At 41.6% G+C, this 144,179-nt stretch overlaps 3 protein-coding genes across 3 annotated transcripts; 2 read left to right on the top strand and 1 right to left on the bottom strand.

Moving 5' to 3' along the window:
* Positions 1 to 12,552: 12,552 nt before the first annotated feature.
* Positions 12,553 to 34,823, top strand: slc35f6 (solute carrier family 35 member F6). Its single transcript, XM_055635819.1, has 6 exons — positions 12,553 to 12,819; positions 23,805 to 23,877; positions 25,086 to 25,257; positions 26,216 to 26,431; positions 28,172 to 28,282; positions 31,453 to 34,823. The coding sequence occupies exons 1-6, from the start codon at positions 12,743 to 12,745 to the stop codon at positions 31,920 to 31,922; spliced, it is 1,119 nt and encodes a 372-aa protein (XP_055491794.1). The 5' UTR covers positions 12,553 to 12,742; the 3' UTR covers positions 31,923 to 34,823.
* A 3,515-nt stretch (positions 34,824 to 38,338) lies between these two features.
* Positions 38,339 to 63,097, bottom strand: clu (clusterin). The gene is given in 9 exon segments (XM_055635818.1): positions 38,339 to 38,560; positions 40,347 to 40,367; positions 40,369 to 40,568; positions 42,454 to 42,582; positions 43,409 to 43,796; positions 47,771 to 47,935; positions 51,349 to 51,497; positions 54,687 to 54,814; positions 62,940 to 63,097. Coding segments are annotated over 8 exon segments (1,350 nt in total). The 5' UTR covers positions 54,763 to 54,814; positions 62,940 to 63,097.
* Positions 63,098 to 63,144: 47 nt separating this feature from the next.
* On the top strand, positions 63,145 to 114,798 carry scara3 (scavenger receptor class A, member 3). Its single transcript, XM_055635817.1, has 7 exons — positions 63,145 to 63,889; positions 64,060 to 64,159; positions 91,618 to 91,674; positions 97,367 to 97,516; positions 99,372 to 99,470; positions 104,942 to 105,988; positions 111,663 to 114,798. Exons 2-7 carry the CDS (start codon positions 64,153 to 64,155, stop codon positions 112,058 to 112,060), a joined length of 1,758 nt encoding a protein of 585 aa, XP_055491792.1. The 5' UTR covers positions 63,145 to 63,889; positions 64,060 to 64,152; the 3' UTR covers positions 112,061 to 114,798.
* The last annotated feature ends 29,381 nt before the right edge of the window (positions 114,799 to 144,179 follow it).

The raw sequence follows: 144,179 nt of genomic DNA, 5'->3' as shown, positions 1-144,179 counted from the left end.
TTTTTAACTAGTGTCTCAGGTCATATTCTGGAATTTGGTCAATTTGTATTTGGAACTCCACCACCAATAGCTAACTACATAAAAACAAAGCTGAAAATTCTTCTAAACTTCTGTGACTGAATACAATGGGTCAAATCTTCCATCTCAACAAAAGTAGTAAAGTCTTTCAAAAAGTGCCCTAAAATAAGATTGGAGTCAAGATTGAAGCTGAGGGATTAAAAATGGCAGTAACACGATGGATTCAACATTGCCTAAATAGAAACATAGAAACATAGAAAATAGGTGCAGGAGTAGGAGTAGGCCATTCGGCCCTTCGAGCCTGCACCGCCATTCAATATGATCATGGCTGATCATCCTGTACCCTGCCTTCTCTCCATACCCCCTGATCCCTTTAGCCACAAGGGCCACATCTAACTCCCTCTTAAACATAGCCAATTAACTGGCCTCAACTACCTTCTGTGGCAGAGAATTCCAGAGGTTCACCACTCTCTGTGTGAAAAATGTTTTTTTCATCTTGGTCCTAAAAGATTTCCCCCTTATCCTTAAACTGTGATCCCTTGTTCTGGACTTCCCCAACATCGGGAACAATCTTCCTGCATCTAGCCTGTCCAACCCCTCAAGAATTTTGTAAATTTCTATAAGATCCCCCCCTCAATCTTCTAAATTCTAGCGAGTACAAACCGAGTCTATCCAGTCTTTCTACATACGAAAGTCCTGACATCCCAGGAATCAGTCTGGTGAACCTTCTCTGTACTCCCTGTATGGCTAGAATGTCCTTCCTCAGATTAGGAGACCAAAACTGTACGCAATACTCCAGGTGTGGTCTCACCAAGACCCTGTACAACTGCAGTAGAACCTCCCTGCTCCTAAACTCAAATCCTTTTGCTATGAATGCTAAATGTGAGCAAACAATCTAATAGTGGACTGTTTCTTGAGCTGGAGCATAGTGTGGTGTGCTTCAGAATCAGATGCAAATCCCCCACTTTCCTAACTATGTTTATGAGAAATCACAATTTCTAAATTGGTTGTTGGCATAAAACATAGAAGCATAGTAAACTGTCAGGTGAATAATAATACACTTTAGGATTATGCAGAGAAACTGGTGGAATGGGCGTACACCTGGCAGAACAAATTTAAAGCATGAACACGCAAACTGTTACATTTCAGTGGAATGAGATGAGATGGTTCTAAAACATTGCTTCGCCACCTTGAGCCTCTGCTATAATCTTATTGAATGGCAGAGCAAGCTTGGAGCAAGATTGACTGACTGGTGTTTTGCACATTTGAATATGCAATGGTAGATTGGATAAAGGAAGAGTTTTTAATATATGTGCAGTATATTAAGCAGTCTTGAGCTTTCAATATTGAATCTTTCAGCGTGTGGCTTAATGCAAAATGTTCACAGATCTGTCCTGTTGTGTAGGGGTAGCAGAACAAAGGACAACTTTGTCAGCGCCGTAGGTGGCCACTATTTGTATACCTTGCGTATGCAAGCAGAAAATTTCACTGTGCACATGTGACAATAAAATATTCCATTCATGCCTTTATGCAAGGAATATTCAATTTCAAGGCATTATTTTATTTGGCAGAAGGTCAAATAACCAAGGATTAAAGTGAAAGGCTGAGCAAACAGGGGTGACAGGAGGGAATAAATTTCATGCAGTGAGCAGCAGCGATTCAGAAATCAACGGCCAAGGAAAAAGCATGCAACAAAAGCTTTTCACTGTACCTCATTACACGTGACAATAAACTAAACTGAACTGAACAGGCTCAGATATGGTTAAGTAAATTTAGGAAAACGAAAGGTAGAAATAAAATTGCAAGTCTACAGTTAAAGAGCTTGGAGATTGACAACCTCAATTAATCTTGCAAAAAGCTGGCATGGGCTCGATGGGCCAATAACATCCTTCTTTACTGCAATGATTATATGATTAATTGATTTCCTGTAACCTGTGCACTAGGGGCAGGACCAGTTTCACCACCAGAGGGAGTGCCAGGATTAAGAAACCCAATACAAGTAGCAACTCTTTTTTTATTCCCTGTATTGTGTTGACTGAATGTCTCTCCTATGCAGGGCAGACCAGAAGCAGTTGTGAAGGTTTGGTTTAGTTTAGTTTAGAGATACAGCATGGAAACAGGCCCTTTGGCCCAACGGGTTTCTGCCGACTAACGATCACTTGTACACTCATTTTATGTTATCCCAGTTTCACATCATACATGCTACGGACAATTTGCAGAAGCCAATTAACCTACAAACTTGCACATCTTTGGAATGTGTAATGAAACTAGAGCATCCGGAAAAAATCCACATGATTATAGGGAGAACGTACAAACTCCACAAAGCCAGCACCCATAATTAGGATCAAACCCAGATTTCTGGCGCTGTAAGGTAGTGCTGCATGAGGGACGCCCTTTAAATGACAGGAATTGACTAGGGATCGCTTTTGTGGTGATAAATCATATCTGATTTACTTGGTTGAGTTTGTGAAGTAACAAAATATACTCATGAGGGCACAGAATTTGCTGTAGTCTACCTTGACTTCAGTAAGGCCTTGTCAAAGTCCAACGTGGAAGACCTATTGAATCCAAGGCAAGTTAGAAATGGGCTCAGTAACTGCAGAGGGTGATGGTGGAAGGTTGCTTTTGTGCTTGGAAGCCTGTGACCAGTGATGTATCATTTTTGGAATCTGTGCTGAATGTCATACACATTAAAGATTTGGTTTAGGTTTACCTTTATTGCTATCACATACTGAAGTACAGTGAAAAGCTTTGTTTTGCATGCTATCCAATCAGATCAGATAATACTATAGGGTGATTTCACCAAATGTCAAATGAGCGTAGATCCCCCCTCACGTGACCGAAAATTTTAACTGGAGGACATATCTCAGTTTGGTACATGTTAGTGAATGGGGAAACACGCACTTTCCCACCCGTTAAAAACATCGAAAACGGCCGATTTTTGAGCTGAAATTTTCTGTGCTAGTCGGGGTGACCGTGAAGCACAGCGACCTAAATTTTCAGGCAAAAAAAAAGATAGAAAGTAAGGTAATTACAAGAGGGAACTGAAGGTAGAAAACAGCGGAAGTGAACAGCAAACATTTGCCGTGGTGATTTACAGGTCCAAAATATCGGGAATTATCGCGTTTGCTCGCTGAATTTCATCAAAAGTAAGTTAATAATTCCTTACTTTTGATGAAATTCAGCGAGCAAACGCGATAATTCCCGATATTTTGGATCTTTAAATCACCACGGCAAATGTTTGCTGTTCACTTCCGCTGTTTTCTACCTTCAGTTCCCTCTTGTAATTACCTTACTTTCTATCTTTTTTTTTGCCTGAAAATTTAGGTCGCTGTGCTTCACGGTCACCCCGACTAGCACAGAAAATTTCAGCTCCAAAATCGGCCGTTTTCGATGTTTTTAACGGGTGGGAAAGTGCGTGTTTCCCCATTCACTAACATGTACCAAACTGAGATATGTCCTCCAGTTAAAATTTTCGGTCACGTGAGGGGGGATCTACGCTCATTTGACCTTTGGTGAAATCACCCTATACATAAATGCAATCAAGTCAAATTCAAGCAAGAGCGGAACTCTCTATCAAAACGTGGAGGGGACAGGGGACAGCACCAGAGATCCGGCCGGGATTGATCCTGCCTGCAGATGAGGCGCAGGTCTGTGCCACGTCTCCCTCCTCCAATCATCGCACCCTCGATCATCAGTCCCACCCCCACTGCCTCGCGGAAAGCGGAGATATTAAAATTGGGATCACAAAAACTTGGGGGGGATGTCCCCCACCTCTCAAAACATGGGGGGGACGTGTCCCCTCTGCCCCCCCCCACGGGTTTTCCGCCCCTGAACTCAAGTGCAATAGGTAGTGAAAGTGGAAGATATAGAGCGCAGAATATAGTTCTCAGCATTGTGTGGGGGCGCCACCTTGGGGCACGGCTGCTAGCTAGCAGCTGTCCGTCTTTTTCACTCTTCTTTAATTTTTAGTGAGTTTCAGTGTTTGTTTTTAGGAGGTCTAGACTTTTTTATGTGGGGGGAGGGGGGAGGGGAAGGGGGAAACTACTTTCTAGGTCCCTACCTGGTCGGAGAGGCAGCTTTTCTCCGGGCTGCACCGTCGACCCGTCCTCGCGGCCTACCAGCGGGCCTGGAGCGGCGTTTTCCCGAGGGGACCGCCCAGCACCTCGGCTTCGGCGGCAGCACAGTGCTGGAGCGCTATCATGGAGCGGAGCGGAGCGGGCGGGCGATGCCTTGCCTGGGTCGCCGCGCTGGAGCTCCGGTGAGCTGAAGACCGCCGATAAAAACATCGCGGAGCTGCGGGTCTGCGGAGCGGGCAGCTGCGGGCGGCGGCGCTGACTTCAACATCTGGAGCCTGGGATCTCTCGATGAGATCGCCAGTGGTGGAGCTCCAACCGTCGCGGCCTTGTCGGCTTCGGAAGCCGCGGTCTCCGGTAAGGAAGCGGCCGTTCCAGGTGTCCCTAGCCGCTGAGAGGACTCTCCCGACGCCGGAGCACCATCTCCCGGCGAGAACGGCCTGGAACATCGGGCCTCCGTAGAGGCAACTGTGGAGGCCTCAATTGGCCCGACTATGGGTGAACTGGGGATGGGGACTGGACATTGTGCCTTCCCCCATAATGGTAACCATTGTGGGGGGATGTTTCTATGTTAAAGATCCTTATTGTTCCGTTTCCAAGATGGCTGCCGGAAGGGAGAGTGAACGCTGGTGCGATTAGCTGCTGCTGCTCTCTCTTTGAATTGTGTCTTTGAATTGTGTCTTTGAATTGTGTCTTTGAATTGTGTATTGTTGATGTCTTCACTATTTATTTATTTTTATTTTTTTTGTCGTTATTTTTTGTTTTGTTTCATTCCGCTTACATGTTTTGTATTCTGTTTACTAAATTTTGTAAGGTGTCCTTGAGAGTCTTGAAAGCCGCCCATAAATAAAATGTATTATTATTTATTATTATTGTACTGTACCTGCTCCATAGACAAAGTCCAATGTCTGTAATGGGGCAGAGGTGAATTGGACAGCATTGGATATAAATTAGAAAATATGATTGGTAAGATTTCAGAGGACATGAAGAGGACATGGTGGTATTGTTGATAGTGAGGAGAATAGTCTATAGTCTACAGAAAGATATTCATCAGCTGGTAAATTGGACAGAACAGATGGAATGGAATGCTGCTAAATGCGGGGCAACGCATCTAGGGAGGACCAATAAGGCTATGACATACCATGATTGTAGGGCCCTAGGGAATGAAAAATGGCATCACAGACACTGAGACAGATTAAATGGTGAAGAAGGCATTTTGGATTTTAATTAACTGGGGCGCGGGATATGGGAGCACATAGACCATGGTTTATACAGTAAAACTATGGCTAGACCTCAGCTGGAACACTCTGTGCAGTTCATGTCACTACAACATTGCCTGGGATGAAACATTTCACTTAAGGTGAGAGACTGGATAGGCTGCATTTGCCATCCTTGAAAATGAAAAGTTGGAGGAAAAGTTGGAGGGTATTGGGGAAACCCTTACTGAGGTATATAAAATGATTAGAGGCATAGATAGGGCGGAGAGTAAAATAATTGTCCCCATTACAGAAACATCTAAAACTAAACGGCTTTGGTTTTCAGTTAGGAGTAGGAGAGTTGGCCTCGGGCGGCGCGGTGGCACAACGTTACCTTATAGCGTCTGCAGCACCAGAGAACCGGGGTTGATCCCAACTACAGACAACTAATGTCTGTTCAACACATATACGTTTCTCAAAAATATACGTTTTTGGAACTATTACAAGCATGAGGTGCAATAGTAATTTAAAAAATAAATAAATAAATAAATAAATGGTATCAGGATCTGGCAACAAAACAGTAAAACAACAAAAACAGACTTGGTTGGTAGTCCCCTTTCTGCGGAGTTTAATGTTATAATAGAGCGATTGTTTCTACTTTCTTTTTCCTTCTTTTCTAGGGTCTACTTTCTTTCTTTACTTCCTTCTCTAACTTCTTTTCTAAGGGGCTTCCTTTTCCCAACACTCTCCTGCACCTTCACGACTCTTGCGCACTTTCCTTACTTCCTTTACTTCTATCTTTTTCTTAAAGCTCAAAAAATGAAGCGGTATAAAAAATGTATTAAGACATATGTGTTGTGTAGTATTGTAACTTACCGTACTTCTAATAAAAATAAATTTAAAAAAACCAAAAAAAAAACCACATTATACGTTCTCCCGTGACCTGCATCGGTTTTATCAAAGATCTTCAGTTTCCTCCAACATTCCAAGGACGTACAGATTTGTAGGTTAATCAGCTTGGTATAAGTGTAAATTGTCCCTATTGTGTGTAGGATAGAGTTGATGTGCGGGGATTGTTGGTGGGTGCGGACTCGGTGGGCTGAAGGGCCTGTTTCCACACTGTATCTCTAAACTAAACCTAAAAAGGATAAGAGAAAAATAAGTCCGTGAATGGATGGTTGCAATCTGGCACACAATGCCCAAGAGGCTGGTGGAGGCAGGTACTCTCACAACAGTTAATAGGTATCTGAATAGCCAAGGCATTGAAGACTATAGACCAATTGCAGGTAAATGATTATATTTAGGTACTTGTTAGTCGACGGACATTACATGGCAAGAGCCGGTTTGCATGCTGTATAACTTTATGAATCCACTAGACTAAGTGGGACCCGTTGGGTCCCATGTTCACACGAGAGGGCTGGTCTCCCAACGCAATATTCTACCTCTCCACCAATTCCATATTGCTGGCCTGTGTGGGGGGGGGGGGGGGGGGGGGGGGGGGGGGGGGGGGGGGGGGGGGGGGGGGGGGGGCTTTCTGGAGCGCTAGTATGGGTGTGTGTGCCGAAGGGACTGGATTCCAGAGGGCTAGTATGGACATTGTGGGCAGAATGGATTCTTGGGCTGGCAGCTCAGTCACTCAGGCCTGGTGGGCTGCCAGCTCAGTCACTCAGGCCTGGTGGGCTGCCAGCTCAGTCACTCAGGCCTGGTGGGCTGGCAGCTCAGTCACTCAGGCCTGGTGGGCTGGCAGCTCAGTCACTCAGGCCTGGTGGGCTGGCAGCTCAGAAACTTCCAGAAATATTGCCCAAAACAGGTGAGGGACTCTGTGAGAGAGAAGGGTGAGAGGGTGGAGAATCAATTTTAGAAATTTTTCATCGTTTTCTGCAGATCACAGCAATGAAGGAGGAAAGTCTATCCTTGCCTGGATCTCACAGGGAGCAAATGAAGGGAGAGAGAAAAATACTGGGGTGAGGTCTAAATCTTGCAGGGGGCATACTTACTGATGGGCCCGATGGGACTCCTGGGCTAGTATAGGCCTGATGGGCCAAAGGGGCTCTTTAAAAAAAAAAAAATCTGATTGAAATCTCAGTGAAAGGCACTTTTTCTGGACTTTTCTTGGCCTGGCACAGGCCTTTTGGGCCAAAATGCTCTTCCTGGGTTAATACGGGCGTTTTGGACCAAAGGGACTGGTTTCTTGGCTAATAGGGGCCTTGTGGGCCAAAATTAATGGTTTCAGGCAGGCCAAACAACTCATTTTATTTCCAATTGCACAGGGCAGGCCGAATAGATTGCATTTTAATTTCACTTCCATTGCCAATACAGTTTCAAGCACAGGGCAGGCCAAACAACTCATTTCATTTTCATTAAGGGCTAACAAATCATTCATTCAAGTACATTGCAAATTCACAGTGTTCGGTAGTTTCCCAGCTCAGACAGAGTCGTGACCTCTCCATCGCATTCTTGCAGAAAGACTGAGCCACGCCCACACTTCCGGGTTTTATAGTCCCTCCCCCTTCCACCAGAAGGGGCGTGGCCTTCATGCAGTGATTGACATGAGAGAGAATCTCAAGATTTTTTAAACACTAATAAGACTTTTATTTTTCATCGATGTGAAATATCCTCAGGGTCTGCGCAGCAGAGGAGGACTCTGAGTAAGATTGCCAAAAAATCACAGCCATATGTGGTAGCGTTTTTTCTGAAGTCAAGGCACGGTGCAAACAGGAAGTGGTCAAGATGAGACTTTTAATTATATAGATAATAACTTAAAGAAAGATGATTGTGCTTGTCCATCTAAACTGCAGGTTGGCTCTGCCTGGGTTCCTCTAGGCCATGTGTCAGATCTAATCATATTTAGGTGTTTCCTCAAAAACCTTTCCTCCAGATGGTGAGAAGAAGGGATATTTGCTAACTGTTCAATTCCACTCTCAGCTTCCAAGATAATGAAAATGGCCATGTCTGCAGGTGGCAAGATCACACTACAAATGTGACAGTCAATGATCACCATCCAGAGTGGGTTTTACTACCTCCCCTGACATCTATAACTTTGCAAATTACCACAAGATCAACATCCCAGAAATTGCCATTGACCAGAGCCTTAACTGACACAGCAACTGTGGCTACAATGGCAGCTCAAAGTTTATTTCAGACAAGTTATCCATCGCATGATTTTTCTAAGTGTCTCCACCACAATCAAGATATAAATAGGATTCCACTTAATTGTATGGGTTAAATTTCCCACTACTTCAGAGACTTGGCATCATCCAGGACAAAACAATTCACAGTGAAAAATGCACAACAGAGGATGTACTTCCTGCAGGCAGCTGAGGAAGCACAATCTGCCACAGGCAATGATGGTCCAATTCTATACAGCCATCGTAGAGTCTGTACTCACCTTCTCCACCATGGTCTGGTTTGGCTCAGCCACCAAGCATGACACCTGCAGAGGCTGCAGTGAATCGGCTGATCAGCTAAGAAGGTTATTGGCTGCAACCTTCACTCCATTGATGAACTGTACACTGCAAGGGCCAGGAAGTGAGCGGGCAAGATCATCTCTGATCTCTCTTACCCTGGCCACAAATTCTTTTAATCACTTCCCTCTGGAAGGCGACTCCGGACTGTCAAAGCTGCCACAGCCAGACATAAAAACACCTTTTTTCCCACGAGTAGTAGCTCTACTCAATAACCGGCATGGATGTAGGCCCAACACATCCATCACAACCAAGATGCTCCATGCATGGTCCCATTTGCCTATGTTTGGCCTATATCCTTCTAAACTTTTCCTGTCCAGGCACCTGAAAAAATCTTTTAAATGTTATTATTGGACTTGCCTCAATTACTTCCTCTGGCATCTCATTCCATATATTCACCACCGTGTGAAAATGTTGCCCCTCAGGTTTTTATTCAATCTTTTCCCTTTCATCTTAAACTTATGCCCTCTGGTTCTTGATTGCCCTACATGGGAATAAGCTTCTATGCATTTACAATATTTATTCTCTTCTTAATTTTATATACGTTTATAAGATCGCTGCTCAGCCTCCTGCACTATCAAAGTTCTATTCTCTTCCTATATCTTGGGCCCTCGAGTACTATCAGCATCCTCATAAATCTTTGCACTCTTTCCAGCGTAATGTCATCTTTCCTCCAGCAGTGTGACCCAAACCAAACACAATGCTCCAAATGCGGACTGACCAACGTCTTGTACAACTGTAATGTAATATCCTAACTTCTATACTCCATTCCTTGACTGGTTAAGGCCAGCAAGACAAATGACTTCTTCATTTCCCTCTCCACCTGCAATGCCCATTTCTGGGAACTTTGTACATGTTGCACTTCAGCAATTCGCCAAGAATATCTAAACTTATTAATTCTAATATAATGAAGACAAGGGCAGAAGGTTAATAGGAATAGTACAGTCTGTAATTTCCTATTATTATACAGGCCAACCTAAATTGGGAGCATATCACCATTTCAGCATCATTATTGCATCTGGAAGTCCCCAGCCGAAAGCACTGGATGAGTATTTTTACCACATGGATGTTAGCAGCTCATAACTTATAAGATCATAAATGATAGGGGCAGAATTAGGCCATTCGGCCCATCATGTCTACTCTGCCATTCTATCATGGCTGGTCTATCTCTCCAACCTAACCCCATTCTCCTGCCATCTCCCCATAACCTCTGACACCTGTACTAATCAAGAATCTATCTATCTCTGCCTTAAATATATTCACTGACCTGGCCTCCACAGCCTTCGGTGGCAAAGAATTCCACAGGTTCACCACCCTCTGACCAAAGAAAATTCCTCCTTGTCTCCTTCCTAAAATAACTTCCTTTAATTCTGAGGCTAAGACGTCTAGTCCTAGACTCTCCCACTAGTGGAAACATCTTCTAAAATTCCAGTAAGTACTGGCCCAGTGCCGTCAAACGTTCATCATATGTTAACCTACTTATTCCTGGGATAATCCTTGTAAATCTCCTCTGGACCCTCTCCAGAGCCAGCACATCCTTCCTGAGATATGGTGCCCAAAATTGTTCACAATATTCCAAATGCGTCCTGACCAGCACCTTATAGAGACTCAGCATTACATCCCTGTTTTTGTATGGAAGCCCTCTCAAAATAAATGCTAGCATTGCATTTGCTTTCTTTACTACCGATTCGATTTGCAGATTAATGTTTTGGGAATCCTGCACCTGCACTCCCAAGTCCCTTTGCACCTCTGATTTCTGAATTCTCTCCCCATTTAGCAAAGAATCCACACCTTTATTTCTACTACCAAATTGCATGACTCCACACTTTGCACCACCATATTCCTTCTGCCACTTCCCTGCCCACTCTCCCAACCTATCCAAGTCCTTCTGCAGAGTAGGTATGTTACAAAACCTACCTGAATCGTCATTGGGAATCTGCCCTCAGCCATGTCCGCGATTTTGGCGCTGTTTGGAGGGGGCGGGTTTAAAACGCGATTTTTACTAGGCTGTACTAATCGCAGATGTTCAGCCTAGTAAATCATTAACGAAAAATCGCTGCAAGACCCGGTCGCAAAAGGTATTATTAGTTTTATAGGCCTCGATAATATAGTTCAAATAGTTTTAAAATTACTGTCTCATTCCGCAACCTCTCGCAGCCCCAGGGTTTTATAAAGCAAACAATTAAAGGTATGTACCTTATTTTTACATTAAATGGGGCATATATATAACCCTCAATATCAAGTTATCTATAGCGAGTAGTTCATTTTGGGCTTTTTATATCCCGCAGTATTTTTCTCGGCATTTGAGGGCACTAATCCAGCACGATGTCAACGTTCTAAACCAGCGCGTTCCACATTAACCCACTAGAAAGCCGATTTAAATGGGCATTTATTTACAGCAATTGAACACTAAATTCCTTCCATTTGGCCTATAAATTAATGTAAATTAGATATAAAAATCATGTTATATTGTGAATTATTTGTGAATAATCTTTGGACACTTAGGCTATTTAAAAATGTTAATCTTTCCTTAAGAAATGGGCTTTTGACAATCCAAGATCACAGCTTTTTCGTAATGTCCATTGAAAATCAATAGGGAACAAGATGCTAATTTCCGAGTATGAAAATGGCCATAACTTTTTTAATACTAGAGATATGAAAGTGAATTTGGTGTCAAATTAAACTTATTGTTATGCTTTATCTGATGGGATAAATTGCAGACTTGATTTTTAAAATCTCAAAATTTTGTAACATTGCTATGCAGAGTCCCTGCTTTCTCGACACTACCTGCCCCACCACCGTCATCTGCTTTTCGTACCAGTTCAAGTAGATGGCTCGCCGCATGTTTTTCTTCTTGCCAAACACTGAATTAATTTGTAATAAGTAAGTTGTACTGGAGGTTTCAGCAGGTGAAACATTGTTCAATATTTTATCCAAATTATTCTGTTTCATGCTCAAGCACGAACAATAACGTGCTTTAACATGTTAAATTAACTACAGCGCCCTCCATAATGTTTGGGACAAAAACCCATCAGTTATTTATTTGCCTCTGTACTGCACAATTTGAGATTTGTTATAGAAAAAAAAATCACATGTGGTTAAAGTGCACATTGTCAGATTTTAATAAAGGCCATTTTTATACATTTAGGTTTCACCATGTAGAAATTACAGCAGTGTTTATACATAAACCCGCCCCCGCCAATTTCAGGGCACCATAATGTTTGGGACACATGGCATCACAGGTGTTTGTAATTGCTCAGTTGTTTTTAATTGCCTCCTTAACGCAGGTATAAGAGCTCTCAGCACCTAGTCTTTTCATCACCCTTGGAAACTTTTATTGCTGTTTATCAACATGCAGACCCAAGTTGTGCCAATGAAAGTCAAAAAAAGGCATTACGAGGCATTATAAAACTGTTAGAGACATCAGCAAAACCTTAGGCTTACCAAAATCAACCGTTTGTAACGTAATTAAGAAGTAAGAGAGCACTGGTGAGCTTACTAATCACAAAGGGACTGGCAGGCCAAGGAAGACTTCCACAGCTGATGACTGAAGAATTCTCTCTATAAAAAAGAAAAAAACCCCAAACACCTGGCCAACAGATCAGAAACACACTTCAGGAGTCAGGTGTGGTTTTGTCAATGACCACTGGACGCAGAAGACTTCATGAACAGAAATACAGGGAAGTGAAAGTTAAGAGATTTTTTTTAAATGATTATTGCAAACTATGCTCTTTTAAACATTACAACATTTACTCCCCCAGAGAGGAAAAAATAACTCAGAAATGAAGGCTAGTTGAGTTGAGTTGAGATTGGCTTTTATTCAGCCTGCTGGTCGTTGCACGGAGTTTGTTGCAGTTGCTCTGTCAGCGTGACTGGGTCTCAGCTGACTAATCATGTGATTTCTGGTTCCTGTAATGACGGGGAAGAGTTAGTTTCCTTTATAAAGCCGCCGAATTCCCGGCCGGATCGGCATTATTTCAGCGCTTCGATGGCGTGGTCCAAGTATCAGTTGTGCCTGGCAGCGACGATGCTCGTCACTGGCTCCATTAACACACTGTCTGCCAAGTAAGTGTCTGCTGTAGTGTACACACACACACACATAGAGAGAGACGGGCACCTCGTTCAGCTGCAGCTTGCTTCATTGATGGAAGCTCTCCCTCCCTCCCTCCCTCCCTCCCTCTCTCACTCAATGGATAATCTGCTAGCATTTTGCATTTGGAGATTTTGTTTGCAAATCCTCTTCTAATCCAGTTTATTTGAAATCCACCAGCGTCGTCCTTCCTAATATCATCTATTCGAGATTCCATCCGGCGAAGGAAATTAATTTCGGCCTCCTGTGGGGCAAGGGTATGGGCTAAATTGTGTTATTTGCATTAAACATAGTTTAATGCCTTAAACAGGGTTTAATGCCGTGATCCCATTGTGGGATTTCAACCCTTATTTTGTGCCTTATTCGCATTAAAAGCAAGGCAAGAAAACTGTAGTTATACCGCAGGGCTCTGCACCATGGTAGTCAACGGGACTCAGCTGTTAAAGGGCAGGTACTTTACACTTGTGAGGACCTCAATCTCGTCATTTTTTTTTTAAATTGTATATTTTAAATGCAACTGCTAACATTTTAATTACTGGCGTGGTTAGATTCCAAATTTGGATGGGAAGTGGGGGTAAGGGAAGAAGTGAATCGTAACAATGAGGTACAGAATAGAGTATGTGGAGCGGTACACTTCAATGAAATCCAAAGCATTACATTTCTCATGCATCACTATGTTTAAAAAAAAAGTCAATGCTGCAATACTTGATGTATAAAATGGCATCCGTGGAGATGTGGTTGTCATTGGGTCATGCACTATAGAAACTGGCCATTTGGCCCAACTTGTCCATGCTGACCACCATGCCCCATCTGCACTAGTCCCACCTGCCTGTACTTGGCCCATAACCCTCTGCAGCTATTTTATCTATGTACCTGTCCAAATGTCTCTTAAGCATTATGATATACCTGTCTCAACTTGGTCTCCCCAGAACGGCCTTCCACCCTCTCTAGACCTCTTTCTTTTTAACTGCTGACATCAACTGTCTCAACCTTTCCACCCCCCCCCCCCCCCGAACGTATAGCCCTCCACTCACTCAGCAGCAACCCTGACATCATAATCAAAGCCGCCGACAAGGGAGGTGCTGGCGTGCTGACCTCTGCTGGGCTGAGGCCAGACGACAACTCTCAGACACCTCCTGCTTTTACCTTCTCCACAAATTCAACTGCCTTGGCAGATTCATTGTTTCTGCGTGCTCCTGTCCCACGGAGATTATTTCCACATACCTTGTCACCATCATATCCCCACTGGTCCAATCTCTCCCGACCTATGTCCAAGATGCTTCACGTCCTTCGTCTCTTTAATCACTTCCGCTTTCCGAATCCCCACTCTCTCGTTTTTATTATGAACGTTCAGTCACACTACAGGGGATATGGGGAGAAGGCAGGAACGGGGTGCTGATTGGGGATGATCAGCCATGATCACATTGAATGGCGGTGCTGGCTACTCCTGCGTCTATTGTCTGTTGTCTATACCATCCACCACCAGGAAGCACTTAAAGCCCTCTGTTTCTTCCTCGATCCATCCCTGTTCCTGTGGCGGCGTGACTTGCGTTGCAGCGGCCCCTACAGCCTGTCTGTCTTTTTTTTTGTCTAGTTAATGTAGTTGTTCGTGTTTTTTAATACTGTTTTTAACTGTGTATATGCGGGTGGTGTGGTGGGGGGGGGGAACTTTTAAAAATCTTTTCCCCCTGCACGGGAGACCCGACCTTTTCCCTGTCGGGTCTCCGTCGTCGTTGGGGCCTAGCACTGTGGAGCGGCCTCCAACCAGAACGACCTGGGGAGCTCCAGTCGCGGAGCTGCGGACTACTCACCATCGTGCGGCTTCGGAGTTTGGGGAGCGGTGGTGGCTCGCTGCTGCGGCCCGACCCCCGAGCTCGGAGGCTCCAGTTGCAGTTGCAGACCGGTGGACTGGGACATCGGGAGCTCGCGGGTCTGGGTGGAGACCGCTTTTCGGATTCTCCCGCAACGCGACTTCTCCCACCTGTGTCGCGTGGTTGGAACGACCCGGAGCGGGGCCGTACATCGCCCGGCGCGGCTTTAAATGGCCGTGGGACTTACCATTGCCCGCCTGGGGCTTCGACAATGGGAGAGAAATGGTGCAGGGGAGAGAAAAGACTTTGCCTTCCATCACAGTGAGGAGGAGATTCACTGTGATGGATGTTTCTGTAAATTGAATTGTTTGTATGTCTTGTAGGAATTGTCTGTTTGGATGGCTGTGGAAACAGTTTTGTTTGAGCCTCACTGAGGTTCAAATGACGCAATAAATATTGTATATTGTATTGGACCACCCAATTTCCCTCTACTAACACCCACATGGGCCCCAGCTATGCCTGCCACTTTGTAGGGTACGTTGAACAATCCCTGTTCCAGGCGTACACTGGCCCTATCCCCAAACTCTATCTCTGTTACATTGATGACTGCATCGATGCTACCTCCTGCACCCATACAGAAATCATGGACTTCCATCAACTTCACCAACAATTTCAATCCTGTGCTCAAATTTACTTGGACCATCTTCGATACCTCTATCCCCTTTCTTGATCTCACAGTCTCCATCACAGGAAATAGACTATTGACTGACATCTATTACAAACCCATTGATTCCCTCAACTATCTTGACTAGATTTCTTCCCACACCGCTTCCTGCAAAGACTCTATCCCCCTACTCTGAATTCCTCCGTCTACGCCGTATATCTGCGCCAAAGATGAGGTGTTCCATACTAGAACATCCGAGATGTCCTCATTCTTTAGGGAACGGGGATTCCCCTCTCCCATCATAGATGAGGCCCTCACTCGTGTCTCCTCGGTACCACCCTTGCTCCCCCTATCCCTAGTTGCAACAGAGACAGAGTCCCCCTAGTCCTTACCTTCCACCCCATCAGCTGTCGCATACAAAACAGAATCCTCCGCCACCTCCAACGGGATCACACTACTAGCCACATTTTCCCATTTCCACGCCTTTCCGCCTTCCGCAGAGACCGTTCACTCTGCAACTCTCTGGTTAACTCATCCTTCCCACCTAAACCTCGACTCTGTCCAGGGACCCCAATAGTCCTTTCAGGTTAGGAAGAGGTTCAGTTGCACCTTCTTAAACCTCATCTACTGTATCGTTTGTTCAGGATGTGGACTCTTGTACATCGGCGAGACCAAATGCAGACTGGACGATCGTTTCGCGGAACACCTTCGCTCTTGCCCGCCTGAACCAACCTGATCTCCCGGTTGCTGGACACTTTAATTCTTCTTCCCGTTCTCACGCAGACCTTGTGGAGATCTCCAGCATTTTGTGTCTACCCACATAGACCTTTCTGTCCTCGGTCTCCTCCATTGTCAGAGTGAGGTTAAATGCAAATTGGAGGAACAGCATCTCATATTTTGCTTGCGCAGCTTACAGCCCAGTGTGAATATTGATTTCTCTCACTTCAGCTAGCCCCAACATTCGTTCTCTCTCTATCCTTCCTCCACCCAAGTCACACTAGCTTCTCATTTTCGCCTTACAAACAGTTTACAATGGCCTGTTTCCTTTATCATCATTACTTTTTTGCATATCTTTCATTCATTGTTCTTTATCTCTCCACATCACTGTCTATATATTTTCTTTCCCTTATCCTTAACCAGTCTGAAGAAGGGTCTAGACCTGAACTGTCACCCATTCCTTCTCCCCAGAGATGCTGCCTGTCCCGCTGAATTACTCCAGCTTTGTGTGTCTTATCTTCGGTTTAAACCAGCATCTGCAGTTTCTTCTTACACGTACCTATTCTGGCAATTTGTTTCATGTGTCCGCCACCCTTTGGGTTTAAAAAAAAGTGACCCCTCGGGTTCCTATTAAATCTCCCCCCTTAATCCTGTCCTCTTGTTCTTGATTTCCCCTACTCTGGGTAAAAGACTCTGTGCATTTATCTGATCTATTCGTCTCATAGTTTTGTACACTTCTATGATCACCCCTTTTCCTCCTGCTCGCCAAGGAATAAAGTGCTAGCCAGCTCAACACCCTCCCTCTAGTCAGGCCCTCGAGCCCTGGCAACATCCTCTTAAATCTTCTCTGCACCCTTTACAGCTTGACAACATCTTTCCTATAACAGGGTGACCAAAACTGAACACAATTGTCTAAATACGGCCTTTAAATGTGACCTCATCAATGTCTTGTACAACTGTAACACGACCTCTTAACTTCCATAACCCAATATTCTGATTTTTAGTCTGACTTTTAAATTGATGTTGATCAAAGCAAGTAGTGTATTGCATGAGGGTTGGAGTGCAAGGTTGTGTTGACTGCAGTAGGCTTCATCTACAATACCAGGGCTGCTTTGGTCTCTAAGGAAATAACATGGAAGCGGGATGGGGTCATTTGTCCCTCTTACTGCTGTTTCATTCAATTAGATCATGGTTGAATTTGCCTGTGTCCCTCTTTAGTGTATGCAGTAAATACACATTCCATGATTTCCTTTCTCTAAATCTATTCTGTCTTGAATATACATGGTGAGCCTTCATGGCCCTCTTTATTAGAGAATAACAGATTTCCCCCACTACTGAGTGAAGACATTTTTCTCCTGTCAATTCAGAATGATGAACTCTGAAATGCATTTTGTAAATCCTGGACAAACATTTTATCAGGCAGTATCTGTGGAAGGCAAAATGGTTAATGTTTAGATCTGGGAACCTTTGTCAGAACCATGAGAGAAAAAACAAGCTTGCTTTCAGTAGGAGATGGTCAGGAGTATTGTAGAATAGAGAGAATATCTCTAACAGGGTGTTTGAGGGGGGGGGAGGGGTCTAGAATCCCTTGACCAGGGGAAAACATTACTCCTATAAGATTTTTGTATCTTAAAATGAAATCTCCTCAATTCTTATGTAAGAGTATCAGCTCAGCCTGCCTAATGAGATAAATACCATTATTAATTGTTTATTGTGTTTGTTACAGTCTCCTTGGAGATGGATAGTGGAGATTTGCCAGGATGCTGCCTGTGTTGGTATATTGAGTGATGTGTGACGTTGCCATAAATGCATTGAAATTGCTGACCTTTTGTTGTGCACTGCACTTTTTCTCTGGGATTTTAACCTTGTTCTGACATGACCAGGGACCATTAAGTGCTCAAAGGATTCCAATCCCACTGAGGTCTGAAATGAGGTAACACTGAATAGGCTGGTTTGGTGAAAGCTGAAATGGAGGCATGATTGAGAGTTTGTAGGATGTTGTACATTGTAACTGGTGTGTGCAGAAGGGGCTAGTTTGTGCTATTAGTAGTGGTTTTTACATTTGTGTTAACACTAATAATATTTTCCAATGATCTTGTTTAATACTTAATGCATTCTAATCCATGTTTATTCCTGTTGTATGGTCAGGCTAACAGATCTTGTTTTCCTAACCCTCAAGTACTGGAGTTTCATTTGCCGCCTGCCAATCTGGAAATAATTCTAGAATTTGTGGATTGCTGGAAAATGATAACCAGTGCATTCCCTATCTCCATGGCTGCTTTCAAAAAGCTGGGCTGCAGGATCTGGGACTTGTCTTCCCCATCCATTTGGTATCTGCAAATGTGTGTTAGCAGCTATAAATCCCATGGAAATATAGTGTTGATTCAGAGATGAAGGAATGACCTGTACTGAAGTGAGTGAATTTGCTTGGTACTGGGAGATTGATTAAAGGTTGTAGATCTTCAGGTTAAGTTAATTGAGGAGAAACATTTGATGTTGCAAGCCTTTGGAATAAGTCCCTGTCAGTCTTTAAGTCCTTGGAGGGCTGTGAATAATCAGTTGCAGAATATATGTTTAGCTATCTGACCCCATGAGGCTGAACCATGATCCTATTCGGCTGAAGAGCAGACTTATCTACTTCTGCTGCCACATTGAAAGATGTAGACTTGCTTAAAGGTTAAGCACCTTCTCATGATACATTTTTCCCTTTATGTTTATTACACTACAACAATTTGAAGTAATTGCTATTTATTCCTTTTAACATTGACTAGAAGTGCTAAAGACAACTAACGAGTTTCTATTGTCTTTTTTTGTTCTAGTTTGTGGGATGGGAATTGCTTCAAATGTTTAGCACTGAAAATGATGCACCTGCATTCAATATTATTGATCTAGCCTTTATCAACTCGCTTGACTGCTAATTCTGGTGAATTTGGTGTTCCTATGAACTTCCGAGACACTGATCAACACTTGAATATCTTTCATTGTGTATCATGTGATTTCAGCTGCTATATACTAATGATTATGATGTAATGGCCACTCGAGGAAGAAAGACAAGGAACTACTGACCAATATCCCTGATTGTGGTTTGGCAGAAAAATGCTGAAATATGAAATGAAGCATTTAATAGCAAGCTGCTTGCAAAATTGAGCAGATTAGGCATAACATGTTTTGACCTATTGCTGTTCTTTTGAGGATGGATTTAGTAGGGTAGTTGTGGGAGATGCAGTGAATATGATGGAAGCACAGAAACCGGCCCTGCAGCCTACAATGTCTGTGCCTGGCACAATACCAAGTTGAACTAATGTCCTCTGCCTCTGTGGAATCCATATCCCTCCTTTCCCTGCACAACCAAGTGCCTATCTAAAAGCCTTTTGAGCACTACTATCGTATCAGCTTCTGCTACCATCCATAGCAGTGTTCCAGGCACCCACAATTCTCTATTTAAAAGAACATTCTCCACTCATGGAGTCTTGTCATATAGTCATAAAAGAGGCCCAACTTGCCCACACTGGCCAACATGTCCCAGCTGCACTAGTCCCACCAGCCCGAGTTTGGTCCATATCTCTCCAAACCTGTCCTATCCATGTACCTATCTAATTGTTTCTTAAACATAGGGATAGTCCCAGCCTCAACTACCTCCTCTGGCAGCTTGTTCCATACACCCACCACCCTTTGTATGAAAAAGTTACCCCTCAGATTCTTATTAAATCTCATGTAAACTATTCGCTCTTACCTTAAAACGATGTCCTCGGGTCAGGGGGGAAATTTTTTTCTCTCTGCCCTCTCTGTAACTGGACTTTAGTGCAAAATTAGAGCACATGGTATTGGGAGTAGAATATTGACATGGATAGAGAATTGGTTGGCAGACAGGAAGCAAAGAGTAGGAATTAAAGGGTCCTTTTCAAAATGGCAGGCAGTGACTAGTGGGGTGCCGCAAGGCTCGGTGCTAGGATCCCAGTTACTTATGATTTAGACAAGGGAATTAAATGTGACAAAATAGAGAGAGAGTACAGAGGAGATTTACTAGAATGTTGCCTGGGTTTCAGCAACTAAGTTACAGAGAAAGGTCTTTATTCTTTGGAGAGCAGAAGGTTAAGGGGGGACTTGATAGAGGTCTTTAAAATGATGAGAGGGATAGACAGAGTTGACGTGGATAAGATTTTCCCATTGAGAGTAGGGAAGATTCAAACAAGAGGACATGACTTCAGAATTAAGGGTCAGAAGTTTAGGGGTAACATGAGGGGGAACATTTTTACTCAGAGAGTGGTGGCTGTATGGAATGAGCTTCCAGTGGAAGTGGTAGAGGCAGGTTCGATTTTATCATTTAAATATAAATTGGATAGGTATATGGATGGGAAAGGAATGGAGGGTTATGGTCTGAGTGCAGGTAGATGGGACTAGGGGAAAATAAGTGTTCGGCACGGACTTGTAGGGCCGAGATGGCCTGTTTCCGTGCTGTAATTGTTGTATGGTTATATGGTGACATCTCCAAGTTTGCGGATGACACAAAGCTGGTTGACAGTGTGAGCTGCGAGGACGAGGCAATGAGGCTGCAGGGTGACTTGGATAGGTTGGGTGAGTGGGCAGATGCATGGCAATGCAGCATAACATGGATAAATGTGAGGTTATCCACTTTGGTGGCAAGAACAGGAAAGCAGATTATTATCTGAATAGTGTCAGATTAGGAAAAGGGGAGGTGCAACAAAGCTGGGTGTGCTTGTACATCAGCCACTGAATGTAAGCATGCAGGTACTGCAGGCAGTGAAGAAAGCAAATGGCATGTTGGCCGCCATTGCGAGAGGATTTGAGTGGAGGAGCAAGGATGTCCTACTGCAGTTGTACAGGGCCCTGGTGAGACCGCATCTATTATGTATTGTGTGCAATTTTGGTCTCCTTATTTGAGAAAGGACATTGCTATTGAGGGAGTGCAGCGTAGGTTCATCAGGTTAATTCCCGGGATGGCGGGACTGACATACGATGAAATAAAGGGTCGACTGGGCTTGTATTCACTGGAATTTAGAAGAATGAGAGAGGATCTTATAGAAACATATTAAACTCTTAAGGATTGGACAGGCTAGATGCAAGAAAAATGTTCCCGATGTTGGGATAGTCCAGAGCCAGGGGTCGCAGTTTAAGAATAAGGGGAATCCATTTAGGACTGAGATGAGGAAAAACTTTTTCACCCAGAGAGTTGTGAATCTGGAATTATCTGCCACAGAAGGCAATGGTGGCCATTCACTAATTGATTTTAAGAGGCAGTTAGATATAGCTCTTGGCGGCTAAAGGAATCAAGGCATATGTAGAAAATGCAGGAACGGGGTACTAATTTTAGATGATCAGCCATGATCATATTGAATGGTGGTGCTGTCTCGAAGGGCTGACTGGCCTAAGAATACGGGGTAAGCCGTTTAGAATGGAGATGAGGAAATACTTTTTTACACAGTTATGAGTGTGGAATTTTCTGCCTCCGAGGGTGGCGGAGGCTGGTGCTCTGAATGCTTTCAAGAGAGTGGGATATGGGGAGAAGGCAGGAATGGGGTACTGATTGTGGATGATCAGCCATGATCACATTGAATGGTGGTGCTAGCTCGAAGGGCCAAATGGCCTACTCCTGCACCTATTGTCTACTCCTGCGCCTATTTTTTTCTCCTATCTATGCATTTCATAACTTTATATACTTCTATTGGGTCTCCCATTAACCTCTATGCCCCAAAGAAAACATGTTTGCCCAACCTGTCCTTGTAGCTAATAGATTCTAATCCAGGCAAAATTCTGGTAAATATCCTCTGTACCATCTCCAAACCTTGACATGCTTCTTGTAATGGGATGACCAGTACTGCATGCAATATTCCAAAAGCAGTCTAACCAAAGACCATTGAAATCCCTGGTTAACCACTGAAAACCAGTATACCATATGCGGTCTTTACTGCTATCTACTTGTTGCTTTCAAGAAGCTATGAACTTGAACTTGATCCATCTGTACATTGTGTAGGAAAGAGCTGCAGATGCTGGTTTAAATCAAAGATAGACCCAAAATGTTGGAGTAACTCAGCGTGACAGGCAGCATCTCTGGAGAGAATGACCCCTGAGTTACTCCAGCATTTAGTGTCTATCTGTACATTAGTTGTGTTAAGGGTCTTGGCATTATCTGTAGACTTTCTCCTTGCATTTGACGTCCCAAGTGTGATACCTCGCTTGGTCACATTGAACTCCTACTGCCACTTCTCCACTTATCTGTAACTGATTTACTTTCCATGACAATCTTGTCTCACTCTTCATAGCTTGCCAAATTTGTTCTAAATCCCTCATTTGGGATGTAGTACTCTTATTATAACACAACCTATTATAACACAAAGCCTGTTTAGTTCTTCCTGCTAGAGGTATTATACCTAGCCTTCAGTCCTCCATTTGGAAGCAGGATATCCTGAAGGCACTCCTGTCTTGGCTTGTGCTCAGCCAAATAGCCCTTGCCAACTATTGGTCAAGTACTAGACGAAAGCAGTACCATAAATATGTCCAACATTTTAATCCGCAAGGATTAGTTCTTCAAATAATGCTTGCGATACTGAATTATTTATGACCATGAAGGTCTGGCTTTTGTCTAATGCCAAGGTGGTAGCAGATAAGATGGAGGCAACAGTTGGCATCCACGTATTTTGGCTGGGGAAATGCTTTTTCCCTGCTTGGTTGTACAATGGGTATCAAATGAGCATATCAAATGAGCATGAGCATGGGATTGCTCCCCATAACTCTCCCGCGTCCAGTCCTTATTGAGTACTGCCATTATCATTAGTAATCTTGCTGTTGATGTTTCCTGGCCCTGGTCTACAATGGGTAGAACTTGGATGAGGGGCGATGGTGGAAATTGCCTAATAATACTCACAATACTCATCAAAGGGTTTTACCTGCTTATCAGCCTAAGCTGTTACATTTGAAATAGAAACTAGTTGGGTAGTGAATACAAAAAAACACAATTGTTATAGACGCCAGGAGCAACAGATGCTGGTTTACAATAAAAAGAGGATATGTCCTGGGGTAACTTGGTGGGTCAAGCAGCATCTCTGGGGAACATGGATAGGCAATGTTTTGGGTTGGGAGCCTTCTTCAGACCTTCAGTCTGAATAGTGTGATTTTTGCTGTCGTGACTAAGGTGTAATTTGTCTGGGATCTGGACTAACAATCTCATCCAGAATTCAAATCTTTGTACAATAGCTGCAAATTGTTTATAACATTCACTTAATTCAAAAGTTTAATTGGTTACTGGTGATAGTTACCATGAAACAACTGGTTGATTTATTTATCTTTAAAGTTTTGGTTGCTAAAAGTCCTTAAAGGAGTAAATGTGTTGCCCTTGCCGAGTTTGGTTTGGTGAATTTAGACCTTCTGCAATGTGGTTAATACTTTACTATCTCCATGGTCTACTGAACTGCTTTTTGGGACCAGCAGTCGTATGCTGGTGATGAACACGTCCTGGAAAGACTGCTGACTCCAACTGAATCAGCAACTCTTATTTTAAATGCACATTTTGTCTAGACTCCTAGTAACATCCATGGCTATAAGGTGTTAACATTTATTGATGAAGGAAAATGTTGGTAGAAGCTAACATCAAATGACAAATTTGGGTTCGGAGGGAGAGATATATCAGCCATGATTGAGTGGTGGAGTAGACTTGATGGGCCAAATGGCCTAACTCTGCTCCTATCATTTATGACAAAGCTCTCTATGTGTTGCAAAGCATTATTTTTACCATTGTTTTTAAACTTGTCAGGTGGGCAGATGACTTCAGTGCTGCGGGTTGCCATGGATCAGCGGTTCACAAGTTCAATCATCCTTTCCTTCAGGCGAGTATGTGCTAGCTAGCAGCTGCAGCCATAACATGTGACAATTTAACTTGAGGGTACTCTAATCAACCACTCTATCCATACATGAGAGCAATGATTAATGAGGCAAGAAAACATTAGTCATTGTGTAACATAGAACCACCATGTCAATGCCGATTTCATGCCTATCTACATTAATTTTACTTAACTGCATTAATTCCATATCACTCTGCCCACTCATTCATGCACCTGTTAAAATTCAAATGCCTTTTAAATGTTACTTTCCTGCCTCCTCCACCTATGGTATACTCCACATGCCAACTACTCAATACAGACAGGGAGGGGATTGAGAGAAATAGCAAATTTGTCACTGATCCCTTTCAAACCCCCTCTCATGCCTTTAAATGGATACCATCTAGTTTTGGATACCATAGGAAATAGACCCTGCCTATTATATCTACTACTTTCAATTTTGTATGCTGCTATCATCTTACCTCTGCCTCCAACCCATCTAAATTTTTATTTTAACTCGCAGCCTCCAAACCAGGTGGTGACCTTCTCAATCCTTTCTGCATCCTCTAGTTAATGACATGTTTCCTGTGTGGCAACGAGAACTGCACAAAATGCTGCTAGGTGCAGCCTAGGTAATGTTTTGTACAACTTTGTACAGCCTGTTTTCTCAGTGCCTCTGCTGATGAAGAGCACACCATATCCCTTCCTCACGACCTGTCTACCTGTGTTGCCATTTTCAAGGACCTTGTACATGATCTCCATTCCACATTCTCAGGGCTCTGCCATTTGCTATACAGGTCCTGTCTGGTTTCCTTTACATGTCCTGCTTTAAATTCCCAAAGTGCATCCCATCTCACTGTCCGATTTTAAATGATATCTGCTACTCCTGTGTCCACTTTTCCAGTTGATCTATATCCTCTTATGGACATCACTGTCCACAACACCACCTAGGTTGGTGTTATCTACAAACCTGCTAACCATGCCACTACATTCTCCTCCAAAATACGTTTTCAATTGGCTAGCTACCATGTGGGACCTTGTAGACAATGTCTCCTACCCTGCTCAACAATCCATTTGGTCACCTCTTCAGAAAAGAAATCTGTTGCATATGTAAAGCAAACTGGATCCATGCTTGCATTTAAAATCTTCAGTTGAAAGCCAATGCTGTCTGACCTTAAACAAGACCATCTGCAATTTAACACTTTTGTTGTTTGTAGGCAGTGGGAATGTTCCTTGGGGAAGTCTGCTGCCTGGCTGCTTTCCACATAGTTTTGTGCTATGATCGACAAAAACCAGAACCACAAATGGCTTCTGCCAGGAACTTCAACTCTTTCATTTTCCTTCCCCCTGCTCTGTGTGACATGCTGGCCACAAGCATTATGTACATTGGTAAGTCTACTGAGTGTTTGAAGAATGTCTATATAACCTTGTGATTACAATGGATCTCCTATTTGGAATGGCCTTTGGGATATAGAGTCAATCAGTGGCATTGTATATTTGTCTCTTTGCTGACTAGTAATGGAAAAAAACACTGGGTAATTTGTAGAAGACAAACGGCAGGGCTGCATTAAGAATGAGCTGATTAATTGGGGGCGGCATGGGTGCTTGTCTGTACGGAGTTTGTGCGTTCTCCCCGTGACTTGGGTGGGTTTACTTAGATCTTCGGTTTCCGTCCACACTCCAAAGATGTACAGGTTTATTGGCTTGGCATAAATGTAAATTGTCCCCAGTGTGGGTAGAATGGTGTTAATGTGCGGGGATTGCTGGTCGGTATGGACTCGGTGGGCCGAAGGGCCTGTTTCCGTGCTGTATCTGTATCTGTAAAAGATTCTACACTCCTGTATTGGGATTTGTATCAGTGTTTGGTGGTTCAGGCACCAAAGTTACTAGTCTGGTAACTTGGTCATGATGCTGACACTACCATCCGTCAATTGTGTGTATTCAATGATATTCCCAATTCCCAATAGGGGTGGCACAGCTGTAGAGTTGCTACCTTACTGCATCAGAGACTTGGGTTTGATCCTGACTACGGGTGCTTTATGTATAGAGTTTATACATTCACCCCCATGACTGCGTAGGTTTTCTCCCGGTGCTCCCATTTCCTCCCACACTCCAAAGACATGCAGGTTTGTAGTTAATTGGCTTCGGTAAAAACTAAATTGTCCTTGGTGTGTAGGGTGGTGCTAGTGTATAGGATGATCGCTGGTCAGCGCAGACTCAGTGGGTCAAGGTGCATGCTTCCACGTTGAATCTCTAAAGTCTAAACTTATCTCCCTATCTGTTGTGAATCTGATTTTTCTAGTTTTAAATTTTCTAACACCTGTTATGTTGGTACATCTCTCTCCAGCTTTGAGCTTGACCAGTGCCTCCAGCTTCCAGATGCTTCGAGGAGCTGTGATTATCTTCACTGGACTGCTCTCTGTTGCCTTCTTGGGCCGCAAGTTAACAGCCAGCCAGTGGGTAGGAATTTTCTTCACCATCTGTGGACTTGTCGTTGTTGGTTTGGCGGACTTTGTCAGTGGAAAGAGTGACCAAGGACAGCACCTATCTCGGGTGATAACAGGTAATGATGTGTTTAGTATTTCCTCCACTCTAGATTTAGATCCATATTGAATGGGGTGGCGTAGTGATATAGAGTTGCTGCCCAAGTTTGATCCGGACTGGTGCTGTCTATATGGAGCGTGTACGTTCTCTGGGTGCTTGGGTTTGGAATACTTTATTGGCACATGTGACTAGGCACAGTGAAATCCTTTGCTTGCAAACTCAATGTATACAAATAGCAGCCACCTACAGCACTGACAAAGTTACAAAGTATTCCGGCTCCTCCTTTTGTTCTTCCCCCCCCCCCCCCCCCCCCCCCCCACGCACATCGGTTCCCGCCACAGCTGGGTCCCCATTGTTCTTTGTTCCTCCCCACCCCCCCCCCTCCTTATTGTCCATTGTTCCCCCACCTCCATCATTGCGCGGTCCCCCCATGCCGGGTCCTCCTTTGTTCTTCCCCTCCCCTCTCGCGGTGCCACCCCCCCCCCCCCCCCCCTTTCTCCCACGCTCTCGTCAACCATGGGTCGACCCTGGTTTCCTCCTACATTACAAAGACGTGCAGGTTTATAGGTTAATTGGATATTATAAATTGTCCCTAGTGCATAGCGTAGAATTAGTGTGCATGTGATCATTGGTCAGTACTGACTCAGTGGGCCAAAGGAGTTGTCTCTATGCTGTATCTCTAAACTAAATTAAATACTTCCTTGGGGATGAATAGTTTTGGGTTGGATGAATTGCATTGGCTTGCTTATTAAATTTATAGAACTGCATAGGCTTATTACTTAAGTTTCAGAACTTAAAGACATCTACTCTCCATGCAGTTGGGCACAGACCCTATCTCCATTTGGATGACTCCTCTGGCATTTTAGCTATTGCCTTAATGTTTCCCTCGTTGTCTTTGCCTCCTTAGAAATATCCTCCTTGGATTTTGTAGTTTAGGTGTTTCAGTTAGGCATCTTGGCTTCTTCCAGCACAGTAACTGTCCCTTTGGCCCATCAGCTGCTATCAATCAAGCACCCATTAGGACTAATCCTATTATTCCTTTCAGATTTCCATTAATTCCCCCATTCTACCATTTACCTACATGATTCCCAATTTAGTGGCCAGTTAATTACTAACACCTTGGGATGTAGGAGGAAATTGAAATGTGGTCATAAGGAAAACAAGGAAACTCCATGCAGCACAAGTTGGAATTGATGTCATTGGAGCTGAAGCAACAGCCCTGAGTACGCACCAGCCAGTGCTATCAAATTCGTTGTTCTACTGTAACCCACCAAGTCTCAAATTTTACAATTAGTTATTTAAGGAAAGTTATCTCCTATCCAGTAGTAATAATAAAATCTACCAATTTTAATTAATCTATGAACATGCACAGGTCCTTCATCCTATTTTTCCTTCAGTTCATTGGGCTATAGTTTATTTATCTCTAATCTCTAGCTTGCGTCCTGACCAACCCAAGTCACAAACTTGCAAGATGCTTAATCATGGCTAACTGCCAACACCCAATCTCACACATGTTCATGGACCCATCACAGTTCTGTGACATTTAGTTGCAAACAGCCTTCCAAGTATATCAGGGCAAACTATTGTCCTTCCCCACAGAAACAGCTTTTTGTATTGTGGGGTTTCTACCTAATCAGTGGTACTGTATGTTTCATGCTAATATTGTATAGACTAAATTAAGTTGTAGTCTCACACCAGTGACAAGGGTAAAATAGGCCAAATTCAATCTATTTGGTATCTTTTTCAATTCATCTTTTAGGAGACCTCCTTATTGTCATGGCACAAATAATTGTTGCTATTCAGATGGTGCTGGAGGAAAAATTTGTTTCTAAACATGATGTCCACCCACTTCGAGCTGTGGGCACAGAAGGTATGATATATACGTCCTTTTGAACTATTAAGCAGTTTAAATGAGGGTGTTCTGCTGTTTTGCCATAAAACATGACCATGCTTTTATTTTCCACCATTGCAGTGGTTTGTTTGAGGAGTTGGACAATCTTAATGGGATTCTTTCAACAAGATTGAGAATATGGGGACAAACTGCAGATACTAGAAACTGTAGAGCAAAATAGTGTTGGAGGAACTCAATGGGTCAGGTGGCATCTGTGGAGGGAATGGACGGATGACATTTTGGGCCTGGGGCCTTCGTCAGACTGATTGGAGCACAGTGAGGAAGTTGGATAAATGTGGGCAGGGTGAAGTCTGGCAAGTGATTGGGGGGGGGGGAGGGGGGGGGAGGGATTTAAAAATGAGTAGCATACGTGACAAAGGCTAGAGGGGACACGACGAGGAATGAGATTAAAAGCTGAAGAAGGGTGCAGGTGGAAGGGAATGAGATGGAAGGAAGGGGTGATGAAGAAAATGGGGACTTGGATGGGAGATGAGTGTATAGTGGAGGGGGGGAGGGGTGGAGAAGGGTGACTTGGTAAGATGTGGGGAGGGATAATCGGGAGATGGTGGGAGAAATGTGTGCACTAAGGTGAAGGGAGTGGTTAACTTGAAATTAGAGAATTCTATGTTCATGTTTTTGAGTTGTAAGCGACCCAAGTGGAATACAAGGTACCATTTCTCCAGTTTGCATGTGGATTCACTGTGGCAATGGAGGCCAAAGACAAAGGTCTACATGAGAAGGGGAGTAAAAATTGTTAGCAGCCAAGAGAACCAGCATGCTATGAACAGGGCACAAATGTTTGAAACGGTCATCTAGAAGAATGGGAGCATATTGGGGCTTAAAACATTTTCAAGTGGATGACTAGAAATCTCATAATTGGGTATTCATTAAGAATTGAGGGGGAAAATTCTCAACCTAAAATTAATTGTCTTGGAAGACAAAGTTCTGCATTTCGTCTCTTTTTGTGCATATTAAGCTTGTTTAAGTTTCATTTTGCGGATAACTTTTGTGTAACATCTTGCTCAAGGGGTTCTGCCAGTGTGACTGATTCTTTGTTACATAATTTTTACTTGTCTTGAGTTTTTTATTGTATGTATCCTGAGATGGCACAATTAACTTGCAGCAGCACAACAGATATACCGTCCCGATGCCGGGAGTGAAAAGAGAGCATTGTTATGTGGACTAGGCAATGTTCACTGCTTTCTGCAATCATCTTTCCTCCTGGAAATTTTATTTTTACAAGCAAAAAAATTGTTCCTCTTTCACTTCCTCACTCCAGTCACTACTTTTGAATGCAACATATTCTAATAACAATGTAGGAAACTGATTTGCCAGTCCTAAATTTAAATTGAAAAATAACTTGCCTTAACTAACAAAGCCATTGCTAGTGCCATGACCCAAGTTCCCAAAGGATTTTAAAGCAAAGCCAAATAGGCTTGGAGTCAAACAGAAAAAATGGGCCCTTCAGCCCAAAGATCCTATAACAGAGCAAGATGGCTTACTCTCACGCAAACGTGTAGTATGGTCATGGGCAGATTCATGGGCGATTATAGGACCCATTTTAGCAACCAGCCTCCGCCATCTTGCTCCGCCATCTTGTTCCGCTATCTTGCTTCCGGCCAAAGATCGGATCTTCGCTTCCGCCTCCGCTCCTGTTTCTTCGCTTTGGTCTTTGACTTGGGCGTGGAGAGAGGTGCGCGGTCCGGGGCAGCGGGGAGAGGGAGTGTGCGGCCCGGGGCAGCGGGGAGAGGGGCATAGGGGGGGAGACATTGTAGTGTGGGGGGAGATGAGGGGAGTGCCGGGGGGGGGGGGGGGGGGGGTAGAGAGTGAGGGGTGGGATAGGGCCTATTGTGTGTGTGAAGTTGTGGGGAGGTTTACAATGTTTCTTATTTAATGTTCCTTGTCTAGTCTGAAATAAAGTTCATAATTGGATATAAAAATCAGAAGAAATATAATTGTGTGTGTTACATGATTATATACATTTATATCACATTCATGTATGTTTTATAAACATTTTATTCTTTAACGAGAATTAACAGAATTATGAACTAACAGAATTATGAATCTAACCCTATATCACGCACAAAAACTGTTCCCCCGCTATGTTAATTACCCTGTGAGTCGGGTCGGGTAGGTTCCGGTTACTACAAAATCAACTCAAACACTGCTTGTGAGCCATTTAAAAAGAAATGATTTAAAAAACATTAAAAAAGACAATTACCAGAGTCAAATTTTATTCTTGACAAGAAGTATGAACGGACAGAATTATGAATCTAACCCTATATCACACACACAAACTGTTGCCCCACAACATTGATTACACTGCGAGTCGGGTCAGGTAGGCTCCAGTTACTAAAATGGGCGGGGGAAAATGCCCAGGATCCCCTCCTTAGCGTACTACACATCAGCCCATTGCATTTCACAGGAGTAAGCTATCTTGCTCCGCTATAGGATCTTTGCTTCAGCCCACTGTCCTTGCCAATCATAGAACACCTAACAATACTAATCTCACTTACCAACATTTGGAAGATGGCCTTCAATGTCTTTGCAATTGAATTCCTTTTCTAGATACTGCTATAGAAATGTTGAGAACCTGCTGCCGCTTGATACCAACAATGTGCTGGGTGAAAAAAAATTACTCTTCTGATTTCCCCCATAAACAACCTGTCCCTTGTTATATGCCCCTACCTATAGTTGTAGACCCTTGATGTGCACAAGTATTGGATTTGTAGCTGGTGTACAATGACATTCAGCTTTTAGGTCAACATTTCCCAGTCTGTCAGAATTAAAAATACTTTGGCATGTTCAAAGGTAGATCTTGAATTAGTGTTTAACTTGTGTTACTCACGGAATAATATTGTTTTGCCTGCCCAAAGCTTAAACATTCTCCTGTCAATAAATGTTTAAAGGTTTTTTCTCTAGCAATTCAACATGCTGCAAATTGCACATTTAATTGATGCCAATAAGGTGATTAATAACACTTTGAACCCCAAATTGGTGTTTATTTGGTAATTTATGAATGCAGTGTGAGAAATTCATAACACTTGCTATCCATGGAATCTGCTCTTTTGCTAATCTGATTCATGTCTGCTGCATTATTAAGGTTAACAACTTAAATATGTTGACTTTAATTATTTATTTGTTTTTAGGTATTTTTGGATTCATCATCCTAACTTTGCTGTTGATTCCAATGTACTACATCCCAGTGGGGGAATTTGGTGGCAACCCAAGGGGTGTTCTTGAAGATGCACTTGATGCTTTCTGCCAAATTGCAAAGAAGCCACTAATTGTTATGGCCCTCTTGGGAAATATTTTGAGCATTTCATTCTTCAATTTTGCTGGCATTAGCGTGACAAAAGAAATCAGTGCAACCACGCGAATGGTTCTGGACAGTCTAAGAACTGTAATAATCTGGATAGTGAGCCTTGCAGTGGGTTGGGAACAATTCCATTGGCTCCAAATCCTGGGCTTCGCAATCCTACTGACAGGTGCATTCCTCTACAATGGGTTCCATAAACCAATCCTCGAAAGGCTTCCTTGGTACCACAGCCCTGGGGTGGAAAATCCTGAAAGGGACGAATTATTGATTGACAAAGACTCCATAAACTCCAGTCCATGAAAATTAAATGGATTAAAGTTTAGGATAATGCCTTTCTTGCATACAATGACCAACGGAGGTTTTGTCTTTAACAATTGGTGGTTTTAGAATTACATTAGAGGGGTGGAATAAAACAGACACTCGAATGGCTGATTATGGAGTATAGTTTTCTGGATCACAATATTTATATGTGTTTTGGGGAAAGATGCATTAAGAGACCTGGATTGTTTTAGAACTCCAAGCAAGGCAGCTGAAGTAACATCTGTTTGAAACATCTGGCTTGGTTGGCTGAATGTTCCAGCTATGTTTTATCTTCCGCAACTTGAGGTAATAGTCAGTAAACCTAAGTGCTCCCCTTCAAGGTGCACCCGATGAAACCCTTGATCTGTCCATTGCAGGCCATTATTGGACCCCACCACGAGAGCAAATGAATTTGGCAGTTTGACCCTTCTTTACCCAGCTTTGCAGTACCTGAATCTACTGGGTGTGCAGATCTTGGAAGGGGCCATTGGAAGCTCAAGCACTTTAATGAAAACCTGATGCTATGACTATCTGTAACCTTCATTATCTGTCTACTATGTATAACTGTTTTCCACTAACATTTATCTCATGTTTATGGACAAAGTATTGCCAGAATTGCTGTTGTATTGATTTTTTTAAATGGTTACCAGTGCTAACTGATATTTGCAATTTAAATTGACTTTACATTTTCATTGAATTGTTTTATTTATCAATGGGAATAATTTAAATGGACTTGCCTATAATTGTAAAGAGATTGGCGCTTTCATGTGAAATATTTTTGCAGCAGAATGTTAAAAGTGACCTTTTTAAGTCTATAAAAAAATACAACACTTCACTGCAGCAGGTTGCTATTTCTACATTATTGGGGCTATAATTAAGATTGCACTCTCTGCTGCTTGATTTTTGACCATTGAAATGTGGTCAATTACTACCTTTCTTGCATATTATCTCCAGATCCACTTTAACTGAGCAAAGTGGATTTGCCCACTATCTGCCTGTACCTGTGCATCCAATACAATAGAGGAATAGATAGGGTAGATGCAGTCTCTTGCCCAGAGTAGGTGAATTGAGGACCATAATGTTTGGGACAAAGACCCATAATTTCTTTATTTCCCCCTATACTCCACAATTTGAAATTTGTAATATAAAAAAATCACATGTGGTTAAAATGCACATTGTTAGATTTTATTAAAGGGTATTATACATTTTGGTTTCACCATGTAGAAATTGCAGCAGTGTTTATACACAGTTCCCTCATTTCAGGGCACCATAATGTTTGAGACACAGCAAAAATGAAAGTAGTCATGTTTAGTATTTTGTTGCATATCCTTTGCATGCAATGACTGCTTGCAGTTCTGCGATTCATGGACATCACCAGTTGCTGGGTGTCTTCTATGGTGATGCTCTGCCAGGCATGTATTGCAGCCATCTTTAGCTTGTGCTTGTTTTGGGGGTTTTCTCTTCAGCATATAAAAGTCGTGCTCAATTGGGTTCAGATTAGGCGATTGACTTGGCCACTGAAGAATTGACTATTTTTTTAGCTTTGAAAAATTCCGCGGCTGCTTTAGCAGTATGTTTGGGATCACTGTCTTGTAGAATGAACCACCGGCCAATGAGCTTTGAGGCATTTGTTTGAACTTGAGCAGATAGAATGTGTCTATACACTTCAGACTTCATTATGCTACTACCATCAGCAGTTGGATCATCAATGAAGATAAGTGAACCAGTACCTTCAGCAGCCATACATGCCCAGGCCATAACACCCCACCACCGTGTTTCACAGATGAGGTGGTATGCTTTGGATGCTTTGAAGTACTTCTAATAACCCTGGCTCCCACCAAACTGTTACACTTACAGCCAGTTTAATGAAGGACATTGTTCGTTCTTTGAGGCTTTTATGAGACTCAATTACCACTTATTTAAATGTATGTCTTCAAAACATTGTGTACAACAATATCCCAGATTGTGTTGCTTTTTGGAAATGGGACTATATCAATGTTAAACCTTTTCAAATTGGTTTTGAGTGAGCAATTTTTCTACTGGAAAGTAAGGTCCCACATTGAATAAATCTTGGACTAATTCTAAAATTCCTGGACTGCAACAACCAGGTTCAGGAATAGCTACTTCCCCACAGCCATCAGGCTATTAAACCTGGCTCGGCCAAAACTCTGAACATTAATAACCCATTATTTGTTATCTGCACTTTATCAGTTTATTTATTCATGTGTTTTGTAGTCAATGCCTATTATGCTCTGTGTGCAGTAGCAACGCAAGAATTTCATTGTCCTATCAGGGACACATGACAATAAACTTGAACCTGAACTTGAAATTGGAACTCGATCCTGTGAGATGGAGAATCTTTCCTGGCTTATGAGAACTGTACTCTGGGTGGGAGATCGCAACCTTCATGTGGTCGCCCCGTTTTGACGAATGCAATCAACCTGGCGTGCACAATCAAGTAAGATCAAATAGAACAATTTGTCCTACAACTTTAGGCTGTGCACGCCTTACGCAAGAAGAAGAACTACTCCTAGCTCATAACCTTGCCCATGCCCGTCACATGTAATAATTTGAACTTTGCCATGTTCCTATATCCTATAGCCTTTGAATCACAAATTATCATGAACTATCACCTTATTTAACCCTGGCCACTGAGCTGATGGGTGTTAGTGTGACCACCTTGTGTAAGGCAATGATGAAATCATAGACCACATCCAATACACTATTAATCTCTAACATTGAAGTCAGTCAGCTGTAACCTTCCTTACAAATTCCCACAGTCCATGCCTTTCCAAATGAGATTTTCACCATCTTGGCATTCCTACTTGCCACAAAGTTATAGCAGCTGATTTTTATTCTTTCCCCAGTATAAATCGTTTGCATTATACTAAAGCTGAGCTGTTGAGCTTTACAATTTGCTTATCTTTCAATTTCCCTCACTTTTTTCCCCATCCCCTCTGACGATGGTTAATATTTGTGACCCTTGACCTAATCCTGTTTCCACTTGTGTGACTTTTTGGATCCTAACTCTTTAAGATCTATTTTAGCCTTGAATTGTGGTTCATAATTTTAATGCTTTTAATCTGAATTGATAAATTGAAGGAATGGAAATATCTGAAAGCTGGGGTTGTGGATCTTGAATGCATCGAGAAGACTAAGCAGTAAAGCAGGGATAACTTTATTTCAAATCGAGCAGTACACTAATGAAATGTTCCAGGCTTGGCGCAAGCTGCAGAATTAGTTTGAGTGGGGAGATGAGATGGCAATGTAAACATTCTAGTAGTAGGCTATAGCCCCACTTGCATTGTGTTGTGGTCCAAAGTCCCTCCTTATCTGTGAGAGCTGATATCTCCTCCAAATATCTTTGAAAATGCAAATCCTCATTTGAACTGCTATATAAATTGTGTTACACCCTGTGTGACTGGTGAACTGTGTCCACTGATCTGTTCATTTGGCATTGTCCCATAACTATATCTCCTTTTGGCCAGATGAATGGCACTGTATTGCCTGAGGTGGTGGAATAACCTGTGCTAAAGTGTTTGTGGATAACATTACAAGCAGCATATTCCTTGGTATTTGAATATAAAATTGTTTCAACTTTGGATGTTTCAGAGCCTCCCCCTTCCTAATCTTCTGAGTATGCAATACTCATTTTCAGTTGCAGTTTCTGTCCCCCCACCCCCCCAGATCCTCTTCCATTAACTTATTTATTTGATCCTGTGGTCTTTTTGGTGACCAATTTTACAATTTGAAAGAAATCGCAGTTCCCTAGTAACCATTCTCTGCAGACTAAAATCAAGTTTTATTTTTGCACTGTAAATCCTAAGTGAAGGAACATTTTAAAAAATCAGCCAGAATACTTGCTTCCAATAGCATTTATTTAATAGTTCATGTTAAGTGATTGCAGCAGTGCAGTATGCCAGTAACATTAGTGCAGAGGATTCTCAGTAGCTTTGTGCTATAAACCTATTTGCTACCCAGAAAGGTTTATGGAAGTAGTCTTCTAAGCAAGTAAAGCAAGAACTTGCTCCTTTCACGCTTCTCTGTAAAGCAATGGAGAAGTTATTGAGATTTTCAAACCTTACATTAAACAAGTTATGCGCATAATTCAAATGCTTATTGCAAACGTTTAACAAGCAACCACCGGAGTTTGAACCTTCAAGTTGATTGTATATTAAGGATTTTGTAGAGAAATGAGCCACAGACATTACTGTAGGTATGTTACAAAACCTACCTGAATCGTGGCTGAGCATCTGCCCTACCCCGTGTGTGTGGCGCTGTTTAGAGGGGGCGGGTTTAAAACGCGATTTTTACTAGGCTGTTCCAATCGAAAATGTTCAGCCTAGTAAATCATTAACGGAAAATCGCTGAAAGACCCCGTCGCAAAAGGTATTATTAGTTTTTATGGCCTTGTATAATATTTATAGTAGTTTATAAATCACTCTCTCACTCCGCAACCTCTTGCAGCCCCAGGGTTTTATAAAGCAAACAATTAAAGGTATGTACCTTATTTTTACATTAAATGGGGCTTGTATATAACCCTGTATATAAAGTTTTCTATAGCGAGTAGTTCATTTTGGGCTCTTTATATCCCGCAGTATTTTTCTGGGCACTTGAGGACACAAATCCAGCGCAATGTGAACGTTCTAAACCAGCGCGTTCACAGGAACCCACTAGAAAGCCGATTTAAATGGGCATTTATTTACAGCAATTGAACACTAAATTCCTTCCATTTGGCCTATAAATTAATGTAAATTAGATATAAAAATCATGTTATATTGTGAATTATTTGTGAATAATCTTTGGACATTTAGGCTATTTAAGAAATGGATAGATGTTTAGGTCTAGTAAGTGAAGTTTGAAATTAGCTACTATTGGGTAATTAACTAATTATATGCTGTAATTTCAGGTCATCCAAGTAAGATTATTTTATATTTGTTTCAGAATGCTTCAATCTATGATAACTGAAAATTTCATTCAGTTCTCTTAATTTTTAAGAAGGTTATGGGCTTTTGACTGTCCACGATCACAGCTTTTTTGTTAAGTCCATAGAAAATCAATAGGGAACAAGATGCTAATTTCCGAGTATGAAAATGGCCATAACTTTTTTATTACTTGAGATATGAAAGTGAGTTAGGTGTCAAATTAAACTTATTGTTATGCTTTATCTGATGGAATAAATTGCAGACTTGATTTTTTAAATCTGAAATGTGATCTCAGTAAATAGATCCTGAGTAAATGTATATGTGATTTTTACACCAGTTAAATGGAATGGTAGTGAGTGTAAAAATTGTGGTCCCCACCTGAGTGGCAGAATTTGAGACCAAACCAAGCTGACTGTTGGTCTTCATTTTATTGATGGCATGGAGAGGAGTGAAAACTTGGCATCTCCTGCTATACAGCTCTTGCAAAGTGCACGTTTTTTTTAATGAACTGTGTCGGGAAAGCATTCCAGCAAAGTGTAGCGTCTTAGTGTCAATTCATGGTGGAGCAGAAGAATTAATAACATTTTGATCCCATACTAGTGAAGTTTGGGAGAATAGCAATGATCCCTTTAAGGAGCTACACGGGCTGCTCAATGTCTCTGTGGTAATGTACAAGTACACAATGTCAGTAATGAAAGTGTTTTTACAATCTTGTAGGCATTGCAGAATCCCAATAAAACAAAATTAAAATATTGGGCTTGGGAACGGATCACTTTAAATATGCAACTATTTTCTGGGCAATTACTGGTTTGCTTGAAGAGAAGTGTTGGGCGGGGGTGGGGGCCTTTGACAGGTTGGGAGTATTAAAGTATGCTGGGTGTACGTATGCCATAATTGAGGCAAATACAAATACGATAGTCTAGACCTGCCTTAGAGCTTGCAGGTTTGATCCCGACTACAGGTGCTGTCTGTATGGAGTTTGTACATTCTTCCCATGACCACGTGGGTTTTCTCCAAGATCTTTGGTTTCCTCCCACACACCAGACGAACAGGTTTGTAGATTAATTGGCTTGGTAAATGTAAAAATTGTCTCCAGTGTGTGTAGGATAGTGTTAATATGCAGGGATCACCAGTCGGTGTGGACAGTGGCCCGAAGGGTTTGTGTCCACACTATCTCTAAACTAAGCACTTGACGCAAAGGAGAAATTGATGCTGATAACTACTGTCTGGGCAAAAAGATGGATTAAATAAAATGAGAGAGAGATGAGGTGGGGGGGGGGGGGGAGAGGTGTTTAGGAATAGAGTTACAGAGCTCTGGCTCTTGCCACCTGAAGGAAAGGTTGACAATGATGGACTAATTACATTCAGCGAGTTAGGATATATGCAGCAGGATTGGATGACCTTAAATGTATAATGAGTGAGGGAACATGAATTGTTAATTCTAGAGGTGAAGAGTGCAAATAAGTGCTTTAGTAAAGAAAAATGCGATGCTCACATGGTTTCCAGCTGATTAGTTGGTAAGTCTCCTAAAATCTTCCTCTCATTGTAAAGGTCCAATGCTTTCTGTGACAGCATTTCTGAGAGCTCTACATCATCCCAGTTGAAGTCTCCAGAGATGGCAAAAGTAAATGGGGGTGAATCAAATATCTGGACAGTGACATTGGTATCAGGAATGCTGGATGTACTGTTGTTGTTTTCAGATTTTGACATTATCTGTGTAAGAAAAAAAACAATGCATTTTCTCGTTAGCTGTACACAATTGGTTTAAAATACAGCCTTCTGACTAAGAGAGCAGCTATGAATATGATGGGATCATGCATTTCCTGTAGTAATTGGAATAGAGTCATACAGCACTGAAACAGGCCCTTCGGCCCAACTTGCCCATGCCGACCAAGATGTCAGCCTGCGTTTGGCCCATATCCATACACCCTTTCCTATGCGTGTACCTGTCGAAGTGTCTATTAAATGTTATAGTTTCTGTCTCGACTATGTCCTCTGGCATCTTGTTTCATATACCCACCACCCTCTGTGTGTGGAAAAGCTACCCAAGGTTCAGTGTTAAAGCAGGAGGAAGGAAATTATTTTGGCCGTTTAAAGGCAGGCTTTGAACGGCAGCCGAGCTGTACAGTATCAGAATGTTTTTGTTTGGTTTTTTTAAAACGCTAGTCAGCATGCCAGCTACAATCACTATCTGTACATATATCGGAAATAAAAATTGTCAGCTCATAATTCCTACTATAACTCGGCCTCTCTGAACTCTGATAGAAATCATCTGTTGCATATAGGTTAGCAAAAAAAAGTGTAAAAAAAGGTACAAGTCTGCTTCAATGTTCAGCATTTACAAATTCAAAGGAGTAACAAACCCGCATCATAGAGTTTCACAACAAAAGTGAAAAAAATGGATAAGCAAAGAAGTGCTGCATTAAGCAGAAGTCCTTATGCAACTGATGAGTAAATTACTATTTTGGTGAGGAGGGTGTTTTAGATCCAGAGTTCAGCATGGTTGCAGTTGAATACCCTGAGCAGAAAAATATACATGCAGCTGACACTAACATAGGTGCTATCATTGACAGTGAAGATGGTTATCAAAAATTGCAGCAGGATCTTGATCAGTTGAGTTAATAGGCAGTGGAATAGGTAATGGAGATTGATGTAGGTAAGTGAGAGGTGCTGCATTTTTGGACGTCAAACCAGGGTGAATGGTCGGGGAATGTTTAGTGTTGTGGAGCAGAGGGATGTAGGGTTGCAGGTACACACTTGCCTGAAAGTGGTGACACAAACAGATAGGGTGTTAAAGGACATTGACCTTCAGACAGGTTTTGAGTGTAGAAGTTAAGGACATTATATTACAGTCGTACAAGGCATTGTCAGGTCACATTTGGAGTACTTTGTTCAGTTTTGGTAACCCTGCTCTGTGAAGGACATCATTAAGCTGGAAAGAGTGCAGAGAAGATTTGTGAGGATGTTGACAGGACTCGAGGGCCTGAGCTATAGGGAGATTGGGCGCAGGAGGCTAAAGGGTGATCCTATAAAGGTGTATAAAATCATGAGGGGAATTGATAGGGTGAATGCAGTGAGTATTTTATCCAGGGTAGGGGAAAAAGAACCTGAGGGCATTAAGTTTAAGGTGAGACTTGGAAGGATTTAATAGAAACCCAAGTGGGAACATTTTCACACAAAGGGTAGTGGGTATATGAAACGAGCTGTACTGTGGTTGGCAAGACCAGTTTTGTCAAAGAGCAAGTTTCCATGCTGTATGACAATTATTGGATTTAACCGGTATGCTCCAATCAATCCTGTACGAGGACTTTGCAGTGGTACCACATATGAATTATAGAATAGATTGCATGTCCTGATATTTGGAATAGTTCAAACTCGTCCCAAAAAAGTAATGTATTCTGTTATTGCATAAATATTTTAAATGTTACACAAATTAATTCCTAGCATACAACCACATCCACATGATAAACCCCTGCCATGTGTCAATGTACAAACTTACTGCTTTAATTTTGAAAAATCCCATCTGGGCTTTTTGTATAATTTGCCAACTTAGACACCCATCCAAATTGTTTGTTAAGAGAGTCCAACTCCTTTGTTTTATTTTCCATGTACTCTTGAAAATCTTCCATTAGATTATCATATTTCCTGGCGAAATTCTCTGCCATTGAGAGGGATTCTTCAAATGACTTCCGTAGTGGTTTGTGATTGGCGTCAAAACACTCTGCAAAAAATGAGAAAATCAATCATAGAAATATCCAAATTGTTAAACCAGTGCCAGGTTTATTATCAACAGAATCATGATTTGTTCAGAATTTCAAATTTGTAAGTGTCCAATTGAGAAACATTGGGTATTAGCAAGATATAGGATGTATCTGGGTATAAACGTGAAAGGAAAAAAAAATGTTGTATAACCATAAGCAAAGTTTGTTGCGGATTGGCAATTTACACCTTGACTAGTTTCCAATGTTAGCTACTTCAAAAGTAGGTAAGTTAGCACTGCCCTCTGCAATTCATTGTTCATGTTGAATTAATGCAAATCATTATTAACATAATTTTATTTTATGTTAGCTTTATTTATATCGATTTCAATAATTAGATTTTATCCGCTGAATCATTTCATCCATTAGCACAATCCCCCATGTATCTTGTCCTTCTAGCTTTCATTTAATCACATCTATACCATTTGCTTGTGTAAGTAGGAACTGCAGATGCTCTTATACACTGAAAATAGACACAATATGCTGGAATAGCAGCAGGCCAGGCAGCATCTCTGTAGAGAAGGAATGGGTGACATCACCCATTCTTTCTCTCCAGAGTTGTTCCGCTAAGTTACTCCAGCATTTTGTGTCTATCTTCGGTATACTATTTGTTTACATTAAATTCTAGTTCCATTCTCCTCTGGTCCCAATACATCAATATTTTCCAGGTGTGCTTGTACTCAAAATCCTTTTTTAACAAGAATTACATTTTTTCAAAACAGTTGTAGTTACAACATTTGTGGAGGGGTCTTGTTATGATACCCAAACTGGGGTGCCATGGTGACGCAGTGGTAGAGCTGCTGTCTTACAGCACCAGAGGACCTGGGCTCAATCCTGACTATTTGTGCTCTCCGTATGGAGTTTGTACGTTCTCCCCGTGAGTATTCTCTGGGAGTTCCAGTTTCCTCCCACATTCCAAAGACATGCAGGTTTAATTAATTGCCTTCAGTAAGAAATGCAAATTGTCCCTAGTATGTAGCATGTAGTAAATGCATCTTAATGCATTTCGTTGTCTCTGTACTGTACACTGACAATGACAATAAATTGAATCATTTCATTTCATTTCATAGTGCTAGTGTATGGGGATCACTGGTCGGCATGGACTCGGTGGGCCGAAGGGCCTGTTTTCATTCTGTATCTCTAAACTAAAGAAAATGTTTATGTGAGCAAATATGGTATTTGCATTCATAACTAATTGTAATGTTTTCACATTATTAATGTTCATTAGTTGAGGAATAAGCATTTGCCTGGACACCAGTTATCCAAGTTATCCGTTATATCTCACAAGATCAGAGATGGTTTGACTCGGATGAATGAGTCAGTCATACAGCGTGGAAACAGGCCCAACTTGCCCACATCGGCCAACATGTCCCATCTACACTAGTCCTTCCTATAGTACCTGCGTTTGGCCATATTTCTTTAAACCCGTCCTATCCAAGTACCTGTCTAATTGTTTCTGAAACATTGTGATGGTACCTGCCTCAACTACCTCCTCTACCAGCTTGTTCCATACACCTACCACTGTTTGTGCGACAAAGTTACTTGTACTCTGATTCTTATCAAATCTCCCCCCCCCCACACCAATTACCTCCAATAATTTAACATTACCCCTTGGGGATTTTATGCAGAGCTGTGCAAGGTTAGGGAATTCTCTTGACATTTCCAAATAATTAAGTTCACTTATTTTGATTTTACTGTAATGTATTGGCTGCTTTAACAGTTGAGACGGCTTGTAGACTTTACAGACTTCCCCCAACTATTATATTCAAATAAAATCACAATCTCCTACAAAATGGCCCTTTTTAACAATAGATTTGTGCGCATCTTTGTCTGAATGTATTAATTTACCCAAAGACATGAGCTCCTTGCATTTTTCACACTTGTTGGAAAGCTTCATGCAGCCAGATGAGTTCCGACGAATTTCATGACAAATGAGTTGATCCTGCCCATCTGGTAATTTTGTCACATTTTGTTCCTCTACATTAAAATAAATGAAAAGAATAATTTAAAAACAGAAACATTGTGGACCAATTCAGAGAATGAACAGCTTGGAAAAATACAATTCTACCAATGTATCTTCTCTGGAGTTTATGATCACAAACATCTCCCCTAGGGTGTGGATGAGTGGTAGAATCAGAGGGTAGTGTCCGTAATAGGAATGTGGGGTGTGTAAAATAGGATTACTGTCAGATTTGTCTATATGGGTGCTTTGCTGTCACCATCGACCAGAGCTGAATCTCTGATTCAAAAACATTACCTTGCACTTATAACTAAAGCTCATTTTCCAATTGTACATTTACCCTGCACATTCATTGCAGTTTTTCAACCTTGTATCTCAGTTCATCTCTTCATTAATTCTAATTAACTTTGGGAGGTCAAACAGCATGTTATGTCTAATGAGAAAGAGACCAATCCAAATAATAAGCACGACTATTACATCTCTCCCCACCCCCAAACACTCAGTCCAAGGGTTTTGGTTAATTATGAATGCTGTTTATCATTTCAGCAACTGAACCCGATAGTGGAATAGAAACTGAACGATAAACTGTGCATCACTTCACAGGCAGTTCTACATATAGCCCAGTTCTGCAAGCCACACGCCCAGGCCAAGCCAGGACAAATGCCCCCTTTGCAATACTGTCTGACAAGTATTTGTCACCTTTCCAAATTTTAAATCTGAATGTTCAGATGTATGTTTCTGTTGGTTGGTCAAAGATTGCTGCAGGCAAATTTAAAACTTATGTTTTTTTATAAAAACATCTGTTTAAAATCAAGTAAAACGGTACCAATAATTATTTCTTACCTTCCTCAGGAAATGGTTCTTTATTTAATTCGGGATCATGAATGATTTTATGGAATCTCTCAAACATCTTCTGAGTCATGTCGAAGAAAGAGGAAAGCATTCCATGACCATCAAAGACATTGGGTCTAAACTGGGGAAAGGAGTAATCTGGAAACAAGGAAAAATGCTTTGGGAAAATTCCAATGCTGTCGAAGGGACTGCTGGGCATTCTATCCATCGTTTCAAACACCTTCATACTCTCTTTGAACATCTCATCCATATCTTCATACCGTCTCTCAACATGTTCAAATTGTTCACCCAGTTCGTCATTCTTTTCAATCAGCGAGTCCAGTTTATCACCATTAACCCAAACAGAAACTGCTGGTGTATCATTAAGGAATTTTTCAACCTGTTTGGGAGAAATTAATTGATGATCAGATTCTATAGATGTTTTATAGCAGTTCTTTCCCAGCCTACTTTTCATTCCAAATAAGTTGCATTGATAAACTAAAACGCCAAAGGTATTTATGTTCACTTATACCAGCGTGGCAAATTTCAATTAACCCATACAAGAATTGCACCCAAAACATTCTTTGTCCTTCCTGTGATGCATCTCTGTACATCCTTCTGATCTTGGAGCACAAGCCCATAGCTTCCTGCAAGCAGCAACACAAGTAGATAAGAGTGGTAAAGGAGGCATATGGTATACGCACCTTCATTGGTCTTGGGGTATGAAAATCAGGAGGTCACGATAAAACACCGTAGGACGTTGGTTAAGCTGCATTCGGAGAATTGTGTGCAGTTCTGGTCACCCCATTACAGGAAGGATGCAGAGAGAATGCAGAGGAGGTTTACCACAATGCAGCCTGGATTCAGAGGGCTTTAGCTATAAGCAGAGGTTGGATAAACTTGGAATGTTTTTTTTTCATGTAGTGTTAGAGGTCCAGGAGAGACCCGATAGAATGACATCAATTTATGAGAGGCATGGGTGTGGCACATAGCCAGGGTAGAAATGTCAAAGACGAGAGAACAGTTTTAAGGTGAAAGGGACAAAGTTTAAAAGATGTATGGGGCAAGTCTTTCTTAAAACTGAGAGCAAACAACTGGAACATGTTGCCAAGGGTGTGGGTGTGCAGGTGTAATAGTAGCCTTTAGGGTAGGCACAGGGAAATAGAGGGATGTGGATCACTAATAGGCAGAAGAGATTGATTTAACTTGGCATCATGTTCAGCATGGATATTGTGGGCCAAAGGGCCTGTTACTGTGCTATACTTTTGCAATGTCTGTGGTCAAAGCAGCATGGAGCAGGAATACTGCTTTGCTTGGTGAGAACAATAGTTGGTGGCAAACATTGAAAAAAGTGTGAAACTCCTAATGAAGGAATGCATGAATTATTGAGGATTTCCTTAAAACGTTTTCACCTCCCATTATTTGGCTGGTCCACCTGGCTAGCGGGGCAGCAGAAACCCAGGGACAAGGGTAGGCAAATGAAATGGAAATCTAAAAAGTCCCAAAATACTGACAATACCCCACAACATCTGTAGAGATGGAGTGTTAACATTTCATGTCAAAAAGTTTCTTGTGAGCCTGAGACATTATACTAGTTGCTCTCAGGTGATGTTGCACGACCTACCGAGCATTTCGAGTGTTTGCTTTAATTATTGGATGAAATATTGCTTTTAGAGTAAAATTAACTAATTTGGTTAGAGTTCTTCCAACCTGATCACCTGCCTCCAAGTACGTTAGTGGTTTACTTCCAGTCTACTTCATAGAGCACTGGGAGTTAAACAGGCATTGTATGACTGAAAGGCAAGTGAAACTCTACAAAGATTGCAAACTTTTTTTAAAATAAGGGTGTTAATCAACAGCGATTTTAAGAATAATTTATTTTGTCATGATGAATATTGAACAGGACCTCTTGTGATGATGGTGTCATTACCATCTCCATCAGTAAGGACAGAGGACAAAACATACTCCACGATAATTCATAAGTGCCCCAAAAAGCTGCATTCTCAACACTTCACCATACTCTCTATGCTCTCATGGCTGTGCTGCCAAATTCTGTTTATCTTGCAATTGACTTCACCATTGTAGGCCAGATCTCAAACAATGATGAGACAGAGCACAGAAAGGAAATAGATTGCTTAGTAACATGGTGTCAAGTCAATAACCTCCCCCTCAATGTCAGCAAACCAAAGGGACTGATCATTGGCATGAAGTACATGCCCCAGTGTTGAAGTGTAGATGGTTGAGGGTTTCAAGTTCCCAGGTATATATAAAGCACACTTCTGCTTCCTCAGAAGAAGGTAAATTTGGTATGCCTCCAAGGACTCTTACCAATTTTTTTTTTTACAGATGCATCATTGAAAGCATCATATCCGGATGCACCGGAGCTTGGAAAGGCAATTGTTCTGCCCAAAATGACAAAAAACTGCGGAGATTTGTGTCTATCTAGTCTATCATGCCCCCCCACTACTCAAATCAACTCAATTTTACGCTGCCTCAGTAAAGCAGCTAACATAATCAAAGAGAACTCACAGTTACTCTTCCCCCTTTCCTGTCTGGCAGCAAATACAAAACCTTGAAAGCATGTATCACCAGATTCAGGGGGGTGGGAGATTGCAACGTTCACGTGGTCCACCCTGTTTCGACTAATGCAATCAACACGACGTGCACAAACAAATAGATCAAATAGAACAAGTTGAACTACAACTTTAGGCTGTGCACGCCATAAGCAAGAAGATGACCAGATTCAGGAACAGCTTCTTGAATAGACCTCTCATGGGCCTAGGATAATTCCCAATCTTCCTCCTTGCAGCCCTTGCATTTATTTTTTCTTGACTTTTCTTTGACTTCTCTGCAATTTCTCTGTGGCTGTAATATTATTTTCTGCATGGTCTCTTTTACATTTGTTGATATAATCGCATTGTACAATTTGGATGTTTTTTCCCCCATTGTATCTCGGTAGGAATGATAGCAATAAATTAAAACTTTTCTATTAACAATACAAGTGGGGGTGTCTCGGAAGTTATGTATATATGATGTGTCAAGAGGAACTTCACAATGTTACAAGCTACAAGGTCTCAATTTGTGATATTTTTCAGTTTTTTCTACGTGTTCAGTTCTATTAGATGCAGGCTGATGCTGTCAATGGCCAAGACAGGATATTCTCAGGAATGCTCTGTTTCTATTTAATTCTATGGGATGTAGCAAAAGCCACACAAAACTGTGCACAATGTTCCACTGGCCATATATATATATATATATAGCAGATTTTAATATTCCATTTTTAATTCTTCCTTCAAAAAACTGTATTCTTGTCTTCAGAATGTAGTTTAGATTATATAGAAAGAACACAATGAAGAGGAACAGGTCAAGAATGTTGGTCTTTCAACTGCATACATACTCCCATGTCTCAAAGCACACTGTGATAATAGGTATTAACTTGATAGAACAACTGTTCAAAGCCAGCTGTGGAAGGTAGAAAGGCCAGATAATTATATTGATCACCTGGTAAAATGGCAGAGCAATGGCAGATGGAATTTATTCTTGACAATTGTACAGTTTTGTGGCTAAATAAGGGTGGGACATATAACATAAATGATAGAGCTCAAGGGAAGATTAAGAAACAAAGGGATGTTGGTGTACAAGCCTAAAGATTACTGAAAATGGCAGAACAGATGGCAAAGGCGGCATAAAGTTACTTGCCTTCATTAGCACGAACCTGGAGTGGCTCTTTTATTGGTACACATTCACAAAACATTGGTTGGGCCAGATCAATTCTGCTTGCCACACTAATGGAAGGACACAGTTACACCAAGAGGGGGCACAGAGGAGATTCACATGGATGAACTATTCCATCCCAAGCATGAGGAGAGAGTGGATAGGCTGGGCTAGTATTTCATGCCACTGTGGCAGTGGTGGCAGTGACAGCACCTGGCAGAGCTAAACAGAATTTAGGCAGATAGCACAAATCATTTCCCCATGGTAGAGCTATCTAATTCCAAAGGGCATAGATTTAAGATGAATAATAGTTTAGAGTGTATCCAAGGAAGAAATGTTCTCATTTAAAGGCTGGTTGCATTCTGGAACACCCATTAAGAAAATGGAGGCAGATACTCTGGCAACATTCAAGCAGAGTCTGGATTCGCATCTGAATCAGCACTACATACACAGTACACACCAAATGCTGGAAAATGAGATTGGTATAGGCACATTTTTAGTGGTCAGCATATATATACAATGTGCCAAAAAGCCGTTTTCTGTATGGCATGTCTCTTAATAGCATACCGGTAACTAAAATTTATACTTAGAAAGTGTACTAAGATATTTAACGCAAAATCTAAGTAACAGAAACGGAAAGGTTTCTTACATATTACTTACTTCTTTTTCAACCATACTGAAGCCTCTTCTGCAAACTCTAGAGTAGAACTGTGTGCAAGTTTGCCTCAAGCATGGCTTGCATTCTTCCCAGAGGTTCTCTTTATTTTGACATTGCTCAGCTTCATTCAGCTTTTTCTGAGCATCTTTGGCAGCTGCAAGAGCTTCCTGATTAACAGTAAAAAGAAAAACTCATTTACTTTGCCACTGCATAGTTTACACATGGTTAACTTCAAATACATTTGTCCTGCCTTCATCCATGAAATAGATGTTAGCAATAGCAATTTTTGATAGTTCAGTCATTCAACACTCGATTCACTCAAAATATATTGGTTATGTATATTCGGTGCACTTTCAGAGAACTGCATTAATATCCCAAAATCATCTTTTCAACTGGTATTAGAACTCAAATAATAACTCCTTCTACAATAGTCAGCATGATGCTATCTTTTCATTTTTTAAACAGTTCGGGATGTGGTTTGGAATAATTTGAAGCATGATCTTTATAAGCTTGAAATATTAAGGAATGTTTTAATTTCCAGTCTAATCCAACAATTTAGGCGTCAAATGGGAGAAAGGAAAATAAATCTAATTAAATACTTGGTTCAGTGCATCCTTTGGTGGGAAATAACTGAATTAGCACAAGAAACATAGAAAATAGGTGCAGGAGTAGGCCATTCGGCCCTCATCCAACTCAGTATCCTGTACCTGCCTTCTCTCCATACCCCCTGATCCCCTTAGCCACAAGGGCCACATCTAACTCCCTCTTAAATATAGCCAATGAACTGGCCTCAACTACCTTCTGTGGCAGAGAATTCCAGAGATTCACCACTCTCTGTGTGAAAAATGTTTTCCTCATCTCGGTCCTAAAAGATTTCCCCCTTTTCCTTAAACTGTGACCCCTTGTTCTGGACGTCCCCAACATCGGGAACAATCTTCCTGCATCTAGCCTGTCCAACCCCTTAAGAATTTTGTAAGTTTCTATAAGATCCCCCCTTAATCTTCTAAATTCTAGAGAGTACAAACCGAGTCTATCCAGTCTTTCTTCATATGAAAGTCCTGACATCCCAGGAAGGTTTAGGTTTATTATTGACACGTGTACGATGTTTCAGGGAGCACAAGAAACCAAAGCTGAAGTGGGCTAATTGGCCCCACTTGCCTCTTCCCCCAATTAGGATTAGGACTGATCTTTTATCTGAATGTCACTTTCCTGCATTAACCCTATATTTCTCAGTGCCCTCAGTATGCAAGAACCTATTGATAGGTGGCTAATGGATATATTCAGGATCTGAACTACCACAGCCCTAATAGGTAGACACTTTGTTCCATCCATGTGAAGACATTTACCTTCCATCTCAGTTCTGAACAGCCAACTCCTAGTTCTGAGACTAAGTGCCAGTTCTAGATGCCTAGCCTGAGCAACATCAGTTTTGTTCTACCTTGTCAACTGTGTGTCTCTTTTTAAACTCCTCTTTGTCCAGACCACTTGCACTTCTGCATTGTGTATCATGTCAGGTTTAAGAAGGGATGCAAAATGAACATAAGTTAAACATAAGGTGTGCAGGAAGGAGCTGCAGATGCTGGTTTAAACAGAAGATTGACACAAAAAGCTGGAGAAACTCAGCGGGTCAGGCTGTATCACCGGAGAAAAGGAATAGATGACGTTTTGGGTCGCGACCCTTCTTCAGACCGAGATTCAGGGAAAGGGAAATGAGTGACACAAGATGTTAGGTTTCTCCTCACAGCGTGTGCTGGTGGAACAGCAGACACACTATGTCTGACCAGAGGGAAGTCTTTTTCTGCACCTAGCTTATTAGTGTCATATTATCATTCCTGCTCGGTGATCCAGATGACAAACAGCATCTGCTATCAGATTAAACTTGAAACTGAAGTGCTAAAGCCTAGATCAAACATGTTATCACCTGGAATTACATCCCCAACACCTTCCACGGCCTACCACCCAAATGTTTTCAATTGCCCAACAAAGGCATGTAGATGAATTGCCCTCGCAACCATTTAAATAATTTAACTGAGGCAGGAATGTAGAGCAACAACACTCAGTTTGCCACTTATGATGGTGGAGTAGAAGGGTGGATAGAATTTGAAACATTTAAAAGGTAAAGATTAGATGAAAAATCAACAGCTGGGTCAGCAAATCATTTTCACAATCTTGGGGAGGGGAGACAAAGTTAGAAGACTGATGTGGTGCAATTTCATGCAACTTCACAACACCACAATTACAGGGAGGTGACAAAGAAATTAAAGGTAATCGCTTGGAGCTTAATCAGCAGATTACTTTCATAGTAAATTGTTTAATAGTTCATAATCCAGAGATGATAGAGGCAAAGTTAATGAAACAATTGAAACTTTAAAAGGGCAGCAGGGTGGCACGGCGGTAAAATTGCTGCCTGGCAGCGCCAGAGACCGGAGTTCGATCATGACTATGGTTGCTTGTCTGTAAGGAGTTTGTACATTCTTCCAGTGACTTGTATGGGTTTCCTCTGGAAGCTCGTTTCCATCTACACTCCAAAGAGCTTGGTATAATTGTAAATTGTCCCTAGTGTGTAGGATAGTGTAGGGATCGCTGGTCGGCACAGACACATTGGTCTGATGGGCTGGTTTCCTCGCTGTATCACCAAACTAAAATGGAATGGGAACTTTTTTCGCTACATCCAGAAGCACGATGATAGAGGAGCTTCTGCCTAGATCTCTTCTGCCAAGAGCTCTGACTTCTGCCAAAGTCTCTGAGAATATTTGTATTTACAAATGTAAGCACTGAAAGCTTTGGATCAGCCATCTATTTTCCATACCCACACTGTCAGACACTGGACATACCCAATGTGTAAATTACCCGAGATTTAAGTGAAATGAACATCAGCTTCAGTAATTAAGAATGGGGGAACTCCATTTTAAGTAAAAAAATGCCAGTAATGTTAAGAATGCAAATAGACTTAATGGCACTATCTTCATCCTTCAATTAGATAGATGGCAGCTTTTGGTTAGATGGCAAAAATCGTAAATAATTTAGCAATTAAGTTTTGGCTGAAAATGTCTGTGCTACTTGTAAGGGCATAATACAATTAAAAATGAGTGCATGGTGTAATCATTTGCGAATAGATTTGAGTAAATTTGCCTTTTAATGTAGCCATTTTCAACGACAGTGTCTGCTGAATGCATTGTTTGTTATAACTTTGAACACGATGGAAACACCAATTTTTTTTAAGCACACATGACTTTCAACAAGTTATGTCAAATGTCAAGTTATGCAACTGGAAATAAGATGGCAAATCATAATTGGGGCATGACCAAGACTTTAAACAACACTTCACAAAACACAAGGAAGTGAGGTTAAGAAAGTGAATCCCATTGTTTACTGCTAAAGCTGTAAAAGACAATGGAAAGCAAGGCTAAAAATAGATTAACTCAAGACCAAAGAGTTCAGGGTTGTCACTGACATATCGAAAGTCATGAGAAAAAGAATGACCATAATTATGTGTTTTCAAAGGCTGTGTTACTGTTGTGATATAAAATTCTTTTTTCACTGTTGTTCCAAATTCAACCAGTAGAACATGTCATCATACCTCTTTTCGCTTATTGGTTTGTTCCAAATTTTGTAGAAACATTTGGTGTTCTCTGTCATTTTTATCTGCGAGAGATTTCATAACTTTTGCTCCATTGATAGCAGCTTCGATTTGCTTATTTAGATATTTTTGTCCATCAGTTGAAAGTTCTAGAATGTACAACACATCAACATCAGTTATTACTTAACCTTTATTTCAGACTGCAATTACTCAAGCAATTACATTTTCATCCCACCAACTTCAATGTTCCAATGAATTCTCTATGTTCTGCTCATTTCCCTAAACATAATGTCACTCTGATATATATTCCATTTCCTAAACCGATGTGTGGCCAGTAATACCTTGCCTTCAAGTAGCTATTCTTCATAAGATAGAATCAAAAAGCTGAAGTAACTCAGCGGGTCAGACAGCATCTCTTGAGAAAAGGAAGACATGATGTTTCGGGTCGAGACACTTCTTCAGACTAAGAGTCAGGAGAAAGGGAAACATGAGATGTAGACGAGGATATAGATATAGAACAATTGAATGAAAGATATGCAAAAAAGTAATGATGATAAATGAAACAGGCCAATCATTGTCAGATGTGCCCCAGGTGAAAATGAGTTACAGACAGCCAGATTCAACAAGATGGCTTAGAAGTTAGTGCAACGATTTGGGTGGGGAGGGTACAGAGAGAGAATGGATGCAAGGGTTACTCGGTTAGAGAAGTCAATATTCATACCGCTGGGTTGTAAGTATTTGTTAGCTACACTCCATACAAGTGAACAATTTAATCAGGAACAAATTAGGCTAATCTAAACTAAACCCGTTATCACTAATCATCCACAGATGTACAGTGCCCTCCATTATGTTTGGGACAATCACTATTGTGGAAACCAAAGGTCCAAAGCTACCAGTTGCATCCAAATATGCTATATTCAAAATGAATTATTATAAAATATATAATTAGGACTTTAATTTTCAGTTTTAACCGATAAAACCAATTCCAAAATCTGACTTAGTTTTACCCATCAATAAAACTTTATGTTTGCAATAAATGATAACCATGCAGATTTTTTGTTTTCAGAATCAGTTTGTCAAAATGTGACTAAACCATTGACCAGTGCACAAATCCCATTTGTCAGATGGATGTGTCAATAAGTGGCCTTATGGTGGTATAAAAAAAAAACCAAAGTGTAAAAAAAATGGCCTAATAAGAAATGGCATGGTTTTATGAAAAGCAAAACATTTTGTCAAAGAATTAAAAACATGAAAGCCTGAACTTGTGAATGGGTATTAAAATACATTTAAAAATCCACTCAACTTCAGGAAAATGCAGATGTCATTAATTCAGACTAAAGTTATTAGTTTGGGCAAAGGTGCAATTGGACACCAACCTAATCAAGCGTATCGACACAATAGTGAGCTATTCTACAAGATCCCATGCAACTGGAATTCTGCCATATCACATCAGTGGCTTTACTGACAGAACTTTGAAGTTTTTGAAAATGATTTGCAACGCAGTGTAACAAAAGTTATTCATCCCAACAAAAGCCCTGATACAAAATGATCTAGCTGTAAGTATCTGTCTGCATGCTGGCAACAAATAAAACTGGAAGGAAATCTGCAATAGTCAACAAAATTGCACTTTGCAATCACTAGAATTGTTGCTGGTCTGATAAGGCTATCAACACAATTGTGCTTAAATGCTGAATGTTCTTGCCTCTCTTGACTAAAGTATTAATAATAATTAAAATTAATAATTTTGCTAAACGCTAATTTAAAAATAGCAAATAAACTGAACCAATAGTCCAAATAAAAAATATCATGTCCACATTTTGACATAAAATATTTTCTGAAATTAATTCAATTAGAACATGACGTGATAATTACTAGCTGCTTCAACCATCTCTCAAGGGAACCCACTCAGAGATTTAACACATTCTCTCAGATAAGGAAAATCCCAAGCTCTTTACCACTGTTTTAAGGTCAAGAGGGTAACCAGGGAAACAGTACGGCCCAATAGAGACCAAAGTGAAAATAGATGAGGATCTAGGCGAGATTTTAAATGAATATTTCCCAAAAGAGAAGGACATTTCAGTAGGAGAAATCAGGCAGTAGTATGGTGCAATTCTAGAACAAGTTACCATTGAAAAGGAAATTAGATGTCCTGTATAAGAAGACAGTAAATACCCTTAAAAGGTGGGTACATCCCAATGGCCAGATGAGATATATCTCAGGCTGATACGAGAGGCAGGGAAGGAGACTGCAGGGGCTCTGTCAAATAGCTGGAAGGCAATGAACATAGTACCTTTTGAGATTCATAGATGGGATAGCCAGTGGTATAGATACGGTGGGCCAAGGGACCCGTTTTCAACACATGATTCGCATACGCCTTTCATGAGTCTTTCACTCCTTAATTTATTCAGGAAGCTCTCTTCTGTATCCTTTTGATAGATGCAATATATGCGATGTCACTAGCAGTACAAGTGCCTATACGTGGTCGCACTAATCACTTATAAAGGGACTGGTCTAGTTCATTCTTTTGACAATATTTAACTCTCAATGTATCATAGAACGATTTTTTTTTTTTCAAATCTTTTTCTTTTCACAATTTTGCTGGTGACATTTCTCCAGTATTTGATTAATTGCAACATGCTTGACTCTGCATGTTAAATTTGACACATGACGTGAGCATAGTGAGTCAGTCCCACTGTAACCAAAAACCCGAGCTCCACCCATACATAGAGAAGCAAGGGCAGGCAACATTGGCTGCTATGTGCATCCCGATTATTACCACAAAAAAGATGAAAACAAATCATTCTGGCTAGATGTTACACAAAATAAAATTAAGACTATTTTGGTAATTGTTGGAACTTGGAAATGTCACTACATGCATTGCAAGAGAACACTTAATTGAACTCAGCACAGTGCTGAGTTCACTTTACATCCAGAGATGTAAAGATGCGGTTTGTTGTGCAGCATACTTTTTTTAAAAACTTTTCAATAAATGACAATTAGCATTGCCTTGGATTTACAATCAACTGTGAAGTGATAGCACCCTCTGGTGACTTTACAAAATGGAAAAGCAACCGATAAACATCTAGCAATGTCTGAGCTGGGATCTTCTCCTGTTTTGACATTTATTTCATTATCAAGGACAGTCTGGGGTACACGAGGTGCTCAGGAACAGACAAGTCATCAAAACTATGAACAGCCAGTCCATGGGCAAAAGCTTGGTTTTGGCCACCATTTAAAAAAAAGTTCAAGAGAGTGAAATAAAGAGTGAACCAGGAGTGAGAATGGTAGTAAACAACGTACTAGAGAGTTTAACCTTGAGCATCTTAAACACCACTCACCTTTGAGTTTCTCTGGTGGATGTTGTTGCAAACTTTCACTCGCAGCAAACAGGACAACTAGCCAAAAGGTCAACATGATGTCTTCTGTTCTTTTCTCTTGCTTTGAATGGGGACTAGCAAATTCCAATCTAAACGACAAGGAAATAAATGTTTATTGGATTAGAATGTAATCAAACCAGAGAGAATATGTGAAATCCATCAATTATGTCAATTGAAGATGCAGTCTCTACGAATAAGGAACCAATTTTAATATGTCTTGTTACATCATTTCACTCAGGAGATGTAAACATGTTATCAGATGTAAACCAGTTATCTTACTAATTGTGTTTCAAAAATACAAAAACAATCTTGGAGAAAGAGCAATTTCAGTAGAGCCAGCCATTTCAAGTTTTTGATGTTGGGAAAATGAAAATCTAGGATTGACGATATGTTCCTGTTTTTTCCACTACGGTGCTGATAAGATAGGAAGATGATCCTTTACAAGTCATGATGCCTTCAAGGTTGGAGGGACGGGTGGAGCGGAATCACAGTTCGTAAAATTGCTTCAGTAGGTCCTGCGTTGGATGTGCTACCCACATATTAGGGTCAAAGAGTCAAGGGGAAATAGCACACTTTAAAAAAAGTTGAAAAGTTAAGATGGAAAGATTTGCAAAGCCACTGCCATTATTTGTTGACATCTTTAATTCTTTTAATTGCAACTTAATACAACCACCTAAATATTTTGCAGGATGATGCTTAATACATTTAGACTAACCTGAACAGGAGGGGAGCTCAAAGATTATACGCCCCTAAACTTTCCAAATACAAGGAACCTCAAATGAAATGGCAGGTTTCCATCAAGCTCATACATATTCTTTGCATGTATTATGTTTGGTTTCAGTAATGTAATATTTGTTATTTTTGTATTGTTTTCAGCATACACAAGCAACACATCACAACAATGTAGCAATAGTATCAGAAAGCAGAGGACATAGCTAGGAGCTCAAGTTGGTTAAATCAACGTACAAGCAGGGTTTAGCTGGTTGAGCAGGACGCCCACTGCTGGAAGCATGGCATCACCACGCTTCTTAGTTGTAAAATGTAGCGGTGCAGTGAAGGATGTCATGCTCACGATAAAATGGTGAACGAGGCAGGACCACTAATGGTGTTAATATCAGATTGTTGCAAGTACACCTTATGTTAATAATACGATCTATAATCTGGACGAAAAGACATCAGAGCAAATGAGGATAAAGAGAAGAAATAAGTGCAGATTTTGGGCATCAGCAGCCGACTGCTAATGGTGGAATGTGGCAGATTCATACACGACTAATTAAGTGGAGGAACACAACGATAAGTGAGACGCAAGGCTATGATTTGTTCATGAAGACAAGAACTTCTTTTGAAAATAAGTTTGAATAGAAATAGGTGCAGGTTAGGGATATAAACTGCAGAGAGATGGAAGAGCTCAAGATTGGAGAATGGCCCCTGGCAGACCACCTAAAGGGACAGTAGAGTAGTCAAATTCAGAGCTAATTTGAATCGTATGGAGGGCACCGTACGATTGGCAGCCTCGCCAACAGTCTGTCTGTTTTTTCATCTTTTTTTGTTATTTTTAGTGTGTTTTTAAAGTTTGTGTAAATGTTCTCTGGTTTGTTTTCTGTTGGGGACGGGGACGGGGTCGGGGGAAACCTTTTCCCCCCCAATCTATTACCTTGCCGGAGATGCGATTGTTTTCCGCGTCTTATCTCCGGTCGCTCTGCGGCCTCACTTCATGAAGCTGGAGACCTCGCTCGGTACTGAATTTGAGCCACACCGTGGGGCGTGGATTTACAATCGGAGTCGATCCCTGGCCTGGGATCGCTCCAAACGCGGCCTGTGGATTTTACCATTGAGTGCTCGCAGTCTCGGGTAGAGACCAACGGCGCAGAAGGTTTGACCAGCCTCGACCCAGGGTCCGATCGCCAGCGCGGGGGAGCTGAGATCCCCCCAATGCAGGAGCTGGATCATCCCCGACGAGGAGGCCCGCCGCCTGCTACTAGAGTAAGATCGTCTAGTCAACGGAAGGGTCGAAGCCCCCGACCGCGGGAGAACAAAGAAGGGATGAGATTTAACTTTTTTTTCGCCTTCCATCAGTGAGGGATGTGGAGGAGTCACTGTGGTGGATGTTTATATTAAAATGTATTTTGTATGTCCTGGTGCTTTTTATTTGTATAAATGACTTGGCAAATTAAATTACCCATATGCAAAACATACTTGGCTAATAAAGTATTACTGTACATCTTGTAACAAACAAATTAATTAACATTTTAGCACCAGATATACCACAGATGAATTATGGCTCATTCAAGGTTAGATACCAGAAAACGAGTCTATCAGTTGAGAAATTAAGAGAGGTGGTAAAGGGAGAACAGGTTCGGTAAACAACGACTCTTTGTAAGCACATTGTGTTACCAAGGGACATTATATTTTACTAACTGCAACAATGAATGGAGTAAATCATTTTGCCCAGATTAAAAAAGGGTACAATCACAAGGTCAACACACTTTACAGAACTCCAACGTATGGGTTAACAACTAATGGGGAAATATTTGTTCACCATTTCTTTTAAGAAGAACAAGTCTCTCATGGTCATTATCTGCAATTTGCAAATATTTAATGCATGTTTGTGACTGAAAGCTACTGGCATCATTTTGAAATCTGTTTTCCCCCTATTTTGGATTTTTTTAGTTTGCCTGTGCTAAATAACAAAATAAACTTCCGTTCAATTTATTTGTGGCACAGAACCATTATGGAGACCTAATTATAAGTATTTTGCAACAGAATACATTACTGCAGAATTTTTAATAAATCCTAACAACCTCTGAATGCACCCAACTAGGCTAAGCACTGGATATACTGAAAGCTCCAATTCCATTCTCAAACACTATTTCTCTTGTAAGGGACTATAATGATGACATTTGAACATTTAGGACAGCCTGAACAAGCACTGATGTGATTGCCAAACTGAATGGCTGGTTTCTCATTATAATAGTCACGCATAATGACATGTGAAGTAGAAGCAGGAGTAGGCCATTCAGGCTCTCATCCATGTACCTTAAATAAGATCATGGCTGTTTGCGCACTTCAATGCCACTTTCCTGCACCAATGCCATATGCATTGATTCTCTTAAAATCCAATATAGATAGATTTTTCTTCCCTGATTATTTTCAGGTGATTGAGTCTACACAGACATGAGACACAGAGTAAAGTATCCCAAAGATTCTCTATCCAGGATGAACAAATTACTTCTCACCCCAGTCCTGAATGACTGGCACCTTATTTAACCTTGGCTCTAGACGACACATCAAGGGAAACATCATTTCCTATATTTATCCTATCAAACCCTGCAATAATTTTTGTATGTGTCAATAAGATCACCTCCTGAGGGTGCCAATGCTCCTGCATTGAGATCCTTGGATCAGATATAATAAAATTATATTATAATTATTCTATATATAATTATATCCCTATTATAAAAACAGAATCACTCAGAAAGTTGGCAGCATCTGTGGAAAGAGAAACAGGGTCAACATTTCAAGTCAGTGATCTTCTGTCAAAACTCGAAGAAAGAGAAAACAATTTAGCGTTAAGATCTGGGGAAGAAGTAGATATGATAAAGGAAATCTCTCTGACAGGGCAAGAACAGAGTTGCACGCTTTGTCCTCGAATTTTCTTCAAAGGGCAGGCATGGCTTCAAGCTAGTCTGATCCAAATAGACTTCTAGGTACTAAAGAGTAAATAAAAGTCAACAAGAATCAACATTTGTAAACTATTGGTCCAAATGCATGAATCATAAAAGCTTCACTCTTTACTATCTCTAAATTACCTCAATAAACTTATTTTCCACCAGACCTTTGAGATTCACAAGCATTTTGAAAGGCATTCCTTAATGCCATCTGGTTTTTGAACAAAGTGTCTAGTTTCCTTGCTGAATAAAGACCAGTAGACCTGATCGGTTCTCCGCGAGGTTGAAAATGTAATGTTTTTTCACCTATATTACAATAGACTTCAAGTAATTAACATAAATCTCCCGGAAGGAGGCTGCTCGACTTTTCAAGCCGCCCACGCTACCTACCTAATCTACGCTAAAAATCTTCCATTCTGAAATCCGAAAATGTCCGAAATCCGACAAGTGTCTGGTCCCAAGGCTTTCGGATAAAAGGTTGTGCACCTGTACTAAAGAGTAAATAAAAGTCAACAAGAATCAACATTTGTAAACTATTGGTCCAAATGCATGAATCATAAAAGCTTCACTCTTTACTATCTCTAAATTACCTCAATAAACTTATTTTCCACCAGACCTTTGAGATTCACAAGCATTTTGAAAGGCATTCCTTAATGCCATCTGGTTTTTGAACAAAGTGTCTAGTTTCCTTGCTGAATAAAGACCAGTAGACCTGATCGGTTCTTTTGAAAATGTAATGTTTTTGTCCTATATTACAAAGACTTCAAGTAATTAAATAAATCTGGAAGTCTTCGTAATATCGGACATAAAACATCACATTTTCAAAAGTAGACCGATCAGGTCTACTGATCTTTATTCAGCAAGGAAACTAGATATTCTCAACTGATATGATCTATATGTAAAATAATCTGTTCATCCTCAAATCCTTCCTCACTTCTGGGGCAATTAGGAATTATAATAAATATCGACATTGGCAATGTCTACACAATGTAGACAAATAAATAAAAGGTCATCAAGAAGAAAATCACGTAACAGTAAGTACCTGTACTTGGATTTTAATCAAACAAAATTAGACCCATGAATGATTCACAAATGAAATATTGTTGTGATCTGCTGTAAAATGCTTTAAGCAGCTGAATTCCAAAATGCAAATCTTCAATAGCAACAGAGAAGAAAAAGTTACTTGACGTAATTATGATTGTATTCACTGAAAATATCTGTTGGCTGTTAAATCCTCAGCTCCATTTTTCTTATCCCATTTACAAATCGGCAGTGGCCAAGTTAATAGAAAATAAGCAGTCAGGCATTGGAAATATTTACCTGATAAATGTAATAATTACAAAAATAATGTAGGCATTTATTGAACAAATGCCACTGCTCAAAAATGTATACTTTTATTTCTCCATTTTATTATGCGTATACTAAGGAATGCAAAATATTATAATTTAAATTTGCAATTTTAAGCACCTTGGCCAGGAGCAGCTTTAGCTGAACACGAAACTCCAACATTGGTCCCACAGGCTGTTCTGAAGTTGCACTGATCCAGTAAATTACTGTGATGTTAGCTGAAAGTATGCAGCACCGAAGTACTTGTTATTTATTCATTTCAAGACGAGCATGTTTCTGGCAGGGCCATCTTCTATTCCCCTCCCTGACTATCCTTGAGAAGGACGAATGACCTTTCAAAATAGTAATTAACTAAAAAATGCTGGAGAAACTCAGCGGGTGAGGCAGCATCTATGGAGAAAAGAAATAGGCGACATTTCAGGTAGAGACCCAAAATAGTAAAGTTGGGTAGGGACTTCCATGATTTGGTAATGTTGAAGGACCAGGGATAATATTTCCAACTGCAGATATTGTGTTACTTGTGTTGGAGGAAACCAGTACGTGGTGATATTCCTATTCACCTACTGCCATTGTCCTTGTGGCTAGAGGCAGCCTGTGGTTCACATTGTCCTTGTTGATAGAGGTTGTGTTTTTTTGGCAGTGCTATCAGAGTACACTAGGCAATTAATTGCAGCAAAATTATCCAAGCTCCTCCCATTATTTGCAATTCAAAGCAAGGGGGAAATCATGATCTGATCATCAGAACTGGAGATCTTTTTCCTGAAGCTCTTACAAAGACTTAGCACTTACAACTTAATAGTTGTAATTGTTCCTAACACATCTGGATTTATTGTTAATCTATATGGGTGATGTGCAGTGCCTCTTTGCTTTCAGTTTTAGCTCAATAGAAGCGTTTTTGCAACCAAGATGCAATGTTTCCATGCAAACCATAACCCAAGTTGTGGCTTGCATCTGTCCAATACTGTGGGACTGTTGAAATCGTACATCAAGGTCATACCTAATCCTCCAGGTGAATGCAAAAGATCGGATAACAAAATATTTAGACCCTTAATAAATTGCCATTTTCAAGACTTTGTTTACTTGAATACGCTTTTTCTTCATTTTTGGTAAAAATTGAGAAACCAGAGGTCATGAAACAGTCCCCATTACTGCAGTGAAGATTTTTCCATTTTATTAAAAAGTATCACCAACTCATGCACCATAAATCAATTTTGACATCGGACATACTCGGGATCACTGCTGACTTAGATTTTTTTAATGCCCAATACAAGAAGATATTACGTTTGTAGAAATAAGTAGTATTAACAAATTGGTGCAAGATATAAAAATATGCTTCCCAATCAAGCATCTTCTATACCCTCTCCATGAGAAATTGAGCCTTTTACATGTAGTTCTGCCAGACTCAATTATTATTTTAGTTATATAATGTCGTTCTACATTACTGTATTTTCAAACAAAGTTATTTTTGATCGCATCTAGTCATCTGAAAAAGGTAGGCGATTCCACTTTGTACATACCATAACAAATTATTTTTTTGATTAAAATGTTATGATTGCAAAATTAAAATTCAAAATACTGAACCATGTTGTTTACAAAGATGTCTGGCAGCAAATGATCTTATTCTTTAACTCTGCGAATGTTTCCGATTTAGATATGCATCTCGGGGTGGTTCATGACATAGTTCAAAACAACATGATTAAAACATGAAGATGACAAAGTCATTGTTTCCAGAATCAAACACAAACATTTTATTTTCAAATTAATATGTTATTACATGTGCATTAATCTAATGAATCTGGTCCATCAAAGTTCAGGTCATTTGTGGCGACAAGCACGTAACTCTTGGTCTAAAAAAAAATCCCCAAGGTGCAGTCAGAATGCGGCAGCTTCCATGGAATATGCGACTGCAGTTTTGGCCGAAAGCCAAAGAGAGAAAGCCTGACAAAGTCTACTTCAAATAATAACGACAATGCAAGGAAAACCAGGCTTTGGTATCTACAACATCGCATTGCTTATATATAAAACAAAAATATTAACCGAATACCTCGCAATTTCTTTCTTTCCGTTTGGCTCCTCTTCCAAGTCTGGACAAGAGGGGGCAGCAATCTGCTTCAGCTAGACAAATAGCGAGAGCACGTCTATGCAATTTATCCCTGTCTCTCCTGCGTACACCCACGTGTGATCTCTTCCCTTGAAAAGGGAAATGCTCACTGCTGCCTCACATCTATTATATGCATCATTTACAAACATCCACCCACTGTGAAAAAAAACCTGATGGTAACCCCATGGAATCACAGCCAGCTTGGGACAACAACACTCTCTCTCCTACCCACTATACTACATTTTTTATATAGGGAGTCTGTTTATTATTATCCCTCATTTTAACCAACCTAGATAATTCGCTTGTGCGAATATGGGTGGATCCAAACTATTTTAAATTGCAACTATTAAACAGTTATGGGAGGGGAGATTAATTGTGTGTGCCTAAAGTGTGTCATTTCACAAACAGATTTTAAACAACATTGACAATGCTTGATACAATACAAAAATGATGAATCTACGATCTGATCATTTCCAGGCTTCAGTTTTTATTAAATTATTTTATCAAAATGGCTAAGGATTTAACCACTACTTCCTCATTACCACCGTTCCCTCATGTGATGTTGCAAACACACTAAATAATAACACCCAAGTGATCATATTAATTAGCATCACTGCAAGGAATTTTGATTCCCACTGCGAATAATGTCTCTCTGCAGCATCAGCGTCCGTCCCTACCCCTACCTCCTAAGGTCAGACCTTTTTCAACTCTCCCTCACGTTCTGAACCTCAGGTATGAGCCGAGTTAGGAAATAAAATATTGTCATAAAAGAAGAATTGTTTACATTAGACAAGATAAGAACGTGCAACTAAACTGAGAACAGTTTGCTACACCTGCAATTCATTCAATATAAAAAGCTGTTGTCTTGTTATGCATGTTTACAAATGCCAACATTGTTTGGCTTAGCCTTTATATTAAATTATGTTCCTTTCATGCATTCCTTTATATTGTGAAGCATCACATTCCCAAATCAAACCATTTAATTATAATAAAGGTCCGAGTCTATTCTAAATACATTTATGCAGCAGCAGCAGTAGCCCTCTCTTAAATCATTAGCGATCATTTCCGAAAGCTCCTCTTTCTTGCGTTCATCCATACCTTACACAGTAGCCGACTTCCTTTCCCGCTGATCTCCGCCTCTCCAGCGATGCTGGGGCCTTTTTATGCTGGGACTCAAGGTTACATTTAAATTACTGTTGAGTCACCAAATACGCATTGTTGAACAGCTTTCTGGGTCTTTCTGGAAAAGTCGAGATGGACTGTTTGTGTCTTTTCCCGACCAATGGACACAGGCAGCCACTGGCGCTGCAGATGTCGCCCTCTCCCAGCAGTGGGCGGCAACACACAAGCTGCGGCCGCTCGGTGGCAAGCTGAGCTAGCGGGCCGTCCAGGGGGCTGCTTGGACTTGTACATACTTGCACTTGTACCATCTCACCCCCTCTCACACCTTACCTGAAATCCATGAACACCAGGAATCAACACCTCACTGGAAATACAACACTTGACACTGATCACTTTCGCTGGTGTTCAGAAACATCATCTCATTACATTGATATAACTAATATTATTTTGCAAGGTCGAGTTAATAGAATAGATTTATTGCATTCACACGTGTTGGCTGTGATGCTGCGTTTTATTGTTGTCACGTTTTGTTTTTCCACATTTCAGAAATTTCAGTTGAAATGAGCGATTGGCTAACTTTATCCTACTTTAAAAGCACACTTGTCAGTATAATATGATCCTGTTTCATTCCCAGCCCAAAGATCGTTGTTAACGATTAACTTGGTCCAATTGTGGTTCCCGGGTTAGCTCTCAACGCGGTGGCTGGTGCAAGCGCCTCTGAAAATGGTCATGTAAAAATAATGCGAGGTCGTGGCTTTCTAAATGCAAAACATGTCGCTTGGACGAAAACACATTCAGTTTGTTTTTTTTCTCGTTGAGGAAGTTTATTCAGGCTCCAGAACAAGAAGGATTAGTTGAAGTTTTTGGTTGCAGTCTGCGTTTTCCAGACATGTTTTCACGAAGGAAAATTCGATGAAAACAAGTAGGTATGTAATAATGACATTTTTTTTGCCTCCAAATAACACAAGAAGGTTTTAATTTAATTTAATACACATTTGAATTTGTGGACACAGACTGTTCGTACAGTAATCATTTTAGCAATGAATTGTATGTATCTATGGACACCACGTTATCCTGAACATTTACTGTATTACAGGAAGTTCTTGGCTGGTTAACTTTTCCAAGAAAGTCGTTTCTTTACTGTGAGATGCAGCAGACGTTCTCCGGGCATAAAAAATAACAAGAGAACATGAAAGGTTGGTGCTTCATTTTGTTAGCATGTTTATTCACACGGTTTTAAAAAATCATTTTACAGATTTGCATTTCTGAAAGGTTAATGTGGTGAGCTAGATTGTATATAAGCAAGTCTATATATGTGTATTGATGCTAGTTCCAATAGTACATAGAGTGTAAACGTTTTGAACTGAATAACTCTGAGGGTTTCTGATTTTGAAACTATTCTTAAATCAAGCTGTGCAGTTACCAATTTAGTTATCATGGGATCTCGTTTCATAAATTGTAACAGAACCAAAATACCATGAAACATCCTTTGTCAGGCAATGGTTTGTTGTGCAATTTCAGTTTGTATTTGTTAAAACATTGTATACAAGTAATTATGAATAACATTGGAGAAGGGAACATTCCCTTCAAGCAATGTATTGGTCAACTAATATGTTACTGTAACACTCCTTTCGGCAGTAATCCAGAAGGATAATGGAATGAAAGTTTTTTATTACTGGGGGCTAGAATATGAGGGGAAATGTTGCTTAGCCGAAGAAAGACCTGGTTAGACCGCAACTGGAGTACCGTATACCTCAGAAGGGATATGTTGGCATCAACTGCAATAGAGGGTGGATTCTCCACAATGTACTAGAACTCCAGGAGATAGATTGAGGCGAATTGCATGAGAAGGGTTTGCTTTTGCTGGAGGTAAAAGGTCAAGGTGTGATTGAGGATTTAGGACTTTGAAAAGGATGAATAAGATAGATTGAGAGGAATGATTTTATAGATGGGAAATCTAGAAAGGAGAGTTATAATAACATTAAAAATTTAGAACTGGGCCTTTTAGGAGAAAAGTTAGAAAAAACACTACTTGCTGTGTGTGGTGAGCATGGGGTGAATGCTAACTCAGTTAATAAACAACTTTTTTCGATCAGGCCAAGGAATGAGCTAGCCAAGAGATGAAGAGCAAGGAAAATAAGAAAAAGTTAGGTCAGCAATATTGCCAGTAAACAGACTGCACAAGGTGTTCCTAAATTCCAAGCTGCTAATTTGATACTTTGAGGTTAAGTTAGGAGATAAGGGTTATAATGCCCTACATTTCTTTGAAATACAGCTAGGTTATGGGTGGGATGTGTGGAGAGCAATCAATGTTCACTTGAATTAGATTCCTACAATTATAACTATAGGGGAGGATGAGATCAAGTTTGCTTGGGATGATCTCCTAATCAAACGGCTTTGTCCAGGTTCATAGATGTACTGAAATAATGGATAACAAAAGACCAGCAGTGTCCATTGATTAATTGAGGGAATCTTTGTTATTCTGTCAGTAAATATTCAGCAGGAGAGCACATTTAGTTCAGAGATACAGTCCGCACCGACCAGCGATCTCTCACACCCTACCCCACACACGCTAGGGACAATTTGTACTTATACCAAGCCTATCAACCCTAGAGTTAGGTTTAGGGTTACAATTAGGGTTAGGGCTAGGGCTGGGGTTAGGGCTAGGGTTTGGGTTTCCTCCCACACTACAAAGCATGGCTGTCCAAAGGAGGGGTGCGTTGGGTGGGACTGCACCCCCCCTTTTTTCCCCAGAGTAAGAAAAAAGCAAAAAAAATACGGGGGAAAAAAAAATTTGGTAAAATAAAATCAGTGTTTCCACTTTGTTAACGCCAGTTCTCCCGTCGCCGGGCGGGAGTGGCGAAATGGCTGAATCTGAACCCAGCGGTTGTAACCCCAAACCAGACACCAAACCACTGGGCGGGGCCCGCTCCCCTCCCTCCCCCTTCCCCCGCCATTTTCCCCAGAGTAAGAAAAAAGCAAAAAAAATACGGGGAAAAAAAAAATTTGGTAAAAAAAAAATCAGTGTTTCCACTTTGTTAACGCCAGTTCTCCCGTCGCCGGGCGGGAGTGGCTGAATCTGAACCCAGCGGTTGTAACCCCAACACCAGACACCACTGCGGCGGGGCCCGCTCCCCTCGCCTCCCCCCGCCGCTGGGGTCCAAGCCATCTCCCGCCCACACCCCCCCCGCTGACCCCCGCTGGGCCCACACCACCCCCGCTGGGCCCACACCACCCCCGCTGGGCCATCACCTGACCCCCGCTGGGCCCACACCCCCGCTGGGCCCACACCACCCCCGCTGGGCCCACACCACCCCCGCTGGGCCCAGGCCACCCCCGCTGGGCCCACACCACTCCCGCTGGGCCCATGCCACTACCGCCGCTGGGCCCACGCCACCCCCGCTGGGCCCGCGCCACCCCCGCTGACCGCCGCTGGGCCCACGCCACCCCAGCTGGGCCCACGCCACCCCCCCGTTGGGTCACCGCCACCTTCACCCCCCCCCCTCCCACTGGGTCTGCGCCACCTTCATCTTCGCCCCCCCCCCCCGCCAGAAAGAGGGGGGAGAGAGAGAGGGGGGAGGGGGGAGGAGAGGGGAGAGGGGGGGAGAGAGAGAGAGGGAAGGGAGGTGAGAGAGAGATGGGGGAGGGGAGGGGAGAGAGGGAAAGGGGGGGATTATCTTTAGTGAGATTGCAAAATTAAGTTAGATTTCAGAGCTATTATATTTTCTCCTCCATATGAATAATATTAATATTGGAAGATTGGAACTGCTTTCTTTTCCTTGATAACAATACTGAAAAATATGAATTCCATAGTTTGTGATTATGTAATATACATTTTAATGGGATCATTATATACAGATGGAACATTTCCATTTCGATATCGGGGGCTGGGGGCAAATATGCTTCAAGCCGATAGCCTAATCGATAAAGAGCTGAGAAGAGGAATCAGAGCTGCCAAGGAAAAGTACTCTGAGAAGTTGAGGAGCAAGTTCTCAGCTAGTGACTCTTCTTCAGTTTGGAAGGGCATGCAAGAAATCACCAGTTATAAGAAGAAAGCCCCCCGCTCTTTGGACAATCGTCAGCTGACGAACGACCTGAATGAGTTTAACTGCAGGCTTGAAAATCAGAAACGTAACCCTGGTACCCCTTCCCCAACAAACACAGCCAGACCCCAGTCTGCAAAGAATGGACCCTGCACCCTCTCCTTCCCATTCACCACTTCACATCTACTTAAGGCAAGACTCCAGTATGAAAAGAGCGGATCTTTTCCCACCACAATCAACACTTCACACCCACTGACAGCCTGACCTCAGTCTGCAAAGACTGGACCCTTCTACACCCACCCCAATCCAATCACCACTTAGCACCCAATTACTCACAACTGCTTCAAAGACTCCACTATTGCCTCTGTACCCAAAAAGGTAAGGATTACTGGTCTTAATGACTACAGGCTTGTCACACTGACCTCTCTAGTCATGAAGACCATTGAAAGGCTTGTGGTGGCCAAGCTGAAAAATATCACAATCCCTCTGCAGGACCCTCGGCATTTTGCATATTAGGCCAATAGATCTGTGAATGATGCAGTCAATCTGGGCCTGCACTTCATCCTCCAGCACCTAGACCGCCAGGGGACCTATGCGAGGATTTTGTTTGTTGATTTTAGCTCTTCATTCAACACCATTGTGCCAGAGCTATTACGCTCCAAACTTTCTGAGTTGACTGTGCCTGAACCCCTCTGTTGGTGAATCACCAGCTTTCTGACAGACAGGAAGCAGCATGTGAGGCGGGAAAGCATATCTCGGACCCGCAAACGCTCAGCATAGGAGCACCGCAAGATGCGTACTCTCCCCTCTCCCCTACTCTCGCCACACCAATGACTGCACCTCCACAGACACCTCTGTCAAGCTTCTCAAGTTTGTTGGTGACACAACCCTGATTGGACTGATCCAGGATGGGGATCTCTGTACTCTTTTCAGTTTGACAGCTTTCCTATAACATGGTGCCCAGAACAGAACACAATATTCTAAATGCAGTCTCACCAACGTCTTATACAACTGTAACATGACCTCCCAACTTCTATACTCAATACTCTGACTGATGAAGGCCAAAGTGCCAAAATACATTTTGACCACCTGATATGCCTGCGACACGACCTTCAAGGAACCATGCAACCATCAACCATTCCTCTGCCCACCTGGCTAATTGATCCAGATCCTGCTGCAATCTTTCACAACCATCTTCACTATCTGCAAAACCACTCACTTCTGTATCATCAGCAAACTTGCTTATCTTGCCCTGTTCTGTGACGTTTCACAGAGTGCTGGAGTAACTCAGCGGGTCAGGCTGAGTATAGAAGTTGGGAGGTCATGTTGCAATTGCATAAGAAGTTGGTGAGGCCGCATTCAGAGTATTGTGTTCAGTTCTGGGCACCATGCTATAGGAAAAATGTCATCAAACTGGAAAGGGTACAGTGAAGAGTTACGAGGATGTTGTCAGGACTAGAGGGCCAGAGCTATAGGGAGAGGTTGAGTAGGCTGGCACTCTATTTCATGGAGCACAGGAGGATGAGGGATGATCTAATAGAGGTATATAAAATAGTGAGATTAAACGAGAACTTACCAGTTTGAAGTTTGATCTGTATTTTATGAGAAGTTACGATGGGGGATTCCGTGAAGAACCCGTTCAGCATGCATGCGCGGCATACTTCAAAGCAGCGGTGTGGAATCACAGATAGACACAGTTATTGAAGTAAACATAGTAAAGATAAGGAGACATCAGTTTATGAATTTGACCCATATTATTGAGGGTGGGAGCGGAGGGCACGTAATCCCTCATCGTAACTCCTCATAAAATACAGATCAAACTTCAAACTGGTAAGTTCTCGTTTAATCTTACTAATTTACTTCGGAGTCACGTGAGTGATTCCGTGAAGATTTCAAAGCTCTGATTTCAAACCGTGTAACAGTTATTACTACATCACTGCCGAAATCTTTGAGGGAGGAAGTGTGTTATTGTAGCCAATCAATGAATCTGTTTGTAGAAAAACACAATGGTATTTTAACAATAACAACAAAGAAATTAAATTGCTCTTCTGGGCTTAAATTAAATATTTGCAGTCTGTAAAATCTTTCCTGCAAATAAAACAGGTTTTGCCAACGGCTTATTATAACATTTCTGAACGGTCTTTCCCCCCCACCATCCTACTGTAGCCAGGATGTGGTTTATAGGCACGTCCATTTTTTTAGCCGTCGACGTGGATGCTGCCCTGGTGGAATGAACTTTGTACATGTTAGTTTTTATCCCAGCAGCTTTTAGCACCTGCTTGAGCCATCTCGAAATGGCTCGTCACCCGACCATAAGGTTTTTTATGACTGACCCACAAGGCTTTTCATCTCCCTCGAATATTTTGGTTGTGTCTATGTAGGATAATAGGGTCATGGCACATAACCATGTTTCTGGCGGGTAAGCCCGGGATTCCACGACTGGATTAGGTGTTCCTGGTCTGCTCTGTTTGATCATTCCCTGGATAACGACAGAGATCTGGTCTGGAGCTGTGAGCATGGTGTCCAGTCGCAATAGGTGTAGTGACTGGACCCTCTGTGTAGATACAAGTGCCATCAACATGAGTGTTTTGAGCATAGATTGTTCCAGGTTGAGGGATCTGGCTGGTGGCCATCCCCTGAGGTATGTCAGGACCACACTGACATCCCATATATGGGTGTACCTTGATCTAGGGGGTTAGAGTTGTAAATACCCTTCATTAGTTTGACCACCAGCTGGTGGGACCCCATGGCCTGTTGTCCTGGAGCTGGTTTTAAATAGACAGGCAGGGCAATTCTAGCTGTGTTGATGGCTCTGTAGCTGAGTCCTTCATCGTGGTGAAGGTTCGCCAGGAATTCCAGTACGTTGGTAACTGTAGCGGTTGAGTAGGTGGTCCCTGTATCCAAGCAGTACTTCTCCCATTTTTTGATGCTGGACAAGTGCTGTTTTTTAGTGGATGTTCGGAGGGATGCTGACATGGTGTCGACGGTTTGTTATGATAATCCCAGTCCCAGAAGTGGTTTGTGCAGAATCTGCAACCCAGGAGTTTGATTTTTTTTTTCATGGCACGGGTGGCTTGTGCCCGACACTGGGTGTTAATAACTCTGGGTCACTGGGGAATACCATCGGAGTTTCAACAACCATGTCATGGAGTATTGGGAACAATGGCTGTGTAGGCCAGTCGGGTACTATCAAAATACCTGAAGCAGAGTCCATTTGTACTGTGCGTAGTCCCCGACTGATGAGGCAGAAGGGAGGAAATGCATAGAAGAAGAATTTCCCCAATCCAGCGCAAACGCATCTACCGCTGCTGCCTCAGGGTCTGGTTCCCAAGCGACTTACATAGGTACCTGGTGATTTAGCCTCGATGCAAATAAATCGATATCTGGCGTGCCATATTGCTTGATAACTTTTGTGAAAAAATTTTGGGGGTTTTAACATCCATTCGATGTTGTCATTAAATTTACGTGACCTGGTGTCTGCCACTGTATTTAGCTTACCTGGCAGGTAAGTTACTGATAGCCAAATATGTCTTTGGACACACCATTGCCAAATTGTGTTGACCAACTTGTTGCATGATACCGATTTTATGCCGCCCATATGGTTAATGTAGGCCACCACCGTAGTATTATCTATTTATAACCGTACATGCAAGTGATGCATATTTATGCATATGCTTTTAAACCATAAAAGTCACCCAACATCTCTAGATAATTAATGCCCAGTGTAAGTGGTAACGATGATTCTGGGTTAGTCCATCTACTACTTGTGCTGGATATAGAGTTAGTTGCTCCCCAGTCTTGAGCACTGGCATCTGTTTGGATAACTGACGTAGGGTTAGTGATGATAATAGGCTGAAACTATGTCAAACGGTTTTTGCCCACCACTGTAGTTCTGATATTACTTCAGTGGGTAACTTCATGAAACGATCATAATGACCTGTATGTCGTTTTTGGTACAAAGGTCCGAATTATGTAGCCGGAAATGCTGCTACCATTTTCCCAATTACTCTGTTACTTGTCGAGTAGTTGGTAGTTTGTTGACCATTAAATTGTTGCATGATTGTGCCAATTCAACTATGTTGTCTCTTGGCAATGTTACAGTCACGTAGACTGAATTAATTGTGAAGCCCAAGTAGTCCATGATAGAGGATGGCTTCAACTTAGATTTATCCAGTTGTAAGACAACCCCAGGGTTTCGAATAACTGTTTGGTAGCTGAACAGCTAACAGTCAAATTCATGGTTTTACCTACCATTTAGGATATCATCAAGATATGCCATGACAATATGTTTTTGTCTTCTGAATATTTGCCAGAGCTGGTTTTAGTGTCTTGGTGACACTCTTGGGCTGATGTGAACCCATTGGGTAACGCTTTAAACTGCTATAGCTGCCCCATCCAGGTAAATTTCAGGTATCTGCGATGATCCTTGTGAATGGTACTAAATAGTAAACATCTTTAAGATCAATGCTTGCCATGAAGTATCCTTTGGAATTTAGTTGTTTGGCAGTAACAACCGGTTTTATTTTGAAATGTATATACTTAACAAACATATTTAGTGAAGTTAAGTCAATGATGATGCGACATCCACCATCTTTTTTGGGTTTAGTGAATATATTTGATACGAATTGCAAGGGTTCAGGTTTTCCCATGATACCCTTTGTAATTATTCTCACCAGTTCAGCTTGTCCCTCTTGTTTCTTTAACGGAGAGGGGAAAAATACCCTCTGGGGTGAATGTTGACCTGGTGGCAATTTTTCTAGTATGAATTGTATTTGTATTCACTAATGCCATTGAGTATATACTGATCACTCGTGATAGACTCCCATGTGTTAGTATTACTCTATATACTGGTAGGAACCAGACCCACCTACCTCCATGGTTATGGGTATTCTTCTGTTTCCTGCCGGTCCAACGAGTGTTGCACGTCGTCTGACGTGGCGGTGACGTTGGGGGGTGGCACATTTTCCATGGGGTCCGCTCTGGGCCCTGGTCTAAAGAAGACTTTCGGTGATAGAATGCGGACCCCGAGCTTTCATCAGTCCGATATGGTAGACGTTGACTGATGGACGCGATGGGGTGCTGCTGCGTAGGAATTACTGTTTTTGGTTACTCGTCCCGGCCCTGCCCTCATGAGCCAAAAGTTTTGTAAAACCTCTTGCATGTCCTTCATATGCTTTGTGAGGTTTTTGCCAAAGAGCAGTGGGTCTGGCTCAGTGGCTGGGGTATGCACAACCCCGCAATGTAGGATTTTATGGCAGGTCTTATGACTTGTTTACGAAGGTTGTGGTCACCTCCGTATTTGTCCATGGAACGAGGAAAAAACGATGTGATGGCTGTCGTCAGGCTTTTAACGGCCTCCTGCACGTGGGGTTTCCACGTAGCTGTCCACCACACCTAGCAGCTCTTCCTGTTCCTGCACCCCTTGCATACTCCCGAGATCTTCAGCCATTGCCCCTGTTCTTGACCAGCCCAGTCCTGGTCACCAAAGCTATCCTCTGGAAAGGAGGAAGCAATGGACAGTGCACAAGGCACTGTGGAGGGAGTGCCTGACCCCCCTCTGCGAGAGCGCCCCTCCTGGGGTGCACCTCGCTGGAGCTCCTGCTCCAAGAGCCGCTCCATGCGGCTCAGGCGGCTGTCTCTCCCCCGCCTGGGTGGAGAGACGTCCCCGTCCGATAAGTCGGAGCCACCGGCCGGACGCCTCTTCCTTGGCTTTACATCCAGCCCGCTGCTCAGGCGCTAGCGGGCTGGGCTCGGCGCGGTGTCGGGGTAGCGGACCGCCCGGTAAGCGGTCCTACCGCCTTGTTGCTGCCCCCGCGAGATGGAACGCTCCTCCGTGGAGTCGAGCGGGGGCAGGTCTGTTCAGGCGGCTGTCTTTCCCCCCGGGCGGGTGGAAAGACGTCCCGTCCGATAAGTCGGAGCCACCGGCCGGACGCCTCCGTGGCGTTACTTCCAGCCCGCTGCTTAGGCGCTAGCGGGGCTGGGCTCGGCACGGTGTCGGGATAGCGGAGCGCCGGGTAAGCGGTCCTACCGCCTTGATGCTGCTCCCCCCCAGATGGACGCTCCTCCGTGGAGTCGAGCGGGGGACAGGTTTGTTGTAGAGCCTTTCTTCTCTGCCGGACAGCAGAAGGCTCCCTGTGAAAGAAAAACCCGACGTCAGCTTACCTGACGGTCCGTTCTTTCACCTCCATAGCGGGAGCGCCTGACTCCCGCTGTGCCGCTGTTGCTCTGCTGGACGTAATGCCGCGCATGCGTGCTGAACGGGTTCTTCACGGAATCACTCACGTGACTCTGAAGTAAAATCATGATTTGAATAGATATGGTTGAGTCTTTTGCCCAGAGTAAGGGACATAAGTTTAAGGGAAGGGCAAAAGATTTAATAGGAATCTGTGGGGTATGTTTTTCACACAAAGGCTGGTAGGTGTATGGAACAAACTGCCAGAGGAGGTAGCTGACTATCGCAACATTTAAGAAACAGTTAGACAGGTACATGGATAGGACAGGTTCAGAGGGATATGGATCAAATGTGGGCAGGTGGGACTAGTGCAGATGGGACATGCTGGGCCAAAGGGCCTGTTTCCACACTGTATCACTCTGTGACTCTATCTATCTTTCCCTCTCAAACCCATTCTCCTGCCTTCTCCCATTACCTCACACACCCGTATCAATCAAGAATCTATCAATCTCCTCCTGAAAAATGTCCATTGACTTGACCTCCACAGCTGTCTGTGGCAATGAATTCTACAGTTCACCACCCTCTGACTTTAGAAATTCCTGCTCATCCCCTTCCTAAAGGAATGTCTTTTAATTCTGAGGCTGTGGCCACTGGTCCTAGACTCTCCCACTAGTGGAAACATCCTCTCCAAATCCACTCCATCCAGGTTTTTACCATGCTGGGACAGGCGGCAACAGCTTCACACCGTGTCCCAAAGCTTGTGTCCTGTCCTGCATCACCGAAGGCAGCAGAGACGTTATAGGACAGGGCAAGCACCGTAACAAAGTAGTTCACGATGGTTTGGGTAACATCCAGGAATGTCTATGCATGCCACATCATGAATATTACTGAAGAACGGTCTTGACCCGAAATATAATCTATACATTTTCTCCAGAGATGCTGCCTGACTCACTGAGTTACTCCAGCACTCTGTGACATGTCACCTATCCATGTTCTCCAGAGATGCTGCATGACCCACTGAGTTACTCCAGCACTTTGTGACTATTTTCCCTTCACCCATCTGCCCAAGCCCACTCTCCCCCCTCCTTTCCTATGTTCCTTTCCATCCATGAACCTCTATCTGCCTTTACATTTCACTTCTCTTTCAAATCTGCTCTACTTATCTACATGCATTTTTCTTCTTAACTTTTTAGTCATAGAATGATGCAGTGTGGAAACAGGCCCTTCAGCCTAACTTGCCCACACCGACCGACATGTCCCATCTAAACTAGTCCCACTCACATGCATTTGGCCCATATCCATCTAAATCTGTCCAATCCATGTACGTCCAAATGTATCTTAAACATTAGGATAGTCCCAGCCTTAACTACCTCATCTGACAGCTCGTTCCATACACCCAGCACCCTTTGTGTAAAAAAAGCTACCTCTCAGATTCCTGTTAATTTCTGAAATATTGGTCATAAATTTGGTGCAAAAATGCTCCAAAATAAGGCTCAGAATGCATCAGAAAGCATCTAAAACCCCTGAGCTTCCAGGGCCCGCTTAAGGGCCCTGGACCTTGGCATTGAGGGACTGTACGCTTCGCGCTCGTGATGTGCGCTGCACGCAGACTATTTCACGTTAAGTTTTTTGTAATCCTGTCATGCCACCCCACTTTTTGAAAAGCTTCGTACGGGCCTGCAAAGGCGCACAGGTTTGTATAAATTGTCCCTAGCATGTGTAGGATAGTGTGCGGGGGATCGCTGGCCACAGGCTGGGTCCACAAATGGGAGGGGCGTCGGGGAAGGTGGGGGGGTGTTGGACAATGGGAGGGGGCAGTGTATAAGGGGGAGAAGAGTGGAGCGGGAGAAGGGAGGAAGAGGGGGGAAGGGAAGAAGGGGGGGAGAGGGGAGGGGAAAAGGGTAGGGGGGAGTGGAGAAGGAGGGGTGGAAGCAGACCAATACATCTATAAATAAAACTGAATGACTCAGACATCTTTTCATTTGCACAATTGATTTTATTGTATTCATTTTAATATATTAATTTTTAAAATCCATGCATTGACGGAAGAATATTTTACAGCCTCAACCCGAACCAGGCATCACCCGCATGACAGCATACGTCAGCGTGCATGTCGTGCAACTTGACAGGTTGACGGGCGTCAGTCACTGACGCTCCGTAGTCGCCCAAGTGGGACAGGCCCTTAAGGCTCTAATTGCAGTTCTGTATTCGTCATCCCTGCAGGTGTGAGTTCTCCTAGGAGCTCGAGTTTAAAAAAAAAAAATCTCTCCATGTTTTCACATGGGCTACTTTCCATATTAAAGAAAAATACAGAAATAGAAAATAGGGAAACCCATTTTAGAGTTAAGAGGTTTCCATCTAACAATTACAACTAACAAGTACTGTACAACTAAAACATCTGGTTTCAGGGAGCAATTTCCTGGGGCTATAAATCCAATCCACATTTTGGTTTAAAGTGGTTTGCATTTTGTTTTTGAATGATTTTGTGTGCAGTTTGAGTCATTGGACTATATCTTGATTGAAAAAAATAAATGATATTTAACCAAGCTCTGCATGTTATTTTTAAAGGTTTAGGTTTATTATTGTCACGTGTACCGAGAATAGTGAAAAAATGTTGCTTTGCATGCCATCTAATCAGATCTGATAATTTTATACATAATTACAATCATGTCAAACGCACGTACAATACATAGAGCAAAGGGCAAGATACAGAGTGCAGAATTATAGTTCTCATCAATTCCATAGACAAAGTCTAATGTCCACAATGGGGTAAAGGTGTATCAGACAGTAATCTAGCTTATGGAAGGATTGTTCAGAAGCCTGATAATAGAGGGAAAGAAGCTGTTCACAAGTCTGGTGGTGTGTGTTTTCAAACTACTGTGTCTTCTATTGAATGGGATCAGGGAGAAGAAAAAATGACCGGGATAGGACATGATGTTTAAGAAGGAACTGCAGATGCTGTAAAATCGAAGGTGGACAAAAATGCTGGATAAACTCAGCGGGTGCAGCAGCATCTATGGAGCGAAGGAAATAGGCAACGTTTTGGGTCGAGACCCTTCTTCAGACATGAGGTTGATTATGTAGGCTGCTTTTTTTCAAAGCAACTTGAAGTGTCGATGGGAAGTCTGGGCTGTATGACGGACTGGGCTATATTCTCTGAAATTTCTTGCAGTCTTGGGCAGAGCTGTTCTGAAACCAAGCTATGAGGCAACTCAATAGTATGCTTTCTATTGTACGTCTGTAGAAATATGTAAGTGTCACTGGAGACATGCTGAATTTCCTTAGTCTCTGGAGAAGAGCCATGTGTGTACTGCCATAGTTGTCGCATCAATGTAGATGTTCAACGACAAATCATTGGTAATAGTAACTCCAAGGAACTTGAAGCTCTCAGTTATTTCCACTTACTGCTGATTGGGGCTTGTACTCCACCATGCTTCTTGAAGTCATTAACTAGCTGCTTTATCTTGCTGGCATTGAGGGAGAAGTTATTGTCACTAAATTCTCGATCTCATTCCTGTACTCCATCTCATCATTATTTATGATTCGACCCACCACAGTGATGTCTTCTGCAAAGTTGCAGATGGAGTTGGAGCCAAACACAGACATGAGCGTACAGGGAGAGTATAGTAGGGACTGAGAACACATCCTTGCAGGGCACCTGCAATGCTGTGGTCAAATGAATAATGGAAAATTAGAGAAATGTAAGAATGAATTTTCCAGGTTTGTACTTGTGGCAGACAGCCTGTGACTTGTTGGTGATGGATGGAGTTTGATTCTGTCAACTAAAAAAGAAACCTTTACCTTTTCAATCTTTATGCCAACTATATTCACCCTGTAATTTTTATTGAATTGAGTAAGTAAGTTTTACCAATGTTGATTGAAAGATGCAGCATGGAAACAGGCCCTTGGGTTCACACCGATTATTCGTTCACGCTTGTAGTATGTTAAGCCACTTTCTCATCCACTCCCTGCACTTTAGGGGCAATTTATAGAGACCAATTAACTTACAAACCAGCACATTGTTGGGATGTGGGAAGGAACCGGAGCAGCAGGTGGAAACACTTATAGTCTAACTCTGGGGAAAAGGTGCAAACTCCACACAGACAGCACCAGAGGTTAGGATGAAGCCCGGGCCTACTATATGTGCCTCTCCCTGCGCCACTCTACCACCCTCATAGTAGTCATAATATTCAAGTGGACTATATACTTTGTAGCCCACATGGACATGGGATGAATTTGGTGTCCGGTGCTACGAACTCCAGCTGTATACTTTTCCTCCCTAGGTCCACTCTCTCAAAAACAACATCTCTGAGTGAAAGGACATGGATCAGTGATGTTTCCTTGTCTGTGGGAGTACCTGATTGTAATTATTTCAAATGCAAGCAGATGTATGCGAGAGATATAGACCACACAGACAGGGATGAGGAATCCTTGGTTTCATACTCTCGAAATCAGTGTAAGAATTTTATAATATCACATCCGTGTGAATGATTTTGCTTTTATGGCCTCTCTTGGCATAGAATGGTTATCAACAAAATTGCAGTGTAGAAAACACTACATTCAAATTGAACACATTAATATCTCATAAACATCATAATGACCAGGTGATTAGCTTTTTGTGGATTCGACATTAAAGTCTTCTCCATTCTGAGAGCCAATTTCAATGTTTCCGGTGATACACCATAGAATCTTGCAATCCTGTGTGTATGCAGGTGGGCAGAGTAATTATCCCCAATTTTGAGAACTAAATTGAATTTCTGAAGATAGACACAAAAAGCCGGAGTAACTCAGCGGGACAGGCAGCATCTCTGGAGAGAAGGAATGGGTGATATTTCAGGCCAAGACCCTTCTTCAGGCATTTCTACATTGCCACCACTTACTTGGCATTTTCTGTTTGAGAATAATTTGATAAGATAATCTATGATGCTGGTTGAGGAATAACTGCATGCCAGGATTCTGGGGAGATGATCTACACATTTCTTCTATCGAGCTATAGAAGCATTTATATCAACCACAGAGGATAGACAGGACCTTGGTTTAATGTCACAATCAAAGCATAGCATTGGCACCAGTCCATAACTTTTTTGGTAATGCAAAGAAATATCAGACTGGATTAAGTGCTCAAATCTCATGTGAGGGACACATGATGCCGCTTTTAGATCTGGCGACGCTGAGGGATACAGCTCATCCAGGGCCAACCTGAAAAAGGGAATCGGGAACGCAAAACTCAAATACAAATGGCAGATCGAGGAGCATTTTCAAAACAACTCTGACCCCAGACTCATGTGGCAAGGCATCAAGTCCATTACCGACTACAATAAAGTTAACACCCCCCCCCCCAGACAACGCCTCCCTTCCTGACGAGCTAAACTACTTCTATGCTCGTTTTGATCGGGACAATAAAACACCAGCTATCAAAGCTGCCCCACCCCCGAATGAACAACCCCTCAGTCTCTCCACCTCTGCTGTACAAGGCGCACTGAGCAAAGTGAATGAGCACAAAGCTGCCGGCCCCGATGGCATCCCCGGGCGTGTGCTCAGGGCATGTGCTGGACAACTATCCCTGGTCTTCACTGACATTTTCAATCTGTCACTGGCCCAGGGTGTCGTCCCTACTTGCCTCAAGACCTCAACCATTGTGCCAGTGCCAAAACAGTCAGCTTCAGGGAGTCTCAATGACTTTTGCCCAGTGGCACTCACCCCCGTCATCGCGAAGTGCTTTGAGCGACTGATCTTGGCTCACCTCAAATCCAGCCTCCCTCCCACACTGGACCCCCATCAGTTTGCCTACCGGCCCAACAGGTCTACAGAGGAGGCCATATCTGCGGCCCTACACTCTGCCCTGACCCACCTGGACAATAACAACTCCTACATCAGGTTGTTATTCATCGACTTCAGTTCCGCATTTAATACTGTCATCCCCGCCAGTTTGATCACCAAACTCAGCGGATTTGGCATCACCACCTCCCTCTGCAATTGGACACTGGATTTCCTCACCAACAGACCCCAGTCTGTTAGGATCAACAACCTCACCAGGGCTGTGTGCTCAGCCCTCTCCTCTACTCCCTCTTCACCCATGACTGCGTCCCTATGTATGGCTCCAACGCCATCATAAAATTCGCCGATGACACCACGGTGGTAGGACTGATCAGGGACAATAACGAATCAGCCTACAGGGAGGAGGTCCAGAACCTGGCAGCCTGGTGTACCAACAATAACCTCGTCCTCAACTCAAAGAAGACGAAGGAAATTATTGTTGACTTCAGGAAGACCAGAGGTGGCAGACATACCCCCATCCACATAAACGGGACTGAGGTGGAGCGCATCTCCAACTACAAATTCCTCGGGGTACATATCTCAGAGGATCTGTCCTGGTCCCTCAATACCACCAAACTGATCAAAAAGGCGCAGCAGCGCCTCTACTTTCTGAGGAGGCTTAAGAAAGTTCACCTGTCCCCCCAGATCCTGTCCAACTTCTACCGCTGTACCATCGAAAGCATCCTGATCACCTGCTTCACGGTATGGTACAGCAGTTGCACCACAGCTGACAGGAAGACACTGCAACGGGTGGTGAAAACCGCTCAGTACATCATCGGTGCCCCGCTCCCTGCCATGGATGCCCTCCACCGCAAACGGTGTCTGAGACAGGCCGGGAAAATCATTAAGGACCCCTCTCACACTAACCATGGACTATTTGCCCTCCTCCCATCAGGGAGGCAGTACAGGAGCCTCAGGTCTCGCACAAGCAGGCTGAGGAACATCTTTTTCCAAAATACCATTACCCTGCTGAACTCCCAGGCCCGACGCTAGCCATCTTTATACTCTTTTATCTGTATATATTTATTGCTTATGTACTAGTTTAATTCATCCACATTGCACATATTGTTTTAACCAGTATTTTTACCACCTTGCACTCTGATTAGATGCTAAACTGCATTTTGTTGTACCTGTACTCGTTTTTGTGCAATGACAATAAAGTTGAATCAAATCAAATCAAATCAAACCGTAAAATCTTTTTTAATGGATAAAGTAGCACCACTGAGCCAAAGTTGAGATATAAACAAAATACCTAGAGAATTGTGAAAACGCTGTGTGACCTATTTCTAGACGTTGGTCTGGTTGATGCTTGTTAACAGCGCAATTTTATAAAGTTGTGATGTTCTGAAACGTTTGGTATTAGAAATATGCTCATATGGAGATTTATTGGGAGATAGAATGCAGCGTTGCTTTATTTGAACAGATATACATGTGCTTCATAAGTGTTGTGTAATAGCACCAAAGGCTGTAAGTAAATGCCAAGTAAATAAGCAAAACAAAAAACACGTGTGTGCAATAAGGAACTACAGCAAGTAAAATCATATTAATCTTCAATGTGTCTCTTTTCAAGGTGGTTGGGAGCAAAAATAAAACATTTGCATAAGGATATTCTGCTGCCTCGGACTGAGGCATGGAATTGAATTTGTCTGCTCAATAATTAGACCAGTTAAATTAGATGTTGCAAGTAGCGGATATGATGACTACCAAATTCATCCATTTCTATCAACTTCTCGCCCCTCATTCCACCACCAATAACCAGCAACAAGTGTCATAGCATTGTTTGGGAACAGCTTCTTCCAAGACCGCAAGAAATTGCAGAGAATTGTGGACGCAGCTCAGATCATCACCCAAACCAACCACCCTTCCATTGACTCAGTCTACACTTCTTTCTGACTGGTTAGCATGCAACAAAAGTGTTTCACTGTACCTTAGTGCACGTGACAATAAACTAAACTAAACTTCATGCTGCCTTGGAAAAGCCACCAACATAATTAAGGACGAGTCTCTCCTGGACACTCCTTCTTCTCCCCTCTCCCATCAGACAAGAGGTACAGAAGTGTGAAAACACATGCCTGCAGACTCAGAGACAGTTTCCTCCCAGCTATTATCAGGCAACTGAACCATCCTCTCACCAACTAGAGAGCAGTCCTGACCCACCATCTTCTGTCTGAAGAAGGGTCTCGACCCGGAAAGACACCCATTCCTTCTCTCCAGAGATGTTGCCTGTCCCGCTGAGTTACTCCAGCATTGCGTGTCTATCTACCATCTACGTCTTCGGATACCCTAGAATTATCTTTAATCAGATTCTACTGGATCTTGCTTTTTCCTGTATCTGTACACTGTGGCTTGATTGTAATCTTGTATAGTTTTTCTACTGACTGAATAGCACTCAACAAAAAGCTTTTTTATTGTACCTCGGTACACATGACAATAAAGTAAATTAAACTAAGGCTGAGGGTGTTTTAATATTTGTGGCTAGTTTACATTTTAGTAAACCAGAACAGATAATGCTGGAAATACTCAATGTGTAAGTCTGCATCTATGGGAAGAGCAACAGAGTGAATGTTTTGGTCCAGAGACTTTAAAAATAATATTTTTTACTTGGAAGATTGGCTTTTTTATAACCTAATAGTTGTAAAATCATGGTATGTGATTTTTTTTTCCCCTACTAAATAATCCTCTATGTTTTAGTTTTTATCTATATTACTAAATCTCTGATCTTGACCGCTTTTGGCCTACTGTGCTGCGATTTGCGACAGAACGCCGCAACCTACGGCCATCATTTTTGGCTACCTCACCCAGAGCCCCCCTCCGCCTTACGGGTGCGGAGGACTTTTCCTATCGATGACAAATCAGAGAGATATTAATGTTTTTTAAAAAATCACTATTCTCTCTGCTGCCCCTGCTGGAGGGAGGGGGAGGGACTATAAAACCAGGAAGAGGTGTGCCTCACTGAGTCTCTGCAAGATGGATGAAGCCAAAGGGTCACGTCTCTCTGAGCTCTGAATAACACTGAACACATGTCTACTCAACAGTGAGACCCCTTCATGTTGTTTGAAAATGAAAATATGGTTTGTTTGAAGTAAAAAGGCACTGCCTGCAAATGGCTGTTTGGATGCTTGGCTTGAAGTTGAAAGGCACTACTTACTGCAAATGGTGGCATGAAGTTGAAAGGCACTACTTGCTGCAAATGGTGGCTTGGGAGCTTTGGCTTGAAGGTGAAAGGCACTACTTACTGCAAACGGTGGCTTGGGTGTTTTGGCATGAAGTTGAAAGGCACTACTTACTGCAAATGGTGGCATGAAGTTGAAAGGCACTACTTACTGCAAATGGTGGCTTGGGTTGCTGTTCATCGATTACAGCTCAGCATTCAACACCATTATTCCATCAAAACTGATCACCAAACTCGGTAACCTGGGCATCGACCCCTCGCTCTGCAACTGGATACTGGACTTTCTAACCAACAGACCCCAGTCTGTGAGGTTAGACAAGCACACCTCTTCAACCCTCACCCTGAACACCGGCGTTCCTCAGGGCTGTGTGCTGAGCCCCCTCCTCTACTCCCTCTTCACCTATGACTGCACACCTGTACATGGTACTAACACCATCATCAAGTATGCAGATGATACAACGGTGATTGGCCTCATCAGCAACAACGATGAGCTGGCCTACAGGGAGGAGGTCCAGCACTTAGCAGCATGGTGCGCTGACAACAACCTGGCCCTTAACTCCAAGAAGACCAAGGAGCTCATTGTAGACTTCAGGAGCGGAAGTCCAGAGGTGGCACGCACACCCCCATCCACATTAACGGGACGGAGGTGGAACGTGTTTCTAGCTTCAGGTTCCTGGGAGTCAACATCTCCGATGACCTCTCTTGGACCCACAATACCTCTACTCTGATCAAGAAGGCTCATCAGCGTCTCTTCTTCCTGAGGAGACTGAAGAAGGTCCATCTGTCTCCTCAGATCCTGGTGAACTTCTACCGCTGCACCATCGAGAGCATCCTTACCAACTGCATCACAGTATGGTATGGCAACTGCTCTGTCTCTGACCGGAAGGCACTGCAGAGGGTGGTGAAAATTGCCCAACGCATCACCGGTTCCACGCTCCCCTCCATTGAGTCTGTCCAAAGCAAGCGCTGTCTGCGGAGGGCGCTCAGCATCGCCAAGGACTGCTCTCACCCCAACCATGGACTGTTTACCCTCCTACCATCCGGGAGGCGCTACAGGTCTCTCCGTTGCCGAACCAGCAGGTCGAGGAACAGCTTCTTTCCGGCGGCTTTCACTCTACTAAACAACGTACCTCGGTGACTGCCAATCACCCCCCCCCCCCCCGGACACTTATTATTTATTTTTTATTCAAATCGTTTGCTATGTCGCTCTTCAAGGGAGATGCTAAATGCATTTCGTTGTCTCTGTACTGTACACTGACAATGACAATTAAAATTGAATCTGAATCTGGGGTGCTTTGGCTTGAAGTTGAAAGGCACTACTTACTGCAAATGGTGGCTTGGGAGCTTTGGCTTGAAGTTGAAAGGCACTACTTACTGCAAATGGTGGCTTGGGTGCTTTGCTTGAATTTGAAAGGCACTACTTACTGCAAATGGTGGCTTGGGTGCTTTGGCTTGAGGTTGAAAGGCATTACTTACTGCAAATGGTGGCTTGAGTGCTTTGCTTGACGTTGAAAGGCACTACTTACTGCAAATGGTGGATTGGGTGCTTTGACTTGGAAAGGCACTACTTACTGTAAATGGTGGCATGAGGTTGAAAGGCACTACTTCCTGCAAATGGTGGCTTGGGTGTTTTGGCTTGAAGTTGAAAGGCACTACTTACTGCAAATGGTGGCTTGGGAGCTTTGGCTTGAAGTTGAAAGGCACTACTTACTGCAAATGGTGGCTTGGGTGTTTTGGCATGAAGTTGAAAGGCACTACTTACTGCAAATGGTGGCTTGGGAGCTTTGGCTTGAAGTTAAAAGGCACTACTTACTGCAAATGATGGCTTGGGTGTTTTGGCTTGAAGTTGAAAGGCACTACTTACTGCAAATGGTGCCTTGGGAGCTTTGGCTTGAAGTTAAAAAAAATCACCATTCTCTCTGCTGCCCCTGCTGGAGGGAGGGGGAGGGACTATAAAACCAGGAAGTGATGTGCCTCACTCACTCTCTGCAAGATGGATGAAGCCAAGGGTCACGTCTCTCTGAGCTCTGAATAACACTGAACAAATGTCTACACAACTGTGAGTACCCTTAATGTGGTTTGAAAATGAAAATATGGTTTGTTTGAAGTAAAAAGGCACTGCCTGCAAATGGTTGTTTGGGTGCTTTGGCTTGAAGTTGAAAGGCACTACTTACTGCAAATGGCGGCTTGGGTGCTTTGGCTTGAAGTTAAAAGGCATTACTTACTGCAAATGGTGGCTTGGGTGCATTGGCTTGAAGTTGAAAGGCACTACTTACTGCAAATGGTGGCGTGAAGTTGAAAGGCACTACTTACTGCAAATGGCGGCTTGGGTGCTTTGGCTTGAAGTTAAAAGGCACGACTGTAAATGCACTTACTTCCTGTTTGCACTGTATATTGATTTTAGATAAAACGCTACACTTATGGCTGTGATTTTTGGCCATCTTACTCAGTCCCCCCTCCGCTGAGCAGGTGCAGAGAATTCTTCCCATCAATTAAAAATAAAAGTGTTATTAGTGTTTAAAAAATGTTGAGAATCTCTCTCCTGTCAATCACGCCCTGAAAGCCACACCTTTTCCGGTGGGAGGGGGAGGGGTTATAAAACCCGGAAGTGTGGGTGTGGCTCAGTCTCTGCATGATGGGGGAGGGAGAGGTCATGACTGTCTGAGCTGTGAATCAACTGAACACACTGAATGTCTACTGAACTGTGAGTTTGGTGTTTTGTGTGGTTTTATGGTGGTTTCACCCTGCATGAAATGGTATGAAGCTGCATTTCAATTTAGTGGCCTTGGATCCTGCTTGAAGTGGTATGAAACTGCACTTGAATTCGGTGGCCTTGCACCCTGCTTGAAGTGGTTGGAAATTGCACTTGAATTTGGTGGCCTTGAACCCTGCTTGAAATGGTAGGAACATGGATTTAAATTTGGTGGACTTGCACCCTGCTTGAAATGGAATTTCAAGGAATAGTCATGAGTCAACTGCCAGCCCACCAGCCGTGAGTGAGCTGCCAACAGATCAGGCTTGAGGGACTGAGCTGCCACCCCAAGAACCCATACCAGCGCTCCAGAAAGCCCCCCCCACTGGCCACCAATATTGGAATTGGTGGAGAGGTGGAATATTGCGTCGGGGGACCAGCCCTCCGCACATGGGACCCAACAGGTCCCACTTAGTCTAGTTTGTTCTAAATGTTATTCTCCACTATAAGAAGGTAAGAAATACCTAACCATCAGACTCCTTGAAGTAAGTTGAACAGCCTCTCAAACAAACTTCAACCTTCACTAAGATTATAGTTGATTGTCTACAAGTCAGTGTTTGCAATTGGTACCCTTATTCTATGAGGGGATCCACAATGGCTGATGAATTAGGTCTGTGTCCAATTTGCCCACCCATAGAAATTATAGAGACTCTATTGAAGCAAACTGATTCCAACACGTATAAGAGTTTAAAAAAGAATGCCACAAAACAGTTCAAAAAATAGTTTGTGGGAATTCTTCACATCTGCCGGTGTCATTCTGATGCATGACTGGAATCTCCTTGGAGAAAGGGCGACGTTGGAAACGACTTTGATCAGTGGACCAGATGATATCTGTTAGGAAATGAGGGCTGACTTCTGCATCCATGGTGCTGACCACACCAAGCGATCCCCGAAATGCCTGAGCATCTGCTGGTGATTCTTCAGCTAAAAACTTCCGCTGCTCACATTGTAGCATCTCTTGATACAGCAAAGATATATCCTGTTCTTTAACATAATATCTCCCAGAATTTGAAGCCAGCTTGGTTTCAATTTTGTTGAATTGTTGCCTCAAGATGCCTCAATTATTTCCACACATTTTTGCAGAGGTGATTTTATTCTGATCCTGTTACCACCAGATTTCTTGATATACGACCAAGAAAGAAAGATCGGATGACTGCAGTAGCTTGGTCAAGTACGTCTTTTTGTGAAGGTTTGCAGCTGTGCTTTTACTGGAACCGTGTGACCCGACTCCACCATTCTTGAAGGCACAGTCTGCATCATGAGCACTGATTCTCAAACATTGAAAGGGCTACATTGCCAGCTGTTTCCACTGGGCTCTGTTTATTTCACTTTATGTGAAAAGCAGCCTCCCCTTTAAAGACAAGCCCTAGCCTCTTAAATGCCAGTACGGTTTTCCATTCTGTAACCTAAGTGTGCCACTGGCTGAGCTCTCTGTCTAAGTTAGCCACTTGCCTGTAACCTACTCAAAATAAGGGCAAAAGATTCGATTTCAGCATTGGCTTCAGCTGAGGCTGGTAAGTCTGCAGTTATAATCAACCTATGTTGTATTTTGCCATTCAGCAAAACCAGACCTCACTGGTCAAAATGTTTTAATTTTTATAACTATTAAGAAAATATATGTAAGGTCTTGTCCCACTGTACGAGGTAATTCAAGAGCTCCTAGCGGCTCGTAACGCTAATGACAGGTACTCGGGAAACACCCTAAGCTCGTGAAGACTCGTGAAGATTTTTCAACATGTTGAAAAATGTCCACGAGAGCCCCGAGTACCTACGAGCGGCTATTACCGTAATTCTCCGAGTTTGAATCAGGGAAACACGGGAGTTTTGAATTTGTTTGTACAGTGGGACAGGCCCTTAAGGTTGACAACGTGCTCATTTTAGCCTCTGAGCTGTTGCTGTTTTGATCTAATGTGTAGGAAGAAATTGCAGATGCTGGTTTACACCAAAGATATGTGCAAAAAGCTGGAGTAACTCAGTGGGTCGAGTAGCATCTCTGAAGAAAAGGAATAGGTGACGTTTCAGATCAAGACCCTTCTTAAGAATGGAAAAAGCTTTTTGAGTCTATCCGCTGTTTGGATCTAAGTAGGTTCCTCAATATAGTCAAGGCAAAGTCCAAAAACTCCCTCCTCTTGCCCTCTTCAGTATTACAAGCAGCAAATTTAAATCATTGAATATTGACTCTGGAAAGCAGATTCTTTCCAGCATTGATATTGGTGTTGTACACTTGTAATAACCTCTTCAGAGTGTCTGGAAGTCCACATTGCTTTACCTACTCAGTTCATTTATATCCTTGCAAAATTGGGATTCATAGAGTTAAACAGTACAGAAACTGCCCCGATGGTCCAAATGTTCTATGTTGACCAAGACGTATTTATATCCATTGATATCCTCATGCATTTATATTCTTGCGTTTTGGGAGAAGGGTGGGTGGCAGAGGGCTGACAGTGAATGCAAAGAGGATTGGACAGGGGTCGAAGGATTGGTGAAGATTGGGGGATGGAGGGATGCTGCTTGCAAAGAAGATTAGACACTGATGGTGGTGAAGGAAGGTTGACTGTTTGAATAATGGTGGGACTAGCGGGAAAGCAACACCAAGCTAATAATTATTATAGTTCCCTTTATTCTTGCCAAGCCAAAATCACAACACATACCACTCACATGCATGACTAACATTGTCAAAGGCATTAAGAAATGCTAAAGTTAAAAATCAAAAAAACTGCACATGCTCTAAATCTGAAATAAAAACATTGAATATTGAACATGCTCAGCAGGTAAGATAACATCTGTGAAGATAAAGGAGAACTTACATATCAAGCCAATAACCTTAATGAGAATTTAGATGAAGAGTGAAGAATCATTGGCCAATTGGTTAGATTTGTACACAATTGCCCGCTTCACAGAAACAGAATTGAATGAACCAAGACGTACCAATGAAGCAAAACATTATAACCATAGTTTCCTCTGGGACAAGTATTCCATAATCCAAGGGCTGGCATGGCACACCTGAGAGAGCTTCTTGGAGATTTTAGAGTGAGTTTAGCTCAATTCAAAGCAGCAGAGGAATAAGTGTTGATGGCACAAGGCCAGGCATCTTCTGAGTCACATTTCCACATGATTATAGAGCTGCAGTACTTGGGACAGAGGTCAAGTCGGGTCTGGTGCTTATAAGGGTGCTGTCATGGTAACACCAGTGACATCTACAATGTCATAAACCATAATAACAGGAGCGGATTTGTCATGATTTTTTTATTTCTGCTGGAGACTGTAAGATCAAAATTCCATAACAAACGTCTTTTGCCAATATTAACTTGCGCAGAGAATGGGTGTGAAGGATTTTATTGCTGCTTCCATACTCCCACTTTGGATTGAAACTCATACGGATCTGAATTCTATAAAATGCCTGTGATCATGCATTGGAACATTGCTTCGAGTCATGGTGTCATACAGCATGGAAACAGGCCTTACAGCCCAACTGGCCAAGATGCAGCATCCAAGCATGTCCCATTTGCCCACACCTGAGCCTTATCCCTCTAAACACTGAAAAAGGTTGCCCCTCAGGTTTCTACTAAATATTGCCCCTTTCATCTTGAACCTATGCCCTCTAGTACTTGATTCCCCTTCCCTGGGAAAAAGATTTTGGCCATTTACTCTATCTATTCCACTCATGATTTTAAATCCCTCAGCCTCCTGCTTTTAAAATAATAAAGTCCTACCCTGCCCAAACACTCCCTGGAGCTCAGCCCCTTGAATCATAGCAACATTCTCGTCAATATTCTCTGCACTCCAGTTTAATGGCATCTCTCCAATAGCAGGATTACTAAAACAACACAATACTCCAAGTGCGGCCTCACCAGCGAACGTATCTTTGCATTACTGCCTAGTTTTAATGCCCATTTTGTGGAAGGCGTCATTGAGAGCACTGCTTCACCAGCCTTGCATCCTGCTCTTCCTGTTAGCGCTAGAGAGTGTGCAGAAAAGATGCACGAGGCTGTTGCCTGGACTGGAGGGCTTGAGCTGTAATGAGAGATTGGATAATTTGGGATTGCTTTTTCTGGCGGTTGACCTTACAAAGATTTATAAAATTATGAGGGACATAGGATAAATATTCTCAGCTTTTTTCCCATGGCTAACGAGAGAAATTAAGGATAGACATTCTTGCTATTGATGGAGTGCAGCGTAGGTTCACCAGGTTAATTCCCGGGATGGCGAGACTGACATATGATGAAAGAATGGGTCGACCGGGCTTGTATTCACTGGAATTTAGAAGGATGAGAGGATCTTATAGAAACATATAAAATTCTTAAAGGTTTGGACAAGCTAGATGCAGGAAACATGTTCTGATGTTGGGGGAGTCCAGAATCAGGGGGTCACAGTTTAAGAATAAGTGGTACGCCATTTAGGACTGAGATGAAGAAAAACCTTTTCACCCAGAGAGTTGTGAATGTGTGGAATTCTCTGACACAGAAGGCAGTGGAGGCCAATTCACTGGATGTTTTCAAGAGAGAGATTTAGCTCTTAGGACTAAAGCAATCAAGGGATACGGGGAAAAAGCAGGAACAGGGTACTGATTTTAGAAGATCAGCCATGATCATATTGAATGGCGGTGCTGGCTTGAAGGGCCGGATGGCCTGCTCCTGCACCGATGTTTTTATGTTCTATATTTCTAGTACGGGAGACTAAAACTGGGGAGCATAACCTTAAGGTGAGAGTGGAAAAATTTAAAGGGGATCTGAGGGGCAAGATTTTCACATGGAGGATGGTGGAAATGTGGAATAAGGTGCCAGAGGAGGTGGTAGAAGCAGATACAATTACAATATTTAAAAGATATTTGGACAGGTATAGGGATAGGAAAGTTTTATAGGGATTTGGGCAAGGTGCTAACAAATGGGATTAGCTTGGATCAATGCCTTGGTCAATATGGACAATTTGGGCCCTAAGGCATGTTTCTGTGCTGAACTCTGCAAAGAAATGAACCTGATGATTCATTCTAGTTATGCGCCATTCGAGTCCTGCTCTGTTGTTGCTTGGCAATGTGCACAGTGCCGGCAGGAGAGGATCTATAGATTTTGTATAAAGGTAATATTATAGTAAAATGTATCACTCTATCTGACTGTAATGACCTGGGTTGTTTGCATTTTGTTGCTCGGCTTTGAATAACATAGTCAAACTGTACTTGGTGCAAAGCATTTTCTGCCTTGGGATTCACATGCGAATGATGATGCCTTAATACACTGAACTCTATTTGACTGAAAAAATGTGGTATAGTTGTCCATGATAGTGCAATTTGGATGTGTGTGTTTTCTTATAGTTGGCATACATATCACTGCTTTTCTGCTTAGACCCGGCCTCATGAAACATTAACTGATTCAGACCAACTATGCTTGACTCTGTATACTGCCTACATGAAATACCAATGTGTTTCAAATGCTCTTGCAACCTTCCTCTATGTTCCCTGTTTAACTCTCCTGAAAATAGCACATCAGTATCCCACTAAATCCTATTATCTCCCAAATGGAAACAAATTCTTCCAAATAGAAAGTGAAATTTTCCAACATCATAACTGACGTTAAACATTAACTTTGTTTTTCTTTCCACCTATGCTGCTTGACCTGCCGAGTATTTCCAGTGCCTTTGCTTTTTTTTTACCCAATTGCTGTAATGAGTATTTACACTGACCTCAGATTAAAATATATAATTTATTGTTATTCAATTGCACCAGATATCCAATTGGAATAATACAGTATAAATGATTTTTGCCTAATAATTTAGTCGCTTATTACTATTCTGCTCTTTTTTTCCATAGCAAACATGCAATGAATGTATAATTTCTCTAGAGTATAAAGACTTTCTAATATTGTGGTAATCGCTTCTAGCTCAGTTGGTATCAAAAATAATTCAATTGGTCACCTTTATTCGTTGTTTGAAGAGCCCTGCAATTCACACAAAGACTTCAGCTGTTTGTTAAATAACCCAGAATACAGTGGCGGACGGTGGCGGGGTGGTAGAGTTGCTGCCATAAAGCTCGAGAGACCTTGGTTTGATCCTGACCACAGGTTCTGCCTGTGCTGAGTTGTACTTTCTCCCCGTGACAGTGTGGGTTTTCCACAAGTGCTCCGGTTTCCTCCCACACTGCAAGGATGTACAGGTTTGTAGGTTAATTGGCTTTGGTAAAATTGTAAATGATCCCTATTGTGTGTAGGATAGTGTTAGTGTGCGGGGAACGCTGGTAGGCGCGGACTCGGTGGGCCGACGGGCCTGTTTCCGCGCTGTATCTATAAACTAAACTTAACATTTGTGTCCAGTAAGGTGATGAAATGGTAGATGCGTGATGTGTGGCTTTGGAGTTTTGAAGATGCTGTTAGTGGTACCGAGGCCAGGGTCCACCAGTTAGGAAGGATTCCTTCCTTATTCCCTCTCTTCCCATTTTAAATACGTTGTCTTCACTGTGATCCATTCCTCTGAGTATGTTAATGTAATTTTAGATAATGGTTTCAGTGGTGATAGTCATAGAATCATAGATAGAGTCATAGAGTAATACACTGTGGAAACAGGCCCTTCGGACCAACTTGCCCACGTGTCCCAGCTACACTAGTCCCACCTGCCCGCGTTTGCTCCATATCCCTCCAAACATGTCCTATCCATAACAATAATCATTCAGAACAATTCCATTAAAATTGAGTATTGTATTTGTGTTTCAGACGACGACTTCTCTGCAGAAGAAGAAGAGATGCATTCCTTCAGATGTGAACAAAGTGGTTTGTATCCTCCTCACATTACAGCTTAATCCTATGAAGCCAATGTTAATATCATATTATAGGTTCGCTGGGTGGTGGGACTAAATCAAAACATTCTGCACGTCCTCTTAAGTGGACGAGTGTATCTGGGCGTAACTCCATCTGGTGCTTTCCCTGACCCTTGGGGCAGAGTCATCTCATATTATTTAATATTTCTTTACCATATAGCAGGAGGGCATTGAGCCCATCAAGTCTATGCCAGCTCTCAGAGCAATTATACTAATCTTATTCTACCACCTATTTCCCTGGAACCTATGCGCATTGACATCCTTGGTTCTCCTATCATCCACCTGCATTGTGGTGAGTTTACTGTTGCCAATGGACCTGACAATTAGCATGCCTTTGAGATGTGGAAGGAAACACATTTCTGGAGAACACCTATGGGAGTCAGGGAGAATGTGCAACATCCACACAGACAGTACTGGAGAATCAAACTCAGGTGGCTGGAACTGTGAACTGGAGACACAAGAGACAGCAGATGGTGGAATCTGGAGGTAACAAACAAACTGCTGGAGGAACTCAACAGTATAAAAGCACCTGTGGAGATAAAGGAACTGTCAACATTTAGGTTGAGACTCTACATCAAGACTTTATTTTAGAACATAGAACAGTACAGCACAGGAACCATATTGAACCACAGGAACAAATATGGTCCACAATGTTTGTGCCAAACGTGATGTGCCAAGTTAAACTGATCTCATCTGCCTGTACATGATCCATATCCCTCTATTCCCTGCACTTCCATGTGCCTATCCAAAAGCTTCTTAAATGCCACTATTACATCTGCCTTCACCACCACCCATGGCAATGTGTTCCATGCCCCCACCATTCTCAGTGTAAAGTCTCCATTAAACGTCCCCACTCTCACTTTATTGCTGTGCACTCTAGTGTTGAGGATTTCCACCCTGGGGAGAAAGGTTCTGACTATCTTCCCTATGTGTGCCTCTCATTCGGCAGTTGTTACGCTTCAGACCTTCTAAGATCAAAACAAGGTCAGAAATTAGTCAGGACCTGTCCTGATGCAAGGTCTTGACATGAAACATTGACAATGACTTCCCTGATGCTGTTCAACCAGCTGAGTTCTTTGAGTGGGTTTTTTGCTGTTGCTGGAACTATGAAACTGCTGCACTATCTTCAGCACCACTGTCATGCTATGGGCAGCCAACATGCTGTCAAGTCTTCTACCTGTGGAGATGTTAGAAGTCCTGTTTGGCTGGAGGACACCATGGAACAAATAGTGAAGGAGAGATTTTGTTGTCCCTTCAACAAATTCAACATTTTAAATATTGCTAAACAAAGCATTTCTGAGAAGGTAGACACAAAATGCTGGACTTTCCTTTTGGCCTGAGCCTCCTCCACTGCCACTTTCTGTCCTGGGCCTCATCTACTGTCAAAGTGAGGCCCAACACAAATTGGAAGAACAGCACCTCATATTTATACATCCCAGCGGTATGAATATTGACTTATCTAACTTCGAGTAGCCCTCGCTTTCCCTCTTTCTCCATCCCTCGCCCTTCCTAGTTCTCCGACTAGTTTCATTCCTCTCTGATTAAATTTTTACTGAATTTATGCCTCGTTGTCACCTTTCCCTCAGCTAATAATGATCCATTCTACGTTTTACTTAGAACTTCATCCCCTTTGATCTCACGTCTTCACACCTTACCCTTCCATGTCTCCATATCTCCCTCTGCCCTGACTGTCTGAAGAAGGTTCTCGACCCGAAACGTTACCCATTCCTTCTCTCGAGAGATGCTGCCTGTCCTGCTGAATTACTCCAGCATTTTGAGTCTATCTACTGTGCAAACCAACATCTGCAATTCCTTCCTACACAAAGCATTTCTGAGCATTTTTAGTTGGTGTATGCTGGGTGTGCCTGGTAGCAACCGTGCAGAGTTCATCAAGAAAGTCTTGTCATCTTATCCTCCCTTCCCCACCAACTATCCTGTTCTCCCCCATAACATCTATTTGATTTAGAGAGCCTGAATTAAAACTTCCTTCCTGATTATACATTCAGGGCCAGATTATACTCTTTTACCAGACCACGCACAAGAAAATGTATGTCTAATTTCTGGACTCATTATTTTAATTCTACCATCTTGTCTTGTATGACCAAAGTTACACATTCTATGCTGGAACAGTTGTGCTTCAGATCACTAGTTAGTCATAGATCATGAACTGACCAAAAAATATTTTGTACTCGTATACAACAACAATTGCAATTTTGTTTTCTCTCAGAGTTTGCAATTTTATTTGGCTCAAATGCCCGTAAAGAACTTTCTTTTCCTCAATCTTCTTCGTCACACTTTATTCATCTGCAATTACACGGAAACTGAATGTCAGTCAGAATGAATATAATAGTTATATCTGCTCCTTGTGGTCAAAAATAGTTTAATACAATCACAAAGCTTATTTTGACAAAAATTTGATGAGAGATGTATTTTTAGAGCTGCTGTTAAAGAGCTCTTAGTCTCTCGTGAGACCAAGGGAAGGCGTAAATAGCAGTAGTCGGCTCATAGTTCCAAAATCAACAGTAAATTGGCTGAAATAACCTAATACTAAAGTTTATGCCTAACTGCAAAAGTTATTTTCTAAAGATCCTTGTTTGGTAGAAAACATTAAAAAGTGGTGTAAAAATTATATCAATGTTCATCATTGCTTTATTCAATAGTAGATGTCAGATCCTGAAAGTAAAACTGCTTTGTGGAGATACCTGAATATTATACTCAGGAATAAATTGATTCCTAGATTCATTTTAACAAGAATGTAAACACTTGGTTTTGCTGATCTTGTGATCGTAGCTGCCTGTGCGTCTAAGACAAAATTGTTTTCTTTAGCATGGTTCAAAGCAAAACCTTAAGAGTAATATTCCCTTTTTAATGTACTCTCCCAATGCATATAGAAAAATATATGGGGAATTTAAAAAAGAAAGTCAAAATGTTCTACCTCAGTACAATGCGCTATTTCAGCTTACTTTCTTCAATCGTAGTGTGATCACTGATGAGGTACGATTGGCACGCACAAGAAGATAAATATTTTGTAAAGCAATATTTGGACTTCTTGTTTGGTAGTGTATTTGTTGCTGATGTGTGTGAGGAAAAATATATGAAAAATAAATTCCACTTCCTTGAGTAAAGGGAAATGGAATCAACCATGACTTGATACAAGTGCTTGTAAATTTAATCTCACAACAGTCTGAGTAATCAAGTGAAGAGGCAGCATGGGCTTGTATTAATGATCCAGAGCAGCGTTTCTCAACCTTTTTACCCTTGCGGAACCCTTGAAATCATTTTCATGTCTCAGGGAGCCCCTACATAAAAATAATTATATATCTTAATTAATCACTTTCTTTCTCTTTCATAAAATTCAAGTTCATGAGGCAAACATAATATATTTTTCTGATAACTGGTTTAAGCAAAAAATAACTTACGTTTTTCTCGTTTATTGGAAATGCAAAAAAAAAACTGAAATCAAACTGCTTGTAAAGAGACCTCTTAAGGAGGTTTTCATTCACACAAAAAAATCGACCATACCTGTGAACACAAAAAATATACATAAACAACCAACATCATAAATAACACATATAAACAGATTAAAGCAGATAATAACTACCACTATAAGGGTCTGATGAAGGGTCTTGACCCAAAACGTTGCCTATTCCTTCTCTCCATAGATGCTGCCTCACACGCTGAGTTTCTCCAGCATTTTAGTCTACTACAATAACTTAATTGTTTATTGACAATGTTGAAAAGGCATAAGATACATCAAGGCGATATGTCATATGAACAAATATATGGGTTAAGGCAATGTTATTTTTGAAACAATTTAGATAATGAAATATGCTTCTCTATTGTGAAACCTGTACTTGTCATTTCGTACACAAATACTTAATTCGGGGTAGAACCTTAGATAAACGCACGGATTTCATCTTCAACTGAATGGAGACGGTTTCTGTCTTTGCTCTTGATACTTGTTAAATAAGAAAAAGCTTGCTCACACATATAAGAGGTTGAAAGCTGCAGCAATATATTTATCAGACAGAACTGATGGAGACCGTGCATGCGTCTGTACTCACGTGGGTCACTTGATCATACACAAATCCTGTCAGGCCAATATGTGACTCGCAGGCTGATTCAAGGCTATCTGTAATGACTTCAGGTGAATGGAGTTCCCATAAATTGTAAAGAAGTAATTTTTCTCATTAGGATTGTGATGTCTTAGTGTTAGTAAAAAAAGTGTTCTCAATTGGCCAGAATTCATGATCAACTGACTTTTGATAAGATCGGAGTCATCCAGGTAGAAGAGAGCTAGATGGACCCTTCATAGTTGAGCCCTGCCCAGCGACAAGGCTTTCTGAATCTTAATATCATTGCATGACAGGGAGAGGACTAGAAGCACAAAATCTCCCACCCAAAGCAAAATGGAAAGAAACATCTTCAGTCTAACTATGGTTGGTGTAGGTGCCAGGCAGTTGGTGCTACGCCTGTGAGCCCAATAATCTACTGTGGCCACATTGATTGGCTATGATGGTAATTCTTTTCTTCCATCTTTGAGGTTTACAGCTCATGATTTAGCACAATTTGTTTTTATGGAGGATTTAAGTGGAAACGGCATCTCATGTATTGCATGCATGAGCTGGAGTAGTTTTCTTCCATGGGCCAATTGTAATGGACCAGGACTTCCCAAAAGTCGGGAATGTAGAGGGAATGTTAGAAATGCAATGCTGAGGCTCTATAAGGCTCTGGTCAGGCTGCATTTGAAGTAAATCTGGGCCCCATATCTGAGGAAGGATGTGCTGGCTATGTGGATGGTCCAGAGGAGGTTTACAAGAATGATTCCAGGAATGAGTGTGTTGGCAAATGATGAGCGTTTGACAGCACTGGACCTATACTCACTGTAGTTTAGAAGGTTGAGGAGGGATCTCATTGAAACTAACAGAATAATGAAATGCATAGATAGAGTGGATTGGAAAGGATGTTTCCACTGTTGGGAGAGTCTAGGACCAGAGGTCATAGCCTCAGAATTAAAAGGTGCTCTTTTAGAATGGAGGTGAGGAGGAACTTCATTAGTCAGATGGTAGTTAATCTGTGGAACTCATTGCCATAGAGGGCTGTGGAGGCCAAGTCTGTGGATATTTTTAAGGCAGAGATAGACAAATTCTTGACTAGAATAGGTGTCAAGAGTTATGAGGAGAAGACAGGAAAATGGGATTAGGTGACAGAGATCAGCCATGATTGAATGGCAGAGGAGACTCTATGGGCCAAATGGCCTAATTCTATGTGAACGTGTAAATAATCTTGTTCTAATGAGATCCTTGAAGCCAGGACTGGATGGAACGTAATCCATATTATTGGTTGGTCATTAGAGACCTCAACTGATTTTGCAAGAATACAAAAGGTCTTGGCAAGTGTAATTTCAGATAAAGTTTCTCCAACGTGCATTAAAATAGTTGCAACAGAAGGGTCATTCAAGTTTGAACAAGTAGAGAGTTGTAATTTGGGCCGTCCTGGTCGGCATGGATGGGTTGGGCCAAAGGGCATGTTTCTTTGCTAAATAACTCTGTGACTCTAATGCTACAATTTACAGGAAGTGCATGCAATAAGTGCAAATTATGTAATTTTAATAATACTTGGTAATCTTCTTACTTAACTTATAGATGTAAATCTGTTTGCTAATGAAGCAGAGAGGACCGCAAGACCCGGCTGCTGCAGATGCCACGCTCCATGGTCAATAAGTGTGGCTGTGAAAGTGCTGTACATATTTTTTAGTTGTCTCATCATAGCTGTTGCTGTGTTGGCATCTGTAGGTAAGGTGGATCTGTTATTTGGACCCAATTCATCCTTTTTTAATCCATCTAATAGATCAATCCATTTGCATGAATAGTGAAACACTATGTCATAGTGCAATCAATGTCATAATGCGGGACAAAAATAGACAATAGGCACAGAAGTAGGCCATTCGGCCCTTCAAACCAGCACCGCCATTCACTCCCACTCCCCATATCTCCTGATTCCAGTATCTTTAAGAGCCCTATCTAGCTCTCTTGAAAGTATCCAGAGAACCGGCCTCCACCGCCCTCTGATGCAGAGAATTCCACACTCACAACTCTCTGTGTGAAAAAGTGTTTCCTCATCTCCGTTCTAAATGGCTTGCCCCTTATTCTTACACTGTGGCCCCTGGTTCTGGACTCCCCCAACATCGGGAACATGTTCCCTGCCTCTAGCGTGTCCAAACCCTTAATCATCTTATATATTTCAATGATCCTCTCTCATTCTTCTAAATTCCAGAGTGTACAAGCCCAGCCGCTCCATTCTTTCATCATAGGTCAGTCTCGCCATCCCAGGAATTAACCTGGTGGACCTACGCTGTATTCCCTCAATAGCAAGAATGTCCTTCCTCAAATTAGGAGAGACCAAAATTACACACAATACTCCAGGTGTGGTCTCACCAGGGCCCTGACCAACTGCAGTAGGACCTCCTTTCTCCTAAACTCAAATCCTCGCGCAATGACAATGCAAAGGTGCGATGGGGAAGGACCTCGGTCCAGGGTCTTTCTGCTGCTGGACATTAACATGCTGAGGCCAGCAGAAATACCTCCCAAAACACAGAAGGTGGTTATCACCTTGGAGGCCGCATGAATGGCAATAGTGCGATATATAAAACCAACAACACTGCATGTATAGACTGACACTTAAGAACATATTCAGAGGTGTGTACTATTTGTTACTGTGCCCATTTTTTAAATTATAAATTTAGTTTAGAGATACAGCACGGAAACAGGTCCTTCGGACCACCGGGTCCAAGCCGACCAGCGATCCCCACACATTAACAGTATCAACAGGGTCAATTTTTACATTTACTGAGCCAATTAACCTACAAACCTGTACGTCTTTGGAGTGTGGGAGGAAACCAAAGATGTCAGAGAATACCCACGCAAGTCACGGGGAGAGCGTACAAACTCCGTACAGACAGCACCCGTAATCGGGATCAAACCCGGGTCTCCGGAACTGCATTCGTTGTAAGGCAGCGACTCTACCACTGTGCCACCATGACTGCCCAAGTTAATTTTTTTATTTAAAAGAAAATGCTCGAGAGTGAGAAGGGATTTTGTAAAATCGTAATGTCTTAAGTGACAGATGGAGGCTAAATGCTTTGCTAATTCAGCTCCCATTTGTCACAATTAATGAGTTGTAAATTCTATAACAATATAACCCTTTTAAATGTGCCAAGAACTAATGAGCTGAATTTTGAAATTTGTCATTATTCTTTGGGCATAGTGGGCAGTTACTTGTTCCCATTTTAAATATTAATAACTACTTAAATATGAAAATCCTTTAATCAGTCTACTCAGCAACAAAATAACCAGATAATCTTCATTCCATTTATTATTCCGAATCTCATAGGCTTATTTTCTCCCTTCTCACCTTTCACAGCCTGGGCCTCTATGGATGGGAGAATGAATTCAGTTTTGAATATTATGACTGGTTCACCTTGGCACTGCTGTTCATGACGCCTTCAGCTGCCAGGAAGTTGATCTAAAATGTCAATGATATGATTCAGCCATAAATTGAATTGATCACGGGGCATTATCATCCATTAAAGACACATTTGTTTGCTGTGTGTGACATTTGGGCGAGTAACCTCTTGTTTGTATATTGCAGTCTTCAGAAAGGTTGACTCCATAACTGAAGATATCAACATGGCCCAGTCATTTTACGATACAAAGATTAACTCTGTGCAGATGAATATTAAAGAGCTCGGTGAGTAACATTGCAGCACATATGTCAATGAATCCATCTTGTTGTAGAACTGTAACATTTCAATAATGAAACAAAGAGCTAAATTGTTCATCCTTAAGTTAAAAATATTTAAAGGTGATTGCACCTGATTGATGAGATGTAGGAATAAAACACAAAGTCTGAAGAAAGGTCCCGATCCAAAATCACCTATCCATTCCCTCCACAGATGCTGCGTGACCTGCCGGGTCCCTCCATGACTGTGTTTTGCTCAAGATTCCAGCAGAGAGAGTATTCAAGAGAGAGTTAGATTTAGCTCTTAGGGCTAACGGAATCAAGGGATATGGGGTGAAAGCAGGAATAGGGTACTGATTTTGGATGATCAGCAATGATCATATTGAATGGTGGAGCTGGCTCGAGGGGTCGAATGACCTACTCCTGCACCCATTCTCTATGTTTCTATGTCTCTATCTGTGAATAGCTGTGGAATAACCTTGCAGTCCAATAGCATTCTCTTTGCTTACAGGAAAACAAGATAAATAAAAAATTAATTATTAATTCTTAGTGTGGCATAAAATGTCTTAGTGGGCTAAGGAAATCTGTGGGTCTAGTAGAGTTATCATTGTCTCAGTTTGAGGTCATGCAAGGCAAATAGAAAATAGGTGCAGGAGGAGGCCATTCGGCCCATTGAGTTAGTGCCGTCTGATGACTGGCTACAGGATAGCTCCTGGATTATTACATATCAGTCCCGCTGCCAGTTAGCCAAAGATTTTAAAGGTATTAATCACAGCACCCAATGTATAAACATGTCATCAAAATAGCCACTAAAATTTATCTTAAACAATAATTAACCAACTTTAATGTAGTTGAAGACCATTGTGTTCAGCTCCTTCTTTTCTGCACATTAGAGACACCACAGCTTTTTTCAGAACTGCCATGAGGTAAAACCATAAACCATGCAAACACCATTTGAGGCAATATATACTGCATCAGTAATCTGTTTGTTTTGCAACAATGCAATCCATAAAATGCACGTCAACAGCACCAAAATGCAAAGTGATTCCATGGTTGATGCCATATTATACACCAGCTAAAATCAATTTGTACATGGATCAAAGTTCTGGAAGAACTCAGTGGGTTAGGCAGTATCTGAGGAAGGAAATGTTCGGATGAAGTTTCAGATTCATCTGCAAGGACCAATCTTCGTAACTGGAGTGGAAGTGAGATAGCTGGTGAAAAGAGATGAGGGGAAGAGGTGGGGCAAGACATGGCAAGTGATACGTGGATCCAGGTAAGGAGGCGCTTCATCGGTAAATGACTGCTGGGGGAAGGAGAGATATAGATATTCACAAAGGATGGCGGTGATAATTGGAGAAGTCAAAGGGCTACAGAAAATGAGGTGAGGAAGGAAATGTAGAACTAGAGAGAGGGGTGGTGGGCAGATGGGATCTGGTGTGGGGGCTGGAATAGGGGTCTGAGAGTAACTCAGCAGATCAGGTACCATTTCTGGAGTACATGGATAGGTGACATTTCAGGTTGAGACCCTTCTTCAGACTGATTATAGTGGGGAGTGTGGGGGGGGGAGGGGGTGGGTGTGGTGGAGAGAAGAACGCTGGAAAAGGGGAGAGGCAGGATGAAGAATGGCAGGCCGATAACAGAAAGGATTTTGTTTGACAGGCAAATAGTTGGAACAAAGGCCAGAGATAAGAACAATAAGTGTGAGAAATTTGAAGAGTTGCAGATTTTGAAGCCAAGGGTGAGAGGAAAGTTGGGTGTGGGGGTGTGGGGGTTACCTGATATTGATGAATTTGACGCTCATATCGTTGGGTTCTGAGCTACCCAAAAGGAATAGGAGGTGCTGTTCCTCCCGTTTGCATGTGCCTTCACTTTGGTAATGGAGGAGGCCTAGGGCAGAATGGCCAGAGTGAGAATGGGAAGGGGTGTTAGAATGGTTAGCCACAGGGAGAGCCAGTTGGCCTTGGCAGATTGAGCGCATGTGGTATTAACCAGCATCTGCAGTTTTTTGTTTCTACATCTATTATTTGTTGCCTGGGTTTTGTGATGCGAGTGTGTGGTAAGTATAGTATTGATTGAGCTAGAATTTCCTGCCAATGGCGAGTCATTGATGGATTCAAATGATGGATTCTTCCGATATCCATCATTTTCACAATGATCTGAAGCAGATCTTTCAGAGAAACCTAATTGAGAAAGTGGGCTCTAGCTTAAAGCTCTGCCAGCTGTAAGAGACATCAGAAGGATCAAGCATTGCCCATAAATGTTTGATAGCTGGCTAACTCATATTTCCAACTGGTGCTTAGACTTAAGATAGACACAAAATGCTGGAGTAACTTAGCGGGACAGGCAGCATTTCAGTTTCAGGCTGAGACCCTTCTTCAGACCTTCTACTTTCAGACACAAATAACTGTAGATGTTGGTTTACAAAAGAAATACAGAAAAGTGTTGGAGTAACCTCGTGGGTCAGGCAGTATCCCTGGAAGATCTCGAAAGGCAATGTTTTGGGTCTGGAACGTCCTTCACACCTTTCTTCAAATTAGTCTAAAGGAAGGTCCTAACCAGAAACCTCACCTTTCTATGTCTTCCAGCTGCCACACCCGCTGAGTTATCCCAGCACTCTGTGTCCTTTCTTTATCTTAGATTTGTCAAAGAGTTTGATCATTTGTGAACATTCACAATCAAAAACAATCAAAAGTTGATCACATGTGCTGAATAAAATAAGATTATTGCAGTTATAAAAAGGAGGCACATAATACTACAATGATTTTAAAACTTACAATACAATGGAGGTCATTTAGTTTATCATGTTTGTGCTAGTGGTAAAGGAATCCCCCAATCTAATCCCACTTGTATCTCTCGATCCATTCCCCCTCAAAGTGGCCCTGCAGGTCATAGTTCTTCAGACGCATATCCAAGTACTGTTTCAATATGATGTGGGTGTCTGCCTGATGGACCCGCCCTTTCAGTTAAATAGATCGAGACAACATCCATCCTCTGGTGAAAAAAATGTTAATTTCCCTTCTAATGCCTCAACCGTTACTCAATAGCTGTGCCCTCTGGTTTCGAGAACAATTCACAACAACAATCAATTATGCTTGAATAAATTAAGTTGTAACAAACATTTTTTTCTGAAACTCGACTCTTCATTGCAACCATTCCACTCCATTGAAAAGAACCGAGAAGCTAAATCTCTGGCGAGTCTAACCTGGCAAAGGTCCAGTAGACATATTCCACAGCACAAGGATGGCTGAGCTTCAGGAAGTTAGCACATCATGTGGAGTCTAATGTTAATATGCTGTCGGGAAAGTTCTGGCGAGCAACTGTCAGGAATTCAGGGCTTCCTCATTCATATATGCTGCCACCGGAATCCTAAGCTGTCCCACACGGAGCAGATGGTATTTCTATTGTCTGTCTCCAGTTACCCTGAGAATGTAGTGAAGGCCATTTTCCTCAGGTGAACAGCCTCTGTATAACTGGGAGAAATGGCCTATGACTGAGCCTTTGAATGTTTGTCTCAAGAGAGAATATAATTAACGTGTATTTGTCTATGAAATAATTAATCGTGCAAAACTGTACTTGCAAAGAAGTGGTATTGTGGCAAATAGATCACATAGAGGAGTACAGCTGAGGACAGGCCCTTCAGCCACATTCCCTTCGCAAACTATGATTCACATTTAAACTGCACATCTGCTATATGTGGTTAATAAACCCCCATTCATAAGGTCATAAAGTCATGTGATAGCAGGAGAATGAGGCCATTCCGCCCATCACGTCTACACCATTCAATCATGTCTGATTTATCTCTCCCTCCTCACCCCATTCTCCTGCCTTCTCCACATAATGTCTGACACCCATACTAATCAAGAATCAATCTATCTCTGTCTTAAAAAATATCCATTGACTTCGCCTCCATAGCTTTTTGTGGCAAAGAATACTACAAATGTACCACCCTTTATTTAAATTTCACCTCATCTCCTTCCTAAAATAATGTACTATAATACTGAGGCTATGATCTCTAGCCCTAGACTCTCTCATTAGTAGAAACATCCTCTCCACATCCATTCTATCCAAGTATTTCACTATTCGGTACGTTTCAATGAGGTCCCCCCCCCCCCCTCATTCTTCTAAACTCCAGCAGGTACTGGCCCAGGCTCATCAAATGTTAAACACATTCCTTAACATTCTTTGTCCATTCATGTGTCTGTCTAAATGCTTCCTCTGACAGTGGGTTCCAGCACCTAAAAACACCCGTAAATCTCCTTTAGACTTTCCCCCTCTCACATTAGAGCTATGCCCTCTAATATTTGACAATTCCACAATACCTCTGACTATCGACCTATCTATCCATCTCATAATTATATATTTCCATCAGGACCCTTGGCGTCCAAAACCCCCGGAAAGCTGTCCAAGTTTGTCCAACCTCTCATTATAGTTAATATTCTCCAAACCAGGCAACATCCTGGTGAATCTCTTCTGCACCCTTTCTAAAGCCTCCACATCATTTCAGTAATGTGGTGACTAAAACTGCACTATTTAGTAAGGCCACTATACCCCAAATGTGGCATCATCAATGTTTTTCTTATGGCTGCAACATGACTTCCCGACTTTTAGATTCAACATCCCAACTGATGAAGGCAAGCATGCTTTAATGCCCAATCTAGCTGTGTTGCCACTTTCAGGGAGCAATGGACTGGCACTTCAAAATGATGGTAGCCAAAAATGCTGGAGAAACTCAGCGGGTGAGGCAGCATCTATGGAGAGAAGGAATAGGCAACGTTTCGGGTCGAGACCCTTCTTCAGACTGAAAATGAATGTGTTTGACTTGCTCAATGCCAAATGTGTCCCTAATTTTAATTTGGCAGTGTGGTTTACTTCACAGTGATCTTTATTTTTGTAAATGCCACCAACCTTTCAGATGACTGAAAGTAGAAGGTATTTCACAAAGTTTATTTTTGTATGGATTATTTATCAGGGCATCTCACAAGTCACTTCAGCCTATTTGAACCATACCAGTTCCCAGCAGAGCAATTCCATCAGACCCATTCCCCCTCAAAGACCCACTAGCCTATCGACTTTCCGTTAATTATTTTTTCCACGTATCTCCACCTGGAGTAATTTACAGCAGCCAATTAATCAACCAACATAGTTTGGAGATGTGGGAGGAAACTGGGGCACCCAAAGTAAATCCACCCAACCACAAATAGAATGTGCAAACACCACACAAACAGCACCAGAGGTCAGAATTAAAGCCTGGTTTCTGGAGCCTGTGAGGCAACAACACTAACTGCTGAGCCACTGTGTCACCCTAGTTACATAACCATCAAAATTCCTGTATATATTTGTTAGTTATTGATTGCATCTGGGCAACGAATTACAAGTATTCAAAGAAGTGGAAGGTCAAATTGAGAGAGTGCAACAAAAGCTGAGAAATTTGTAAAACAAAATAACTTATTTAAAAAATCACTCCCTCTCGTTCTTAGATCAAAAATCTATCAGCCAAAATTGTTCTTCGTGCCATGAAGTTTCTCACTTTGCTCAAGAGATTGTTGACCTGCAGAAAGAGTTTGAACAGATACAGCAATTACTTCTGGCACAAGAGCCAGTGCTGGATGAGACCGTTCAAAATCATCAAACATTATCGTTGGACAACCGCAGAATCAGTAAGGAGGTTACCTATTATACAACGTCTATTGCGCAGATTAACCGAACGATGGAACGATTTTCAATGAAAGTAAATGGCTTGCAAACACTTGTAAAGGAACTCGATGGGTTTATGAGGAGGCTGTCCCAGGATCAGTATGAAATAAGTATTGGAGTACAACATGTGAACATCACCACTAACCATAATTCACTATGGCTTGAAGAGATTCAAAGAAAAACGGATGAGGAAACCATAACACTACGGAAGATAGTGACAGACTGGCAGAACTCTACAAAAGTGTTTGGAGTCCTACGGGCTGCAGTGAGCAAGATGAATGACATGGTGAAAAGTGTTCAGAAGACTCTGGCCACCACGCTCCAAACAATCTCTCAGAATTCTGAGTTCATGCACGACTTAAGCCTGCAACTACTGTCCGTGCACGAGCAGTTCGACAATATATCCACCTACCTTGACGACCATGAAGAAAATATTCAGGACATTATCTACCATGCAAAATATTATGAAAATAGAACAGCAGAGAGGTTCGAAACCGTTATGGGGCGAATGGTTTCTCATGAAACTGAAATTAATACCATACTGGCCAACATCAATGCCACGAATAACCATGTGCACAGTATGATCAAATACATCGGCGATGTAAGGACATCTTGTTCCAGTGTGCTCGGAACCCATTCTGAAGAACTTTACCACCTCAACATTTCCCTGGCCATTATTCAGGGCACCACTGATATGTTAAGACAACGCTATAATCTCTTAAGCTCAACACTTAATAAAGAAATTAACAAACTTGGCGTCGTTATGGAAGAAATGAAAATTATTAATTTGCAACATGGAGAAGCAATTAAAAACTTCACAATTTTGAGAGGTGAACATCTTTTACTTTTTGTTTTATAGACAGAAACATGCAGTTTCTGTAGTTTATTTCCAGTTATGGATGTCGGTGCAACAGTAAAATGGATGAATGGTGGAAGGATTGGGTGTGCAACTGAATAGTATTTGAACTCACCTATCCCATATTGTAATGGTTTTGCAGTCCAGCCTTGTGTGCTCTCGCATAAATCATGTAAAACCTTAATCTCAATTATAGTTCATAACTACTGAGGGGTGTAGTTAGTACTGTGGAAAAGGTGCTTGGGAGTTGAAAGATCTGAAGGTGGATAGGTCACCTGGGCCAGATGGACTGCACCCCAGTGTTCTGAAAGGTAGCTGTTGAGATTGTGGAGGCATTAGTAGTGATCTTTCAAGAATCACTAGAGTCGGGAATGGTACTGGAGGACTGGAAAATCGCCAATGTAACTCCACTGTGTAAGAAGGGAGCAAAGAAACTATTGGCAAGTTAGTCTGACTTTTAAGAATTTTAAGTATTATTAGGATGAGGATTCTGGGTATTTTTAAGCACATGATAAAATAGGCCAAAGTTAGCATGGTTTTGTTCAGGTGATATCTTGCCCGACATATCTGTTGGAGATTTATGAGGAGATAACGAAGGACAAAGGAGAGTTAGTGGAAGTTGTTTACTTGAATTTTCAGAAGGTCTTTGATAAGGTGTTGCACTTGAGGCTGCTAAACAAGATAGGAGCCCATGGCATTAGAGGCGTGGATAGTAGTTTGGTTGCCTGACAGAAGGCAAAGAGTGAATAAAGGGAGTCTTTTCTGGTTGCCTGCTGGTGACTAGTAGTGTTCCACAGGGGTGGGTTGCTACTTTTCACATTGTATGTTAATGATCTGGATGAGGGAATTGATGACTTTGTGGCCAAGTTTGTAGATGAAATCAAGATAGGTGGAGGGGCATGTATTGTTGAGGAAGCAGAAGAATTTGGACAGGTTTGGACAGAAGGCAATTATGTGGCAAATTGAATACAGCAGAGCAAAGTGTACAGTCATGCATGTGTAGGAAGGAACTGCAGATGATAGTTTACATCGAAGATAGACACAAAATGCTGGAGTAACTCAAAGGGTCAGGCAGCATTTCTTGTGAAAAGGAATAGGTAACTTTTCAGGTCAAAACCCTTCTTCCGAATGAGAGTCATGGGGCAGGGAAAGTGGAGGTATGAATAGGTTCAGAACAAATCAGAGCCGGCACTAATGACTAAGGAAAGGTAGAGCCCACAATGGCCCATTGTTGGCAGTGAATGAGGTGATAATGAAGGGTTATATGGATATGAACTTTGTACTTTGGGAGAAGGAATACAAGTGTAGACTATTTTCTAAATGGGGAGAAGATTTAGAAACTGAGATGCAAAGGGACTTGGGAGTGCTGGTGCAAGTTTTGCTAAAAGTTAAGTTGCAGGTTAAGTCAGCAATAAGGAAGCCAAATGCATTGCTGGCATTAATTCTGAGGGGACTAGAGTATAAAAGTAAGATGTAATGCTGAGGCTTTATCAGGGGCTGATGAGATCACATTTGGAATATTGTGAGCAGCTTTGGGCCCCATATCTGAGGAAGGATGTGCTGGCTTTGGAGAGTATCCAAAGGAGTTTTACAAGAATGATCATGGGGATAACTGGGTTAACATACGAGGAGTATTTGTAGTCTCTGGCCTGCACTAGCTGGAGTTGAGAAGGATAAGGGGGAACTCCATTGAAACCTGCTGAATAATGAAAGGCCTAGATAGTGTGGATGTGGAGCCGATGTTTCAAATAATGAGATAATCTAGTACCAGAGGGCACTGCCTCAGAATGAAAGGGCTTACCTTTAGAATGGAGATGAGGATGAATTTATTTCGCAGAAGGTGGTGAATCTGTGGAATTAATTGCCACAGACAGCAGTGGAGGCAAGACACTGATGATTTTTAAAGCAGAGATTGATAGGTTATTGATTAGTAAGGGTGTCCACGGTTATGGGGAGAAGATAGGAGAATGGGGTTGAGAGGAAAAAATAGATCAGCCATGATCGAATGATGGAGCAGACTCGATGGGCCGAATGTCCAAATTGTCAAATTCTGCTCCTGTGTCATATGATCTTTGGGTCGTATCTGCGGGTGTTTAGAAAAGTCAGAGGGGAATGGTTTGAAATAAATCCTGTAGGATTTTAATAGGACGGCATTGAAGAGGAAGTTTCCTTTTGTGAAAGAATCTAGAACATCAAACCATTGCTTAAAAATAAGGGATTGTCCTTTTAGGACATAGATGAGATTAAATTTATGAGGAGGTATATTTTTTGGCACACAAAGATAGACAATGCTGGAGAAACTCAGCGGGTGAGGCAGCATCTATGGAGCGAAGGAATAGATGACGTTTCGGATCGAGACCCTTCTTCAGATTGCTTGAGGTTGTTAAACTGTCTTCAGAGAGAGGAGGAGAACTTCTTCAAAGTAGGCATGCCTTGAAGTGATTTTGCAGTGGAGTAGACAAAATATTTAAGGAAGAACTGCAGATGCTGGAAAAATCGAAGGTAGACAAAAATGCTGGAGAAACTCAGCGGGTGCGGCAGCATCTGTGGAGCGAAGGAATAGGTGACGTTTCGGGTCTAGACCCTTCTTCAGACTGCGTCGCGACCCGAAACGTCACTGTGAGCCGTTGGGTCTGTTCCTGTACTGTTCTGTGTTCTATGTTGTGTACCCCATTCACTGTATGAACCAGTGGTTTGGAGATCAGCAGGATGGATGGGGATGGATTTAGTGGCTATCTCAGGACTGCAGACATCTGCTGGGTGTGAATGGGGCATTTACAAGGGCCCTCTCACCCTACCATCCTCTCCCACCCCCTTCTGAACTTTAAATACCAGGGGCTGTGTCAAGCTGAGAAAGCTGGGATTGTTGAGCAGACTCACACATTAAGTCAGTGAGGATGGTACCTGCTTGCTCCAGTGCCTGCTTGCTCCAGTACCTGCTTGCTCCAGTACCTGCTTGCTCCAGTACCTGCTTGCTCCAGTACCTGCTTGCTCCTTGTACCTGCTTGCTCCAGTACCTGCTTGCTCCTCCTGTACCTGCTTGCTCCTGTACCTGCTTGCTCCTGTACCTGCTTGCTCCTGTACCTGCTTGCTCCTGTACCTGCTTGCTCCTGTACCTGCTTGCTCCTGTACCTGCTTGCTCCTGTACCTGCTTGCTCCTGTACCTGTACCTGCTTGCTCCTCCAGTACCTGCTTGCTCCAGTACCTGCTTGCTCCAGTACCTGCTTGCTCCTGTACCTGCTTGCTCCAGTACCTGCTTGCTCCTGTACCTGCTTGCTCCTCCTGTACCTTGCTCCAGTACCCGCTTGCTCCAGTACCCGCTTGCTCCAGTGCCTGCTTGCTCTCCAGTAACAGCAGTTTCTGTGAGCCTCTTCCACGCATTGTTTCTGTTCTTCATGTCCAACTTACTATTAGTCTGGTTTAGGAATGGAACCCTGTCATAATGTGGGGGCTGCTTGTATATTTAAAAAAAAATCTGGTTTTTTCTTTAGCTTAACTGCCCAACACCAGACTGAAACTTGTCTATTGAAGCTTACCATTTAAAGACTGTTATTTGACCAGAATGTGATTGCAGTTATTCGTGACTTGGGCTTGAGTGAACTGTGAAAGGTTTCAAAATCTGCGGATGATATAAAACCTGGAAGTGGCGGAAACAGTGAGGAGGATAACAGATTTCGAGTGAATCTGGACAGATTGTGCACGTGGATACGTGGCAGATGAAGTATGAAGCTGTGAACTGGAACTTGGCACATTTTGATAGAGAGAACAAGCAAAAACCAAAAGAATGTAAAGGGTGCAATTTCAAAGAGGGCACAGAAACAGAGTTCTAGAACAGCAGGGGTGGGGAGGAAGTAGGCGGTGAATGGGGACAGATCTTTGAAACTGGCAAGACAAACTAAGAAAGCTTCAATTATATGCATATAGTACAAGAGCAAGAAGCGATATTCAACTTCACTAATGTAGTGGTTTGGCCATCATTGGTGTATTGGGTCTACCTCTGGGCACCAGACTTTAGAAAGGCCGTAAATGTCTTGGAGAGGAAGCAGAAAACTGGAATTGTCCCAGGGATGTGTGGTCTTTATTGCATGAAAATCTGGGGGAAAGTGCCTCCCTATGCACTAGGGGCCATTTACAATAACCCGTTGTACTTGGAGCAGAGAAGGTTGAGAGGAGACTTGGTAGAGTTCAAACTCATAACAATCTTTGACAGCCTTTCATGCCGTATCAGGCTTATGCTTCCAAAATAGTTTTAAGACCTTTAAAATAACAGTACAAGCACATTCATTGTGATTTCCTGTGCATGCGGTCCCATATTCTCACTGCTAAGAGGCAAATGCACAGAGGGAATAATGGGCAGATGGAGGAAAATAGAAAGAGACAAAAGTCAGCTTGCTGGGATACTGGCTGATCAGAGGAGTTGATGGGAAGAAGGTAACATGGACAGAATGAGCAGCAGTCACAATGACAATGGGATCTAACATGGGTTAGTGCAACACTCCTCTCCTCTTTGTTCCACAGTACGACCATTCCTCAATTTACAAAAAGTGAATTGTTCCTGGAAAACATTTTATTCAGCAACATTTCATAAATTGAAAGGGCTGAACAAAATGGAAATGTTGGTACAGTGTATTTCTCTGCACAGAACATGGAGCTCCATTTGTCAGAATGAAGAATAGTTTGATAAGTTGAAGACACATACCTCAAAGAGTCAATAATGTTTGCAGATTGAGGAATACCTATAATAGTTTTTTTCCTGTAAGAACCTAATTGTAGAGATACGGCACAGAAACAGGCCCTTCGGCCCACCATGACCATGCTGACCATTGATTGCCCATTCACACTAGTTATGTTATCCCACTTTCTCATCCACTCCCTATGCAGTATGGCTGTTTACAACAACCAGTTGACCTACAAACCTGCACATGGGATGTGGGAGGAAACCCCCAGAGTAATTCCAAATGGTCAGGGAGAGAATATGCAAACTCCACACAGACAACACCTGAGATCAGGATCAAAACTGAATCTCTGGTGTTGTGAGGCAGCAGCTCTACCACTATGCCACCGTGTTGGCTTGACTGCTCAAAAGTTGAAAAACATATAATGCAAAAAGTGAGCTTATGGATTGAATTTCCGTTTCACAAAGCACTTTATTTAGGTTATCACCACTGCATCGAAGAGTTGTGGCTTTGTTCATGGTTTTGTCTTTTTGATCCAGGAAAATCTCTTGTTTATTTACATACGAAGCAACCCACTATCTAGAGAAGAGTGCAGAGTTCTGGTGCCACAGCCAACAGCTCCACATCAATGAATGTCATCACACCAGAACAATTATCTCATGGAGTCAGAGTCAGGAAACAGGCCCGTTGACTCAAATTGTCCACACCAACCAACATGCCCCAACTACACTAGTCACACCTGCATACGTTCAGCCCATATCCCACTAAACCTGTCCTATCCATGTGCCTGTCTAATGGTTTCTTGCCATAGTCCCTGCCTCAACAACCTCTTCCGATCTAATCTACCTAATCTTCTATTTGTGGGGTAACACTGAATGGTGTGTGTGGTAGTGAAAGGAATGTTAAATAAACTTTATGATCAATGCTACCAAATTTTATTTATGGATATTTGTTGTGTATTTTTTACGATAGGTTTGCCCGGACCTCCTGGACAAAAGGGAAACAGTGGAGAATCAGGGGTAAAAGGAAACGTTGGATTAATAGGACCAAAGGGTGAAATGGGTGACATGGGACCCATGGGAAAACAAGGTGCACGAGGTTTGAATGGATTCCCTGGTGATCGTGGAGAGAAAGGTCCAAGAGGTGCAGTGGGAGAACATGGTCCCAAAGGAAATAAAGGGAACGCAGGGAGGCCTGGTGTGCAGGGTCAAACTGGTCCTAAAGGAAACAGAGGACCACAAGGGAAACCAGGACCACTTGGTTCCAAAGGGCAAACAGGAACGAAAGGAGATTCTGGATTTCCAGGTCCCCTGGGATTTAAGGGGGAGATGGGAAAAGTGGGCCCTCCAGGACCACCAGGCTCAACATAAAACAAAGCACTTTATTTTGTTAAACTTATTGTATGTTAATTATATAACCGTGTATCACAAAATGTATGCATTTTATCAGCAGAATTTAATGTCAAAACTATGAAACAGATTCAATTAAACTGAGATAGTCACCATCACTGACATGTGAACTCTTGATCACATGCAACTAGTTGCCAGCAACAACTTTAAATAGTCATTGTTGAAATGTATTGTACACAGTAAACGTCATGGCAGTGATCAAATGTCATTTTGGTTTGGCTGTTAAAAGTCAGATGGTTTTGTTGATTGCTACAATCTAGAAACTGGCCCTTCAGCCCACTCAGTCCATGTTGACCGTCAGGTGATAGACACAAATTGCTGGAGTAACTCAGCGGGTCAGGCAGCTTCTGTGGAGAAAAGGAATAGGGGACGTTTTGGGTAGAGACCCTTCTTCAGACCATCAGGTGCTCATCTATGCTAATCCCATTACCAGCACTGGTCCTTAGCTTTCTATGCCATAGCAATTTAAATGCTCTCCTTGATACTTCTTAATTATTATGATAGTCCCTGCCTCTACTGCCCTCTCAGATAGTGACATTCCTCTCAGATAGTGGCATTCCAAACTGCAACTATCAACTGGGTGAAAAACAAAAATCTTGTACTACTTACATTCAATCGATGGCCTGTGACTACGTACAGTACACATAATATAGGTGTTGTGCAATTAAGATGTCGAATGTCTATTTTGGGCCTCAGTGGCGTCAGTACAATGGAGCAACACAGGAGCCTTGCCTGATCCATATCGGGTTCTTAACTGATCACTGAATGTCCTTATATATAAAAAAAAAACATTGTTGCTTTGATGCCAGAATAGCAATTCCTGATTGCCATTTCTGAGGTTGGCTTTGGGCTGCTGCATCAAAATAAGTTGGTCACTATAGGCAAGCTTGGTAGGTGCTGGACAGATTCTCAGTTAAAATAATAATAAATGGGCTGCAGCCCAATCTTTATTCAGTGTTGTGACTTTCCACCACAGGTACATCACAGTCATACTGGGCACCATTGAATGTATACTCTCATGCAAAATATTCATATACCATTTAAAGTTGCATCTTTACTGGCTTATTCTGTTCTGTAAATTGACTACAGTGTGGGATTTTATACCTATCATGTAAATCCATAAACAATTTTTATCAAAATGTTTACTGCCTTAAACATTAAGTTATTTTAATTAGTTTTAATTTCCATCCACTTTTAATGCATTATTTGTTTTTTGTTTATATAAATGGTGTTAAAATCGGAAAATGTGTGGTTTCAAAGTGTTGGATTGCTTGCGACTTGCTCCTGCGAAAGATACCCCATGTTTAATCACCGCGCTTATAGGGAAATAAATGTTAAAGCAGCATGAAAATGTGCCAAGGTCTATGATAGTGCTTCACAGCTTTGACATCTGTGCTACTGAGTAATTCTTCCTACATAATACTGTTCAGCGGTGGGCAGGACTCGCCCAAAAGGAAAAATGTATTTTTTTTTTCTCAATGGGGTGCTCGTTAATAATTCAGTGGATATACATTATATAAAATACAGATTAGAATATGGGCCGCCCCTGTATTTTAACCATGTGACAATGTTGCTGCATGATGCAAACGTTCTTATTGCCTAATAGTGACGTTCTTAAGTATATCCATTACATTTTTGCAGGGATATGTATCCTTTTGCTAAAATGGTTGTCTGTTGGTAAATGCGAATCCAACTCATGGCCCAAAGTCAGAGGTTCGACTTTGCCAGCAGTCAAATTGAATATATGTTTCCAGAAGAATAAGAATCTTAGCACCCCTAAACAACATCTTCCCTGCCATTACCACCATACCATACAAATAAGTAAAACAAGTATCATGCACTCAACAACCATAAAAGCTTCCTCTAAAACTGACAACTTTATATGGGAACGTAGGAAAAAAATGTATTTGCTTTCATTTACAAAAATGTGACGTTACCTGAATGTATTTAAAAAAAACATTTGCTTCCATATTTGCTGAAAATCTGAGAAGTTCAAGCAAAAACGTGAAGCAAAATGATACTTTAAACAGATTTGAACATCTCCCTCACTTAATATCCTTATTGCTAACACATTGGGGTCAATTTCTGCTCTCTGGGAATAAGCAATAACACGGAATAAGTGGTATATATTATTTGTAGGCATTCATTACATTTTATATGTTCTCAATACAAAGTTAGGAGCTGCAATAGAATAATTTTAGCAATTAAATGATGTTTTATTTACCTTCTATCTAGCCAGATATTTGTGATAACTACAGGATGATGATTAGTCAAGTTTCACTACAGAGATGCATTACATCAAATGTAAATAATGTATGTAATTTGGTGGTTTCTGTTCATTATGATACCGTTATAATAGTTATATCCTGAATTCGGATGAACTCTACCAAAAGTTCACATGCTGACAATAATCAGGTTATCTTCATGATGCTCTTAAATACTTTTAATTAAATCTGTGACAACTTAAAATAAATTTTAAGATTTGTGCTATTTTTAACTTTTTATCGCAGTTTGAAATATTTTCTGCAAAATATTTGATTGTGAATTGGAATATTAACTGATTTCCTTTGTAATTATGTTTAAACTGCAACTGGTTTGCATGCTGTTATAAATGTAATCTAACTAATATAAGCTTTGTAACTTGTTATTGTAAACAGGTATCTGAAGTCCAGACCAAATAAATGTTGTATGCCTCACTATATTATTGTCCTGCATATAATTTACCAAGAAGCTGGGGACCATAGTTTCCCTATGTGTTAGGTATAGTACATATTTTCCTGACGTGCTATAACCATATTTTAGACAAATTAACTTGGTTCTGCAGCTGTGATAAAGCAGAGCCAGTATTGTGCAAAACTGGCAGTAACCTCTGACATGAAGAGTTAAATCCAGAGAGAGACACAACATGCTGGAGTAACTCAGCAGGACAGGCAGCATCTCTGGAGAGAAGGAATGGGTAATGTTTCGGGTCGAGACCCTTCTTCAAACCTTTCTTCTCCAGAAGCCACCATCAGCCCTGAACAGGAAATAGAGTTTATCTCTTCAGACATGCAATCAACGGAGAATCAATAGTTTGATTTAATCTGCAATTTATACATGATTCTCACTTTAAAATCCACTGTAAATGTTAAATTGTATTGAATAAGGTACAACCAAATCACCATTGACGAGTCAACGTCTTTCAAGGAGAGTAAAAATATATAATTATTTTCTCTTGTAAAGTTTATAAGAGAATACATTTCCTACCTTAATCCCCTGAGGATGTCCTAGTATATTTTCTGCTTTTTGTAATATTATAGTGCTTTTTTTAAATTGGTTTGTTGTCTCCAAGAACCATAGCATGACCAGATGCTCAGGCTAACGTTGGTTCTGTTCCTGGCATCAGACTGAATGCTGCTTCTGTTAGTGGAAACTAAAGCAACAGAGGTGCAATATCTTCATGGATATTTTTTAGATCAACATCTTTACAACTATCAGACAGGAGATCTATCATGTGTTTACCTTTAAAGGAAATTTAAATTAAAAATTAGGTCAGACTGAAGTTTTTTTTAAATGTCAGTAAAATATTGGTGAAGAGTGATGCAATGTCAGAAGAATGCAACATTTGAAGATTTCTCTGAGCTCCATTGAACTTATTAAAAACATTTTTGTTCCATAAAAAGGCAAAATATAAAGGTCCAAAATGAAAATGAGGGGAATGCTATAAATCTGATGCAAGGTCATTGACCTGACTCGTTAATCATGTCTGATTATTTCCAGAAACATTACTTGGCCTGCTTCAGTATTTCTAATATTTTCTGTTAAAAAATGTTTGAAGAGTTCTCCTGTACTTCTGCCCTTTGCTCCTCTGAGCACTTTGCCTTGGTCCACCCCTATTGCTCTACTTGAAAATCCTCATTCACTGAACACCCTGCTGAAAAACCATTCTACATTTTAAAAACGGAAAACTACAGAAAAAGTAGAAGTCTGAAACAAAATCAAAACAGTTTAAACACTCAGCCACAGTCAATATCTATGAAAGAGAAACAGTTTGTATTTCAAGTCTAGGACCCTTTGGTACACAGCCCTTACTGCAGGTGCTGCCTGACCTGCTAAATGTTTCCCCAAGTGTCTGTTTTTATATCATTTCTATATTTTGTCCCTTAGCCTTTTACTCTGACTTCCAGCTCTTCTACACCTTGCGGATGTTTTGCCTTGGGATAGACCTTGTGATTTATTTAAAAGGCAATAGCAATACCAATTTTCAATCCTAAAACTCGTATTCATCTTCACATGGTTCCTGTTATCTTAAGGCTAGAACCTTATGGGCGACTATTGCTTACCATGGGAATGCAATCAAAGAATTTCACCGAATTGTCACATGCGACGATAAAGTATTACATACAGTTCAATTCAAGAACCTCTGTCTAAATAAGTGATTGGCTGAGACAGCCTTGACAGTTAGTATGGAGTTAGTATGGAGTTTTAAATATCACTCTAATTAGCTTTGGGGATATCTTTATCCTTTTGTGGAATTATTCGTCCTTAACATGGAATTGTAATGGCATATCGTTAAAATAACTCCCTGCTGTGTGCAGAGAAAAAAAAGCAGATGTTCCACTGAAACCCTCCACGAACGAGTCCCACATCCAGATGCACCAGCACTTTTTGTCACATGCATAATGCCAGTGCACAAATGATTTCAAAATAATTGACACTACAATTCTATAACTATCAATTATTTAATGGCACCATTTCATATCATCATCAGAGAAGATATGAAATAACAATCCCGTTGCATGAAAGCAATTAGGGTTTGCAGCTTGTTAATCTTTTTAATTATATTCCCTTGAAGATAGTGACTCAATTAGATTTTAATAATCTTACATAATAGTACAATCCATGAGATTGCTGGACACCAGTGGGAATCATTTGGAACAGACAGCACCGTACCGAGAAGCATAATTATGATTGTTGTTGTCGCAGAACATCACTGTTCATGTACATTACAATTTACATAACAAGAGGAATCGAATATAGGAGCAAAGAGGTCCTTCTGCAGTTGTACAGAGCCTTAGTGAGACCACACCTGGAGTATTGTGTGCAGTTTTGGTCCCCTAATTTGAGGAAGGACATTCTTGCTATTGATGCAATGCAGCGTAGGTTTACAAGGTTAATTCCCGGGATGGCTGGACTGCCATATGCTGAGAGAATGGAGCAGCTGGGCTTGTACACTCTGGAGTTTAGGATGAGAGGGGATCTCATTGAAACATATAAGAGCTTGGACACGCTAGAGGCAGGAAACATGTTCCCGACGTTGGGGGAGTCCAGAACCAGGGACCACAGTTTAAGAATAAGGAGTAAGCCATTTAGAACGGAGACGAGGAAACATGTGACAAATAAACTTGACTTGACTTGACTTGACACTTTTTTTCACAGAGAGTGGCGAGTCTGTGGAATTCTGTGCCCCAGAGTGTGGTGGAGGCAGGTTCTCTGGATGCTTTCAAGAGAGAGCTAGATAGGGCTCTTAAAAATAGCGGAGTCAGGGGATATGGGGAGAAGGCAGGAATGGGGTACTGATTGTGGATGATCAGCCATGATCACATTGAATGGCAGTGCTGGCTCGAAGGGCCGAATGGCCTACACCTGCACCTATTGTCTATTGTCTCACCAATTTCCATAGATTCACCATAGAAAGTGTACTATCGGTATGATGTAACTGATGAAAATATTAGCTAAAGAGAAAGTGCCTACCATTATAGAGTTTCAAGCAAAGCACCCTAAATACTGTATGTCAAACCAACATATATTGAAGCCAATGAATGCAATATATAAAAACTCAAGGATGTGGCCAAAGCCCCCTTTAAGAAAGGTCCCTCCTGATTCTTGGAAACATTTAGCTTAAAGTGACGAAGCAAATTCATAATGATATTTCGAAGCCTGAGACCTTCAATGGGGAGTACATGGAATCAGACATTCTGGGTCTGAAGATGGGTTTGAAATGTCACCTATCCTTGCTCCCAGATATGCTGCCTGACCTGCTGAGTTACTCCAGCACTTGGTGCCTTTTTTTGTTAACTAGCATCTGCAGTTCCCTGTGCCTACAGTACACGGAATCTATTTGATAGTGGATGAAAGAATACAGTGCACACGAACCACCCACCTGCCCAAATCCGTAGTAGAATCTGTTTTTCCTAATATTGCCTCATTAGCCATGTCAGAACTTACAAAATCACAGTGAAAGCAAATTTTTCACAACCCCGCGAACAATTATCTCAAAATACCGTATCTTGGCAGTTATAAGTTCACAGTGGTTAAGCGGCAGACTACTAGGTGTGATACACCGCTGGCCCAAGGGAGGGAAGAAAAGAAAATCAAAGTCATAACCCAACTTCAAATGCTTCCTAGTCTTACCTACTACTCCCAAACTGATCAGTCGTCACCTAAAATGCTGCACCAAATCCTTTTGGCCAAGTTTGCCCATACATATATATATATGGATGGGGTCCTCATGGGGTCTTAATACCCAGCGATTGCTAGCTGAAACATCTCAGCACTCACAGTGGGGATCAAGGCAGCCTGATTCTGTATTGGCTGAATTTGATGCCTGTCTCCCTCATCATGGCTTGATACTGCATGTCTGTCTCTTGCCTTCTTGCCTCCAGCGTGTTGGTCTCCTGTACTCATATTGATTCTATTTGGACATGCAATCTTCTAATATGCTGTCAAGCACATTGAACACACCGCCAATCTAATATTTTCAATAATGGAAGTCTCTGAAGTTGTAAAAGTCTGAAGCAAAGAACAATTCTCTGTTAAACATTTGGCAGAGCGAACTGAGATACCAGTTGCAACTGTTGAGCTTTTATTCATTAGGGACTGTGCTATGTTTAAGCACGACAGGGCCTGTCCCACGAGCATGCGACTGCATGCGGCAAGCGCAACCTAACGTGGTCGCTTGAGCCGTACGGCCTCGCAGGACCCGTCCCACTTCGATCGCCGGAGCCGTATGGAGTTGTGCGGAGCTGGTCCCGACATCGCATGGGGCTCCGAAAAACTGACAGTGTTAAAAAATTCCACGCAGCAACGGCCTGACGGCCCGCAGCCACCTCGACGCTGTACGCATAGCCTCGACGGGCATACGCAGCGTCTCGACGCCGGACGCAGCGTCTTGACGCCATATGTCACGCGCAAATTTTCCGTGGACTTCGCTCGAACTTCACATCACTCACTCGACCTCCGCGTGGCCCCCGCTTCCGGTCTGGTCGCGCTCGCAGCATGCAGTCGCATGCTGGTGGGACCGGCCCTGTATGGGGATCACTCGACCTCCGCGCAACCCTCGCGTGGCCCCCGCTTCTGGTTTGGTTGTGCTTGCCGCATGCAGTCGCATGCTCGTGGGACAGGCCCTTACCTGAACTGCTACTAAAGCCTGCTTTTGTTTTCTGAGCCCCGAGGTGTCCATGTTACATACATTAAGTCTAGAGCAAAATTAAAACCATTTTGCAAACTTAACACCTGCTTCTGATGTTAAATATAACACAAACAAACTATCCTTTGGCTATAATTAAATCTCATTTTTGGCAAATTTCATGTGCATCAAACATTCTGCCTTTGGACATAACTGTATGTATGTGTTTCAGCCAGTTTGCTATGAAGATTAAAAACTCATTCATATTAACCATTACTCATTCTAAGGTTTTAACTTCCCTCCTTATGTTTGAACTTTCAGTTTGATAATTTCACTAATTGTCATTAATTTTCTTTGTGAATGTAGTATTTTTAACTGAAATATTGTAACTGTCTCAAATACTAACAATTCTTCCCACAATCTAGCTATGTGAAAATGGGTAATACCATGGACTATTAGCATGAACATTAACACACCAATTCATTTAGGAATTCTTATTCATCTGTTCTTTAAATATTGCAATGACACCTATATAGGGATTTAGCAACTAAATTATGGTAAATTGACTGCAGATGTGAGAGACAAAGAGCACAGTTTGAAGCTTGAAGCTTGTTACTGGATTCAATTTCTTTTCTGAGCCATGGGGAGATCTTTAGGGCAGGGCAAAGACTTTCATGTCTCCTGAACCATGGATGCTAATCCTTTATAAACCAAGGTTTAGTACCAAAGCAACGAGTGCAGTCAATGCTGATGGCCTCTCCACATGTCATCTCAGGAATAGAATTGGCTTTGCAATTTTTGATCTGCAAGTATTAGTTTAGTAGCACTTAAATACTCCAAAATAAATTAAAATGGGAAACCTGGATGACAAAGCTCTGGGCAAGAGAAAAATGGTGACATATCTCATGTACAGGCAGCTGGGATCAAATGAATCCCTTGAGAGGAGTATAAAGGGTATAAACGTATGGGTGTAGAAACAAAGAACTACACATGCTGGTTAATACACAAAATAACTCAAAGTGATGGAGTAACTCAGTAGGTTAGGCAGCATCTCTAGAGTACATCTCGTGTGAAGTTTCAGGTCGAGACCCTGCTTCAGACTGATTGTGGGGCAGAAGGGGAGAGAAGATGGAAATGCAGCACTTGAGAGGAAGATTACACCTGAGATGATAATCAAAAGAGAAAAATGGGAACAACATAGTTTTGGCAGACAAGGTTAAGGGGAATCCGAAGAGAATTTACAAGTACATTAAAGGAAAAAGGTAACTAGGGAGAGAATAGAGCAACAAAGATCAATGTCTTCCAAGTGTGCAGCCCCAGGAGATGGGCAAGTTCTTACATGAATATTTCTCATGTATTCAGGGTGAAGAAAGACATAGATGCTAAGAAACTTAGTTACTAATGATACATTGAACAGCATCCACAGTACACAGGGAGGCAAATAGCCCAACGGTAGAGCTGCTGCCTTACTGCTCCAGAGACCTGGGTTTGGTCCAAACTAGGTGTTGTTTATACAGAGTTTATACGCTCTCCCTATGACTGCATGGATTTTCTTCGGGAGCTCCGGATTCCTCCCACACTCCGAGGACGTACAGGTTTGTCGGTCAACAGGCTTTGGTAAAATTGTAAATTCTCCTTAGTGTGTTGGATAATGCTAGCGTATGATCGCTAGTTCACTTGGTAGGCTGAAGGGCATGTTTCCATGCTGTCTCTCTAAAGTCTGAAGTTTAAAGTTAAGGTGCTGGATGTTTTAAAATTCGCAAAGTTAGATAAATCATCAAGACATGATTACATGAATCCTAGGACATTGTGAGAAGTTAAAGAATAATTGTGGAGCCACTGGCAGAAATGGTTGTACCATTGATTGCCAGAAATGGTTGTACCATTGATTGCCATGTATGAGATGCCGGAAGACTGCAGTGTGGTTAATATTGTGCTTGGGAAGTCCAGACCAGCGAGTCTCAGATCAGTGATGGGAAAGTTATTGGAAGGATTCTGAGAGAAAGGTTCTACATGCATTTGACTAGTTAGGGATAGTTAATATAGCTTTCTGCATGGGAAATCAGGAATTTGATTCAATTTGTTTAGGACGAGACCAAGACAAATGGCCAATTGGACCACCGGGACAAAAACCACGTTGTCACAGAGAAAACAAAAACCCACAGTAATCATACCCGGGTCTCTCGTACTGTAAGGCACCAAATCTACCACTGTGCCACTGTTATATAATTTTGAAAGCTCACTTACTACATTTGAAATGCTGAGTAGCACCCTTTAACAGAAATGCTTTGCTAATCTTCTGTATGCCAGTTCTTTAGCAATTAGTTTATTATCACTCACATCACCCCAATTTTTCTACTTCCTGAAGAGAACACAAAATAGATGAATTTTATTTCTGTTTGTTCTGTTCTGTTCTATTTTTCTGTTTTATTTATATACCTGTACTGCTTTCAATGGAAATAAAGTACAACAAAATATGCTGCACCAAAATTAGTGTTGATTCACAAGATTTTGGACTCCCATGGTTACAGTTGCTATGATTTAGACTGCCTGCGGCGACAGAAATTGAGTGAACTAACAGTATTGTGTCAGTAAAAAAGAGCTATAAAGACCGGAATTTTTTTTCCTGAATTTATATACCTGATTTTAACTAGGGCCTACAATATTGCAAAGGAATATTAGTTGTTGCCAATGATAAAATGACCTCCTTCCATGGACAAAAGAATACATTTATAAATTTGGTCTTGTCAGTTGAATGTAAACAGAAGGAGTTGGCATGGAAGTCAACTTTGCAGTAGAGTTTTCCAAAATCCTAGGAAAATGGCTAAACAGGATGATGGAATTGCAGATGTCTAATCCCATCATGGAACTGATGATTAGTAAAATGCCTCACTGTAATGCAGAATGCAAGCAATCAAAAATGATATTAACACTTACACTGTTCCAAATAATACAAATATTTTCCAAAATCGATGCTCAACGGCAGTCTTTTTTACGCAGCAAGGTTGAGATGAAGGAATGGAATAAAACACATTCCATGAATTAAGAAATGAACAAAAGTTAATAAGAGAGGACGTGATGAAATCCATGGAATAAGGGACATATAAATTGTTACAAGGCCAGATAGTGACATATATGTACAGAGTAGGCAGAGAAGTAATGTGTAAACATGGAGCTGCAGAAAGATGTTTGTCACTTCCCTGCTTATGCTTCCTTCTCTCCTTGGCCAGTGACACCTTGTCTAATTTGTCATCTATCACTATCTATCATTTGCAACATCCATTTGCTGTCAACACATTTAAGAATGGGTGCACAATTAATATTACTGTAACTTTTGTACACATACTTTCATACTGTCTTGGGAACTTTGATCAAACATTGTAGACATTGATATATCATTTGTGATTTTGCTGCAGAAAATCCAATGGAATCTAGCCATGAATGGATTTTGCAAACAGATTATGAACTGGGGAAGTAAGGAAGAAAAGGGAACAAAATATGAACCTTTGATCGAGTCACCAAGAGAATTATAGTAAATGGTTCAGTATGTTCTGGATTATGACGTTTCTGCCGTTGACTAGAAATAAGGGCACATTTACGGTTTTCACACTGCTGTTGAGTAATATGCTGTCATATACTGTACCTCTTGATAATATTACATCAGTTAAGCATATAAATCAATATTTTCAACAGAAGTAAAATTGCAAATTGCTACTGCTCATTAATGCCATTCACGACTGACGCAATGTTAAAGTGGAAATGTGCAAAATAACATTATTTAACTTTGGTCCTGCTGTTAACCTGGAGTCTTCAAATATATTTTAGTATATTTTTCTACATCTGGAAGCATCATTGGGAATAGTAACCATCAGTTGTGGGTGGGTTTTGCAGGGGGTTAGAATCAGTAGCATAGAGAAGGGGAAGCAGGTAGTGCCACTGTAAGCCCCGCCCCGAGAACCAGACGTAAGGGGGAAACAATTTAATACAAACCTGAGGGGAAACATTTTTACACCAGAGGTGCTAGTTATATGGAACGAGCTGTGGAGGTGGTAGTTGAGGCAGGTACTATCACAATGTTTAAAAAAACATTTGGACAGGTAAATGAATAGGATAGGTTTAGAGGGATATGGGCAAAATGCAGGCATGTGGGACTAGTGTAGATGGGGCATGTTGGTTGGCGTGGGCAAGTTGGCCTGAAGAGCCTGTTTCCACACTGTATGACTCCATGACATAAAACTGTTGTTGATTGTCGGTTGAGGTAATCATGAGAGAGACGTGTGGGGAAATGCATGGCGAGTGCTTTGTACACCTGAAAGGTGAGTGAATGAATAACAAAGGTTTAGGAGGTGGATTGAGGGCATGGAAGCCACTCGTGGTCAAGTTGTAGGAGATTGAAGATCTCTGTTCTGCTTTCCTGATGTGATAAGGCAATGAACCTCTTGTGTCACTGAATCCAGGACCAGGGTGGAAGAATGCTGCTGATATTTGTGGCCATCTCCAGCCATGTATTCTTAAGTTCCTTCTCTCAACTCTAAAGGTTTTCACTGAGCATAGACACAAAAAGCTGGTGTAACTCAGCAGGTCAGGCAGCATCTCTGGAGAAAAGGGATAGGTGACGTTTCGGGTCGAACCCCTACTGAGGAAGGGTTATCTTCAGTGTAAACCAGCACCTGCAGTTCATCCCTACACATTTTCCCTGAGCACCATACTGCCCAGATATTTCACTTAAAATGGCATCCACTCAGACATCAGTTAATCAGTAGATAGGCTTAATAAGTCTGTTGCTCTATTTCCTTCTCCACAGAAGACATTGAACCTCATTTAAATGTTTTAATATTTATTACACTCGTTGACATCGATGTCTGTGCACTTTGTTGTACCACACTTTCTGATGAATCAGAAACTGTAAAATTACACCTAAGAGAAACAAAATAAAGTCAGATCACCTACTCAACTCTCTTGATCCCGGAAGGAAGGAATGAAAAAAAAAAGCCATAAATGAAATGCACAAGTTTAAGTTGTGAAACTTTCCAAACTGGAATAAATTTGCAACGTTTTGGAGTTGTAAGAGAAATTAAGCAATGAATGATTTTGATCCACTGGTGATATTGAATGAGTTAATCACAGCTAGGTTATTTCCAAATGACAACCACATCTAAAATGGAAAAATATTTGCTTCATTTGGATCATTATCCTCACAGCACCACAAATTATCAAAACAAGGAGATATTATGTTTCCAACTTGGAATAGTTCAAAGAGTTGTACATTGCAGAAACTTTTCTTAAAAGGCATTGGAATCTTTAAGGATAGACTTTCAACTAATTGATCTAAATATATTCAACAAGAAGTTTGGGGATTAGTTATAAAGAGAGGTTAGCCAAATTTGGATTATTTTCTCTGGAGCGTCAGAGACCAAGGGTCAAACTGATAGTATATAAAATTGTGAAAAGCATAGATGGGGTAGATAGAAAGCAACTATTTCCCCGAGTGGAAATGTCAAATACTAGAGGACACAGAGTTAAGGTCAGAGGGGGAAAGTTAGAGGAGATCTTCAAGGCAAGCATTTTGACACGATGAGTGGCTGGAATTTGCCGAAGGGAAGGTGATGAAAGCAGATACAATAGCAACATTTAGGATGCAGTTAGACCTGAACAGGCTGTGGTTGGAAGAATATAGACTCTGAGCAGGCAGATAGGATTAATTTAAATTGGCATCATGGTCAGCATAGACAGTGAGCTGAAGGATCTGTTCGTGAGCTGTATATCCCATATTAAAGACATCATCCTGTTTAATTTCCAACATTATCTGCTGAGATAATATCAATAAATATAATAGTATGGACATGTCTACAATACTGTAGTGTTAGACACAAAAAGCTGGAGTAACTCAGCGGGACCGGCAGCATCACTGGAGAGAAGGAATGGGTGACGTTTTGGGTTGAGACCTTTCTTCCTTTCTTCATTCTTCAGCAGTCTGAAGAAGGGTCTCGACCCGAAATGTCACCCATTTGTTTTCTCCAGAGATACTCCCTGTCTCATTGAGTTACCTCAGCTTTTTGTGTTTATCTTCAGTTCCTTCCTACACACTATACAGTGTTGTCTTTTTCACACAAGGAACAAAAGCAAACACTTTAGCATTCTGATTTGACATTACTTTCATCCCAATGGCACAAACCAGTGAAAGTATTTGTGACTTGTTTGATATATTTCTTCACATTATGGGGATATTTCAGGGAGTTGAGGGTTGGACATAGTATGAAAACAAACTCCACCTTTCACCCACATGTGGAAGAAAGTCACCATGGAAATGGTGCAGAATGGAATAAAAAAGACATTGATACTTTTTGTGGTTTTTTAAACTTTGAAATGTATGAGCAGACAGTGTCTATTTTTCACATTTTACAAATACGTTAGCTGCATTTGCCACAAATTCTTGTGTGTTCTCAATTTTGGTTCCAGTATATTACAACTAACAATGTAATATTTTAATGTATGACAATTAGTGTTGGTGAAAATGAAGAAGAGCATTAGTTGGCTCTTACCTACATCAACTGAGCAAACATCTACAAAATAATCTCATTCCCAAATGACTTTTATTAGATCAGGCTGATTGACGAATATGCGAGACAGAACTGTACTAGCATTATTTAACCTCATGAACAAATACGCTCTGTGAGTTTTCATGTTACTGACCAAGGCTTTCACTGCACCAGAAAGAATGACTATATTAGTGTTTACTTTGGCATTGTATTTTTAACCAAGGCCTTAGCCAGATACCTGTTACTTTTTCCTACACTCAAGAGGTAAACATATTCCAAACATTTTACAACCCATTGCAATGCTTTGAGAACGAATTACTTCTGGAGTTGAAACATTCTATATCCAAATAATGTCATTTGAATACTGGATTACAATTATAATTTGTCTACACTTGTGTTAATTTGGTATTTCATGATCAGATGGGTTTGTAAAAGGGACTACCCGCAAGTTGATGGAAGAATAAGCCACAGGGTTGGAACTTGCAAGGTAACCCCAATGATTTTGAATAGAACCATTGGCATTTAGAAAGCCGTTAATTTTTTTTTAAATGGGTGTAGAGGGTGGTGATATTTTCCCAGCAGCTGAGTAGGATAATCTTAAATAAACTCATAGCGTTAAGAAAAACAGCACAAATAGGTGTTGTATCGAACAGGTTTCTGGACCATTTCAATGGGGGATTTAACGATCTTATGATCATTTGATGGATGTGGGTTCCCCAAACCCAAAGGGACATAAGGGGGGAATGACAGAGTCATGGCTAACCCTCAGCTCTCCAGACCCAAAGATTTATCGATCCATCGCATGGATTGGGCAATGTCATTGGGAAATGGGAGAGGAGGCGATGTCTGCTCCTGGTAAACTCTTTGTGGTACACGGCCGTGGCGGTTTAGTCCAACCCCTGCTCTCACCTGTTAGAACATCCAGCAGTGAAGTGCCGTCCCTTCTACATCACAAGGGAATTCAACTCAATCGACATGACTGCAGTCAACACCAGATGTTCAGCTAGCATTTGAGAAACTATATATCTTGGTCAACATACGCTGGGCGGAATACCCCAACACCTTCTCTGCCATTGCCTGGGGCTTCAACAAGGCACAACAGGAACAAACCATCAGTAGAGAAGCACATATGAAGGAGATTCTGGAGAATTGCAGGCATAATAAGGTGGCGATTTTGACTTTACTAATGAAGACAAGGGACTGTCATAGAGTTAACAGCTTACACGGGGTGGAATTTGTTGCGTGTGTTTGGGAAAGGGGACAAAACTTGTTCGACTCTTGGGAATTTGGGCAGGTGAATTTTGACAGTATTAGACAGGAGCTTGCAACAGTTGAAAGGAGTAGGATGTTTGTGAGTAAATGGACAACCCACAACAATGTATCAATATACCACTAAGCCTAACATCAGCGGTAGGTAGATTACTGCAGGGGATTCTGAAAGATATATATGCATTTGAAACAAATGGAGTAGCTTAAAGATAATCAGTATAGGAAGGAACTGCACATGCTGGTTTACACCGAAGATAAACACAAAATGCTGGAGTAACTCAGCGGGTCAGGCAGCATATTTGGAGAAAAGAAATACGTGACGTTTCGGGTCAAGATCCTTCTTCAGCACTCTTTTCCTCCAGAGATGCTGCTTGCCCCCCTGAGTTAAGCATTTTGTGTGTATTAATGATAATCAGCATAGCTTTATCCATGGGAGGTCAGGTCTTACAAATTGAATTAGGTTTTTTTCACGAAGTAACCGATAAGATCAAAGAGGACTGGGTAATAGACGTAGACTATATGGACATGCACGGCCTTTGATAAAATTTTCCATGCTAGGCTTCACTGGAAGAATGGATTGCGTTTGATCCAGGGAAAGTTAGCTAACTGGATAAAGAATTGGCTTGATGGTAGGAAACCGAGGGTGATAGTTGAAAGTAGTTTTTTGGACTGGACGTGTATGAATAGTGGTGTGCTGCAGGGCCCATTGTATTTATCATCTGTGCCAATGATTTGGATGAGAGTATACAAGGCATTGTTAGTAAGATTGTAGTTAACACTAAAATATGTGGTATCTGAAACAGTTAAGAAGAATAACAAGCATCACAGTGTGATGTTGACTAACTGGGTAAATGGTCTGAGGATTGGTGGTGGGATTACATTGAACAGCACAGACTGAGGAGCAGTGTCCTGGTGAAGAGGATTGTACATAACTGATCAGGGAAGGCAGAGTGACTTTACAACTGATTGGACTCAGCAAAAAGGAACTGAATATAAATGCAAAGGTTATAACTGACATCATTGGGGAATGTGTGGAGAAGTGTGTTTTTACCAAGACCATCCAATTATTCCCTAAGCAGAAGCCTTGGTTGAACTGGATGATCTGCAATCTACTGAGGACCAGATCTACAGTGTTCAAGTCAGGTGATTCAGGGTAATAGAAGTAATCCAAGTATAACTTCACAAGGCTATTGTGAATGGTTCAGACAGACACTCAGCATCTATGGCATGTCATGTCTGCCATAACTTCCAACAAGGTGGGTGGCACGGTGGCACAACGGTAGAGCTACTGCCTTACAGAGCCACAGACCCGGGTTCAATCCTGATTACAAGCGCTTGATTTTACACTGTGTTAGTTATTGACAGAATAATAAACAATATATTGGATGTTTATTGCTTTGTTGTTGCATCTAATGTCAGCTGCAGCAAGTAATAATTTCATTATTCCGGTTCATATCTGGAGCATGTGACACACAAACACTCTTAAATCTCAGGAGATATTCTTGCATATGCTGCTGAATTAAGAAATCCTGGATTACTGATAGACTTCGAAAGCTGAAACTAGCAATCCACTCTTTTGCTGAATTCCAGCAGTGGAACCTAGTGTTGTTAAGATCATCCCACATTTGTACTGGGGAAATCATATCTCAAGTACTATGTTCCAGAACCAGTACATAATATGACACTCCATTGAATTTACTGCTCATTGCAGAGCCACAGATTAGGAGACAAAGAAGTAGGTATCCTGCTTGTGTAAATGTTTTAATTTAGTGTAATATTTTAATTCAATTTTAGTGCTTTAGTTGTTTTGTGTTAACTGCTTTTTATCTTTCTAATAACATATAACCAAAGAAAGTGTTGATGAATTTTAATTATTACCAAATGTCTCTAAATCATAGTGATATTCATAAACAATAAAATTGTTCCCAAATCTTTGCCAATGTCAAAGCATTTAGAGATGCATGGGGTCACGTCTTCCACACTGCACTACTGAACACCATGTCTCCACTCAGACCACACTCCTGGACTCTGGTATACTTTGAACCAGCAACGTATGCTGTCATAAGGTCATAAGGAATAGGAGTAGAATTAGGCCATTCGGCCCGTCAAGTCTAATGGCTGATCTATCTCTCCCTCCTAAACCCATTCTTCTGCCTTCTCCCCATAACCTCTGACACCCGTACTAATCAAAAATCTATCTCTCTCTGCCTTAAAAATATCCACTGTCTAGATGGAGAAAGCACAGGCAGTAAATTGGACAGCACGACTCGGCTAGTGAAATGATACACGCCATTAAGAGTGTTTCACAATTCATCGCATTGAAAGAAAACAATGTTGAGGCCTTTTGCCAATATGAGGCGGGGGAGCTAGAGGATGAGAACTGCAGTGCCTTTGGCAAAGCGATAATTCTTGGCATGGAAATGAGGTCATGCTATTTCTACTATAGATTTAAGTATTTCTGCTTAAGCGATTGCAAGAAATGTTTGGAGAGAAACAATTGAAAGTGCTCCAGATGGAGCAGCACGTGGAGAAAGTTTGAAGTAACTGGAAGGCAGAGGTGAGTCTCAGGTCTCTTCTTGATCTGGGCTCTTAGTTCAGCTGAGTTGGCACCACTTTCCACTTTGAGCCAAAAGACTGTCTATTTCACTGATACTAAAGATTACACGTCATACTTATGTGTCAGCACTGAGACAGTGTTGTGGTGTGGGAAACACCTTCCTTTGAATGAAACATCAAATCCTGTCTGTGTATATTTTATTGGGCAAATATTAAATTACCCAAGAACTATGGGCTCCTGCTGTTCCACAACTAACACTACAAAAGAGCGAATCATTTTTCATTTATTTCATTGTTCTCAGATTTTGGTGTGGATCCACGGAACAAATGGGACAATTTAATTCTCAGCATTTCCTGTGTAAACTTGGACAATATAAGTTTGAGTATGTCAACAAAACTCCTTTATTGTAACTGCAATTTATGAGGACATTTTGTACTGTCACAGTTCCAGTGCTTTGAAGAACATTTAAAAATGATTACAAAAGCTATGGCTTGTGGAAGATTTTTCCATTGGCTTAAAAACCAAAAGCCTTGCCGATGTGTAACTGATTTGTAAATGATGGCCTTACAAAGACCAGGATGAACCTAAATTCAATGTCAGTTTTGATTGAATTACTTTATCCGAACTAGAGCACCATTTGAAGTTCTATAATTAGCTTGCTAAAGCTTGACAAATGTTGCTGTTATTATCCAGTCTTCACTTGTAGGTTAAATGGACAATCGGATCATGTTTGACTCTAATATTCCCCGCAGTACTGAGTCTCACACTCCAACCTGCGCATGAAGATGGTCACTTGGGTAAAGTACAAGTGCTCCCCATGCAACAGCCAATACTTTTGAGAGAGGGAGGGGGATCAAATTAGGCACTCTTGCAAAAAAACTTTGGAGACGTTCCTCATGCAGCATCAATAGGAAAACTGGTATGAATTAATTTTGAAACTGCCTCTTCAAAAATGATCACATTCTCACTGATGTTTTGTCCAGTAATAGGAAGTATGTGTGTATGCATTAGAAAAAAAACTGAGCATCCACAGTCAGAAAAACAATTCATAAAGTCTCAATAAGTTTATTATTATCAGCACTACTCCTTTAGTTTGCAAATAAGTAACAATACGAGCTAAGTATTACGTATGACAAACACAACTTTGAAACCGTACAGTATTTGTTTTAATCTAGGTCAGTTAATTGTAATTTTACAGAGTTGCTGCATCTTTTTTTATTTCTGTTTTATTTCAAACTTCCACCATCTTAGTTTAGTTTAGTTTGTAAATACAGCACGGAAACAGGCCCCTCGGCCCACCGAGTCCGCACCGACCAGCGATTCCCGCACATTATACACACAAGGGACAATTTACATTTACACCAACCAATTGACCTACAAACCTGTACGTCTTTGGAGTGTAGAAGGAAACCGAGGATCTCGGAGAATTCCCCTGCAGGTCACGGGGAGAACGTACGAACTCTGTATCGACACCACTCGTAGTCAGGATGAAATCCCGGTCTCTGGACCTGTAAGGCAGCAACTCTACCGCTGCGCCACTGTGCCGCCCCAATATCTGCAGTATTTTTATTTAAAAGCCATGTTACAACTTTGCATGTGTATGTTTCATGACTTACCTTGCCCACCTTTTTTGGCTAATTAATATGTTTTAATGAAATTCATTGTTAAATGGAAATTGGAAACAAAAAGGCAATATATTTTAGTAGTGAATCCTTGGTACCATGCATTTGTCAGACCATACCTGAAGTACTGAGAGCGCTCTTAGTTTCCTTATTTAAGAACGATAGACATTGGATGATTGGATGCAGTTAGATAAGATTCACTAGTTTGATTTCTGGATTGAAGATGCCAGAGCAGGTTCAACCTCCAAAGACGTACAGGTTTGTGGGTAATTTGGCTTGATAAATGTAAAAATTGTCCCTAGTGTGTGTAGGATAGTGTTAATATGCGGGGATCACTGGTCGGTGCAGACCCAATGGGCCGAAGGGCCTGTTTCCATGCAGTACCTCTAAACTAAACCAATGCTCTTTGGAGTTTAGAGGAATGTCAAGTGGTGTAATGAAAAAGAAGTTAAAGAACGAGGAAGACGATGAAGAAACAAAATGGGTGCTGAAAGTGTTTAACAGTTCAACTTCAAGTTTTTATTTCTCATAAGCATCAGAATTGAACCAAAACAGTGAAAATAAATATGCAATACATTAACAGTTATTCAATGTGAATCAGACCAAAATAGTGCAAATGCCTAATTACATAGAGCAACCATAGTAAGATATAATCCATGGAGCAGTGTAAAGTGGAAGAGCATTTGGGGTTAGTGAACACAATTCCATAAGTTTTAAGACTGTTTTGAATAGGGATAAGTCTGGACCTTGCAGGAAGATGCTAATTACAGCCAATACAGTGTTATTAGGCCGGAGAGCAGGACAGTATACTAGGAGCAGTTGTTATTCAGTAAGACCACATCTGACATGTGTAAGTCATTGAAAGGACAGTTGATCAAAGTTAAGTTTCAACATGTTCCAGCAAGGATAAAAAATGACCAAGTAAGGGAACCTTAGATGACCAGAGATTGTAAATTTGCTCTGAAGGAAAAGGAAGCATATGTAACGTTTAAGATGATGAAATCAGATAGGGCCTTTGAGGAATATAAAACAAGGAGGAAATAACTCATGGGTGATTAGACGGGCCAAAGGGGGACAAGAAATTCCTAGGCTTTTCATATCTACGTTAAAAACAGGAAGGTAACTAGGTGAAGGTGAGACTTCTCAAGGATAAAGGAAGGAATTTATGCTTGGGGTCAGGGATGTGGACAAAGTACTAATCAAGGACTTTGCATCTGTTTTCACCAAGGAGAAGGACATGGAAGACAGCGAGTTCAGTATAAAGAATGCTAATATGCAAGTGGAATTTGAGATTAAGGAGTAGGAGAGCATTAATGTGATAAATCCCCAGGACTGATGGGATACTTCCCCGGTTATTGAGAGAGGCAAGAGAGGAGATGGCAGGAGCCTTGACAAAGATCTTTACATCTTCTCTAGCCACAGTTGAGGTCCTGGATGGCTGGAGAGTAGCTAATTGTGCCTCTTGCTTTAAGAAGGGAAGTAGTGCGAATCCAGGGAAAGATAGGCCGGTGAGCCTTACATCAGTGGTATGGAAGCTATTGCAGAGGATTCTATGGGACAGGATTTACTCCCTTTAGAAGACTGGCTTAACTAGGGACAGTCAGCGTGGCAGGTCGTGTCTTACTAACTTGATCAAATCTTTTAAGGAGGTGATGAAGATGATCATTGAAAGTAGGTTGGTAGATGTTGTCTACATGGATTTTAGTAAGGCATTCGACAAAGTCTCCCATGGTAAGCTTATCCAGAGGATTAAAATGCATGGAATTTACTGGGAATTGGTTGTTTGGATTCCAATCTGACTTACTAATAAATACTGAGGGTTGTCACGGAAGAACATATTCAGACAGCTTTTGCAGATGCCACCAAGATTGCTGGGGCCGTGGACTGTGAAGAAAGCTGTCAAAGTATACAGCAGGTAAGAGATATGAGCCAATAAATGGCAAATGGATTGTATTCCTAGCAAGTGTGATGTGCTGCACTTTGGGAGGTTCAATATACGGGAAACATATACAATTAATGGCATGACCCTTAACCACATTGATGTACAGAGTGATCTTGGGGTCCAAGTCCACAACTCCCCAAAAGTAGCAACAAAAGTAGATTGAATGGTAAAAAAGACATTGGATATGCTTGCCTTCATCGGTCGTGGCATTGAGTATAAGAGTCAGGAAATCATGACACAGCTTTATAAGTTTTCGGATAGGCTTCTTCTTCTTCTTGCGTATGGTGTACACAGCCTAAAGTTGTAGGACAACGTGTTCTATTTGATCTTATTTGAGTGTGCATGCCAGGTTGACTGCATTAGTTGAAACAGGGTGGACCACTTTGGATAGGCTGCATTTGGAGCATTATGCGCAGTTTTGGTTGTCCCATTAGAGGAAGGAAGTAGAGACTTTGGAAAGGGTGAAGATGAGGTAATAGCCTCTGCTATTGGTGACATGAAGAGGTTGGAAGAATTGGATTGCTTTCTCTAAAATGCAGGAAGTGGAATGGAGACCTGATAGAAGTAGATAAAATGATGAGAAGCATTGATGTTTGGTAGTCAGAATCTTTTCAGGGGTGGAATTGCCAGAAGTGATGGTGGAGGCAGATATGATAGTGGCATTTAAGAGGTTTTTGGAGAGGCACATGGATATGCTAGGAATGGAGGTATATGGATTGTGTGCAGGTACAGTTAGGTGCCTTCTTGAGGCATGGCTTCCACTAACTCACTTTGATGGTGAGGAGGTCAGTAGCCAAGGTGGACAAGGTGACCGCTTTCTTGTCTCCTTAATTCTTAGTTGTTGAATTACTGAACCAGGCTGTGATGCAGTCAATCATTTCAGTGATTGAGTTTTCCTATTTGACCAAATTTGGAACAGCAATTCAACTTTATTCCACATGCTCTCAGGACTTGCACAAACACCTTACTGATATGTTTCCAGTGTAAAGTATATGGATGTGACAATTTGATGAAAAGGTAATTTTCTGAGTGGACACTGTTGGCTAGGACTCTCTCCTGCTGGCATTATACATTGTAAATCTAGCATATGCCATGCAATTTCCCATCAATTATAGCAACAATAGACAATAGGTGCAGGAGTAGGTCATTCGGCCCTCCGAGCCAGCACCGCCATTCAATGTGATCATGGCTGATCATCCACAATCAGTACCCCGTTCTTGCCTTCTCCCCATACCGCTTGACTTTGCTATCTTTAAGAGATATATCTAATGATTTGATGCCAATTTATTTGTGTAAATGGAGACATGAGAGACAGATGATTTCTTGAGCAAAAATCAAACTGATGGATGTAATCAACAAGCCAGGCAGCATCTGTGGAGGGAAATGTTTTAACTTAAATGTACATGTATTTCTTGTTATACACATAAAATAGCTTCTGTTTGCAAACGTATCTTGCTTCACATTTCTAGGAACATACAATTCTGTTCTCATACTAGCACATAGGCAAGTAAAATTCATCTCACAGGTCAAGAAAGAGATAACAGTGCCACGGGTGGGTATACGTATTCAGCTACACCAGGAAAAGTTCTTGCACTGGCTGCAGTATGTACAGAGTTTGAAGATATATTTGTGATATTATCATTGCAATTGTAACATCTGAAACCGCAAACAGATGCAGTCATCTAAAAAGCTTGTTTCTTAAGCAAAGACATTATTAAGCACTGATGCTATTAGAGATTTCAAGAAAATACAAGAATAAATGCTCAAGGTACAACTGTGAAAACATGTTTCTTTTCAACAACCTTTAAACTAATCACGTGTGTTTGGTGTGGTATACCATTGAACCAAAACTAATGGGTGTATTTGGTTCTGTACAAGAAAACACAACATTTGCCAATGTAAGCTGGACCAGATGTACATTCCTCAGGTGGGCTGCATTTTATAGAAACTCACCAAATGATTTTCATTCCCAAACCTTGTCCCACATCTGTTCTTTCTAATTTTATGCTCCAGTTTTTTTTTTGCATAATGTCTCAGTTTCCAAAATAAAGCGTATAACTTCAATGTGGATGGTCCAGGACAATTGGCTGGTGATATTTACAGTTAGAAACTTTAAACTCTCAACGATCTGCACTCTGATTGATGTTGATTAGGGCATGTACACCACCTAATTTCTTGGTTAATTATCTTGTTGGCATTGAGGGAAAGGATGTTGGCTGCACATATTACTAAGCTCTCTATTTCTTTCCTGTACTCCATTTCATCATTGTTCGAGATTTGACCCACTAGAGTGGCATCATCTGCAAACTTGTAAATAAAGTTTTGAGCAGAATTTGACTGCACGGCCGTGAGTATACGAGGGGTGTAGTCAGGTGCTGAGAATACAAATCCTTGCAGGCATCAGTAGTGAGAATTATTGTGTAGGATGTTTTGTCATTCATCCTCACTGATGACGTTGGACAAACTTGGATTGTTTTCTCTGGAATGTTGCAGGTTGAGGAGAAGCATGATAGAACTATATAAAATTTAGAGGCATAGGTAGGATAGCCGGAATCTTTTTTTTCCAGAGTGGAAATTTTAAGGACTGGAGGGCATAGCTTTTATGTGAGAAGGGAAACATTTAAAGGCAATGTGTGAGATACATTTTTTAGGTGGTAGGTGCCTGAAATGTGCTGCTAGGAGTGATGGGAGAGGCAGATACAATAGTGGCAATTCAGAGTTCTTGAGAAAGGCTTACGGAAATGCAAGGACTGGAGGGATATTGATCACGTGCTGGCAGAAGAGATTGGTTTAACTTGGCATCATGTTTGGCATGGATATTGTAGGCTGAAGGCACTGTTCCTGTGCTGTTCTATATTCTACGATTATGATCTATAGGTTCAGTAGACAAGGATCCAGTTGCAGAGGGGGCTGTTGTCTCCTAGGCTCAGGTGTTCAGAAATGCATTTGGTTGGGATTATGGTGCTGAAGTCACTAAATAGGAGACTGTTGTAAGTATCCTTATTATCCCGAAGTTCCAGGGATTGAGTGTTGGGCTAGGGAGATAGTGTCTGCTTGGTCCTCTTGTGATGGTAGATGAACTGCAGTGGATCAAGGCGATTTGGAAGGCGATTTGTAGTTAACATGCACTATGATGAGACTCTTGAAGCATTTAATGGTGGTGGATGTCAGATGGTGGGCATTAGTCATTAAAGCATGCTACTGTTGGTGAAAATTTTCAATTTTTATCAACAGCTTTTAAGTCTAACCTGAGTAAGATAAAAGCAGCAACTTTATTGTTAACAGAGCTCTGGGAGAACAGTCAAGACCCTGTGGTCTGTGAACACCTTCTCCATGAGTGAGCCTGACAGCTGGTTTATATATATTTTAATATCAAACAATGGCAGGTGTTTACATTATCTGGGTGAGGGGCCAGTCAACCTCTTAGCAACTCCCTTAGCAACAAAATCATTTTTTTCAGACACGGTTGCTCAACCATATCTATATTTTGCCTATTGCAGGCGCTTAGCAATTGGCCTTGTGATTTAGCTATGAACCATTCTCCACTTGGCATTTAGCCAAAAAAGTTAAGGTTCAGTAACCATGTTGCAGTGTCCACATAGTCAAGTATCCCAACATCCTCTCTGCTTCTGAAATTTACTCAAAGGTTCAAAGGTCTTTTATTGTCACATGCACCAATTAAGGCACAGTGCTATACGTATACCTTGCTTTTCTTTGGCACCAGAATGATAGGGAAATTATTGTGATTTTCAGCATTGCAACAAATGATATGAAGCATGTAATTGTTGGGGGGAGCAGAATTATTAAAGGATGCAATAAAGAAATGAAAATAAAATAGTTCAAAGCCGCTTTCAAAAATCCATTGAAATGAATACACCGCAATTTATTTTACTTCCAATGTTTCCATTTGTAGAATGTTAGACCGTAAGAGGGCCATTGTGATCATTGGCCACACACGTCTGCTCCTGCATGTAATAAGATCAGTCTGCACTTCAGTTTCCTTGCTGAATCCCATAATTCTTGATTAACCTGTGGTCCCAAATAATCCGTCTCATCTCTGGACATACAATAATTTGTTATTCATAGACATAGAAACATAGAAAATAGGTGCAGGAGTAGGCCATTCGGCCCTTCAAGCCTGCACCGCCATTCAATATGATCATGGCTGATCATCCAACTCAGTATCCTGTACCTGCCTTCACTCCATACCCCCTGATCCCTTAAAAGGGCCACATCTAACTCCCTCTTAAATATAGCCAATGAACTGGCCTCAACTACCTTCTGTGGCAGAGAGTTCCAGAGATTCACCACTCTCTGTGTGAAAAATGTTTTTCTCATCACAGTCCTAAAAGATTTCCCCCTTATCCTTAAACTGTGACCCCTTGTTCTGGACTTCCCCAACATCGGGAACAATCTTCCTGCATCTAGCCTGTCCAACCCCATGTCTCTTTGGGGCAGAGAATTCTGAAGACTTACAAATCAGAGAATAATTTCTGTGGAAGTTGAGTTTTGTCATTTGGGACATTTTTCAATTATCTACAAGCCTTCTGAATTTGCAAACATAGCCCTTGCAGTAATCAATGAAAAGTCAACTGCTGACAATCAAACCAAGATTATCCTCTTAAAGTTCCATGTCCCCTGCTTACTTGGAGCAGAACAACTATCAATTATGTACATTGAATTATATATTATTATGTAAATTCATCGCTACTTTGGGGATCGTTCATTAAATAAGGAATACACTTTCAGTTATACAAGATGGTGGATTGAGAAGTAAATTAATTTCAGTGTTCTTTTGTGTTGTTACTCTGTTTAAAGATGCTGATATGGAGTAGCGGCAACTCTAAAGGGTTAAACACCATTATCCGTTTTCCAGCCACGTGACATGTATATTTATTAATGTTGTGTACCAGCACCTTTCTTTGTCTACAAAAAATACACTGATTTGTTCTTCTGTGCCTAAATTCAAAAGAATCTGATCACAAAATCATAACAAAACCAATGGCACAATCACAATTAGTTACTTTGTACTTCCGAACCATCTCCCTGCTCTGTCACACATAAAAATTATTTGAGAGGCTAATCTTGAATCGCCTGGGCCCCATCACGGACCAGCAGCTTATTCCTGAACAAGCAGGCTTCAGACCTGGAAAATCCTGCACAAGCCAGCTCATAAATCTGACCCAATTCATTGAGAACGGATACGAGAAAGGACTTATTCCTGGTGCCGCTTTTGTAGACCTGTCAGCGGCTTGTGACAGTCAACCATTGAATACTGGTGCAAAAGCTATCCAAGATCACGAAAGATGCAAATCTGACAGCTCTGATCCATAACATGCTGGAGAATAGACGCTTCTTTGTAGACCTCAGGGATGATAGCAGCAGATGGCGCAGACAGAAGAATGGGCTTCCTCAAGGCAGAATTCTTGCCCCTCTGCTTTTCAACATTTACACCAACGACCAACCCATCCACCCAAGCAAGCAACCCACCATGAGCTTCCTGTATGCTGATGACCTCTGTAACGCATCTCAATGTCAGTCCTTCGCAGAACTTGAGAAGTCCCTCACTGAAGCGTTAGATGGCCTTACCAACTACTAAGCCCTAAATCATTTACGGGTAAACCCAGACAAAACGCAAATTAGTGCCTTTCACCTCAATAACCGTGATGCGAAGCACAAATTAACTCATCACTGATATGGGAAGAGTCTTGCCAACTCAGCCAAACCCATATACCTGGGAGTTACTCTGGACTGCACCCTCAGCTACAAAGGCCATGTTATCAAGCCAAAAGCAAAGCTAGGAGCCAGAAACAACATCCTGAGAAAGATGGCCAACTCTTAATGGGGATCAGATCTAGGAACTGTCGGGAGTACAGCCCTTGCACTATGCTATTCAGCTGCAGAATATGCCTGCCCAGTCTGGGCCGTTCTTCACATGCCAAGAAGTTGGAACCGGTGCTAAACGCAGCATGCAGAACCATCTCTGATTGCCTCAAACCCACACGCATTGATGACCTGTACCTGCTGTGATATTGCACCCCCTGCAATCAGAACAACAGTATCCTCAAAAGTGGAACGCACCAAGCAGAAGGATGACCCTCGGCACCCACTGTCCCAACATGTCCAGGCACCAAAGAGGTTAATACCCAGAAATAGCTTCCTACATGCAGTTCAACCGCTGAATGATAACCCCCGCACATATAGGATAGATGCTTGGGTGACACACCTACAATCAAAACCCCACACACTGACACTATACCCTGAGGAGTCCCTTCCATTGGGAGTGAAAGAGACATGACCAGTCTGGCTCTGCCTCAATCGCCTCAGAACATGGGTCGGACGGTGCAAAGCCCTCGTGCAGAAGTGGGGGTACAACAACGATGGACCAACCGAATGTGACTGCGGGGAGGCAACCCAAACTATGGAGCACCTACTTACCAGCCCACCCTCCCAGAGCCATGCAAACCAGAAGATCTAAAGGTCTTCAACCCATGTGCCAGAGCCAGTGTTATGTAGTGGCTTGGAAAAGAGTAACTACATGACAAGAAGAACTTCATCAAGCAAATTTCCCAGAGACTAATAGGATTCAATACCAAATAATAACATCCACATATCGTGCCTTTATTGTGGAATGTTCCTAGATGATTCATGGAAACATTAGCAAACAAAAACCGATGGCATGCCAAGTAAGATATTAAGATAGATCATCTAAAGCTTGGCAAAATAAATAGATTTCATGGAGCATTTTAGAGACGGAAAGGAAGATAAAGAGCCAAAGCGCGAGGCTTGGCAACTGAAGTCGTCAATGATTTAGTCATTAAATGTTTCAAAATAAAATATCATTTTTTGGGTCAAATATAAATCTGTAAGTGCAGCTGTTTTGAAGGTCAGCAACAATATTTTTCCATTCATGAAAGAGTTCAGAATGTAGAATCGTTTGATTTATTACAGATGTACTGTTACATGTGTTATAGGATTATTTAACTTTGTTCTGCATTCCCCCTACTTTTATACATTTCCCCAGAGCACACAGCTACAATCCATTGGTCAGAATGGAATGTGTCCACATTCTTCAGTTATTCTAGATTCTCCTTTAACAGAAAGCAAGGCTCACTTCAGGTGTTAAGTGCAATCTTGAGTACTTATAATTACAAAAGTGAAAGGCAGGTATGACACACATACTCCCAGACACCATAGTAACTCTTTGAGAGTTGTGCAAGGCCATATACGTTTTGGCAAGGCTCTTCACAAAAAATGGAGCAAAACAGGTAATCTATATGCTTTTATGAGGCTGGATAATATTAAATTCCAATCTCCCCTATTACTGTGTTCTGTTTCTTGAACTTTTTTGAGAAAACAATATGTCAATAAATACTGTATTTCTAAAAATATTTAATGAAAGTATTTAATGGGTTTACACACTTCCAATTTTTAAGCAAAATATCTGAACTAAATGGTAAATTACGTTTCAAAGTGTTTTTTCTCAGATCTTTAAAAAGTAATTTACTATTTAAAATTTAGAATTGCATGGTCAAACACCTTTTTTGCTTTCCTTGTCAAATGTTTATTTGCTGGAGAGAACTGGTCCAATTTCAACAAATACATCATTCCTTTAAGTCTTCAGATCAACCAGCCAACCTTTCACTGTGCCCCCCTCCAATGACTCAAATTTCTATTTGAGACAGGAAGACAAATTGTACATCAGACCAACTATGATTTTACAATGTGGATGCTGAAGACTGGATTCTTGAGCAAAACACAGTGCTGCAGGGACTCAACCGGTCAGGCAGCATCTGAGGAGAGAATGGACAGACATTTTCAGCTCAGCACCTTTTTTCAGACTGATGGGGGGGGGGGGGGGGGGGGGGGGTGAGGAGAAAGCTGGAAAAGAAAGGTGGAAAAGAAAATGGGGAGAAGTCTGGTAAGTGATAAGTCGGTGTAGGTAAGGGAAGATGATTGGCAAATGGTGGAGTTAGTGACAAAGGCCACTGGTGAAATGGTGACAAAAGAGTGTGAGATATGGAAACGAGAGGGTAAGATATGGATGAAATTTCACCAATCTTCTTCCCTTACCTTACACTCTTTGTCTCCTTTTCACCTTGGGCCTTTGCCATTGTCACTACTTACTAGTAAATTGCCACCCCCTCACCTGTATCCATCTATCATTTGTGAGGTTTTGCCCCATCTCCACGTCTCTTTTCCAGGTTTCTTCTCCCTACTCCCCCACTCCATCAATTTGAAGGAGAGCCCCAAACCAAAATATTGCCTGTCCATTCTACAATGACCTCTCTGGATTCACTGGTTTCCTGAAAAGGACAAAAAAATGCAGTTGCTAGAAATCTGAATGAAATGGGGGAAAAAGTGCTGGACACCATGTAATAGGAACAGGGTAGGCTATGTAGCCCCCTCAAGCCTTCACCTCTGTAGGACATGTTTACGGCTGATCTGCCCCAGGCCTCAATCCCTTTTCCGTTCCCATTGAACATAGCACTTAAATCTGTGATCTTCCAAATAATTATATATGTCCTCTTTAATACCTCCGGTGATCTAGCCTCTGGGGTAAAGAATTCCAGAAAATTCACCACCCTTAAAAATGAAGACACAAGGTACTCTAGTAACTGTGGATCAGGCAGCATCTGCAGAGAACATGGTTAGATGACAGTTCGGATTGAGAACCTTCTTCAGACTGGCCATCAGTCTGAAGAAGGGTCCTGAACCGAAACATCACCGATCCATCTTCTCCCGGAATACTGCCTGACCCGCTGGGCTACTTCAATATTTTGTGTCTTTTTTTTAGTAAACCAACAAGAGCAGTTTCTTGTTTCTACAATTCACCACACTTAGCCGATCATGCATCAACTGACCCAAAACATTAATTCTGTTTCCCTCTCCCCATAGGTACTGCTTGTCCTGTTATGAAATTTCTGTTCTTATTGCGCAAATTTTACCTCTTGTTATGGAACTCGGTATTTTGTTTGTTGTTTTTCACTGCCTGAAATTAGTGTGCTACTGATTCAAATGGCCTGTCCAGTTAAACCACAAGATTGTACTTTGATTTCACAGCGCTTTCTTCTTCAGTAAAAGCAATCTCAATAACACTTACTCCGTCAAATCTCAGAAACTTACACTTCTGTGTTGAATTTAATTTGTTACGTGTTAAAGCGTATTTAATTTGTTACGTGTTAAGGGAAAGGAGAGGACAAAAGTGGGATGGCACACGGAGTAGAGCTGCTGCCTCATAGCTCCAGTGCCCTAGGTTCAATCCTGACCTCCGGTGCTGCAGGTTTGTCAGTTTGGAACTTGCATGTTCTCTTCGTGAAACGCTGGTTTCCCTTTCATGCCTCCCGCATCCCAAAACCTTGCCGATTCACTGTAAATTTCTCCTGATGAGTAGTAGAATCAGTAAGGAGTTCCTGTGTATGTCAGAGGGAATGTGTTACAGGGAAAATTAACTGGATCTGGGGTTGATCTGAATACCAGCATATGTGGCCTCCTTCTATGTTGTGATATGGTCACAACCACAGGGTTGATTGATAGTTACTGACCTATAAGAAGTGATTCTTTACCAAAGTATAATGGTCCCTTTCTCTCACATTTTATTGACTCCAAGCAGCTTCGAATTAAATGAGAAGGTTTATAGTCAAGCCAGCGCACCTCTTAATTTCTACACAAGATATTTCTCCTCATGCTTTCTGCTGCCTTGGGAACTGCTACCAATCAGCTATGACACATTAATGCAAATCAATTCTTAGCAACGTTTTAAATAAACACACAGACCACAAATGTAAACCGTATCATAAGGCAAACACACAATAATTGCAAAACTTACCACTATGCGTTAGAAATGTACAAATAATAATTTGTTCCACTACCGGCAAAAATGGAACTCCTTCCATGTTGAAGTGTTTTCCACTTTTACGGTTCCACAATTGCTGCAACTTTCTCACTTCACCATGGTTGTAGCCAACATAAAGCCCTCAAATATGATCAAAGTTGATGACCCTGAATGTAATTTGGCTATGTGTTGCTTAAGGGCCCCTGAGCCAAGAATTAGATATTGTTTTGTACATGCTAAGAATTGAACATTTGTTTCAGGTGCAAGCCCTATGTTGGAACATTTATTATCATGATGAATAATGGATTAGCAGGGCATAAATCCAACTATGGATGCCTAAAAACTTATTTATGGTTAAATGTGGTAATGTCATCAATGCATTTCTTAGTATGGGGATCTAAACTCTAATGTGGCTACAATATAGAAGAGAAAATGATTGCATTTTTAATCAGGAATTAAAACCAATGGTAACAAAATGCAAAGTAGCACAAGAAGAGGCAAGTACTGCCTGGGAAACAGAAGTGTCATAATGATGCAGTAACAATTTCGATTTGTGGGAAATTAGAGTACACTACTGGGAAAATATCAAGAAAGTTTTGTTTTGAATCAGGTGTATTGTGCCAGGCCAAATGCAAAATTACAAAATAGTGTGATGAAAATGGAAATGATGATAGTATGATGCCTATCTAACAAAGACTATAATATATAAAATGTGAATGCATGTTTGTGATTATATGTTTGCATATGAAGAATGTTTGGCCTGACAGCTATGCACCCTGATCACTGCAGTGAGTAGCACTGGAAATGTCCCCCATATGTTTGGCTCAAGAAAGAAAATATTTGTGAATAAGTTGATCCCAGCAAAAGAGTTTTCAAGCTGTAGATAAACCTCACCTCAGGGACTAAACTGTACTGACTTTTTTCCTTCA

This window comes from Leucoraja erinacea, chromosome 5 (genome assembly GCF_028641065.1).
Source record: "Leucoraja erinacea ecotype New England chromosome 5, Leri_hhj_1, whole genome shotgun sequence".
In the NCBI taxonomy this organism is placed as follows: domain Eukaryota; kingdom Metazoa; phylum Chordata; class Chondrichthyes; order Rajiformes; family Rajidae; genus Leucoraja; species Leucoraja erinaceus.
The sequence above is the reverse complement of the archived record's forward strand: the minus strand, read 5'-3'. Positions and strand labels throughout refer to the sequence as shown.

Bases quoted from the DNA above. Each gene is read 5' to 3' on its own strand.
- slc35f6 (XM_055635819.1), top strand. From the start codon at position 12,743: ATGGCGTGGTCCAAGTATCAGTTGTGCCTGGCAGCGACGATGCTCGTC. The intron at 23,878-25,085 runs GCGAGTATGTGC...TGTTGTTTGTAG, and splicing joins TCAATCATCCTTTCCTTCAG to GCAGTGGGAATGTTCCTTGG. The intron at 28,283-31,452 runs GTATGATATATA...ATTTGTTTTTAG, and splicing joins TCGAGCTGTGGGCACAGAAG to GTATTTTTGGATTCATCATC.
- scara3 (XM_055635817.1), top strand. The intron at 91,675-97,366 runs GTTTGTATCCTC...CTTAACTTATAG, and splicing joins CTTCAGATGTGAACAAAGTG to ATGTAAATCTGTTTGCTAAT. The intron at 105,989-111,662 runs GTGAACATCTTT...TTTTTACGATAG, and splicing joins AAACTTCACAATTTTGAGAG to GTTTGCCCGGACCTCCTGGA.